This window comes from Protomyctophum bolini (genome assembly GCF_963924005.1).
Source record: "Protomyctophum bolini genome assembly, chromosome: 20".
Taxonomy (NCBI): domain Eukaryota; kingdom Metazoa; phylum Chordata; class Actinopteri; order Myctophiformes; family Myctophidae; genus Protomyctophum; species Protomyctophum bolini.
Genome location: NC_137881.1, coordinates 523,508 through 661,109, shown reverse-complemented (window position 1 = coordinate 661,109; position 137,602 = coordinate 523,508). Strand labels below are relative to the sequence as shown.

At 37.7% G+C, this 137,602-nt stretch overlaps 4 protein-coding genes across 6 annotated transcripts; 3 read left to right on the top strand and 1 right to left on the bottom strand.

The window, feature by feature from the left end:
* Positions 1 to 2,105: 2,105 nt before the first annotated feature.
* suox (sulfite oxidase) lies at positions 2,106 to 24,554 on the top strand. Its single transcript, XM_080792798.1, has 8 exons — positions 2,106 to 2,249; positions 7,835 to 7,908; positions 11,617 to 11,818; positions 18,235 to 18,501; positions 19,312 to 19,651; positions 20,982 to 21,340; positions 21,913 to 22,101; positions 22,178 to 24,554. Exons 2-8 carry the CDS (start codon positions 7,847 to 7,849, stop codon positions 22,550 to 22,552), a joined length of 1,794 nt encoding a protein of 597 aa, XP_080648924.1. The 5' UTR covers positions 2,106 to 2,249; positions 7,835 to 7,846; the 3' UTR covers positions 22,553 to 24,554.
* A 3,590-nt stretch (positions 24,555 to 28,144) lies between these two features.
* LOC308334999 (large ribosomal subunit protein eL15-like) lies at positions 28,145 to 41,443 on the top strand. The gene is made up of 6 exons (XM_080791926.1): positions 28,145 to 28,604; positions 29,190 to 29,237; positions 31,319 to 31,371; positions 34,776 to 34,957; positions 35,998 to 36,134; positions 40,455 to 41,443. The coding sequence occupies exons 4-6, from the start codon at positions 34,786 to 34,788 to the stop codon at positions 40,659 to 40,661; spliced, it is 516 nt and encodes a 171-aa protein (XP_080648052.1). The 5' UTR covers positions 28,145 to 28,604; positions 29,190 to 29,237; positions 31,319 to 31,371; positions 34,776 to 34,785; the 3' UTR covers positions 40,662 to 41,443.
* A 7,159-nt stretch (positions 41,444 to 48,602) lies between these two features.
* Positions 48,603 to 59,874, top strand: LOC308335185 (uncharacterized protein). 3 transcript variants are annotated; one of them, XM_080792199.1, is made up of 8 exons: positions 48,603 to 48,711; positions 53,155 to 53,271; positions 53,975 to 54,113; positions 54,215 to 54,369; positions 55,541 to 55,640; positions 57,500 to 57,586; positions 58,435 to 58,574; positions 59,755 to 59,874. In XM_080792199.1, exons 2-7 carry the CDS (start codon positions 53,194 to 53,196, stop codon positions 58,551 to 58,553), a joined length of 678 nt encoding a protein of 225 aa, XP_080648325.1. In that variant the 5' UTR covers positions 48,603 to 48,711; positions 53,155 to 53,193; the 3' UTR covers positions 58,554 to 58,574; positions 59,755 to 59,874. The 3 variants fall into 3 exon arrangements, with proteins under 3 accessions (XP_080648325.1, XP_080648323.1, XP_080648324.1); XM_080792197.1 differs by lacking the exon at positions 48,603 to 48,711 and adding an exon at positions 52,115 to 52,215; XM_080792198.1 differs by lacking the exons at positions 48,603 to 48,711; positions 59,755 to 59,874 and adding exons at positions 52,115 to 52,215; positions 59,614 to 59,627.
* Positions 59,875 to 82,217: 22,343 nt separating this feature from the next.
* Positions 82,218 to 87,307, bottom strand: LOC308335875 (importin-4-like; the record flags this gene model as incomplete). Its single annotated transcript, XM_080793094.1, has 7 exons — positions 82,218 to 82,268; positions 82,662 to 82,727; positions 83,199 to 83,378; positions 84,376 to 84,739; positions 86,643 to 86,722; positions 86,830 to 86,916; positions 87,224 to 87,307. The coding sequence occupies 7 exons, from the start codon at positions 87,305 to 87,307 to the stop codon at positions 82,218 to 82,220; spliced, it is 912 nt and encodes a 303-aa protein (XP_080649220.1).
* Between the last annotated feature and the right edge of the window lie 50,295 nt (positions 87,308 to 137,602).

Below are 137,602 nucleotides of genomic sequence, written 5' to 3'. Positions count from 1 at the left end.
TCTGTAAAAAATAACATGCGCTATAAAACATAATATGGGCTAAAATAATGGGCTATAACCCATCGTTTTTTTTAAAACACTCCGCAATTTGCTAATGTTTCCCATCCTTTCCGGTAAATATAACACATTGAGCAGGGCACTGCAGGGAGGCTGAGGAATAAATGCCACTTGAAAGTTTTCAAATCAGCCTCATGGTGGCGCTACAACAGGCCAAGTTGCGACTCATACACACACACACACACACACGCACGCACACACACACACACACACCCTTAACAGCCCTTAAAACAATAAGGCTCCAGACCTCCCAAAACAAACTGGTCAGGCTTCTACTTGGCCTCACCCCCCGAACCCACCTCACCCCTGCCCACTTTGACAGGCTGGGATGGCTTAGGGTCGACGACAGAGTACAGCATCTTGCAATGGGTCTGGTCCACAAGATTCGATACACCACCAAGATACCCACATGTACCTGTCTAAATACTTCCTTAATGTAAACGAAGTCCACACCCACAACACCAGAGGGAGTGCAACAAACCATGTACAACCCAGGTTCGGCAAAAACAAGGGACTACATTTTTCTTTTCGCTCCTATGCCACCAAAATGTGGAACGCCCTACCAACAGTCATTAAGACATGTGAATCCCTTGACTCCTTCAAAACCTCTCTCAAAGGGCACCTACGGATGGCTGCAATTCGAAACTGGCCTCTGTAAAATTCCTCCCCCCCCCACCCCCCCCCTTTTTTCCCCTCACTGCTTTTTTCCCTTTTTGCTTATATATGATGAATTCCTGTTCTGTTCTTTAACTACATAGAAGTGTCTATTTGTATGTCTCTATATGTTTTGATGAATTGAACAATGTGGACCCTGTTGTAAACAAGTGTAATGCTTAATTGGGTCGTCCACTCACAGTTGACAGTCTCTGTATTGAGTTTGTGCTTGAAATGTACTGTAATTCTACAAACTGTTAATAAATATTTCAATTCAATCAATCAATCAAAACACACACACACACACACACACACACACACACACACACACACAAACACACACACACACACACACACACCTTTTGAAATGAAAAGGTTTGGGAACCACTGCTTTATGGTGTCGTCACAGTTAACAGTTTTGTTTTGAGTTGTGGTTGAAATGTAGGCTACTGTAATTCTGCAATATGTCAATGAATTCATCTAACAATCAATCAATCAATCAATCAGAATCATTTGGTTCCATTTGTACACTCTCAGAGTTAAATGAACATTGATATTACAATGTAAATGGGGGTCTCAGAGATATAAATGCCATTAAATGGGGGTCCGTAGACTAACGCATGTAAAACCGGGGGTCCTTGAAATGAAACGGGTTTAGAATCACTGTAAATATGGAACCAGTGCTTTGAGCTGCACTGTGGCAGAATGCATGGAAAAGTGGGTATTAACGCCTCCTGGTGGTGGAATTTTACTGACAGAGGTAGAACTATACTTCTTCCGTACAACAGTGTTTTACTGTAAAACACTGTTGTACGGAAGAAGTATAGTGTAGAACTGTGTGACGTGGTTGTGTTTACTTCCGCTAGCCCAGCTAGCTAGCTAGCTTAGCTAGCTAGCTTAGCTAGCTTCCACCATAGAAGTAGCTAGCTGTGTGGTTAGTTAGCTTCTGAAACAAGACTTTATTTGTTTTAAAACATTATTTATTTAATCGACAGTTTGTGTTAATTAATGTTCTGTCCTTTAGAACAACAATAAAACACGTGACTCGTAATAATAGCCATGGAAATAAAATAAACCTAACAGTAGCTAAAGCTATTTTCGGAGCTCACGTTTTATTTTGAAGTGAAAGCGGAAATGCAGCGTTTAACGTCAGAATTTTGATGCTTGAACTTGACGAGTAGAACTTCCTCTTAATTTGAAAGCTTCCGGAAGTGCGTTCGCATAAATTGACTAAACATCGACTTGACGGACTGACTGACTGTAAAACACTGTTGTACGGAAGAAGTATAATTCTACCTCTGTCAGTAAAATTCCACCACCAGGAGGCGTTAATACCCACTTTTCCATGCATTCTGCAACACAGTGCAGCTCAAAGCACTCCTCCGAGGTGGAAAGCCTGGTGAGGCGAGGTTAGTAACGGACAGCTCTGCTGTGAGGAAACACAACGCGTCGCAGTTTAAACTAAACCGCATCTCTAAACCGTGTGTCTGTCAGTCACCGTGTGGGACTTTTATTAAAGAGCTTCTGTTAAAGTAGAGGTGAGTACTTTATCATTTATCAGTAGAAACAGCAGCTGTTTTTACAGCCTCGAGTTCAACTGACAACAGAAAGAATGTTTACTGTTGGATGAGTGAGTGAGTTAGCAACTGTGGCTAGGAGAGATGCTAACAGACAGCAGTGATGTGGTGTATGGATGGACACGCGCACACACACACACACACACACACACACACACACACACACACACACACACACACGGTTGATGTTTTGGGGTAAATAAGTGACGCTAAACTATGTCTGAAGAACAATGAAGTCATGTCAATCCTTTTTCACTGACTGTTTGACATTTATTGTTGTAAACGTGTAGCCAATGTGATGATTTATACTGTGGTTTATTTATGATAATATTTAGAAGGAGGGGAGTGGGAAACACTAATAAACACAGTTTATTAGGGAAGACAGTTTATTTCACTTTGCTTTGAGTTATTCTCGGTTTATTTTGCATCACAAGTTGTTGTTTACTTTGCAGTTAAACACCGGCTTCTGTTATGCTGTAATATATCCATCTATGGTGACGCTCAGAGCTAATTATAATATCCATCCTGATCCAGCAGCATCAGTATAAAACCTTTTAAACGCAGACATGTTAGCCCCAAAACGTCCCTCAGTCCCTTTATTTAAATTGCATTGAATTGAGACAGAGACTGACTGAAGTATTTATTAACAGTTTGCAGAAAACAGTGCATTTCAAGCACAACTCAATTAAAAGACTGGGTTAGGTGAGTGGACGACACCATAAAGCATTACACCTTGTTCAATTCATCAAAACATATAGACACGTACAAATATACATTTATATATAGCCATAAACAGGAATTCATCATAAAGGAGGTAAAAAGGGAAAGTGAGTGAGGGGGAAAATTCAGATTTTACTGGGGCCAGTTTCGAATTGCAGCCGTCCGTATTGAGAGCGGTTTTGAAGGAGTCAAGGGATTTGCATGTCTTGTTGGTAGGGCATTCTATATGTTTGTGGCATAGGAGCAATAATACAGTCCCTTTGTGCCGAATCTGGGTTGCACATGGTTTGTTGAACTGAGATGATAGTTGTTTAGAGTTTATGTAGCTCTGGTCCATAGCTCTAATGCCGTCACAACAGCAGGAAGGCTATGGAATCAGAGCTAGAGTTTATGTAGCTCTGGTCCATAGCTCTAATGCCGTCACAACAGCAGTAAGGCTATGGAATCAGAGCTAGAGTTTATGTAGCTCTGGTCCATAGCTCTAATGCACTGATCCATAGCTCTAATGCCCTGGTCCATAGCTCTAATACCGTCACAACAGCAGTAAGGCTAGAGGGAGTAAGGCAGAGCTAGAGTTTATCAATGACTCAGAGACTCTGATGATCCCCCCCGGTCTACAGGGATGTCCCTTTGGTCTAGTGGTTAAGATGTTGGACTTTCACATGGGAGGCCTGAGTTCGAATCCCGGGCGTTACATTTACACTAGATGAAGTAGAGAGAGATAGTTGTTTAGAGTTCACAGTTCACACTATAGATGAAGTAGGAATGCTAAAGTTTAAACAGCAAAGTTTACACTTTATGATGAATACACATTGCTACACTTGCCTGATATCTGCGTTATTATATCTGCTGTTATATCCGTTGTCTCTGACTTGCACAAGACGGACTGTGATATTGTGCCTTATTCTTATTTATCTTTTGGAGCACGAACCTTGTATCTAGCTGTGGGCCATAGCTCTAGAATCCAAGATATTGTTGTCCTGTTATCTTGACGTTATCCTTTTGTTACCTTCCCTATTCTCATGATTTTGTCATGACACGATAAAGTGCAAGTCGTTGGAGCTCAAACAGAAACCTGTAAACTTGTGCTGCAGCAGGTGGTGTCAGCCTGTCAGGGGTCCTTGAGGGAGTTCCAGGGGGTCCCCAGCTAAATGATAGTTTGGAACCCAATGGACCCTTATGGGTCTGTAACTCTACAACGGGTCCATTTGGTTCCATTTGTAGACCCTCGGAGTTACATTTACATATATTTTTACAATATAAATGCAGGTCTCCCTCGGAGATATAAATGCCATTAAATGGGGGTCCATAGTCTAATGGATGTCAAACCGGGGGTCCTTGAAATGTAACTGGTTGAGAATCACTGCTAGATACGTTAATATCTTCTCTTAACCCATTCTGAACGGGAACCCATTTTGGTGTTCGCATCATGTTATGCTTTAGCTATATTGAAAAATAGCAGATCTACAAGCTCATAGCGCGCCACCGAGTGGTGAGCTACGAGCTTGTAGGTCTGCTATTTTTGAAAAATCGAAGAACGACTGACATTTTTTTAAATCTGATCTCAGGTCAGAATGGGTTAATCAGACCTGTAATAATGTAATTAATACTAATTACATTATCCATATCATAAGAGTGGCCTGTTAAATATATTAATATTAAATGTATCCCGTGGGATCAAATTATTTACTGTGACAGGATATAATTTATAGCTTTTATAGCCGTACGTTGTGGTGTTTGTTATCAGGACTAAGCTTTAGTAGCAAGTGATTTAATTGATAAGCTAAATGATTCCAGCAGGTGGTAAATGAGGATGTGGCTGATACTGATAGCTCTAGTTGTTCACCAGGTCTTATTGTGGATTGGAATAAATAATTAGAATAATTAATGCATGAGGTGGCTGTATTATACTATACTATAGAGACTCTTATTGTGGATTAGAAAATATACTTTATTCCACTTACACCAAACGATGTTTAAGAAGGACAATATCAGTCACCAGGGAAAGAAAACTAGGTATTTTCGATGAATCTATCATGGTTAAAATTAATATCAAATATCTAAATACTGAATCGAGCAACTTAAAAACTATTTGGGGTGTTCACATAAACCTGAGTAGAAGATAATATTATGACAAAGTGTTTTTGAAGGGAAATATCCCTTAAATCCCTTCATTTTAGATTTCGTTTTTGTAGTAAATAGTAATAAACATTACAGAGACTTTAGTTGTCACTTGTCACTGTACAATACTTTAAAACCGTTAAAATAGCTGTTATTTGCGCCGCCCTCGTTGAAAACAATGTATTTCCAACTCCAGCTTGTCCCTATCCATCCAGGCTGCATGTTTTCTGACCCCTCAATGACGCCACTCTGTCAACCGCAATAAATTATAGCCCCTCCTCCACGCCCCTTAACCCTGATTGGCCTGTCGAATGAGGACAAGCCCCTCTTAACCCTAATTGGCTGTTGGCGGTGTAACCCCTGGTTAGTCAAATGAGGAGGAGTGGAGGGAATCGGGTCATCCCATTGGTTGTTGCTTGGTAATGAAAAGGACACAAATAAAAACAAGGATATGTTTCATGAACAAACTGTAGTTATTTATTGAAATGTCTCTACAGTTGCAGACACCTTTTCATATCAAGGTCCATTATTTATTCAGCGTTTGAGCCACGGACCACATTAAGGAGATTTAGCCTCTCTGACCAAAAACTATATATTGAATATTGTGGATTCTTTTTTTAATTTAAATTTTTTATCCCACGATTTTTGTAACCCAGTTTTCTTTTCACCCAGTGCCAATTATCTAATGTAATCCTGGGCGCTACACTTCCTCTGCCAACCTGGGGGGGCAGCGGACTGACCTCATGCCTCCTTCTATGCATGAGGAGTCCAAGCTGCTTCTTTTCACCTGACAGAGGGGAATTTCCCCGGCCGGACGTAGCGCGTGGAAGGGACACGTTATTCCGACCAGTTCCTTTCACCTCCATCAGGCGCCCCGGCTGGCCAGGGGGAGGTAGTTTTAGAGACCAGGATTACTGCATGTTTTTGTGAGGGTATCTACCCTAGGGGACACGGGGAGAACATGCAAACTCCACACAGAAAGGCCCTTTCGCCATCCCCCGCCTCGGGTATGGGCACTGATGACGCGGAGGAGGGAACACGCCGCCAGTGCCCACAGCGTCCCCAGCGGGAATCGAACCCAGGACCTTCTAGCTGTGAGGCGACAGGAATATTGTGGATTCTGTCCACAGTTCCATGCTGTATTGATGTTGGTACCATTAGGAGAGATAACAGGTAGACGTTGATCAAAATAACAATTATTCTACAGTATCTAATTGTGTAGACCTCTGGTAAATTAACAGTAATGCAAAAACAATCTCTTGAGAGCGTCAACTGATCTTAATTTAGCTTCAAGGCTTAAGCACATGATTCCTAGCGTCCCTATTCTGGGGGGAAACTTATGGAACAATATCACTGATCTACAAGTTCACAGTGTGTTGCTTTGAGGCGCGTTGTGAGCTTGTAGGTCGACCATTTTCTATTATTTAATTTACGGGGAAACAAATAACACAAAGTTAGAATTTGGCGGTCCTTGAGGGGGTTCCAGGTGGTCCCCACAGAGTTAGTAACCAAATGGACCACCAGTGGTGATCCATGCCTCAAATGCACAATAAATAAAGAATGGGCCTTGATCTGAAAAGAGTTGAAAAGCACTGCTGTGCTTAAGGACTGTGATGATGATGATGTAAGGCAGTGGCTACCATTATTTCATATTTCATAACCAACCTGCCTGTTGTATTTATGATGTAATGCACTGGCTACCAGTATTTCATATTTCATAACCAACCTGCCTGTTGTATAGTCATAAACCATGACATTTATGGATATCTTTTCACACTCACTCACCAGGGTGTAACTCTGGCCAAACACCAGCTGGAGAGACAGAGGTCTGGTCGTACATTTAGTTTATGGCGTAATAAATCCTCTTAATGTATTGTGTTCATAGGTTTATTTGGTTTAGTTTATTGCCAGGCGTTCAGTTTGTTCTAGGGGCAGAACCAAGTATATTACTTAACTTGAGTAATACTATTACGTCAAATCAAAAATACCCGATTGATCTAGAGCTTGTAGATCTAGAGCTTGTAGATCTTGTAAATGTTGTCCGTAATTTGGTTGTTGGTTATTTTAGAGTATTTAAAGTGGTCAAACTAACAATGGAATAAAGAGTCTTTGAATCGTTTAAATTGGTCCAAGTAGCAGAATAGAATAACATGATTAGAAGCATCTTCCATTTTAAAACTATGGAAGCTTAAAGCTGCCAAAATTCAAATGAAATGGCATGAAAATCAAATGATCTTTTTTTTTAATCATTTTAATTGTGTCATAGAATGAGCACATCTGTAGATTAAATGTAAATGCTATTGCATTGTAGATTTATTTTTGTCTCAAGAAATGCGTTCTGAAAATCTAAAATGATTATTTCAATTTACATTCAGTTTTTTTTCATTTGAATTTTGGCAGCTTTAAACCCTATTGGTCTCAAAGCAAAGGTTAAATAATTCTAATAAACATTTATTCCATGTGCAGTTCTTTACTCTACTGTATCTTATCTGTATCTTATCTCACTACTGTGTCTTTCCTCCTCCAGAACACCTAACCCTAGGTCTACTACTACTACTACTACTACTACTACTACTACTACTACTACTACTACTACTACTTACTGTGTCTTTCCTCCTCCAGAACACCTAACCCTAGGTCTACTACTACTACTACTGCTACTACTACTACTACTACTACTACTTACTGTGTCTTTCCTCCTCCAGAACACCAATGCAATGCTGCGTCTCAGACACTGTCAACGGCTTACAAGACTGGGACCACTCAACAATACACACGGGTACAGTAACATTATACAGACAGACAGACAGACAGAGTCAACGGCTGACGAGACTGGGACCACAAAGTCCCAGTCTTGTCAGACTTATACAAAGGTAATAAAGGGGGCTGTTATATAATTGTATGTGTACTAGAGACTAGAGAAATGGCACTTACACCCGCCTTCTAATGAGAGCGCAAAATCTGTCTTGGAAGAGCCACCCATCGACTAATCTAATATTCGGCAACCTTCCCCGTGTTTCTTCACTAGTCCGATCCAGAAGAACACAGTTTTCCGGCCACCGCTACAGAGCTGACAATGAGGTTATATCTTCCCTTCTTCTCTGGAGTCCTGCCTCGAAGCAGACCAGAGGTAGAAAACTGTCGTTCCCTGATGTCATCGCTATAGGGACACATGATGTCATCGCTATAGGGACACATGATGTCATCGCTATAGGGACACATGATGTCATCGCTATAGGTATAGGGACACATGCATCAGTAAAGCAGGAACTGGGGATGGCGAATGAAGGACCGGAAAGTCTGGCGTGATATTGTGAAATCCATGATCTCGACCGCGGTCGAAAAAATGATTATGATGATGTACAGTATGTGTTGTCTAGGGTGAACAGAACCCCAGAACCAAACTGTTCATTACAGTACAGTATGTGTTGTCTAGGGTGAACAGAACCCCAGAACCAAACTGTTCATTACAGTACAGTATGTGTTGTCTAGGGTGAACAGAACCCCAGAACCAAACTGTTCATTTGTGTGAGCCAACTTGATATTTAATTCCATAATGTCATATTCAACCATATTGTTATTGTGTGTTATTAATCCATTCTGGAGTCTCATTCTGGAGTCTCACATTTTGTTTAAAAATGCTAATTTTGGTCATGGGTGAGATAGCCGTCTTGGTAGTATAGCCTAGGCCCTTTAGGCCCTAAAGTTTAGGGGATATTTCTCATAGGCTTAAAAATATATAATGCAGGAAAAGAGAGAATGAGAGTCCTTTACAACAGAAAGACAACTATTAGGGGACTAACTATTAGGGCATTTGAACACTGATGTCTGTCAGTCACAATGTGGGACAGACAGGGTCTCAATGCGAACACTGATGCCTGTCAGTCACAATGTGGGACAGACAGGGTCTCAATGTGAACACTGATGTCTGTCAGTCACAATGTGGGACAGACAGGGTCTCAATGCGAACACTGATGTCTGTCAGTCACAATGTGGGACAGACAGGGTCTCAATGCGAACACTGATGCCTGTCAGTCACAATGTGGGACAGACAGGGTCTCAATGTGAACACTGACGCCTGTCAGTCACAATGTGGGACAGACAGGGTCTCAATGTGAACACTGATGCCTGTCAGTCACAATGTGGGACAGACAGGGTCTCAATGTGAACACTGATGCCTGTCAGTCACAATGTGGGACAGACAGGGTCTCAATGTGAACACTGATGCCTGTCAGTCACAATGTGGGACAGACAGGGTCTCAATGTGAACACTGATGCCTGTCAGTCACAATGTGGGACAGACAGGGTCTCAATGTGAACACTGATGCCTGTAAGTCACAATGTGGGACAGACAGGGTCTCAATGTGAACACTGATGCCTGTCAGTCACAATGTGGGACAGACAGGGTCTCAATGTGAACACTGATGCCTGTCAGTCACAATGTGGGACAGACAGGGTCTCAATGTGAACACTGATGCCTGTCAGTCACAATGTGGGACAGCTAGGGTCTCAATTTGTGGGACGCCTGGAAAGTATTGTAAATGAGGGACTGTCCCACGCTAAGCGGGACATCTGGTCACCACAGTGTTGTCCTGTGATCCACACACAGTAACGTGCATTTTAGTCACGCGATGAATGACCTGCCCAAAGGTCAGAGTTGATACAAGGACATCCTCTAGTCTAGATTGACTCAGTGTGTGAAATCCAGCCAGTCTCAGGTTAGCTATTGGTGAAGTTAATCATTATCTCACAACAGGAGCAAAATAGGAACTTCTCCTAAATGTTTTATCAGACCAGCTTCTGAATTACTGACTGTTATCGTCCCCTTTTATTACTTTACTGTTTGGTCACTCACTCACTGTTTGGTCACTCTTTAGCTATTGAAAAATAGCAGAACTACTAAAATGTTATGAGGATACTAGTGGACAAGAGATCCAGTATAAGTCATTTTACACTTGCTGAAAATAGCAGATCTACAAGCACATTGTGAGCTTGTGGAAAACGGGCCTTTGAGAACAAAGGAAATTCAACAAACCCAGATTCGGCTGAAACAAGGGACTACATTTATTTCGCTCCTATAATAATGAATAATGAATTGCATTTTTATAGCGCTTTTCCAAGTGCTCAAAGCGCTTTACAACGGTTCATTCATTCATACATTGGGAGGTGAAGGTTCATTCATTCATACATTGGGAGGTGAAGGTTCATTCATTGGGAGGTGAAGCGGTGAACAGTCGACGCCAGCGTCCTCACTTCACACATTCACACACCGACGGTGGCGAGCTCACACCGACCGACTCATTGGAGGCAGGGTGGGGTTCAGTGTCTTGCTCAAGGACACTTTGACATGTGGACAGGAGGAGGAGCCGGGATTCGAACCGCCGACCCAGGGGATCATTGGACGACCTGCTCTACCTCCTGAGCCACCCTATCCCTCTATTCAAAAATAAATAGAAAAAAAAAGACTAAAGCCACAAAGAAAAAAGAACATTTGAATCCCTAGACTCCTTCAAAACTGAACCTTCTCCTAGGGTAGGTACCCTCACAAAAACATGCAGTAATCCTGGTCTCTAAACTGATGGAGGGGAAAGGAACTGGTTGGAATAACGTGTTCCTTCCACGCGCTACGTCCAACCAGGGAAACTCCCCCCTGTCAGGTGTAAAAGGAGCAACTTGGACACTCAGGCATGAAGGAAGCATGAGTTCAAGTCCGTTGCTCTCCCCAGGTTGGCGGAGGGTGTGTAGAGCCCAGGATCACAGTAGATGATTGACACAGGGGTGAAAAATGGGTTACAAAATCGTGGGATAAAATATATATATAAAAAAAAAAAAACTGAACCTACAGATGCAATTCCACACTGGCCCCCGTAAAGTCTGAGCTCAAAGTGTATATTTGTAAATGTGATGAATTGAACATGGTGGACCGTGTTGTAAACCATTGTTGTGGAGCGTCAACAATAACAGTTTTTGTGTTGACTTGATTTAGTTTGAAATGAACCCAATGAACCCGTTCTGCAAACTGTCATCAATATGTTAAATGTCCCATGGTGGTGTGTGTTAACTACTATTCCTGGGGACCCCCTGGAACCCCCAAGGACCCCTGGACTTAAAGGTGTTGTGTGTTAACTACTGGGGACCCCCTGGAACCCCCAAGGTCCCCTGGACTTAAAGGTGTTGTGTGTTAACTACTGGGGACCCCCTGGAACCCCCAAGGACCCCTGGACTTAAAGGTGTTGTGTGTTAACTACTGGGGACCCCCTGGAACCCCCAAAGACCCCTAGACTTAAAGGTGTTGTGTGTTAACTACTGGGGACCCCCTGGAACCCCCAAGGACCCCTGGACTTAAAGGTGTTGTGTGTTAACTACTGGGGACCCCCTGGAACCCCCAAAGACCCCTGGACTTAAAGGTGTTGTGTGTTAACTACTGGGGACCCCCTGGAACCCCCAAGGACCCCTGGACTTAAAGGTGTTGTGTGTGTCCCCCTAGAAATCCCGTACGTCTGGCTCCCGGCGCCTGGGCTGCAGCAGACCTCCACTCCAGCAGGGGCAGCACTGAGCAGCACAACCACAGGTCAGGAGGTCAACGACAGTACCAGTGGAACCACAGCGCCACCACCTGGAGGCATGCCCTGGCAGGACTGCTGGCCGGGACAGGCGCTGTCCTGGCCTATGGGTTCTATTACAGCAAGGTTAGTACATGTTCTCCCCCCCCCCCCGTGGGACCTAGGGTAGGTACCCTCACATGTTCTCCCCCCCTGTGGGACCTAGGGTAGGTACCCTCACATGTTCTCCCCCACCGTGGGACCTAGGGTAGGTACCCTCACATGTTCTCCCCCCATATAGGCCACGCCCATTTGCGCCAGGATAGATTTTTCCGCCATTTTGAATTTTCTTCAAAACACACTTTTTGCTCTTCCACCTACATCAACGGAGAGCCCCAAGCAATTTCATTTTCAGCCATAGGGGGCGCCGCAAATGCGGAAATTTCAAACGTTTGTTGCAAAAACATGCTTTTGGGGAGAAGTGCTCGCTCCGGCGAAAACAGCTAATCTACAAGCTCACAACAGCTAATCGATAAACTCACAACATCACAGGTTGCAAAAGTCATGAGTTTTCTCAAGCCAGAGCTCAGAATTGTGCACATTTTGGACGCAAATGCTCCATAACTTCATCTGTGCGACTCACAAAATACATGTGGGAGTATCTGTGCGACCCTCCATAGGTTCTGTGATGCGTGTCAAACTGGGGGCCTTCATAGTTCATACTTTTCAAACGGGGGTCTGTGGGCTAATACGTGTAAACGCTGTGGTCCTTGCCATGAACAGCCCTACCATGCCAGGGCTTGAAATAGCGACCATTTTGGTCGCAAATGCGCCTGAATTTTAATCTGTGCGATCTCAAAATATAACTGGGCGCACCAGTGCTACTGCATATAATTACTGTAGTGCGACCAAAACGATCGCGACCGAAAGTGTTCCTAGTCCATTCCTGTCCAGAGTTATGATTGTTTAAAGAAATATCTCCTTGGCTTCTTCTACTTCCTCTAACCTCCCGTCAGTCCGTGGACTGATTGGGTGATCAACATCAGCTGGACCTGAGGTCCTCAGCTGTGAGAGACAACAAAAGGGCTCAATTGAATGGAATGTGTGGAGTCACACACACACATTTATGATGACGTTATGAAAATAACTTCTCATAAATATATACAGTATATATACATATATATATATATATATATATATATATATATTTTTTTTTACTTCAATCAAAAAGCAGGCCTACATAAAACAAAGGGTTTTGTAGCCATTTACAAATTCAGAAATTATAGCAGAGACAGTATTTAGAATTTAATTATATTTTCAACTGGTTTATTGCCACAAAAATAGCATCTCATACCAACTGGCTTGTAGGCCAGTGGTTCCCAAAGTGGGGTCCGGGGATCCCTAGGGGTCCTCGGTTAAATGATAGTTAGGAACCAAATGGACCCTTATGGGTCTGAAACTCTGAGAGTGTACTACATACTATGGGTAAACCAATTTCACTGTACATTTGAACACTCAGTTAAATTAACTTTGATTTTATGGGTCCCAGAGATAGAAATGGGGAACGGTAGCCTAATTCAGGTCAAACTGGGGGTCCTTGAAATGTAAATAACTGAAAATCACTGCTAGAGCCGTAAAAATCTTCTCATATGGGGGTCCCTGGCATATATTTTCAAATGGGGGTCCGTGGACTAATGAGTGTCAATTTGAGGGTGCTTGACATGAAAAATGTTGGGAACCACTGTTGTAGGCTACAAGTGTAATAATAATGAATGTAAAAAATCGATTACATATTGGTGCTCGTAAAATTTTGGTGGGTGCTCCTAATTCTTTTCTGGTGCTCCTTCATTCTGAATTTGGGAGCACCAGTGCTACCAAGTAAAAAAGTTAATTTCGAGCCCTGCATGCATTTGTACGAATACTTTCATGTTATAGTGCTGTTTTTATTCATTAAAAAAACACACAAATATATTATAGTTAAGTTAAAATCAACGTTATTAAAAATATTTAGGGGGGGGGGGGGGGGGACAAACGGGTAGGACTAGTAATAATAATTAATGTGAGCACAGTTGATTTAATCTCAACCATTGTGTGATCAAACCATATTTACAGTCGATAAATTTTTCCTGATGTATAATGAAGGGTTGTTTGCGTGGCAGCTATGTTGGTGTACTGCCACAGGCCACTAGTGCCATCTAGTGGATATAGTGTGCTAGTGCAGGTGTTCATCTGGAAAGCAACAATAATGACATCCTGCCACACTAATATCCAGCACAACACCCCATCCTTTAATATCCAACACAACACCCCATCCTTTAATATCCAACACAACACCCCATCCTTTAATATCCAACACAACACCCCATCCTTTAATATCCAGCACAACACCCCATCCTTTAATATCCAACACAACACCCCATCCTTTAATATCCAACACAACACCCCATCCTTTAATATCCAACACAACACCCCATCCTTTAATATCCAACACAACACCCCATCCTTTAATATCCAACACAACACCCCATCCTTTAATATCCAACACAACACCCCATCCTTTAATATCCAGCACAACACCCCATCCTTTAATATCCAACACAACACCCCATCCTTTAATATCCAACACAACACCCCATCCTTTAATATCCAACACAACACCCCATCCTTTAATATCCAACACAACACCCCATCCTTTAATATCCAACACAACACCCCATCCTTTAATATCCAACACAACACCCCATCCTTTAATATCCAACACAACACCCCATCCTTTAATATCCAGAATTATTATGGTAATTATCAGAACATGGAGACATATTTCCAGTAAAACTGGTGGTATTAGGGTTTGTTTGTGCGTGCTTGTTAGTGGTGGGCCGGTCTGGTACAAATGTCAGGGCCTGTTTTTTGACCCAGTCCAGCCCTGAGCTGATGGTGTGTCGTATTGTTTTGCAGACAGAGCTGATGGTGTGTTGTCGTATTGTTTTGCAGACAGAGCTGGGGCCTATTTCACGAAACTTGGATTAGAGATTAAGCCGGGCTTTAACACATATCCTGGCTTAATATATCCTGGATCAGTGCTTAACCGGTTTCATAAAAGCTGGTTGATCTTGCCAGATTAACTTAACCAGTTAACCTGGATATGTTGAGGTTTGATTCGGTTTCATGAAAGTGATGCTACATAAGTTACCATGGGAACTTATGCTTTGGACTTAGCCTGCTCCGGACCAGGCTAACAGCCAGGTTTAACCTAATCCTGATGTCTTTACTGTTCATTAAGCAGTCAAACTGATCACAAACCAATGATGTTTTCCAGATGTATTCAATTATTATGGGTTTATGTTGCCTTATTTGTATCGGTCTGCATTAAAGGACTAATTTAAGCACTATATAAAATCAAACTAGAAAGCAGTTCCCTACGGAAACTGCGTGGGCTCGCCAAAAGACGCAATGTATATAATGTACAGTAGAAAATGTATTAAAGCTGAAGGAAAAGTAAAAAAAAAAGAATGTATAAAAATGTGTAAAAAGAATAAGCATAAATAACTGCATAAAGCGGAATAAAGTATGTGGAAGTTGTAGAAGTGTTTTTAAAAGTTTTTTCTTAATAAGTAAAAACAAAAAAAAGTTAAAGTTTTTTCTTAATAAGTAAAAAAAAAAAGTTAAAGTTTTTTCTTAATAAGTAAAAAAAAAAAAAGTTAAAGTTTTTTCTTAATAAGTAAAAAAAAAAAGTTAATTTCAAAAAAAAAAAAAAAAAAAGTTTTCACTTTTTTTGCGTGCGTGCGTGCGTGCGCGCGCTTGCGAGAGCTGTGTAAAGGCCAGCCAATAGGAAGACAGGGTGTGTGTGTGTGTGTGCGTGCGTGCGAAGACAGGGTGTGTGTGTGCGTGCGTGCGTGCGTGCGTGCACTTGCATGTGTCTAGCCTAATTGCACAAATAGCAGACCTACAAGCTCACAAGGTATCGCAGAGCAACTCATTGAGATCTTGTAACTTTAATGTCAGCCCTGTAATTAAGCCCTTATATGTCTCAGCTGTGGAAGTAAAAGACTTCCAAGTTCTATGCCAGTACTATGACTGGGAGATTAGAATGGTTCTGAATGGGGGAAAACTATGCCCGAACAAATTGCTCTATCGCAAAAAGTAAAAGTCGAATGCAAATATTTCTTTCGCTGTGAGTGGCCTGAGATATTGAGGTACACCATGTGCGATTGTGGTGTTGGTACGATTGAAAATGTGGTTATAAGAGCGAGTTAAGAATTGTCAGCGCGATAATTTCCTCGTAAGAATTATACAATGGAGGTCAATGAGCAGATTTACTGTTTTTGTGTCACTTAAAAGGCCGTAGTTCACATTCTGTATGTCTCTGTACTTTGGTGGTCACATTGTGTGAAAGAGGACATGTGTGGCTACAAAATGACCAAAGAACATGCGTGTAAAATGAATACTTTGGCCGGGACGACAATTTGTTTGGTAAATTTTCAAGGAAAGAATTTCAGTCTCCACACTCTAGTCAAAGAAGGCCCGCACTCTAAAATGGCACTAATTACGCGAAACGGCCTGCGATTGAACTGCGATTTCGGAAAAACCGTTTAACGTATTCGAATACGGTTTGAACCACGAAAAAGTCCAGAGTCGTGTGAGCGTTCTAAAGTTTAAATCACGTTTCTACGACAAAGTATGCCAGAGTAATGAGGCTGCAAAAGTGAGGTTGATTTAGAGATAAAACCCATACAAAGTCAATGGCAGGAAAAAACTATAAATAAAGTTAAATATGTTAAAAAGTATAAACTTTTTCAAAACAACTTTTTCACCAATGAAAGTTCAAAGATAGATCAACATTATAAAGTTTGAATGAAGTTTCAAAGTGAAAGTATGACGGAGTAATAAGAGCTCAAAAAAGTTAACTGTGAAAAATGGGACCTTTCTTCCATCGACTCTCATTATAAAGGATGTTAAAAAAAGTTAAAAAGTTAAAAAGTATAAAAAGTATAAAACTTTGTAAAAATAAAAATACAAGCCCACATCACTGCAAAGAGCTGAACAGTTTGAAGTTTGAACTAAATTTCTAGCATAAAGTATGTGGAAGTAGTAGGGTGGCAAAAAAAAGGGTGGAATAAATAAATAAGTAAATATAGGCTGGCAATAACTAGTGTGTGCTCGCTGTAGCGAGCCCACAATAACCAAAATATATAGGCTGCACAACATCATGACAGCTTGTGAGCTTGTAGATCAGCTGCTTTTGGTGAATGTTCCCCATGAATAGGTTTGCTGTCGTGCAAGTGCACGGTTAAGAATAATTATTATATTATAATTCTTTGTAAAAGTGAAAACCACTAAATATTACCATTACTCATTGTTTTACAACATATTGTAACGTTTCACCCACTACTAGTCCTACATACTTACACCTAGAAACCCCATTCAAACCTATTTAGGTTCATCCTACGGTGGACATGTGTGCCTGAAAAGGAATCTTTGAAATGTTTCATAGTTTTAGAAATATAGTGCTTTCAAATTTGAGACATTTATAGGCAGATAGTGGCACTTCAAAAAATCACTTTCACCTAAAAACTCCATTCACACTTTGTAAAATTCAGCTTACTGTGGAAACACATGCTGGAACTTTTTACTTTGAAATGTTTTGTAGTTTCGGAGTTATGTAACTTAAACGCCCAATGCATTCTCAATGGCAATAGCACAAACTTTGGCATGCTAAATGAACCCATGAACCTATGACCCTCACCAGTCTGGCCCCTGTCTGGAAAACAACCCCCTTCCCCAAAGGTAGCTCCCTCAGAGGAGGGAGTTATGGCCAAATATCACAATGCGACAATATCATTATGCTTACAATATTAAGAATTCTGTTTTAAGTTAATAGTAGTGGTAAAATGTAAACTATATTTTTGGGGTAGTTAATCATTCAGTCTATCCACTATTGAGAGTATGTTCTCTCTTTAATTACAGCAGCAGTATTTATTTTAGAAGCTTAAGTCCTTGTATCAGTTGGTCTTGAATAGATTAGTAAAGACAATGAGATATACAGAAGGGGGCTGTAATGCAACTATTAAGGATGCAAACTGCCTTAATACCCCATGAAGAAGAAGGATCAGTAAATCTTTGATCCACAGAAGGGGTCTAGAGACAACAAGCCAGACTGTCTATTAAGCCAGGCTTGCTGATCCCGGCTCGCCAAATCCGCCAATTCTGAGCCTCGCTTGGCTTTAGTGGAACGGAATAAACCAGGCTGTAAAGATCAGGATTTAAAAAGCCTGGCTTTGGCCTATATCCTGGATTAGTTAATCCAAGATTCGTGAAATAGGCCCCTGATGGTGTGTTGTCGTATTGTTTTGCAGACAGAGCTGATGGTGTGTCGTATTGTTTTGCAGACAGAGCTGATGGTGTGTTGTCGTATTGTTTTGCAGACAGAGCTGATGGTGTGTTGTCGTATTGTTTTGCAGACAGAGCTGATGGTGTGTTGTCGTATTGTTTTGCAGACAGAGCTGATGGTGTGTCGTATTGTTTTGCAGACAGAGCTGATGGTGTGTTGTCGTATTGTTTTGCAGACAGAGCGGGCAGCCACCAGCGTCGGGGACCCCCGGGGGTCCCTCCCCGTCTACACCCAGGACGAGGTGACCAAGCATCGCTCTGTGCAGGACGGGGGGGTGTGGGTCACTTACAAGGGCGGCGTCTATGACATCACGGAGTTCGTGGCCATGCACCCGGGCGGCGACAAGATCCTGCTGGCGGCGGGCGGAGCCATCGAACCCTTCTGGTCGCTGTACGCCGTGCACAACCAGGAGCACGTTCTGGAGATCCTGGAGGAGTACAAGGTGAGGGAAACTTTAGTGTTGTCATAAATCATAATTGACCTTGCAGACGTCACCTCTGTAATGTAATCAGTCCATGGATCTATCAGCCACTGTTATGAACTCTTTAGAGTATCTGACACTTACAGTAGACCTTTTTCCCTTAGAAGGCCTGCACTATCCACATGTTTCACACAGATTTAATGTATTTGCTGAATAATAATAATAAAATAATAATAATAATAATAATAATAATAATAAAACTTTATTTGTATAGCACCTTTCCTGACATGAAATGCAGCTCAAAGTGCTTTACAGAGAAATGGAGGATAAAAGAAAAGCAAGGCAACAACATTAAAAACAAGCAGTAATGCAATACAGTGAGGACATGAATAACAAAAATAAAATTAAAAGCAATGTTGTAGAAGTGGGTCTTGAGCTGTATCTGTATCGATTTACAATCATTGAATATATATCAATGATTGTATATCAATGATGTATCGTCATGAATGAACCAATATGGTCCATGTATCAACCATGTATCGTGACGCATATCGTATCGCTACAGCCCTATTCTTTACACATTTGAATGTGGTTTTAATCCCAGGTGGGTGAGCTGAGTGCAGAGTTAGTTAATTAGTTAGTTAGTTAGATTAATCCCAGCTTGTGGTTTTAATCCCAGGTGGGTGAGCTGAGTGCAGAGTTAGTTAATTAGTTAGTTAGTTAGATTAACCCCAGCTTGTGGTTTTAATCCCAGGTGGGTGAGCTGAGTGCAGAGTTAGTTAATTAGTTAGTTAGTTAGATTAACCCCAGGTTGTGGTTTTAACCCTTTAGGTGGGCGAGCTGAGTGCAGAGGACCAGAGGCGTCAGCAGAAGCAGCAGGCCTCGACCTCTGACCCCTACTCCGGTGACCCCGAGCGCCACCCGGCCCTGAGGGTCAACAGCCTGAAGCCCTTCAACGCGGAGCCTCCGCCCGAGCTGCTGACCGACAGCTACGTCACGCCCACCGCCCTGTTCTTCAAGAGGAACCACCTGCCCGTGCCCGCCGTGGACCCCCGCTCCTACCGGCTGAGGGTGGAGGGGCTCCCCGGGGGAGGGGTCCTGAGTCTGTCCCTGGACGAGCTGAAGAACCGCTTCCCCAAACACACCATCACAGCCACGCTGCAGTGTGCAGGTAATGGATGTTAATGTTTAAGTGTGATCGAACCCTACAAACCTTCACTAAAAACTCTGCTCCCTTCTGGCTCCAAAACTATGGAATGAACTTCCCATTGCAGTCAGAACTACAGACTCACTCCCAATCTAAACTATGGAATGAACTTCCCATTGCAGTCAGAACTACAGACTCACTCCCAATCTAAACTATGGAATGAACTTCCCTCTGCAGTCAGAACTACAGACTCACTCCCAATCTAAACTATGGAATGAACTTCCCATTGCAGTCAGAACTACAGACTCAATCCCAATTTAAACTATGGAATGAACTTCCCATTGCAGTCAGAACTACAGACTCACTCCCAATCTAAACTATGGAATGAACTTCCCATCGCAGTCAGAACTACAGACTCACTCCCAATCTAAACTATGGAATGAACTTCCCATTGCAGTCAGAACTACAGACTCACTCCCAATCTAAACTATGGAATGAACTTCCCATTGCAGTCAGAACTACAGACTCACTCCCAATCCTCCGCCGTAGTCTGAAAACCCACCTTTTCAGACTCCATCATGGCCCGTAGCACTTGCCCTAGCCCCTTAGATAGCACTTTATGTAGACTTAGATAGCATTTTATACAGACTTATAGCTTGTTATGTAGACTGCACTAGAATTGCATTTTATGTAGTCATAGCACTTTATACTGTATGTTTAGTATAATATAGTATAGTATGTGTAAGCGCCATTTTTCAGTCTCCTAATTGTGGCCAATGATGTCCACTGAGGGGTGTGGTCAAGTTCAGGTTGCCATAGGGTATTTAACCCTGTCCCTAATGAATTGCAGGTGTTGTTGATAGGAGGCAAACTGTTTTCTGACTGTGCAGACAGGGACTGTTGCATTCACCACGTTTGACTGTTTGTTACTTATGTTATTTGCCTTCAAAGTATAGGATTTTGTAAGGAAAATAAATATAATTTAATATCCACTCTACGAACATTCTGGACCTCAGTTCTTTCAGCACACGTCTAAACTTCCTCATCCATCAGCAGCCAGTAGCACCTAATACAGGGATTTAGGCGCTACAGTATGTATAGTATAATATAGTATAGTATGTATAGTTTCATTATATAGATAGACTCCACTGTTACGTTCTTAGCTTACGCATGTTTCATGATAACTACTTTTTATGTATGTGATGTATTGCCATGCTTTTTGTTCTTGCTTAATGTCAATCGCTCTGGATTAAGAGTGTCTGCTAAATGCCTACATTGTATCCACCCTGTACCTTCCAGGTAACCTGGGGAAGCAGGTGAAGGGTCTAAATGCTCTTAATGTTTATCATCAAAGGTAACCGTCGCTCAGAGATGAACAGGGTGAAGCAGGTGAAGGGTCTGAACTGGGGCATCGCCGCCATCAGCAACGCCACGTGGAGCGGTGCCCGCCTCAGTGACGTGCTGCGGGCCGCGGGCTATGGCCCCGAGGTGGCGCGCTGGGCGAGACACGTGCAGTTTGAGGGTCTGGACCGTGACATCACGGGCACCACCTACGGAGCCTCCATCCCTCTCAGCAAGGCCGTGAGCGAGGAGGGAGACGTTCTGCTGGCCTATGAGATGAACGGAGCCGACATCCCTGCTGACCACGGATACCCTGTGAGGGCCGTGGTCCCTGGAACCGTGGGGGCCCGCAACGTCAAGTGGCTGGGCAAGGTAATGAACTGTGGGGGCCTCAACGTCAAGTGGCTGGGCAAGGTCATTAATTATTATTATTATGTAGTCCTGGACTACATCTGTAATTCTGTAGTCAAGACAACCATACTGCAGTAACCCTGGGAAAAATAATAATTCAAATGTATAATTTGTTGAAATTGATTTTTGCTATGTTTTTTTATTTCTCCTATGATTTTCTTATTTCTTTTATATTTTATTTTACTATGTTTTATTTTGAGTTAGTGTTTGTAAACAATTGTAAGTATTGCCTTTATTAAATGTTAAATGTTTGTCTGTGTCGGACCCCAGGAAGACTAGCTTTTGTCAAGGCAAAAGCTAATGGGGATCCTTATAAACAATAAACAATCTGTGCAAAATGTGGCGCTTTTAGTCTAATTAGCATGAAATATCCCTAAGCTCCTCAACTATTGTCAGCTCAGAGGAGAGCTCCAGCCATTGGCAGCAGAACGACTTAGTTAAATGTGTTAAATAATAAGTATTCATGTATTAAAGGTGATAGTCGGCTTAGAGGAGAGTTCTAGTATTAATGTGTATGTGTTAATGTATTAAAGGTGATCGTCAGCTCAGAGGAGTCCTCCAGCCATTGGCAGCAGAACGACTATAAGGGCTTCTCTCCCGGCACCGACTGGGACACGGTGGACTTCTCATCTGCCCCGGCCATCCAAGAGCTGCCCATCCAGTCTGCCATCACCACGCCAGCAGAGGGCGCTGTGGTGGATCGCAGCGCCCAGGAGCTGACAGTGAGTTAGTCCTGACCACCGAAATAACCGAAAACTCCCTCAAGGGTTAATAAAACATGTTAAAACTGTCCTCCAGGTCCGCGGCTACGCCTGGTCCGGCGGAGGCCGCGAGGTGGTGCGCGTGGACGTGTCCGCGGACGGCGGGAAGACGTGGCGCGTGGCCCAGATGATTGGTGGAGACCCCGAGGCTCCTCCCCCTCTTCCGGGCCGGGCCTGGGGCTGGAAGCTGTGGGAGGCCACGGTGCCGCTGCCCCCCCGCGGGGCCCCCCCCGGGGGGGCCCCCGGAGGACACATGGAGATTGTGTGCAAGGCGGTGGACAGCAGCTACAACATGCAGCCGGACACCGTCGCCCCCATCTGGAACCTCCGGGGAGTGCTGAGCAACGCCTGGCACCGCGTCACAGTCACCATACGGGAGGACGAAGAGGAGGATGATGAGGAGGAGGAATGAGAGGGTGACGCCCCCTAGTGGGACGGATGTCTGATTAAAACCACGTTCAGTCTTAATACGGTGCCACTGGGGGTGCTGTTGGCTACTGCCACCATTGACTCTCGTTCTATTTTGCTTGGAGAAGAAGACCATTCCAAAAATACTTAGCCAAAATCCGCTAAAGCTAATGTGTTGCTCGTCTTATTTAAGTCTTTAGAAGCATTGCTATTTTAACCGCGTGGTAACCCGGGATTTATCATTGAGCCGCTGACATCGTCACGTTGTTCAATCCAGTTCAATCTGAGCCGTAACGTCCAGATAAACGGCTGTAAAGAGCGGCGAGCCCCAGCATTGTGTGCGCCATCTTGCTCGGGGCAAAACACAGTGAGCACAGGGTTGCCTAGCAACCGGGAGACCTGCTTTACGGTAAATATAAGCGAGATGATTAGTATTTAATGCAAAGCTCAATAACCTTAAAACGTCCCATTGGGGATTTCATGAAATAAATGTTAATGAAGTCCTTACAAATGAATGCGTTAAAACACATTCGATGCTCAGGACGAGTATACTTGTTTTAATTTGCTTTACATCGATATAAGAATGACTCGTTGTTTAATATCGATATAAGAATGACTCGCTGTTTTATATCGATATAAGAATGGCTCGCTATTTTGCATTTTTTTTAAATCTTTTCAGATTCTGCGGTCATCGCGATTGGAATATAGACGTTTTCTGGAGAAAGGATGGACGTTGCCTTAGCACGCTAGCGTTGGCGCTACTGCTGCTAGTATTTAAGATGGCGACAAACCGGAGCAAGGTGAACTCAAAGGGTTAACAGTGAATCTTAGCGCTTTATGTCGTCACTGTCGTCGGGCAGAAACCTCATCTCCGTCTTTTTTATTTTTCATAAATTCCCGACTTTCAAATGTAGTCCAACACCTGCCATGTTGGGAACCAACACAGGTGTTTCAATTCATCTGAACGGTGATACATTTGTTTGCAACACCTGTTTGGTCCCCGCCATGACAGGTGTGTCACTACATGATCACACTACAGCGTCAGACGCATCAAAGTTAGCAGATCTAACCTCTAACTTTGCTTTTTTAGACATTCCCATTCCGACAGACGATATGCTGAAGTACTTTATTAATCTGAAGTGCTTGACGACATACGTTACATCACACGTACACAGACACACACGCACAGTCGCACACGCGCGCGCACACACACCGATGACATGACGGAGGCAGCCATAAGAGGCGCCACAACCCATTGGACACTTTCCAACACCCCAAAATCTGGGCCGCTCGCTCACTCGCTCACTCTGGCATGGTGGTGTTACGGTTAAACTGGTGACCTGATGCACATTTAGTGGTGTGACTGACTGTGACAGGAAGGACTCTCAGGTGGACCAAACAGAAGGAGATCAGAAGACGGCAGCTTCTTGTAGCCAAATACCGCTAACCAAAACAAACACTGACTCTTTTAAGCACATGCAACCATTATCCCCAATGGCAGCTGCAAGGAGTTGCATTGGTGTGACATGTCCTTAAAACCGTTTTGTTGCAAGGAGTTGCATTGGAGTGACATGTCCTTAAAAGGAGTTGCGACTAGTTGTATAGCTTGGATGGATATGCGAGTGTTTGAAGAAAACTATTTTGAATCTACACAATCATGAATAATATATTAATATTACCGTGAACCGGAATTATGAAAGTTGGTAGAATTATTATGTGTGAATGGTACGAATATGCAATAGGAACGCAAGTACGGTACTCTTAATGGATGTACACATTAGTATGTATTATAATGTACATGGATGTACACATTAGTATGTATTATAATGTACATGGATGTACACATTAGTATGTATTATAATGTACATGGATGTACACATTAGTCACCGTTGTGATTTACTGTCACACAAATGACTGATTAATGATTTCATGATTTAATTGTGGGGTTTTTTTTGTCATTGAATGTTATTATAATAACTGAATAAATAAACTTTATTTATAAAGCGCTTTTGGAAAACGGTGTTCACAAAGTGCTTTAGGGTGACTATATATAAAGAACATCCAACAACAAACCATTACAATTCATAGATAAGAAAATAAAACAAAACATATTGGAACATTAATGTAGCAAACACAAATCAGTTGGCCTTTTAGGCTTTGAACTCATTCCTGAAGAAGATTACAATTTAGACTTTAGGCATTTAGCAGACGCTCTTGATCCAGAGTGAGATCCCAGTGATCAAAACGTTGGAGATTTGGACTTACCTGATCTGCATATTATTGTGTTTTGTTTAAAGAAGTAAAAGTCACTTGATTTCATTAAGCATTATATTGCCTCTGTTTTATTACAGAACTAACCCTGTATTAAATAACTATTGACATCAGGTCTGGCTTTGACACAATGTAACGCAGCAGGCACACCAATGCAAAAAGACATCTTAACCCGCTCAGGCACATATTAGCCATTTGAGGAAATTGGATCATGCGGTACTAGGTTTGACACTCTGAAAAGGGCTCCTGGGGCCCTTCATTGGCCATTGATTTAGTTGCATTTTAGTCAAAAAGATGATTAAAAACATGGAAATGCCGTGTGCATTTTTGAGAGCGGGTTTGAAGGAGTGAAATGCATCACAGTTTAAGTTAAAAAAGGGTGAAGTTTGTGTATAGTTCCAACATTGTCTGTCTGTCCACCTATCATTAATTCATTTAAATTAAACAATTATGAATAATTCATATTATATTTTTAATGCTTATGAATATGATCCTTGACTATTTCTAGGCTATGTATTTTGTGTATTACAATGTGTTGTTCTTGCATAATGTAAATCACTGGATAAAGCCTGATAAATGGATTAATGCCTGATAAATGCCTACATTGTAATATAAAGTAATATAAACTAGTTGTAGTTATATAGAATTTAATATTATACTAGTTTAATTCACAAACATTCATTTAAAGTTTGTAAATGCTGTCATTAAAATGCTTACTATAAAAAAAATACTAAAATTGCTCAAATACTAACATTCATGGTCATAAGCTCATAAAACATAATGCATAGTGATTCCATGATTCATAATAAATTGATTTCACGTGAGGTTAAAAATGTAAAAACATGATGTGATGATAACATTCTGAGGCAGAACAAACCGTCTGTCAGTGATTGATTACAGCTGGTGCAAACATTTCGTCTCACTCAGGAATCTGTAGGCTACACTACTATAATATATTACTAGTCTACATAGCCTACATAGTTACTGTACTATACTATAACTACACTGTATTGTTAGTGTTTAGTTGTTATTCATAACAATAATAGTTATTATATATCGCGGCGCTAACTGCTAAAGACGTGTGGAGCCATGGAAGGACAGACGCTCAGAACAAGAAGTAGGCCTAAATGTGAAGAACGTATTTTCCACAACGAGAGGCCAAACAATAGGTAATAATAACAATAGCGGTCAACGTAACGAGGTATTTTATTTTAGAGTTCTCTGTGTTGTGTTTACTTTGAGGGACGAGTTCAGCTGCGCTTTTCTATTTACATATGTGTGTTTGTTGGTCAGTCTACCGTTCAGCTGCGCATTATAGCCTACATGTTTTATCAATTTACATTTTTCTACCGTATGCATATCAGTAATATTGGGCGCGTTCTGAAATGAGCAACAATACAAACTAATATTGAGTTAATGCTTTAGCTCCGAGAGGAGGGTCCGACTCGGGATATCCCTGACCAGGTAGAAATGGAGTCGAGCCATACTTAAAACATCAGGTTTTCACCCCAAGGTCTCTACAGAATGACCTGGCTTATTAATATTTATGCTGACAATCTCCCAGAACAGAGCCATGCCACCAAACATGAATATTGAATATTGTAATTAAATTACTGTATGCAAATTTAAATTGTATTAAATGTTTTACCACGAAGTCCAGACTGAATTTTAAGTAATAAGACTGTTTTTAAATTGGCTTGTTCTTGTAGTGTGGTACTTTTCCTCCAGGAAATTACTCTGTACTCCTTTAAAACTTTAGAAATCCAGTTTCTATATTTGTATTGTCAAAATAAATGAACCTCTGTTGGAATATGATCTTTATTATGTATATATATTTTATTATTGAGTTCTCTTATTGTGAAGCCAGACCGGAAGTGATTGTTGACTAATCTGTATATAACCAGGTGTAAATAAATCTGTCAGTGACTTGTCGTACTGATCCAGCAACAGCTGATGCCTCCTGGTGTGATATTTATTTACTCTAGTGTTATTCCTCCGTCTACTATTTCTTCACTTTATATTTCTGGTACAACACGCAGTATTACAGCTGTGAAACTCAACAACCTCAATGTAAACAAGTCTTTAATAATGCTTTTCTGGGTTTTATCCATAGAGTATTAAAAGGATAGAGACTAAACTAGCGCGAAGCTCCGCCCCCTCCGCTATTCATGTCAGTGGAAGTTGTTTTATCAGAGCTTGTGTTGAACTGCGCTTTCTACAAACTTTTAGGCCAACACTTCCCTCTAGTGGTTACTCAGAGTAATGACAGCCTTACGCGTTTCACCAGGCAGAACAAATAATGTAATAAAATATAATTTAACAATCTAAATACATTTCATTATATTTCACAGTATGTAGAATGGGTACATTTCATGATATTTCACAGTATGTAGAATGGGTACATTTCATTATATTTCACAGTATGTAGAATGGGTACATTTCATTATATTTCACAGTATGTAGAATGGTTACATTTCATTATATTTCACAGTATGTAGAATGGTTACATTTCATGATATTTCACAGTATGTAGAATGGTTACATTTCATTATATTTCACAGTATGTAGAATGGGTACATTTCATTATATTTCACAGTATGTAGAATGGGTACATTTCATTATATTTCACAGTATGTAGAATGGGTACATTTCATTATATTTCACAGTATGTAGAATGGGTACATTTCATTATATTTCACAGTATGTAGAATGGGTACATTTCATTATATTTCACAGTATGTAGAATGGTTACATTTCATGATATTTCACAGTATGTAGAATGGTTACATTTCATTATATTTCACAGTATGTAGAATGGGTACATTTCATTATATTTCACAGTATGTAGAATGGGTACATTTCATCATATTTCACAGTATGTAGAATGGGTACATTTCATTATATATTTCACAGTATGTCAATCAATCAATCGTTATTATTAAAGTTCATTTTAGACCGGAACCAAACATTGAGGGCTTGATGTTCCTCCCAGTTGAAGTTAGGCTCGCACCTACTTCCGTTCCAAGATCCTATTGCCCGAAGGGATGGTCACGCTGTGATTGGTTAGTCACTTGGTTAGTTAATATTTATCATATTATAGACATATTGTCCATAGACAGATGACGGTTTGTTTTAAACTAATATAAATACGTTTATATGTAATAGAATAAATAGATATGATTTTATATGTATATCGATACATCTATCTTGAGTTTAATGAACGCGCTGTTGCCTAGCAACCAACTTAAGCAGCCAATCCCAGTGTGGGCTGATCCCTCCGGGCTATGGGGGCGTCAGCAGCAACGTTGCAGCAGTGAAAACAAACGGTGGAAGGAACGCTAGCTAACCGTTTAGCGGCGAAATTAACAGACTGTCGCTTTAATCACTTCATTTCAACGTTAAACTCTTAACTGCGTTAGGAAGTTAAATTTAATATAAATTACTCAGAATAAACATGGAGACCAGGCAGCGGTGGCCGAGTGGATTGCGGAGCGGTCTAGATACCGGAAGGTCGCCAGTTCGAATCAGCGATCCGACACGTTAAAATTACCACCGTTGAAGTGCCCTTGGACAAGGCATTGAACCTCTACCATGAAATGTTCCATGTGGGCCTGGCTGTAAACAAGTATCTGATGCTTAGTCCAGTTACCCTTGGTAAACTTGATTTACCAGAAAGCATTTCTTCTTCTTCTTCGACCATTCTGGAGCAGCAGCGTCGCTACCACGAGGAGAAAGAGAGGCTAATGGATGCTAAAGCTAAAGAGATGCTACACAAGAAGAGCACGGTATGCAGTTAGCCCCTCTCGGAACCCTACATAAAGCTTTTATGAAATTTGATTGTCGCTTTATAAAGTAATCAAAGTGTCAGAAACTTTACTACATTTGGGTTCTGCTTGCGGGGCTAGGTATGCAGTATGCTACATGCTAATGTTTATACTGTTATACTGTTAATACACACACACACACACACACACACACACCAGTTTTATTATTATTATGCCATAATGTCACTTATTACACATGTTTGTTTATTTTGAGAGAGAAATGGAACCAGATGGAATGTGGTTCCATTTGTACACAAAGAGTTACAGAGCTGTAAGTGTCCATTTGGTTCCATGTATTACACTCTCAGAGTCACAGACCCATAAGGGTCCATTTGGTTCCATGTTTACACTCTGTTACAGACCTGTAAGGTTCCATTCGTTACACTCTCAGAGGTACAGACCCGTAAGGGTCCATTTGGGGACCGCTTACAACCTTTACGACAGTGTGTGGGTTTATAAATCCGTTACGTGTGTGTGTGTGTGTGTGTGTGTGTGACTGTGTGAGATAAACATTGAACTAATATAACATATTTCCATTATTTTCAGCTCAGAGAACAGATCAACTCAGACCATCGAACCAGAGCCATGTTGGATGTAAGCAGCAAAATATCTATTTCATTGTCTATTAGATAGATAGATCTTTATTTGTCATTGCAACGTGTACAACGAAATTAAAAGTGCCAACCAATCAGTGCATTATATCACAAACAACCTATACAAGCTAAAACAAAACACACATGACTTCTTGTTATTGCACAACCCCAGCAGCATAATGCACAAACATGTAATTCCATCTATTATCGCACAACAACAAACCCTTATTGTACTTTAAGATAGCAGATAAAAAAAACTAAAAGTGTCGCAGTAACAGATAATTTTTTAGCAGCATTGAGTGCAACTACCGCTGTGGGATAGAAGCTATTACTGAATCTGTTGGTCTTGGACTTGATCACTCTGTACCGTCTGCCTGATGGCAGCAGTTCAAACAGTGAGTGAGCGGGGTGGGAAGTGTCTGTCATAATGTTCAGAGTTTTTTTATGACAGCGGTCTCTGTGTAGTTCTTCCAGTGTGGGGAGAGGGCAGCCAACGATCTTCTGTGCTGTATTTATGACCCCCTGGAGCTTTTTCCTCTGCGCCACTGTACAGCTGGTGTACCACACACATATACAGTACGTCAGTATGCTCTCTATGGAGCACCGATAGAACGACACCAGCAGTCTCTGTGTGATGTTGTTCCCCCTGAGCACCCTCAGGAAGTAGAGTCGCTGCTGGGCCTTCTTCAGCAGCTCAGAGGTGTTTGTGCTCCAGGTCAAGCCCTCCTCCATGTGGACTCCTAGAAACCGGCAAGAGGACACCCTCTCCACACAGTCCCCATTTATGAACAGGGGTGGAATGACAGTTTTTTTCCTCCTGTAGTCTATGACCAGCTCCTGGGTCTTGGACGTGTTCAAGAGCAGATTGTTTTCTCTGCACCAGTCTGTCAGCTGCACTACCTCATTAATTCATATGTTGGATGTAAGCAGCAAAATATCTATTATTTAATATGGAATTAATGCAGAATTGAGCTCAGTTAATATCACACACTGTGACACTGAGCTTGTAGATCTGCTATTTTAGAAAAAAATCAAGAAAATGTGGTGGATGTCTTTGAATATATATATATATATTCTTTCAGATGGAATGTCTTTTTTTATGTTTTTTTTCCCGGCTTTCACCTTTATTTTATTTTTATAGAGGGACAGACGGTAGGCTGACAGGAAATAGGGGGGAGAGATGGGGGGGGGGTGACATGCAGTAAAGGCCGTTGGGATTGGGAGTTGAACCCGCGGCACACTGCCAGGCTCGGAATACCGGCCAAGGTGCCTGGACCGCTGAGCCACGGCCCAGAGGGAATGTTTTTAACTCTGGGGGGGTCCCTGGAACAACATATTTTCAGATGGGGGTCGGCGGCCAATTATTACATATGTTTTTGGGGGTCCTTGACATTTATTTTTCAGTTCAGTTTATTTTCGGAAGGAGGACATGCATTCATAACCTGACGCTGCCAGATGAGGGCGGTATTGGGGAAACATATTCCCCAACACAACACTCATCTGGGATCTCTGACGGAGTTGAGCTGAGTCAGATCTGCTTCGTACCGAACCAATCAGCGTGAGCTAAAGGCGGGATATGTGCAAAAGCGGATGTGACGGTATATAGACACGTCGATATGATTGGTTGTGTTTGCACGCCCACACGGTGATAGACAGACCCTCCCATCCAATCATCTACCAAGTATCTTGAAAAAAAGGAACAGCCCCGTCATCGAATTTGCTTCCGCGATCCCAGATCCAAATAAGCTGTGAAACAAATTTGTGTAGCAAGCTTTTTGGATCTGGCAGCGTCAGGTTAATACATTCATACATTGCACACAGATTCCAACATTTTTAATTTTAATTTTTTCTTTTCTTTTTATATGTTTTTTATAGTGTCCATAGGTCCTGACATGAAAATGAATGTGGAGAACGGCTGACATACAAACATGGTTTTTCAGAAAACTGTCAGAATTTAGAAGGCATTTGTAGAATCATTCTCGGGTCTAAATGGGTTAATGTAATATAGATTATAATACGTTATATTATAAATGCATCCATCGTAATAATATGTTTAATCATAAATGTTTCCATTCTGTACAGCGATACATGGAGGTGAGCTCCAGTCTCAGGGATTCCTACGAAGACAAAGACGGGTAAGAGACTAAACCCTAACATTACAGTACGGTACAGTACGGTACAGTACAGTACAGTAGGTTTTAGGTTTATTTATTTAGCACGTAGTACAAAAAATAGACAATAACATATCAAAGAACAGATGGTTTAAACAGATTAAAAGTTAATTAACCCTTTTAGGCCTAAGGCCGATTCTAAAAACGCCTCTAAATCCTGACCTAAGGTTTCTGAAAAACTTCAAATATTTATATAGCAGCATCAAAAAAATTACATTTTTGAATACTGTACATACTGTACAGAACCCAAATATGGGTGCCCGGCCTGAGGGGGTAAGATACCAATAGGGGTTCCCGCCCAGAATGGGTTAAGAACAATACAAAAGTCTACAAAACACAGACTGCACAAAAAAGGGAAATAAACAATACAACAACAAACGCACAAAAGAAAATATAACACATCAAAGTAAATCATGTAATCTACAGGGAGGAAGAAATAAGATATTTCGTACAGTACAGTACAGTACAGTACAGTACAGTACCATGACCATTCCTACGAAGACAAATAATAATAAATAAATAATAAGCTAGCCGTGTGTATGTGTGTGTGCGCGCTGTATGGTTTACGTCAAGTCACGAAATCACTTGTTGCTGTGGATCGCTATGACACAGAGCTATGCTGGGACAGTCACAGAACAGATTAGTTGCAGCTCAGCATTGCAAAAATATTCCTATCAGCAACAGCAACTGGCCCGCTCTCTGTGAGGCATGAACTAAACTCAGTTGATCATGCTGAAATAATCTGATGCGAGACAACGGCTGCGCCTCCACTTCCAATCTAGAATTAATTATACGTCGCCGTACTGCGGAGCGCGTGCAGCAAATAGCCGATCTACAAGCTTACAGCGCGTCGTCGCGCATTGTTTATGGACGCGTTCATGACTCGTTTCTGTCGCATCATAAGATACTAATGTAACGGGTAAAATAATCACTGAGATCAACTCGGAGCAACGCTGTTTGCCTGAGCCTGGGAGCTCACTACACTATGGTAGGCAGAGAGGGACAAGACAGGCGAACATGACTGATGATACATTACAATAGCGAAAGGGGCCATCTTGTGGTGATAGACCAGACCTGGGCATTGTACGGCCCGCCAATAAAGTTAAGATGTTTTAAGATGCTGCCGTATGGCGTTGTTGCGCCCAGAATGTGGCATGCTTCTGAAGTTCAGAAAGCTTGGGCGATGCGCCGTGAGCTTGTGGATCGTCTGTTTTCGGCACACGAGTCGATCGACGTACCGTTGAACCACAAAGTAAATCTGGCAGAACGAACGTGCACACGTCAACATACAGCGCCTGCCAGGCTGCCAAGTCTCAACAATACCATCACTGGTTGGCTTATTATTGTTTTCAGAACGTTGTTGTTTAATGGTTGTGACTCACTCATCTCTCGATAGTAAGCAGCGCGCCATGGGTTGTGAAAGTGGCACCTCCAGTGTCCTTCGAATGGAACTATTAAGAGAGCTACCTCTAATGTTCTCATTGTTAAAAGAAAATGCTAGTATTTACAGGACTTGTAACTTAAACAAAAACATAGTTTTTAACTGGGAAAGGAAACGTCTCAAGCCTGCAAGTAGCATGTGAAGTGAGGGGTGCTCTTATTGTACATCATCATGATGTAAAATAGTCACTCTGCCTATAATTCGAGTCAAATGTTTCACATTTAGTTTACCATTGCTTTGCAAAACAATGCCATTTACTGCTATTTATATAGAAATAAAATTATCATGCATAATTAAGTTCAGCCTTTTGGCCCGGCCCTCCAAAATATTTTCTGTTTCTCATTTGGCCCCTTGGGAAAAATAATTGCCCACCCCTGCGATAGACTGTAATAGAGCGCCGCAGGCCCGCCCCCTTTCAGAAAAGCGAGTGGCCCAGGAAATGAAACTCCAATGCATTCTTCCATCGGCACTTCTAATATAATTTATTTAAATACGGCTACGCCGCGGACAAAGCCAATTCGGATCGTGACAAATCATGACAATGAACACAATGTTTTGGGCCGATCAAATAATTTATAAGACGAAAAACAAAACAAATAGTGTTGTCTCCTGACTTTCTTTTCTTCTTTCTAATGATTTGATCGGCCCAAAACATGTGTTCATTGTCATGATTCGTCACGATCCGAATTGGCTTTGTCCGCGGCGTAACCGTCTTTAAATAAATTATATTAGAAGTGCCGATGGGAGAATGCATTGGAGTTTCATTTCCTGGGCCACTCGCTTTTCTGAAAGGGGGCGGGCCTGCGGCGCTCTATAGCAGTCTCTGATTAACAAAATGAAATAATGCGACTGCATGGCCACGTTAAAATGTATTAGACGGTAAAACCGAAAAACAGGGTATTTTGGCAATAGTAAACCGGGGTTTTAAAATGTCCCAAACCGCCCAACCTTAGATTATACCCCCCCTCCCGATCATGAAACAGATTTTGAATATTTGCTGGTAATTTATGGTTCTTGGCTTTGTACATTGTTACTGCTGTCTGGTACGCTACAATGTCTGTGAATTTGAGCAATTTTGACTGTAAAAAAAGTGGATTTGTGTGTTCCAGATAACCAACCTTGTGAATAGTCCTTATTGCTCTCTTTTGCAAAATGACAAGTCAATGAATTGATGTTTTGTAGTTGCTACCCCATACCTCAGCACAGTAATGGAAATATGGCAAGACTAAGGAACAGTAGAGGGTGTGAAGTGACTTAAGATCTAGAACCAGTTTTGCTTTATTTATGACTGCTATACTTCTAGCTACTTTATGTGTTTGTGATGTGTGTTTTCCAGCTAAGCCCATTGTCAATAAATTGTCACACCTAGAAATTTGTTTTCGTGCACCCATTCAATAGCAACCCCATCTATTTGGATATGAGTGTTAGTAGTATGATAATGATATGATAATGATATGATAACTGTACTGGTGGATATGATACTGTATAGATGTATATGGAGGTGCCACACTAAAACCGTGGATTTTATTTTGGCGTCGATTGAGACAAAGTTGGAAACCACTGGAGAAGCTTGCTAGGATTTGCTTGTACCGGTACTTGTGTGTGTGTGTGTGTGTGTGTGTGTGTGTGTGTGTGTGTGTGTGTGTGTGTGGACTCCAGCAGTGTGTCAGACCACTAGATGCTCAGTGAGACTCGATCAACGAGCATAAATGACCTGAGTGAAGCATCTATTCTCCCACACACACACACGCTGCCTCACACACACACTAACCCTTTACACTCAGTTAAAGAGCTAATTAGGGTCCATTTGGTTACCAACTCCATTTAGCTGGGGACCACCTGGAACCCCCTCAAGGACCACTGGTTTAAGCGTTTAAGCCGTGATGTTTGGATGATACTGATGAAGATGTTGTGTCTATTCCTGCAGATAAACCAAGATGGGAGCGTACAAGTACATGCAGGAGTTGTGGCGCAAGAAGCAGTCGGACGTGATGCGTTTCCTGCTGCGAGTCCTTTGCTGGCAGTACCGCCAACTGTCCAACCTCCACAGAGCCCCCCGACCCACCAGGCCCGACAAGGCCTGCAGGCTGGGGTACAAGGCCAAGCAGGGTGAGTGTTTACTGGGTCTGTAGGCTGGGCTACAAGGCCTAGCAGGGTGAGTGTTTACTGGGTCTGTAGGCTGGGCTACAAGGCCAAGCAGGGTGAGTGTTTACTGGGTCTGTAGGCTGGGCTACAAGGCCAAGCAGGGTGAGTGTTTACTGGGTCTGTAGGCTGGGATACAAGGCCAAGCAGGGTGAGTGTTTACTGGGTCTGTAGGCTGGGCTACAAGGCCAAGCAGGGTGAGTGTTTACTGGGTCTGTAGGCTGGGCTACAAGGCCAAGCAGGGTGAGTGTTTACTGGGTCTGTAGGCTGGGATACAAGGCCTAGCAGGGTGAGTGTTTACTGGGTCTGTAGGCTGGGATACAAGGCCTAGCAGGGTGAGTGTTTACTGGGTCTGTAGGCTGGGATACAAGGCCTAGCAGGGTGAGTGTTTACTGGGTCTGTAGGCTGGGATACAAGGCCTAGCAGGGTGAAGGCTCATACATAGTCTGGATTTACGGTGGTGGGGTGACCACCGAACTACAACATGACGTCACGAGCCGCGGTGATCAGCAAACCACCGCCACCGCTCAGGCCCTTCTCTCTGTTTTTACTCACCACCGCTCAGCGTTATTTCAGCTCCGGTGATCAGCTCACCACCGAAAATCCAGACTATGAATAGGCCTTAAGTGTTTACTGGGTACATTAAACTCTGTAGGCTGTTTTTAACTCATCTTTGCTTCTGGGAGGTCCCTGGAACGACATATTTTCAGATGGGGGTCGGCGCCCATTTAAATAGTTTTTGGGGTCCTTGACATGAAATAGTTACACATTATGTAGAATGTGGTCCTAAATGGGTTACTGTGTTCTATTCCAACAGGCTACGTCATTAGCGTATGTTTTCTTTTGTTCCAACAGGCTACGTCATTAGCGTATGTTTTCTTTTGTTCCAACAGGCTACGTCATTAGCGTATGTTTTCTTTTGTTCCAACAGGCTACGTCATTAGCGTATGTTTTCTTTTGTTCCAACAGGCTACGTCATTAGCGTATGTTTTCTTTTGTTCCAACAGGCTACGTCATCTACCGTATCCGCGTGCGCCGTGGCGGTCGTAAACGCCCCGTGCCGAAGGGAGCCACCTACGGCAAGCCCGTTCACCACGGAGTCAACCAGATCAAGTTCGCCCGCAGCCTGCAGTCCACCGCTGAGGTGAGTCTGACCCTAACCGGTTAGTCGACCGTTAAGAAACATCCGGATATTATTATCAGCTTTAACGGTTAATTTGCATAATAATAAATGCGTGTTCTGATCTTAAATCCCTTTATTTTAGATCGTTTTTAGTAATAGTACAACATAAACATTACAGAGACTGTAGTTGTCACTGTACAATACTTTAAAACAGTTGTCATGTTGCACACATGCCTAAAATTGCTCTTATTTGCGCCGCCCAGCTTGTCACACTCCAGGCTGCATGAACAGCGCTCTGGCTCTGTTTTCTGCCCCCTCAATGTCCCCGTTCTCTGTTGTACTTCAATGGCTAGTTGGCGACAAGCCTACAACGGTAGCGTTGCGGTAGTCAAAATGTAAGCGAGTGACAGGCTGACAGCGAGACGAGATTAACACATGTCGACCGTATCAATGCAGAGACCTACATTATTAAATCCATTATTGGCCATTTGGCCTGGAGGGAGAACGTTTACAGCCGCTGTCGCTTCCTCCTCAACCTCCTCCTCCTATCCGTCTCCCGAGTCCCCACACTAGCACGGCTTACGGCTATCAAGTTAGCCATGTGCTATCGATGTTTGAGGGTTTTCTCGTCAGCGAAAAGTCAACAAACAGAACACGGTGACATGCATGCTGATCTTCCTTAATAATAAAAAAAGGCTTAGCCCATGCGTCCAGTGGCTTTATAGGTATAGGTTGCTTAGATCTGGACTGGATTTATTTATGTTTTGGACTAGAACCGGCGGACCTCTGTACTGTAGACGCGCAGATGCATGCATCATGCAGATGCGAATATGCGATGCGTTGTTTATTGATGATTAAGCCTACAACAATTTATATTGTTAAATGTTGCTTTTTAGTTTGTCTTTTAAAAAGGAGCATAAATAAATGTATACCATTCGTCTACCAACTTTAATTATGCAGCCTATACATCATGCATATTACATTTGGGGTAGCGGTAGCCTATTAAAAAAGAAAATAAATCAACCACTATCCGTTAATGACCCGGTTAATCCTATCGGCTAACCGGCTGGGAAACTATCCGTTACTGACATCCCTAGTAGTAGTGTGGACGTACACACAGCCTGCAGTCCACCGCTGAGGTGAGTCTGACCCTAACCTGGGATAGTGTACAGTAGTAGTGTGGATGTACACACAGCCTGCAGTCCACCGCTGAGGTGAGTCTGACCCTAACCTGGGATAGTGTACAGTAGTAGTGTGGATGTACACACAGCCTACAGTCCACCGCTGAGGTGAGTCTGACCCTAACCTGGGATAGTATACAGTAGTAGTGTGAAAGTTTTTCAGATGTAGGAGCGTTTGGTACTGTGGACTGAACTGAAGATGGACATCTAACATCGTTTAGTCAGACGGGACGAGACAGGACATTGTATCGTTGGTACTAAACGTAACGAGGAAGAGGTTTGTTAGTTTCTGTGCTGAAGGAAAACCAGTGCTATTACCATCTCTATTGCTGTGTTCACACTACACAGGCAGATGCAAAGACGTTAATTCTCAATTAGCTGCAATTTGCAACTGTAGGGTTTTTTTAATAATGGGACTAATCTAGAGTTTCAATACCTTCCATTGACTCCCCATTCATCCAAACTGCATCTGCGATCTGCTTAAACGTTAAACTCACCAACGTTGCAGCTGTAGGGGAAGGCTTGAATTATCCTCTTTCAATCCGTAGAGCTTTTGTTTCTTAAAAAATCCACCGTAGAGTGTAGACATGTTATGAGCTACTTCATGTCAAGAAATTCTGTGCCGGTGTGTTGGAGTTTGGAAGTCACTGAACGGCCCTGCGTTCCACCTGTTTAGAATTTGCACATAATGCAGGAGGCAGCAGCGCGACCCCATAATAAAAATGAGTGCTGCCAAACTGCAACACTTTGAAAAATAAAAAGAATCACCTGCACAGAATTTATTGACAGAAAGTAGCTCATCATAACATGTCTACGTGGATTTTTATGAAACAAACCCTTTGCAGATTGAAAGAGGATAATTAAAGGTTTCCCTACAGCTGAAATGTTGGTGAGTTTAATGTCGTTTAATACAAGCAGATTGCAAAAGCAATTTGGATGAATGAGTTGTCAATGGAGGGTATTGTGGGGCACGGTGGCACAGTTGGTAGTGCTGTCGCCTCACAGCTAGAAGGTCCTGGGTTCGATTCCCGCTCGGGGCGCCGTGGGTGCTGGCGGCGTGTTTCCTCCTCCGCGTCATCAGTGCCCATACCCGAAGGCGGGGTTGGCGAAAGGGCCTTTCTGTGTGGAGTTTGCATGTTCTCCCTGTGTCCCCTAGGGTAGGTACCCTCACAAAAACATGCAGTAATCCTGGTCTCTAAACTGCCTCCCCCTGGCCAGCTAGGGCGCCTGATGGAGGGGAAAGGAACTGGTTGGAATAACGTGTTCCTTCCACGCGCTACGTCCAACCAGGGAAACTCCCCCCTGTCAGGTGTAAAGGAGCAACTTGGACAGGAAAGGAAGCATGAGTTAAGTCCGTTGCTCTCCCCAGGTTGGCGGAGGGTGTGTAGAGCCCAGGATCACATTAGATGATTGACACAGGGGTGAAAAATTGATTCATCCATTATAAAAAAATATCTAGAGTTGCAAAACTGCGGCAAATTTTTAATGGAAATTGGAAGCCATCGACATGAAGATGCAAAGTTACAAAACATTGAGCTGGTTTACAAATATACAGAGCTTTATATCTGCCTGTGTGAACGCAGCATAACACGATGGAACAGCAGCCTGTGATGTAGGAGAATGGTGTAAAACTGTTGCACACGTTTCGACAGAATATAGTTCTTATATTCTACATTATATAAACCTGTATTGTGTCAAAACGTTGGGGAAATAAAAGGTAGTGGTTTCATTGTGGCTACGAGCTGACCTTCAGTCAAATCGCTGCTGCTGGTCACTAAACTAATCTTCAAATTTCTATTTCTATAGCGGATCTACAAGCTCAGTGTGTCACATTTTGACAGTGTGAGCTTGTAGATTTTCAGCTTTTGCTACTTCTGCAGATGAGATTAGATTTGTAGATTTAGTTTTTGTGGAAGTGCTTTAATGTGTAAATATTGAACCGATGAAAAGTATTCCATTTCCCGTTGGCTTCATTTTCCCATAGCTTTATTTGAATGGCTCTGAAGCTGGAGTGCAGGGGACTGTTGCTGTGGGGACTGGTTGTGCACAGAGCCCATGGGACTGTCTGTGTGGGGCTGGTTGTGCACAGAGCCCATGGGACTGTCTGTGTGGGGCTGGTTGTGCACAGAGCCCATGGGACTGTCTGTGTGGGACTGGTTGTGCACAGAGCCCATGGGACTGTCTGTGTGGGACTGGTTGTGCACAGAGCCCATGGGACTGTCTGTGTGGGGCTGGTTGTCCACAGAGCCTGTGGTGGGCAAGAGTAACTGACATTCTGTGTTATTCCTGTGGTTCTATAGGAGCGTGCTGGTTGTAGAAGGTTCATGTCAGGGTGTTTGACAGTATTTTTCCTGTCTTCCTAAAGAAGTGTAACTGACAGTATTTTTCCTGTCTTCCTATAGAAGTGTAACTGACAGTATTTTTCCTGTCTTCCTATAGAAGTGTAATTGACATTGTGTATTTCTTCGTATCGGGGCGTGCTGGTTGCATGGCTGCACTGTAGTTGCTAAACATTACTACATAAAGAAATGTGACACCTGGAGTCATAACTACTACATTAATACATACAAGAATAACTAAATGAATTGGGCAGCCAACCAGTGCTGCACCATTCTGGCTCACATTTAGAAATTAATCTAAAATCTAGATCTCAATCAGATTAATTGTGCAGCACTAGCTGGTTGTAGAGGGCTGCTGATGAGGTGTTTTTGTAATCCTATCTTCCTTTGGCATTGATAAAAAGATAGGCTTTGAAAGATTTTATCCATCCTTGCATGGATTACAGTTCTCATTCGCCACGACTGATTTCACTCATTTGGATTCCAGAGAAAACCAGCAGGTCTTCTGTGACTCCATGCTGCTGCGCACCGAGAATGGCAGATCTAGCTTGTAGATCAGCTATATTTTCGGTCATTAGTTATTTTAAGATGAAAGAGTATTTGACGTGATCAAAACTAGCAATAGAATCATCTCTCAGAAACACGAATGGTCTCACACAAAATGTCATGAGTTCTTCAGCTGGTCGGCCTAAAACCTCATTACGTTATCGGTCTTGAGATTAAATGTTTTATTTATTCCATGAGAGGTATAACTGACACTGTGTATTTCCTGTCCTCTCATTGGTTGTAACTCACACTGTACTTTTCCTCTCCTCCAACAGGAGCGTGCCGGGCGTCACTGCGGCGGCCTGCGCGTGCTCAACTCCTATTGGGTGGGAGAAGACTCCACCTACAAGTTCTTCGAGGTGATCCTGATCGACACGTTCCACAAGGCCATCCGTCGCAACCCCGACACCCAGTGGATCACCAAGGCGGTGCACAAGCACCGCAGAGACTCCAGACCTCTACATATATTTTCTGTTCACTGAAGAGCAGCAACTGCCAATTAATTTGTTTATAGATTCAAGCTTGCTTTGTCATTCTTTCCAACTGCAGCAGCAGGAAAAAAACTATTGTTTCTCCTAGTTAAAAGACAACACAGGCTCATACAAGAATAAATATATCAAGTGCAAGACAATACTCTGAATATAAATACGTCATAAAAAGAAGTTTATACAGCAGAATGTATCTACAAAGACCTTTATATAATGGTTTAAACGGCTTCAGTTCACAATCCTTACACTGCTGATGGTGAAAAGGCCTTTACCTCTACACTTTATTTTCTGTGGTTTGGTTTCCCATTCAATTCAAACTACCAGTTTGATTATGTTGTACATCAAACGGAAAATAATTTAAAGTTAAACTAGAGTGTTAAGATGTGACCAGAAGGAAATTAAAGAAAATGTATTCCTGCTCATTGGACGTCCAATAATTATAAATTCAAGAAATCCAATTTCCAATGAATGTTATCGGTCGGTCACTAGCTTTCTGTTTCTCTATCACAGTTACTGACATGTGGATGAAACAGCAGACGCAGGACATCGACTCTGCTTTGGACCCGGAGAGCAAAGACCGCTCGTCTGAGAAACTGCAGCCGCCGTCTGTGTCCGTGAGCCATCACCAACACCACTGAGGGGAGGAGATTGTGTTTTCAGCCAGGTTGGCATTTAATGCTCCTCCCACCTCCGGTGAACTCTCACATTTCTGACATTGAGGCACAGGAACACTTTGGTCACTTTATTTTATATAAAGTATATTTATTGGTTTTTCACTTGGGTCACTTTGTGAGTGTGTGTTGGTGTTTCTCGCTTATCAAATCAAGGAGACAACAAGATAAATCAGGTCTGTGTGTTCAGACTGGCAGCTGAATCCAGTCTGAATCAGATCTGTGCAAGATCCAGATTGGAATGCGATCTGTTTAAATAACTAAACACAAAACAAGTCACATGGAATCCGATTTATATTGCGTTCAGACTGAGACGGATCTCCTGAATGAGATTTGAATCAGACTTGAAACCACCTCTGAATGTGGCTCAAGTCGCATTTGTAAAAATCGGATTCCACTTGTTTGTGTTTAGACAAATCAGATTCCAGTCTGGATGTGGCACAGATCTGATTCAGATTATTTTTTTTCCTTCTCAAAAACGTTTGAAGCGCAATTAATTGCAATTAATATTGTTAATAATAGTAATAATAATAATAATAAAACTTTAGTTGTATAGCACCTTTCATGACATGAAATGCAGCTCAAAGTGCTTTACAGAGCAATGGAGGGGAAAAAAAGAAAAGGAAGGCAATACAGTGAGGACATGAATAACAAAAAATAAATTTTCAATTAAAATAAATGTTGTAGTGGGTCTTGAGCTGTGCTTTAAAAATGTCTACAAAGAGGCTTCCTGACGAAGGTACAGTGGGAGCTTGTTCCATGCCGTCGGCCCGTAGAAGCAAAAAGCTGCTGGTGAGATCTCCAAATATAGTTGCTCTGTGGATTTATTTTAAAATTCACGTCTCCCCAAGAATCTCCTTTAGTTCACTTTAGTATGTGTGCCAAAAGTGTGCCTTTGAGCCCTGCTTTACAGTGAAACTCAACAGGGAGACTATCTTACATCATACATGTATATTATTTTTAATCTATGGAGCAACTATTGGACAACAGACACGAATATGTGTAGTTACATTGTGGCATGGAAACCACACAGCTCAAAGCTCCACCAATAAACATAATATGTCTTTGCACGTTAAGTAATCTGGTGTGGTGAGTTATTATGAATAATAGTCAGGTTTTCTTTTTTTTTTCTTTTCAGTTAACCCATTTAGGCCTGATGTCGAAATTTAACAAATGTCTGAAATACCTCATGTTTCTCTATCAGTGGTGCTCAATATTTCATGTCGACGACCCCCAGAATTATGTTTATTTGGCCACCGACCCCCATCTGAAAATATGTTGTTCCAGAGACCTCCCCAGAAGCAAATGTATGAGTTAAAAATGTTCGCTCTGAAAGAATATATATTTATTCAAAGATTTGCACCACATTTTCACGATTTTTCAAAAATAGCAGACCTACAAGCTCGCTGCCGCGCTATGAGCTTGTAGATCTCCTATTTTTCAACAGCTAGTTGAAAAGTTAAATTATTGTTAAACAAGATGTCTACACAATTAGAGCATGTAGAACAGTAGAATAGTTGTCATTTTCATCGTTTGCCTGTTATGCCTGGTTAAATGTCATCAAATGGTGGTCCGTGGCTCATATGCTGAATAAATAATATAACTTGATATGAAAAGGGTAAGGCGATACTGCTCAAAGAACATAGATCTCTGTTTTTGTTAGCATCGGCCTATAGACGGGTCTGCAGAGCGGTGCCCTGCAGGCAATCGGCATCAAATGAAGCACAGCTTGACACAGACAAAAATGAACCGATCTACAAGCTCACAACGTGCTGCGGAGTGATCCTATGTCCTAGGATAGGTGGTCTAGTAGCAAAGATTTGGCACAACGTTTGTATGTATGTATGGATGGTTCTAGACCTGTTACTGGTCTTCTCCACTTGAGGGCGACACAGACCGTAGAATAAAAACGGATTCAGCTCTGTCTTTCACAATCTAAACTCATCGTCAAATAAAATAAAAACGGCGCCCTGTTTTCCTTTGAGGGTGACGGATGCCGTCGAATAATAACAGAGAGACTTAACTTAGCAAGGGATGCTTTTTAAACCAGTAGAAATCTTTAGGGACAAACGGCAGCATGTTTCCTTCTCAAAACTGTTTTAAATAGTCTAGAAGCTTCAGATATTAACATGGTGACATCCACTATGAATATGAATGTTATAACACTAGTTTAACTAACTAATTTAAAATAATCCATTCGTAAAACAAATAACCAACTAATTTAAAATAATCCATAAACATATATTATATAACTAAAACGTTATCTCACACTTTACATCGGTATATTTATTTACCTTCGTATCATAATTATAATCCTCGGTAGGCGAACACGGATCCTCGTACATACCAGCCTTACGTTACCATTCGGCTAAAGAGCCAGATCTAATAGGTAGATGTGTGCCACCCACTATAGCCTACATTGAAGGTGTAGTGTGCTGTAAATAGCGGATCTACAAACCCACAGCGCGTCTCTGATGCAGCTCGTTGTGGGCTTGTAGCTCTGACGATAGCGCCCCTGGTGGTTAGTCTACCAACTTTGTGTAATGTAAATGTCCGTGTGTTTTTTATTAGTAATTGAATATTAGGACCACAATGGAAACACTGTTATCCTTTAGACCAAAGTCTCACTTTAAATCTGTGCTATATATATTTTTCATCTAATAAACTAACTAAAAAAATAGCGAAATAACGAATTAACTATCTAATTTAAAATAATCCATTCATTAACATAATTTAATAATATTTACTTTCGCCCGGTACATTTATGAACCGTCGTATAACGGTGCAGAGCGCCGAAAATAGATCTACAAGCCCACAGGGCGTCGAGGACGCAACGCAACAATCACACTGCTTTAAACTGGGCTGTGATGCAAAATGTATTGAAAGTGGGTATTAACTTAGTAACTTTAGTAATGTGCGTTGTAAAATGAAAGCGTCGAAATTCTGCCGTTAAACGCTGCATTTCCGCTTACTCTTTGAGTACATTAAGGTTCTAACTAGGGTAGGTATTAGTTAGGTTTATAACTGGCTATTTGAGTACATTTAGGCTACACATGTTGCCCTATGAATGCTTCCTAAAACATGCATTCTAAACATACAACACAGCACAGATACAGCAGAATGTAGTCTCTGATGCCACCTGGTGGTGACAACCGACAACTGCAGGATGCGGCAGCGTGTATTTCCATCCGTACGACTCTTGTCGAAAACAGCCGATGTTTGGCTCCGTCTAATCAGCAAATTTAGAATTTCCGGTTTGAGAGGGCTCCGTCTAATGAGCAAATTTAAAATTTCCTGTTTGAGAGCTAGCAAATTTAAGACATCCGGTTGCCTTCAGAATAAAATTATGTTTGGCTCCGTCTTATCGGCAAATTTAGGATTTCCGGTTTGAGAGGGCTCCGTCTAATGAGCAAATTTAAAATTTCCTGTTTGAGAGCTAGCAAATTTAAGACATCCGGTTGCTTTCAGAATAAAATTATGTTTGGCTCCGTCTAATCGGCAAATTTAGGACTTCCGGTTTGAGAGGACTCCGTCTAATGAGCAAATTTAAAATTTCCTGTTTGAGAGCTAGCAAATTTAAGACATCCGGTTGCCTTCAGAATAAAATTATGTTTGGCTCCGTCTAATCGGCAAATTTAGGATTTCCGGTTTGAGAGGGCTCCGTCTAATTAGCAAATTTAAAATTTCCTGTTTGAGAGCTAGCAAATTTAAGACATCCGGTTGCCTTCAGAATAAAGTTAGGGTTATTTAATTAGACAGGGCCTAGCTACGCGCTAGCCGCTAGCTGACCAGCTAGCTGTGTGTCTTCATGACCTAAAAACGACACTTTATTTGTTGTAAAACTTTCTTTTTTTGAATCGACAGTTTGTGTTAAATAATCTTCAATTTTTTAGAACAACAATGAAACACTTAAACACGTATTAATATAATATCCATGAAGATAGCATAAAGCTAACGATAGCTAAAGCTAACTTTAGCTTTAGTTGATCTTTTAAATGTCCTCCTTAGTATAAATATAATATTAATAATTAATATATACTCTAAGATGTCGTCACTGTTTTGTTGTTCTATTCTTAGAGTATAAAAGTAATATTATTTATCGTAATTATTAATGTCCTCACTATATTATTTACTGCTATTATTTTAATGTTTTATTCCTGCTTTTTTTTCTCCATTCATTTCTCTGTAAAGCACTTTGAGCTGCATTTCATTTCATGAAATGTGCTACAAATAAATAAATAGTTTTATTATTATTATTTTATTAACGCACACTGCGCATGCTCAGTTCCGCTCGCACGACAACAGCCGAGTGACGTAGTTCGGCACTTCGGCTGTTCCCGGCGGTCTGTTGGACACTGTTGGACGGAGAAGTATAACTGTAGCTCTGTCAGAAACACTGTTGGACGGAGAAGTATAATTGTAGCTGTCAGTATAATTCAACCTATGAATTCAACCGCCAGATGGCGCTTTTACCCACTTTTCACTGCATTTTGCAGTGATTACATGCAAACATGTAGACAAAAGCACACAGTGGCGTAGGAACGGTTAGAGACGGAACTGATCTGTTAATTAAAGTGTTTGTTCCAGACTTTTTAACGGCTGCACACCGGATGTTTTCCAAATATCAAAGATGGCGTGGCTCCGTCTTATGAGCTAATTTAGAACTTCCTGTCTGAGAGCTAGCTAATTTAAGACATCCGGTTGCCTTCAGAATAAAATAAGGTTATTTAATTCGTTATTTAAATAATTATTACATTACATTATTAGTATTATTATTACATTACAGTTATTGTAAAGACACACATTATGTTTCTGTGTAAAAATAAGTAATTAAATTACATAAAAAAGTTATCTAAATGGATAAATGCTATTCACTGGAGTGCATGGACTTTATAAAGTGGACACTGGACAAAAGACGGCTCCGCGAGGCAACTATCTGGACATACCCACACGTTCGGGAAGATGTCCTCTACCACCCCACAGTCTCTGCTAAGCGGGAGAGGTGTAAAATTCACAGCAGCAGAGCTTCTACTGGGGTCAATGCAAAAAAAAATACCGTTTCCGGACCCAGAATGGACACTGGACAAAGAGGCCTCCGCGAGGCAACTATCTGGACATACCCACACGTCCGGGGAGATGTCCTCTACCACCCCACAGTCTCCGCTAAGCGGGAGAGGTGTAAAATTCAGAGCAGCAGACCTTCTATTGGGGTCAACACTCAAAAAAGTGCCGTTTCCAGACCCAGAATGGACACTGGACAAAGAGGCCTCCGCGAGGCAACTATCTGGACATACCCACACGTCCGGGGAGATGTCCTCTACCACCCCACAGTCTCCGCTAAGCGGGAGAGGTGTAAAATTCACAGCAGCAGAGCTTCTACTGGGGTCAATGCAAAAAAAATTACCGTTTCCGGACCCAGACTGGACACTGGACAAAAGACGGCTCCGCGAGGCAACTATCTGGACATACCCACGCGTCCGGGGAGATGTCCTCTACCACACCCCACTCTCCGCTAAGCGGGAGAGGTGTAAAATTCACAGCAGCAGAGCTTCTACTGGGGTCAATGCAAAAAAAAATACCGTTTCCGGACCCAGACTGGACACTGGACAAAAGACGGCTCCGCGAGGCAACTATCTGGACATACCCACGCGTCCGGGGAGATGTCCTCTACCACACCCCACTCTCCGCTAAGCGGGAGAGGTGTAAAATTCACAGCAGCAGACCTTCTATTGGGGTCAACACTCAAAAAAGTGCCGTTTCCAGACCCAGAATGGACACTGGACAAAGAGGCCTCCGCGAGGCAACTATCTGGACATACCCACGCGTCCGGGGAGATGTTTGTACCAAATATCTCCTTCTCTTTGCATCTCAATTGTGTGAGTAGTTCCTCTATAACCGATTGAGTATGTTCTTAAGAGATCATGAATGCAACAGGAGTTGATGAATTAAATGAACTTACTATAATTTCATAATACAAAATCCTTTTCTCTGTTAGTTTAGTCTTAATGATCCCCCCTGTGGCATCCCATGATGATTGTCAGACATGGCTTGCTTGATTTTCTAACGACAGCGGTAGAAAAGTAGTGATTAACAAAACGGATTATACAATATGGATTCGATTCCTTGACTTTGCTGGCAAACAGCTCTTGCCATTCATACATCTTAAAATATTTATTTCCTTTGACTCTTAAGGAGTTTACAGTCTCCCATTCTGAAGACTTCAAAGTAAAGGTAGTAGGTTCAATGGCACTGTGTTTGAAGGGTCCTAATGTAGCACTAGATAGTCCCATGACACTCTGAACAGTACCATCATCTAGACTCAGAGTCTGTACAGACTGATTATGTACAGTGCTATACGAGTGATCTATTTCTACAGCATCTAGACTCAGAGTCTGTACAGACTGATTATGTACAGTGCTCTCATGAAATGCGTGGTGCACAACAACTGGCTTTATAGGCACATGAACACTGCTGGTTTGATTTAAATGTGATTCATCTACACTAGTGCTGTCTTCCTGCACATGAACACTGCTATTCTTTTCAGGCTTTATCGGCTGCACATGAACACTGCTGGTTTGATTTAAATGTGATTCATCTACACTAGTGCTGTCTTCCTGCACATGAACACTGCTATTCTTTTCAGTATATAAAAACGGTAAACGGTAATTTTTTTTGCATTGACCCCAGTAGAAGCTCTGCTGCTGTGAATTTTACACCTCTCCCGCTTAGCGGAGAGTGAGGTGTGGTAGAGGACATCTCCCCGGACGCGTGGGTATGTCCAGATAGTTGCCTCGCGGAGGCCTCTTTGTCCAGTGTCCATTCTGGGTCTGGAAACGGCACTTTTTTGAGTGTTGACCCCAATAGAAGGTCTGCTGCTCTGAATTTTACACCTCTCCCGCTTAGCGGAGAGTGGGGTGTGGTAGAGGACATCTCCCCGAACGCGTGGGTATGTCCAGATAGTTGCCTCGCGGAGCCGTCTTTTGTCCAGTGTCCACTTTATAAAGTCCATGCACTCCAGTGAATAGCATTTATCCATTTAGATAACTTTATTATTATTAATATTATTATTTAATTACTTGTTTTTACACAGAAACATAATGTGTGTCTTATAGCATCATTTAAATGCTTAATTTGTAGTTCTAATGTGCAAATTAAACTTTTTTTCAACGCTCTAGAGGGTACTCTTATTTTGAAGAGATCGTCCACCGCAAGTCTTAAATTAGCTCACTAGATTAGCTCACTAGACAGTGCCACCATTGGCATATGACACTGGGACGGAGTAATGTAAACAACTACGCCAACAAAGGAACACTTCAGTGTTTACAAAACAACCAAACGTTTATTTTGTTTAAGCACCTGGCGGAGAACACAAGGTACAGTACAGTTGATCATTGCTGCTTTGTATTATTTGCAATAATATCTTTATTTTTGCATTTGTGTTACCTCGCGTTAAATAGCCTTCCTTTGAAGTGAATGCGTTTCTGACGATCCATTTTCAGACAATTTGAGAAGCCTCAGGTAAACGTCAGTATACATGAATAGATGGGTTTAGACTTTATTTCTTGATAACCGTGAATGAATGGACTAAAGTGTACATTTAAAGCAGTTAAACCTTGGTGTAATACTTGTTTGTTAAAGGGTATAGTACATTAACACAGTAACTTACATGTCATGGTTGTTGGGTTAAAAGGATACAAATATATGTCTATGGTGATTTCTATTTCATGTTTGCACTCTAGAGAGGAGATTGTTTAAAGCAATTCATGATGTTATTGTTTGATTGAAATATTTATTAACAGTTTGCAGAATGACAGTACATTTCAAGCACAAACTCAATACATAGACTGTTAACTGTGAGTGGACGACCCAATTAAGCATTACTGTAGCTGCCCCTCGATTGATAAAAGAATGACAAGTTTGGGTGGTCTCGACGGGTGTGTTTATTGTTCCAACACCATGAAAACTATAAGGATATAGAATAAATACAGTTACTTACAATCAAATAATCTCATATAGTTTCACTACTAAAATCTGTGCATTAAACTTGTCACTTCGGCAGTACAATCAACAATTAAAATGGTTAATTTATGGTCAATTATAAATACAGTGATACAAAACTCAAGTCATTTCAATTATAAGACAAGGAAAATGCACAATAACCAAAAGTACCACAACCAAACGAAAACCAAACAAATACAATCATGAATGATATACTCCAAATGGAAACTAGACAAATAAATAGTCATGTATACCTCACTCTGCGTATCGAGGGTGCTAAAGGGCTGCAGAACCAACTTGAACCTCAGGGCACATCAACAGTTAGCCCCTCTCGGAACCCTCCGAAAGCTTTTATGATTGGACCTAGCTTTGCGTAGGGTTCCTGGACATTACAAAATTTTCTAATGCGATTGTTGGAACGTGGACCTAAGCAAACTCCTCGTTTAGTCGATCTGCGCGGTATTACGCCGTTTTTACCTGTTATGGCTTACGAATGTGCGAACTATAAGTACCTTACATACCTCTGAGAAAATCTCCTGTGTCGCGGAAGCCGTTAAGTATTTTTAATCCATGTTTGATTAAAAATGTCGCTTTGATTTCTTCTTGTTTATTTACCGTTTATTGTACCGCCTCCCGATGTGCGGTTGGCTTGTGCCGGCTACGTCATAGCTATATCTCCACTAGCTAGCCAGATAGGCGGTACAATGAGGTGTCAATAAACAAGGTAGGAAGAAGCGACATTTTTAATCAAACATGGATTAAAAATACTTAACAGCTTCCGCGACACAGAATCTTTTCTCTTTACGTGTTTACATTGTATTTGTGTGTGCATAACTGGTGGCAGCCCAGCGTGAACCAGGACCCAATGGGTAAAGTCATAAAAGTGTCAGAAACTTTACTACATTTGGGTTCTGCTTGTGGGGCTGATCAACAGTCACCGATGGTCACATTTACACATAGTGTGACGGACAGGCACTGTAGACAATAGACAACTTCAGTCACTAAAAGTTCTCTACCACTGCAAATGTCACAGGCTTCAACACTGCTTAATCAATAAGAGTACAAACATAATAAGAGTCACATAAACAGTCAAACATTTCATACCGTGTGGTCTGGTGCAAACACACACACACACACACACACACACACACACACACACTGGTGCTCTCTCCCTCTGCTCACTCTGGAGTCTGGCTGTGTGAAATGAGTCTATTGGTCTGAGGTGAGTGAAGCTAACAGGCTTCAGCTATATATGGATAGATAACAGGAGGTGTCAAAGTAAAAGTATACCAAATTACAGGAACTAAAGAAATTATTGCAGAACCAACTGTCACTGGCAGTTACAATATTTACTGTCTACTCTACTACATTGGTGTGGGCATATTTTGCCACTATATTTCCACTCACAGAGACAATACAAATGTAATAATCATTAAGCTACTAATATAGACTGAAGAAATTAAAGCAGCTGAAATAAAGTGTAACGGCTGAAATAAAATCAACCTGGGGGCTGCATTAAATTAAGATGATGGCCACATGTGGCCCCAGGGCCACCAGTTGCCCATGCATGCCATGGTATACTACTATTGGATTTATTGATTAACTGAACTGACCGGGTGGGTGTTTCTGCCCAAATCAAGTGCATGGCTGGTGTTCAGCTGCACTACTTCTTGAAAGGATGTGGGCTTGTGCAGCTGAACACCAGCCATGCACTTGATTTGGGCAGAAACACCCACCCGGTCAGTTCAGTTAATCAATAAATCCAATAGTATAGTATACCATGCATGGGCAACTGGTGGTTTCGGACATTATGACATCAACCGCAAGTCGTGAATAATGAGGAACGCATTTAGAGCTTGTGGTCTATATGTGGTCACTGTAGTAATATTCTGTGTTCTGTCTTTCAGATGAGGCCATCGATGAAGAATCCTTTGGGTACCTGGATCTTCAAAGCCTTTTGGTAATTTCCCATAAGGTTTCATGTAAACAAGTATTTGACCATTTAAAGTTTAAATGGTTTTTACAATTATGAAAAACATAATTGTAAAAAAGCCAAAGAAGTTTAGGGATAAAGGGTTTAGCACTGACGAAACTAGGGCCCCACGACTCTTCACCAAAAATCTAATCTAATCATGTCATGTGTCCTGAGCTTGTAGATCTGCTATTTTCACAGAATGTTCACTCCCAGAATAGGGAAGCTTGGCTTTAAAAGGAGGACAGTGTGAACATGCCCAGAGACATATTCTATACAATCAATTGCCCATACACCTATATGTATTTCATAGCAAGAAATATAATGAAATGTTATGATTGAAATGTTGTGTTGTTGGTTTTCCAGGTGGGGACAGGCGAGGTCTCTGCAGCGTGGATTGGAATGGTATTGTTTGGTATTACAGATGGACAAGCCATGTAAGTTCTTTGGGAATGCATTGCATTTGATTGTATTGACCACTAATGCTCATAAAGATCACCTTTGTATAATTTCACCAAACAAAAACACAATTTTTACAGAGTAAAACTTGATCATTGATCATCATTGATTTGATTAAAGATTTATTTTAATGAATGAAAACTTGCAGTTTCCATTGCTTTATTACTCTATTTATTGTGTTAAATATTCTATGTATAGTTTTTAATGGATTTGATCTAACTCTAAAGCTCTGTTTTGAATGCTGCTATATAAAGCTATTATTATTATTATTAGTAGTAGTAGTAGTAGTAGTAGTAGTAGTAGTAGTAGTATGATAAAGAATGACAATATACAACTTCTAACCTCAGGTGGATGGACGAGTCTCCTGTCATCTATACTCACTGGGATGCAGGCGAGCCCAACAATGCTCACGGGGAGGAGTTCTGTGTGTCCATGAACAGACGTCAAGGTATAGTCTACTGACTGTGTCAATTCATTCATTTAGAATCACTGAATGACCAGACAGTGGTCTTGTGGTTAGAGTGTCCTGAAACTGGGAAGTCGTGGGTTCGATCCCCGGCCGGGTCATACCAAAGACTGTAAAAATGGGACCCAGTGCCTCCCTGCTTGGCACTCAGCATCAAAGGGTTGGATTGGGGGGGTCAGTCCCTGCTTGGCACTCAGCATCAATGGGTTGGATTGGGGGGTCAAATCTACTAATCAAATGATTCCCGAGCGCGGCACGGCTGCAGCTCACCGCTCCTTGGCTGCGGCTCACCGCTCCAAGAGATGGGTCAAATGCGGAGAACATATTTCACTGCGGTAACGCGTGCTTAAAAGACACAGTTGTACGACAACAATAGCAGATGTACAAGCTCACAATGCATCGTATTGTAAGCTTGTAAATTATCTTAGTATTACATGCCAGAATAGAGACTCCAGTGTTATCACTTAAACTCTTAAACGCCGCAGTCCCGCTACTAAGGGCAACACAAGGGCACCAGAAGAGAATTTCCCGTAGACGTTTCAACAAGTATTTATTTAAAGACCGTTAAAGCCTCGGACAAAGCCACCTCGGATGATGTCAAATCATGACAATAAGCAAACTTTTTTGGGCCAGACAAATAATTTGACAGAAGAAAAAAAAAAAAAAAAAAGTGTTGTACACAGCTTAAAGGTCTTTAAATAAATACTTTCTGAAACGTCTATGGGAAAATGAATGGGAAATTCTCTTCTGGTGCCCTCGAAGGGGGTGGGACTGCAACACTCTATTCTTGTATACTTAGTGAGATTTAGAAAAAAATAAATGTAAGAATCTTAAACATCACCTGACATACCCAACATACGGACGACAGAGTTAATGAATAGCCCTGGATGTTCATTCTATTGTACGTGTCTGTTCCTTCAGGAGGGTGGAATGATATGAACTGTGGCATACGAGCAGGGTATGTGTGCAAGAAGTACCCTGGAGACATCCACACCCCTCCGCCACCTACACAGCCTTGGGAAGGCAACTGTCCTACAGGTAAACAAGCACATCATGCGCACACAAACGTAATTTGTTTGATTCATTTTGCAATCCCTAAGCTATACCGAATGTCCAAACCGGGGATTTTAACCCAGGTTTCCCATGCGAGCGCCAAAATGTATACTGCTAAGCTAAAACAGAATATTAAGCTTCCTCTTGTCCCCCAGTTGTACCTACTAAATGGTGCATTTATATAGCGCCTTTTATCCAAGGCGCTTTACATAGATTGGGCATTACATTCACCCATTCACGCACACATTCATACATCGATGGCAGAGGAAACCTTGCAAGGCACCAACCTAACCTGCACACCGGGAGCAATTAGGGGTTCAGCGTCTTGCTCAAGGTCAAGGAGGACACTTCGACACTAACTCTGGTGGAGCCCGGGATCGAACTGGGAACCTCATTCTTGGGTATAGCTGTTCTACCGGCCATTCTACCACTGAGCCACTGAGCCATCTCAATAGAAGAGCAGGGAGCTCATGCAGCTGCAATCACTGCAGTTGTGTTAGTTACAGTACATTGCATTAACATACTGTACTGTACTCTAAGATAAAATGTGTCAATCAATCAATCAATCAAACAAATCAGCTGGAATAAATGCAGCTCAATCTGTAGCTCACCAAAATCTAATGTCTTGTGAAACACTAGCCCGAGTTCTTTCCTTTTCATAATAACGCCTTTGTCTTTGTGATTGCAGGTTGGCTGCGTTTCAACAATAAATGTTTCCTGTTCAGAGGACAAAAGGATGACATTAAAGCCAACTGGTCCTATGCTCGCGCCTTGTGCAAGGGCACAGGAAGGAGATCTGGCTGTAATTGACAGCCAATATGAAAACGGTAAGGCGATCAGCGAGAGCGAAATAATTAATGAATCCCTTCATTTAAACGTTAAAAGCGGATCAGTGGGGTAACTTTTGCCATGTTCCTCTCTTCAATAGACTTCGTGACCAGCCATCTCAGGGACTTGCAGCTCCCAGCATGGATTGGCCTGTCGGATGTTTTGGTGGAGAACCAGTATGGATGGTGTGACGGTATCAGTCCAGTACTGTACACCAACTGGAACAGCAATGAGCCCAACAATGTGGGAGGGATGGTGAGAACCCTATTGGGTATTGCCATACCTATTGGGTATGGCACTGTTTCCCAAACAGCGGGACAGGGCCCATTAGTGGGTCGTGGACACGTTTTATGGGTCCCTTGATTATTATTATTATTATTATTTTTATCATTTCAAAACATTTTCAAAATAACGTTCCCAAAAAAGCAAACATTTTCATGAATAAAAACTAAATTCAATGATTACATGAAGCAATCAAAGAAAACATCTAAGAAATTCCATAAATTAGAAAATCTACAAGACCTTGTAGATCTGCTATTTTCACTAGTTTGTGTCGCGGGGAGACAACAAATTCCTCTTTTGGGTCACAGGCTAAAAAGGTTGAAACCACTGTATTATAGAACTTGACTTAACCCATGCTAGAATGCTTTCTTATCTGTCTTACCTTTCTTTGTAGTTGTTACGTCCCCACCAAAGAGGTCCAGGTGTTTTTTTCCCTACATAAGCCCTCAATGAATTGCATTGAATTGAATGGGGCTATGGGGTGTTATGCTAATTCGCTTATTTCCATCGAAAGAAGTAGTAAAGTGTGCCGCTTGGGATATTATTTACATTATGAAGAAGAGATATATACAAAGAAATTATAATTTTGAGCGATGAAAATAAGCGAATTAGCACGACACCCCATAGCCCCATTCAATTCCCATTCAATTCAATGCAATTCATTTAGGGCTTATGGTAGGGGAAATAGCCAATAAGGAGCTTTTGCACAAAATAACACCTGGACCTCTTTGGTGGTGACGTAACAACTACAAAGAAAGGTAAGAAAGCCTTTTAGTATGGAATTCTCCTTTAACTTGACTTGACTTAACCCATTCTGACCGGGAACCCGTTTTGGTGTTAGCATCATGTTATGCTTTAGCTATTGAAAAACAGCAGATCTACAAGCTCATAGCGCGCCACCGAGTGGCGCGCTACGAGCTTGTAGGTCTGCTATTTTTGAAAAATCGAAGAGCGTCTGACATTTTCAGAATCTGATCTCAGGTCAGAATGGGTTAATCAGACCAGTGTGTGTCCAGTGGAAACCTCGTGTGAATCTGATCTCAGGTCAGAATGGGTTAAGTCAAGGCGAGTTCTACAACACAAATGTGTGCTGGATTATTTGTCTACCTAAATAGCTTCAGGTTGTATTTTTACTCCTCAACAGGAAGACTGCGTGACGATGACTCACCACCACCTGGTGAGCGGGAAGTGGAACGATGACGCCTGTACCGAGGAGAGGAGCTTTGTGTGTTCCAGGAAGAAATGTCAGTGCTCACTGTTTTACAGCTTCACTCTGGGCTAATCTGACTGGCCAATATCCAGTGGTGTCAAATAAGTAGTCAAATGTTTTCCTCGAGTAACGGTATCAATACTGCAATGCAATCTGTTAGTTGTAAGTAAAGTAAAAGTCTCGAATTCAAAATGTACTTTACAGTACAAAAGTATTGGTATCGAAATGTACTTTAAAGTACCAAAAGCAGAAAGTACTCTCGTGTGTGCCGAATCTGGGTTGTACATGGTTTGTTGCACTCCCTCTGGTGTTGTGGGTGTGGACTTCGTTTACATTAAGGAAGTATTTAGACAGTTACATGGGTATCTTGGTGGTGTATCGAATCTTGTGGACTAGACCCATTGCAAGATGCTGTACTCTGTCGTCGACCCTAAGCCATCCCAGCCTGTCAAAGTGGGCAGGGGTGAGGTTGGTTCGGGGGGTGAGGCCAAGTAGGAGCCCGGCATATTATTTTTTTTGAGGTCTGGAGCCTTGTTTTAAGGGCCTTTGAGGTGCTGTGGTACCACGAGGTGGATGCATAGTCAAAGAAACCTTGTACGAGGGCTCCTGTTAAGGTCTTCTGGGTGTTTTTGTTGACCAGTGAGGAGATCCTGTAAAGGAATCTTGTTCTTTGATTGACTTTTTTGATTACGTTGCTGGCCATTTTATCACCGGAAAGATTGGCCTCCAGGATGGAACCTACTACAGAGCAGAGCGGCAACGTATCATTGCCGCTTGAATAAATACATACCGGTACATATGCCTACAAGGCTAAAGATAGTCTACCGAGTCTAAGAGTTCCATTACATCTCCACTGTAACGCACTATCCTGAACAGTCTTGCAGAAAACGGCGAGTTTTGAGAAAACAGACTTGACAGGTTTACTTCTGTGAAGCATTTATTTCTGTGAAGCATTTATTTCATATTTACATGTCGATTTCAGCTCTGACACTTATTTCAGACATGCTCTAGTATGTGAGGAGTCAGCCTGTGCTATTAACTCATTTTGCGGGCTGACAAAAAGTTCTACTCGGGTGAAAAGCTGGGATGTGCATGATGGCAGGCTCAGTGAAATCTGGTCACATATGAATATAAACTTTTAATTTCTTCATGGCTTTTAGGCTTCATAAAAAACATGTTGCACAACAAGGCAGATGTGACTAATTATAGCCCTAGAATGTCTGTTACATACATTGCATTATTTCACATACCAGAGCCATATAGATCAATGCTGTAGACTTGCGTTTGCAGCGGCAGCATGGCGGTGTAAATGTGGTCGGCGCTCCGTGTGTACTCTCTCAATAAATGTATATAGATATGAAAGTTGACCATATCTGACTCCCAAGTCTTTGAAATAAAGACTTGGGAGTCCGATATGGTCCTCAACTTTCATATCCATGTGAAGTCATTATCATAAAATGTTTGTTTAGTCAAATATCTCCACTTTTTCACAAGCTGCACCTGGACGGTTTTCTCTCCGGGCAAAGGCACTCGGAATGACATCTAGACTTAATTTATCCAAAATTCCTTTGACCGTCGCAAACGTCGTCAGGGAAACGCAAGTTTGGGGCACAATAGGCAGGTGGTGTGATTAATTACCCAGCACCTATCGCAAGCACCTGCCGATTGTGTGCTTCCCTGGTCAATTTGTGTTGGGTGTGGTCAGAGGAAGATTTGGTGAATTAATTCTGTACCCCCTTTGCCCGGAGTGAAAGGTGTCCGTGTGAATGCGGTGGAAAGGTCGAGATATTTGACTAAATACACGTTTTGTGCCAGAACTTTCACATGGATGTGAACCTAGAGGACAATATCTCACTCCACGTCCCCCTCCCGGCCTACATGCCCTCGGTCCAGACGGGCTTCACGGAGCTCAGCCCGGAGCAGATGGAGAGACTGCAGCAGGAGATCAGAACCATCAAGAGCAGCCACAGGAGAGACCGCGTGAGTTGACTCTTTAACCCATTCTGACCTGAGATCAGATTCTAAAAATGTCTGTTTGAAAATGACAGTTTTCTGAAAAAAGCCATGTTTCTATGTCAGTCGTCAGTCATTTTTCAAAAATAGCAGACCTACAAGCTATGAGCTTGTAGATCTGCTATTTTTCAATAGCTAAAGCACAACATAATGCGAACCCCTTTTGGTGTTTTAAAAGCATTATGTTATACTTGAGCTGTTGGAAAAAATAGCAGATCTACAAGGTCATAGCGCGGCACCGAGTGCCGCGCTATGAGCTTGTAGGTCTGCTATTTTTTTTAAATCGTGAAAATGCGGCACAAATCTTTGAATATATATTCTTTCGAAGTCGGGCCTAAATGGGTTAAAACCCATTTTGCGATTCTACAAAATGTCTTCTAAGATATTCTAGATATTAAAATTATAATTGTCAGGCCTGGGCCGTGGCTCAGCGGTCCAGGCACCTTGGCTGGTATAATCCAGTCTGGCAGTGTGGCCGCGGGTTCGACTCCCGATCCCGACGGCCTTTACTGCATGTCACCCCCCCCATCTCTCTCCCCATTTCCTGTCAGCCTACTGTCTGTCCCTCCATAAAATATATAAAATAAAGGAGAAAGCCACAAAAAAAATGTAATTGGTAATGAATTTTGCACATCTTTTTCACGATTAAAAAAGTAATAGCCAGCCCTGTGTGATGTCTGTGCTCAGACAAGAGGCAAAAAATAAACCCTATTTTTATGTTCTACTTTGTGAGCGCGTGTGCGTGTGTGTGTGTGTGTGTGTGTGTGTGTGTGTGTGTGTGTGTGTGTGCCTGTGCGCGTGTGCGTGCGTTGCAGGGTCTCCAGGACAGTGGTCATCGGGTGACTCCAGTGTCCAGTGGATCAGGCCTGCTGCTCAGCCAGTCTCATCTGACCTCAGCCCTGCTGACCACCAGACCCTCGCTCAGCAAGGCTGACTGGACCTCGTACAGCAACCTGTGAGTACAACAAAAAACAACACATGTATTTCAAGGACTTCCATAACTCTGAGAATGTGCAAAGTAAAACAGTGGCCTATACAATTTGGCGGCGCATACATACACACACACACACACACACACACACACGCACCTACCAACCTCGCACCCTCACACACCTCCGCCCCTTAGCGACACCTGCATCACAGGCCACCGTTCTCACTGTTACCCCACTGGCATGCTTCCTCTAGCTACCGCAGCAACACAACAAACAGTGGCCTATACAATTTGGCGGCGCATACATACACACACACACACACACACGACACACCTACCGCCGCAACACAACAACAGTGGCATACAGTACACAGCATGCAGCGCAACACACTTTCTTTCACGGATTTCGCAACGCACGCGTGCGTGGGTCACACACTGACGGAGCCGTGGGTCACACACGTTGCCTTCCGAAGTTCCGCCAGGTACCAGCCCAGGTAAATAATTCCTTCCAGGCAGCTATACTTTTGCAACGCACGTGTGTGTGTGTGTGTACTTTCGCCACGCGCGTGTGTGTGTTTCGCTACTTTCGCAACGCACGTGTGTGTGTGTGTGTGTGTGTGTGTGTGTGTGTGTGTGTGTAGAGAATGAGCCACTGTGCCACATCATAGTTTACGGTAATGCATGGGGGGGAGTTCCCCCATGTCCCCAGCTACATTATAATTTAGAACCCAATGGAACCACACCAAATTAACTGATTTACACTCAATAGTAATGGGGGTCTCATGTAACTCAGAGACAGCGACATACAATTGACCCATTTACACTCTCACATTTAACAGACATACAAATGCCATTCAATGGGGGGCTCCACAGGCATCTTCACCTTTCAAATGTCTCCACGTATATTTGTTACATCTGTGTGTGTGTGTGTGTGTGTGTGTGTGTGTGTGTGTGTGTGTGTGTGTGCCAACACTATGTACTATTTACATTACTGCAAATAACTGATTAAATCAAGTCAATAGTCAATACACAACTCCACTGCCTTACATACCGTACTTCCCAGACCATCCCTGCAGCCCGTGTATCACCCCTATTACCTTCATAATTGTTCACTATCTATTACATTACTGCAAATAACTGATTAAATCAAGTCAATAGTCAATACACAACTCCACTGCCTTACATACTGCTCTGTACTTCCCAGACCATCCCTGCAGCCAGTAACGTGTGTAGTTTGTGTACCTGCCCAACACGCTATCTTCACATCCTCTACACCACTGCGACTCATGGATACCACAATGGATACTACAACACCATCCTCAGACAAAAAAGGTACACATTTATTTACTCTGTCTGTGTGTTTCCTTCAATCCACATTATGTCTGTGTCATAGCCAACGTGTGCTGTCCTTTACATAGTATGCCGTACGATATGGGCTCTAGCCCATGGTCCAAAATGATGAGAAACGAGGATAACCTTTTTTTTCAAAAAAAAAAAAAACATGGGCTATAACCCATCGTTTTTTTCATTTTTTAATTTTTGTCAAATCCTCAAAAATGATGAAAAACGGCGTGCTATAGTATGCCCTACGATATGGGCTATAGCCCATGGTCCAAAATTATGAGAAACGAGGATAACCTTTTTTTTTCAAAATTTCAAAAAACATGGGCTATAACCCATCGTTTTTTTCATTTGTTTCAAATCCTCAAAAATGATGAAAAACGGCGTCCTATAGTATGCCCTACGATATGGGCTACAGCCCATGGTCCAAAATGATGAGAAACGAGGATAACTTTTTTTTCCAAAATTTCAAAAAACATGGGCTATAACCCATCGTTATTTTTCATTTTGTCATTTTTTTTCAAAGCCTCAAAAATGATGAAAAACGGCGTGCTATAGTATGCCGTACTATAGCCCATATCGTACGGCATACTATGGCACGCCGTTTTTCATCATTTTTGAGGATTTGAAAAAAATGAAAAAATGAAAAAAACGATGGGTTATAGCCCATGTTTTTTGAAATTTTGAAAAAATAATTTAGCCTCGTTTCTCATCATTTTGGACCGTGGGCTATAGCCCATATCGTACGGCATACTATAGCGCGCCGTTTTTCATCATTTTTGAAGATTTGAAAAAAATGACGAAATGACAAAAACGATGGGTTATAGCCCATGTTTTTTGAAATGTTGAAAAAATAATTTAGCCTCGTTTCTCATCATTTTGGACCGTGGGCTATAGCCCATATCGTACGGCATACTATAGCGCGCCGTTTTTCATCATTTTTGAAGATTTGAAAAAAATGACGAAATGACAAAAACGATGGGTTATAGCGCATGTTTTTTGAAATTTTGAAAAAATAATTTAGCCTCGTTTCTCATCATTTTGGACCGTGGGCTATAGCCCATATCGTACGGCATACTATAGCGCGCCGTTTTTCATAATTTTTGAAGATTTCAAAAAAATGACAAAAACGATGGGTTATAGCCCATGTTTTTTGAAATTTTGAAAAAATAATTTAGCCTCGTTTCTCATCATTTTGGACCGTGGGCTATAGCGCATATCGTACGGCATACTATAGCGCGCCGTTTTTCATCATTTTTGAAGATTTGAAAAAAATGACGAAATGACAAAAACGATGGGTTATAGCCATAGAGTTATTATACAATAGAGAAGACACCCAGAGGAAATCCTGAAGCGCAATGGACATAGTGGCCGAAGAAGGTATTGCAGTTTGGTAAGGTTTGGTCCTCAAACACATGAACGCGCACTAGGCTCCGCCCACTCCAGCAAGTTTCAGCCAGCTCTCTGAGCTCTGCCCCAGAGCGGAGCGCTGAGTGAGAGACCGACCGCATTAAAACCAGGAAATGTCGCATCAGGACTTTTGCTAATTACTTATTATTCTGTGTATATAAAATATAGATAATTTGTCTAATCTCTAGTTACATCAATATTGTTCTTGTAAAATAGTTGGTTTGTGACCAAGTATTAAGATTATAAAGATCGCTTATGTCATTTTGACTGCCAGGGACTTCCCATTCACTTACCATAGGCTTTTTCTGTAGAACTCCCGAGTCCGAATTAAAAAAAAAAAAATTAAATAGCAGCTGTACATGAAATGTTAATGTTGATTTAGCATCAACATGATTATTTACCGATATAAATACATGGTTTGATAACCTACAAGTAGGCGAAAGTCATTTTCTGCCAGGCGTATGTCTCTCCATCTACCCCGTCTTCAAGCCTCCATCCCTGGGCAGAGGTTGAATGATTGACTGGTGGTCGTGGAGCTCTGTGCAGTGCCGTCTCTTTACAGTCTAAAATCAATGGTTAAATTATTCCATAACACTGAAAATGATCAATTTTCCAATTAAAATCAAATTATGGTTAAGTGTGTAAATTACATTTATTCTGTTTGGACAAAGTGCAGTTAAGAAAAGGTGGAGATCAAGGAAGAATTTCTCAATGTCACATGTGAAGTGTAAAACTGGGAATTTCACCCAAGGAATCCATGATGAAGTGCTAAGATAACCACAATAATAACCCAGATTCGTATTGATGTGCTTACCGAGATAATCAAAATGCTTTCATTTTAAACCAACCTCTGAATTAAAACATTGGGTTCTGCAAAAGTCACAGATCAAATTGCAATGATTTTTAAAATAATCTATTATTCACACTGGATAAACAACAGTGGGACTGGAATACTGTACATCCAGTTTTGAGACATATTTCCTATGCACATATATGAACCTGAATGGCATAGAATAGCCTACGCAGCATTTATTCTGCATATCAGATATTGGAATATGTTCATATTGTCTAAAGAACCAAAAACAATATCTGTCTGGTCAAGCAGTAGATCATGTATGATTTGGTATTTTTGTTAGTAATATGTCTAAAAAGTCATTGCTCATAGTGGTGCGCAAATTGGCATGACAAGTGTCAAAGTGCTCTTTTTTAAACTATATTGACATTCTTTTTCAATTACAATTTTACAATTGGGACAATATTGTCACACTTTAAATATTATTTTGTTATATAAATATATAGTTTGTATTACATTTGTTGGTTGTCTGATACATATTTAATATTTATTATATTTGCATTCATAGTGCTACAAGTGCTATGAAAAAGAACCCATCATTTATTGTATTTTGGCATTTTATTAGAGATCTGTAGCATTATTATTTAATAGTTTAGAGTGGTGCTGTGACCTTGCATTTGCCATGCAGGCTTAAAGTGTTCTTCAGAGCTAAAATTGTTCTACATTGTCATTGGTAAAGTGTATTTGTAAAATGTATGTAGCCTATATTTTCACTTTCTTCTAAATGTGAATTAGCAAAAGTATAAAGTCCCTTTAAAAGCAAATATTCAACTGCAGCACTGCACCACACCACACAATAACACAAGTTGGAATGAACTTCAGTTTATTGCATTAATATTATATTATATGGTGTGTAAACAGTTCATAGAGGTGTATAAAAATAACGAATTTAAAGAATCGGATACATCCATGTTCTTAATCTATTCAAAATGCTAATATGATAAAAACAGCTATGGTTTTATATTTCCTTTCCGAAAACACTGGGGGGGGCAGACGATCCTATACCATCTATGCCTGGCATAGACTGTACGCCTGACGCTGACCCGATCCAAAAAGCTTTCTACCCAATACCGCCCCCAGCTGGCAGTGTCAGGTTAAGACGAGTCTGCTGCCAACATAGCGATGCGCGTTCACCACGAGTAGCACGCACACGCACACACGCACGATGCTAGTTCATGTGTCGGTCGTCGCGCGTTCATGTGTTTGAGGACAAAAATCCAGAATGCACACTGCTCCTAAACCGGAAGGAGGAGTGGATTCGCCTCATGCGCTTCTGAGCAACTCAATGCAAGTGGACGGGAGGAGAACTTGGGTGTCTTCTCTATTGTATATATACTCTATGGTTATAGCCCATGTTTTTTGAAATTTTGAAAAAATAATTTAGCCTCGTTTCTCATCATTTTGGACCGTGGGCTATAGCCCATATCGTACGGCATACTATAGCGCGCCGTTTTTCATCATTTTTGAAGATTTGAAAAAAATGACGAAATGACAAAAACGATGGGTTATAGCCCATGTTTTTTGAAATTTTGAAAAAATAATTTAGCCTCGTTTCTCATCATTTTCGACCGTGGGCTATAGCCCATATCGTACGGCATACTATAGCGCGCCGTTTTTCATCATTTTTGAAGATTTGAAAAAAATGACAAAATGACAAAAACGATGGGTTATAGCCCATGTTTTTTGAAATTTTGAAAAAATAATTTAGCCTCGTTTCTCATCATTTTGGACCGTGGGCTATAGCCCATATCGTACGGCATACTATAGCGCGCCGTTTTTCATCATTTTTGAGGATTTGAAAAAAATGACGAAATGACAAAAACGATGGGTTATAGCCCATGTTTTTTGAAATTTTGAAAAAATAATTTAGCCTCGTTTCTCATAATTTTGGACCGTGGGCTATAGCCCATATCGTACGGCATACTATAGCGCGCCGTTTTTCATCATTTTTGAAGATTTGAAAAAAATGACGAAATGACAAAAACGATGGGTTATAGCCCATGTTTTTTGAAATTTTGAAAAAATAATTTAGCCTCGTTTCTCATCATTTTGGACCGTGGGCTATAGCCCATATCGTACGGCATACTATAGCGCGCCGTTTTTCATCATTTTTGAAGATTTGAAAAAAATGACGAAATGACAAAAACGATGGGTTATAGCCCATGTTTTTTGAAATTTTGAAAAAATAATTTAGCCTCGTTTCTCATCATTTTGGACCGTGGGCTATAGCCCATATCGTACGGCATACTATAGCGCGCCGTTTTTCATCATTTTTGAAGATTTGAAAAAAATGACGAAATGACAAAAACGATGGGTTATAGCCCATGTTTTTTGAAATTTTGAAAAAATAATTTAGCCTCGTTTCTCATCATTTTGGACCGTGGGCTATAGCCCATATCGTACGGCATACTATAGCGCGCCGTTTTTCATCATTTTTGAAGATTTGAAAAAAATGACAAAATGACAAAAACGATGGGTTATAGCCCATGTTTTTTGAAATTTTGAAAAAATAATTTAGCCTCGTTTCTCATCATTTTGGACCGTGGGCTATAGCCCATATCGTACGGCATACTATAGCGCGCCGTTTTTCATCATTTTTGAGGATTTGAAAAAAATGACGAAATGACAAAAACGATGGGTTATAGCCCATGTTTTTTGAAATTTTGAAAAAATAATTTAGCCTCGTTTCTCATAATTTTGGACCGTGGGCTATAGCCCATATCGTACGGCATACTATAGCGCGCCGTTTTTCATCATTTTTGAAGATTTGAAAAAAATGACGAAATGACAAAAACGATGGGTTATAGCCCATGTTTTTTGAAATTTTGAAAAAATAATTTAGCCTCGTTTCTCATCATTTTGGACCGTGGGCTATAGCCCATATCGTACGGCATACTATAGCGCGCCGTTTTTCATCATTTTTGAAGATTTGAAAAAAATGACGAAATGACAAAAACGATGGGTTATAGCCCATGTTTTTTGAAATTTTGAAAAAATAATTTAGCCTCGTTTCTCATCATTTTGGACCGTGGGCTATAGCCCATATCGTACGGCATACTATAGCGCGCCGTTTTTCATCATTTTTGAAGATTTGAAAAAAATGACGAAATGACAAAAACGATGGGTTATAGCCCATGTTTTTTGAAATTTTGAAAAAATAATTTAGCCTCGTTTCTCATCATTTTGGACCGTGGGCTATAGCGCATATCGTACGGCATACTATAGCGCGCCGTTTTTCATCATTTTTAAAGATTTGAAAAAAATGACGAAATGACAAAAACGATGGGTTATAGCCCATGTTTTTTGAAATTTTGAAAAAATAATTTAGCCTCGTTTCTCATCATTTTGGACCGTGGGCTATAGCCCATATCGTACGGCATACTATAGCGCGCCGTTTTTCATCATTTTTGAAGATTTGAAAAAAATGACGAAATGACAAAAACGATGGGTTATAGCCCATGTTTTTTGCAATTTTGAAAAAATAATTTAGCCTCGTTTCTCATCATTTTGGACCGTGGGCTATAGCCCATATCGTACGGCATACTATAGCGCGCCGTTTTTCATCATTTTTGAAGATTTGAAAAAAATGACGAAATGACAAAAACGATGGGTTATAGCCCATGTTTTTTGAAATTTTGAAAAAATAATTTAGCCTCGTTTCTCATCATTTTGGACCGTGGGCTATAGCCCATATCGTACGGCATACTATAGCGCGCCGTTTTTCATCATTTTTGAAGATTTGAAAAAAATGACGAAATGACAAAAACGATGGGTTATAGCCCATGTTTTTTGAAATTTTGAAAAAATAATTTAGCCTCGTTTCTCATCATTTTGGACCGTGGGCTATAGCCCATATCGTACGGCATACTATAGCGCGCCGTTTTTCATCATTTTTGAAGATTTGAAAAAAATGACAAAATGACAAAAACGATGGGTTATAGCCCATGTTTTTTGAAATTTTGAAAAAATAATTTAGCCTCGTTTCTCATAATTTTGGACCGTGGGCTATAGCCCATATCGTACGGCATACTATAGCGCGCCGTTTTTCATCATTTTTGAAGATTTGAAAAAAATGACGAAATGACAAAAACGATGGGTTATAGCCCATGTTTTTTGAAATTTTGAAAAAATAATTTAGCCTCGTTTCTCATCATTTTGGACCGTGGGCTATAGCCCATATCGTACGGCATACTATAGCGCGCCGTTTTTCATCATTTTTGAAGATTTGAAAAAAATGACGAAATGACAAAAACGATGGGTTATAGCCCATGTTTTTTGAAATTTTGAAAAAATAATTTAGCCTCGTTTCTCATCATTTTGGACCGTGGGCTATAGCCCATATCGTACGGCATACTATAGCGCGCCGTTTTTCATCATTTTTGAAGATTTGAAAAAAATGACGAAATGACAAAAACGATGGGTTATAGCCCATGTTTTTTGAAATTTTGAAAAAATAATTTAGCCTCGTTTCTCATCATTTTGGACCGTGGGCTATAGCGCATATCGTACGGCATACTATAGCGCGCCGTTTTTCATCATTTTTGAAGATTTGAAAAAAATGACGAAATGACAAAAACGATGGGTTATAGCCCATGTTTTTTGAAATTTTGAAAAAATAATTTAGCCTCGTTTCTCATCATTTTGGACCGTGGGCTATAGCCCATATCGTACGGCATACTATAGCGCGCCGTTTTTCATCATTTTTGAAGATTTGAAAAAAATGACGAAATGACAAAAACGATGGGTTATAGCCCATGTTTTTTGCAATTTTGAAAAAATAATTTAGCCTCGTTTCTCATCATTTTGGACCGTGGGCTATAGCCCATATCGTACGGCATACTATAGCGCGCCGTTTTTCATCATTTTTGAAGATTTGAAAAAAATGACGAAATGACAAAAACGATGGGTTATAGCCCATGTTTTTTGAAATTTTGAAAAAATAATTTAGCCTCGTTTCTCATCATTTTGGACCGTGGGCTATAGCCCATATCGTACGGCATACTATAGCGCGCCGTTTTTCATCATTTTTGAAGATTTGAAAAAAATGACGAAATGACAAAAACGATGGGTTATAGCCCATGTTTTTTGAAATTTTGAAAAAATAATTTAGCCTCGTTTCTCATCATTTTGGACCGTGGGCTATAGCCCATATCGTACGGCATACTATAGCGCGCCGTTTTTCATCATTTTTGAAGATTTGAAAAAAATGACGAAATGACAAAAACGATGGGTTATAGCCCATGTTTTTTGAAATTTTGAAAAAATAATTTAGCCTCGTTTCTCATCATTTTGGACCGTGGGCTATAGCCCATATCGTACGGCATACTATAGCGCGCCGTTTTTCATCATTTTTGAAGATTTGAAAAAAATGACGAAATGACAAAAACGATGGGTTATAGCCCATGTTTTTTGAAATTTTGAAAAAATAATTTAGCCTCGTTTCTCATCATTTTGGACCGTGGGCTATAGCCCATATCGTACGGCATACTATAGCGCGCCGTTTTTCATCATTTTTGAAGATTTGAAAAAAATGACGAAATGACAAAAACGATGGGTTATAGCCCATGTTTTTTGAAATTTTGAAAAAATAATTTAGCCTCGTTTCTCATCATTTTGGACCGTGGGCTATAGCCCATATCGTACGGCATACTATAGCGCGCCGTTTTTCATCATTTTTGAAGATTTGAAAAAAATGACGAAATGACAAAAACGATGGGTTATAGCCCATGTTTTTTGAAATTTTTAAAAAATAATTTAGCCTCGTTTCTCATCATTTTGGACCGTGGGCTATAGCCCATATCGTACGGAATACTATAGCGCGCCGTTTTTCATCATTTTTGAAGATTTGAAAAAAATGACGAAATGACAAAAACGATGGGTTATAGCCCATGTTTTTTGAAATTTTGAAAAAATAATTTAGCCTCGTTTCTCATCATTTTGGACCGTGGGCTATAGCCCATATCGTACGGCATACTATAGCGCGCCGTTTTTCATCATTTTTGAAGATTTGAAAAAATGACGAAATGACAAAAACGATGGGTTATAGCCCATGTTTTTTGAAATTTTGAAAAAATAATTTAGCCTCGTTTCTCATCATTTTGGACCGTGGGCTATAGCCCATATCGTACGGCATACTATAGCGCGCCGTTTTTCATCATTTTTGAAGATTTGAAAAAAATGACGAAATGACAAAAACGATGGGTTATAGCCCATGTTTTTTGAAATTTTGAAAAAATAATTTAGCCTCGTTTCTCATCATTTTGGACCGTGGGCTATAGCGCATATCGTACGGCATACTATAGCGCGCCGTTTTTCATCATTTTTGAAGATTTGAAAAAAATGACGAAATGACAAAAACGATGGGTTATAGCCCATGTTTTTTGAAATTTTGAAAAAATAATTTAGCCTCGTTTCTCATCATTTTGGACCGTGGGCTATAGCCCATATCGTACGGCATACTATAGCGCGCCGTTTTTCATCATTTTTGAAGATTTGAAAAAAATGACAAAATGACAAAAACGATGGGTTATAGCCCATGTTTTTTGAAATTTTGAAAAAATAATTTAGCCTCGTTTCTCATCATTTTGGACCGTGGGCTATAGCCCATATCGTACGGCATACTATAGCGCGCCGTTTTTCATCATTTTTGAAGATTTGAAAAAAATGACGAAATGACAAAAACGATGGGTTATAGCCCATGTTTTTTGAAATTTTGAAAAAATAATTTAGCCTCGTTTCTCATCATTTTGGACCGTGGGCTATAGCCCATATCGTACGGCATACTATAGCGCGCCGTTTTTCATCATTTTTGAAGATTTGAAAAAAATGACAAAATGACAAAAACGATGGGTTATAGCCCATGTTTTTTGAAATTTTGAAAAAATAATTTAGCCTCGTTTCTCATCATTTTGGACCGTGGGCTATAACCCATATCGTACGGCATACTATAGCGCGCCGTTTTTCATCATTTTTGAAGATTTGAAAAAAATGACGAAATGACAAAAACGATGGGTTATAGCCCATGTTTTTTGAAATTTTGAAAAAATAATTTAGCCTCGTTTCTCATCATTTTGGACCGTGGGCTATAGCCCATATCGTACGGCATACTATAGCGCGCCGTTTTTCATCATTTTTGAAGATTTGAAAAAAATGACGAAATGACAAAAACGATGGGTTATAGCCCATGTTTTTTGAAATTTTGAAAAAATAATTTAGCCTCGTTTCTCATCATTTTGGACCGTGGGCTATAGCCCATATCGTACGGCATACTATAGCGCGCCGTTTTTCATCATTTTTGAAGATTTGAAAAAAATGACGAAATGACAAAAACGATGGGTTATAGCCCATGTTTTTTGAAATTTTGAAAAAATAATTTAGCCTCGTTTCTCATCATTTTGGACCGTGGGCTATAGCCCATATCGTACGGCATACTATAGCGCGCCGTTTTTCATCATTTTTGAAGATTTGAAAAAAATGACGAAATGACAAAAACGATGGGTTATAGCCCATGTTTTTTGAAATTTTGAAAAAATAATTTAGCCTCGTTTCTCATCATTTTGGACCGTGGGCTATAGCCCATATCGTACGGCATACTATAGCGCGCCGTTTTTCATCATTTTTGAAGATTTGAAAAAAATGACGAAATGACAAAAACGATGGGTTATAGCCCATGTTTTTTGAAATTTTGAAAAAATAATTTAGCCTCGTTTCTCATCATTTTGGACCGTGGGCTATAGCCCATATCGTACGGCATACTATAGCGCGCCGTTTTTCATCATTTTTGAAGATTTGAAAAAAACGACGAAATGACAAAAACGATGGGTTATAGCCCATGTTTTTTTAAATTTTGAAAAAATAATTTAGCCTCGTTTCTCATCATTTTGGACCGTGGGCTATAGCCCATATCGTACGGCATACTATAGCGCGCCGTTTTTCATCATTTTTGAAGATTTGAAAAAAATGACGAAATGACAAAAACGATGGGTTATAGCCCATGTTTTTTGAAATTTTGAAAAAATAATTTAGCCTCGTTTCTCATCATTTTGGACCGTGGGCTATAGCCCATATCGTACGGCATACTATAGCGCGCCGTTTTTCATAATTTTTGAAGATTTGAAAAAATGACGAAATGACAAAAACGATGGGTTATAGCCCATGTTTTTTGAAATTTTGAAAAAATAATTTAGCCTCGTTTCTCATCATTTTGGACCGTGGGCTATAGCCCATATCGTACGGCATACTATAGCGCGCCGTTTTTCATCATTTTTGAAGATTTGAAAAAAATGACAAAATGACAAAAACGATGGGTTATAGCCCATGTTTTTTGAAATTTTGAAAAAATAATTTAGCCTCGTTTCTCATCATTTTGGACCGTGGGCGCCCATATCGTACGGCATACTATAGCGTGCCGTTTTTCATCATTTTTGAAGATTTGAAAAAAATGACGAAATGACAAAAACGATGGGTTATAGCCCATGTTTTTTGAAATTTTGAAAAAATAATTTAGCCTCGTTTCTCATCATTTTGGACCGTGGGCTATAGCCCATATCGTACGGCATACTATAGCGCGCCGTTTTTCATCATTTTTGAAGATTTGAAAAAAATGACGAAATGACAAAAACGATGGGTTATAGCCCATGTTTTTTGAAATTTTGAAAAAATAATTTAGCCTCGTTTCTCATCATTTTGGACCGTGGGCTATAGCCCATATCGTACGGCATACTATAGCGCGCCGTTTTTCATCATTTTTGAAGATTTGAAAAAAATGACGAAATGACAAAAACGATGGGTTATAGCCCATGTTTTTTGAAATTTTGAAAAAATAATTTAGCCTCGTTTCTCATCATTTTGGACCGTGGGCTATAGCCCATATCGTACGGCATACTATAGCGCGCCGTTTTTCATCTTTTTTGAAGATTTGAAAAAAATGACGAAATGACAAAAACGATGGGTTATAGCCCATGTTTTTTGAAATTTTGAAAAAATAATTTAGCCTCGTTTCTCATCATTTTGGACCGTGGGCTATAGCCCATATCGTACGGCATACTATAGCGCGCCGTTTTTCATCATTTTTGAAGATTTGAAAAAAATGACGAAATGACAAAAACGATGGGTTATAGCCCATGTTTTTTGAAATTTTGAAAAAATAATTTAGCCTCGTTTCTCATCATTTTGGACCGTGGGCTATAGCCCATATCGTACGGCATACTATGGCACGCCGTTTTTCATCATTTTTGAGGATTTGGAAAAAATGAAAAAAACGATGGGTTATAGCCCATGTTTTTTTAAATTTTGAAACAACCAAAAGTGTCAAATAATGGTTAGAAGCTGTTTTTCAACAACCAAAAGTGTCAAATAATGGTTAATGGAGTTGGAACAACTGATGTTCAGGAGGAGGAGAAACGCGCATTGGCCCTGCCCTTCACGCCACTCTCCTCCCTCCACGTCAATCTACCTGTCCCCTTTTTATACATGCCAAATACCACCCAGAACCCTCCTTGCTTCGCCCGCGTCGCACACTAGCCGCCTTCCTACAGGCTTCTCGCAGGCTTCTCGCAGTGGATCAAACGATTAAAACAAAACTCTCTCCCATCCTTATCAGGTTCCTGCGGGGGGATTTCGTCCATGCGCACCGTAAGACGAACGCCTTACGACGAACGCCACACGACGAGTGCCATTCGACCTCCTCCCCAAAGACTCCAGGGTCGGCGACCCCCCCGGAACCTACACATCCGCATTCATTCATCCCTCCTTCATCCCTCCATCTATTCACTGTCAATAAATTCCTTAAACCTCCCCAATGGCGTGTTTATTCCTACTAGTGAAGAGAAAGTTTAAAAAATCAAAGCAAATACAGGTAATTCGAAAATGTTATTTTTGTACTTTTGTGTTTCTCTTCTTTATATATTACTTTACTGTTGAAATGTAAAATTTACATTTCAACGAAAGGACCTGTAAATGACAACACAAAAACTAAGGCACTGGTGTCGTACTTCTGGTTTACCGGAACGGGGTGCAACTCCCTGCAGTGCCCTGCTCAATTTGTTGTATTTACATGGTTCATTGGTGTCCATGGTCTCAGAGGTCATCGCTATAGTCTTAATCATTGTTGAGGATTTAAAAAAAAGTGAAAATCGTTTTTTTTATTATTCTTTTCTTCAAATTCAAATTTCAATTCCATTTCCGCAATTCCGCAATTTCCGCAATTTCCAATTTCCGCAATTTCCAATTTCCGCAATTTCCGCAATTTCCGCAATTCCACAATTTCCGCAATTTCCATTTCCGCAATTCCGCAATTTCCGCAATTTCCATTTCCGCAATTTCAGCAATTTCCGCAATTACCCTAATTTCCGCAATTTCCATTTCCGTAATTTCCAATTTCCGCAATTTCCGTAATTTCCGCAATTTCCGCAATTCCACAATTTCCGCAATTTCCATTTCCGCAATTCCGCAATTTCCGCAATTTCCATTTCCGCAATTTCCCTAATTTCCGCAATTTCCCTAATTTCCGCAATTTCCAATTTACGCAATTTCCAATTTCCGCAATTTCCGCAATTTTCAATTTCCGCAATTTCTATTTCCGCAATTTCCGCAATTTCCATTTCCACCATTTCCACCATTTCCGCAATTACCATTTCCACAATTTCCGCAATTTCCGCAATTTCCGGATAACTTTTTTTTTTCAAAATTATAAAAATTGCGGAAATTGCGGAATTTTGAATTTTTTTGAAAAATTGCGAAATTGCGCAATTTTCCGCAATTTCGCAATTTTTGAAATTTTGAAAAAAAAAGTTATCCGGAAATTGCGGAAATTGCGGAAAATGAAAAAAACATGGGCTATAAGCCATCCTTTTTTTTCTAACACTCCGCAATTTGCTAATGTTTCCCATCCTTTCCGGTAAATACAACACATTGAGCAGGGCACTGCAGGGAGTTGAACCCCGTTCCGGTAAACCAGAAGTCCGACACCAGTGCCTTAGTTTTTGTGTTGTTCATTTACAGGTCCAGGTGTGCATATACATGTGCGCCTGTGCGTGTGTAGGTGCACGCTTCAATATAACCCATCGTTTTTTTAATTTTTTCAATATTGTCCAATTCTCCATGAGTAGCTGTCTGTCTGTCTGCCTGTCTATGAGTAGCTGTCTGCCTGCCTGCCAGCCAGCAAGTTGGTTAACAGAAAATAAATTGTTATGGCTGAGTAAAATAAAATACAATATCCATTTCCACCATTTCCACCATTTCCGCAATTACCATTTCCACAATTTCCGCAATTTCCGCAATTTCCGGATAACTTTTTTTTTCAAAATTTCAAAAATTGCGGAAATTGCGGAATTTTGAATTTTGAAAAAAAAAGTTATCCGGAAATTGCGGAAATTGCGGAAAATGAAAAAAACATGGGCTATAAGCCATCCTTTTTTTTCTAACACTCCGCAATTTGCTAATGTTTCCCATCCTTTCCGGTAAATACAACACATTGAGCAGGGCACTGCAGGGAGTTGAACCCCGTTCCGGTAAACCAGAAGTCCGACACCAGTGCCTTAGTTTTTGTGTTGTTCATTTACAGGTCCAGGTGTGCATATACATGTGCGCCTGTGCGTGTGTAGGTGCACGCTTCAATATAACCCATCGTTTTTTTCATTTTTTCAATATTGTCCAATTCTCCATGAGTAGCTGTCTGTCTGTCTGCCTGTCTATGAGTAGCTGTCTGCCTGCCTGCCAGCCAGCAAGTTGGTTAACAGAAAATAAATTGTTATGGCTGAGTAAAATAAAATACAATATCCATTTCCACCATTTCCACCATTTCCGCAATTACCATTTCCACAATTTCCGCAATTTCCGCAATTTCCGGATAACTTTTTTTTTCAAAATTTCAAAAATTGCGGAAATTGCGGAATTTTGAATTTTGAAAAAAAAAGTTATCCGGAAATTGCGGAAATTGCGGAAAATGAAAAAAACATGGGCTATAAGCCATCCTTTTTTTTCTAACACTCCGCAATTTGCTAATGTTTCCCATCCTTTCCGGTAAATACAACACATTGAGCAGGGCACTGCAGGGAGTTGAACCCCGTTCCGGTAAACCAGAAGTCCGACACCAGTGCCTTAGTTTTTGTGTTGTTCATTTACAGGTCCAGGTGTGCATATACATGTGCGCCTGTGCGTGTGTAGGTGCACGCTTCAATATAACCCATCGTTTTTTTCATTTTTTCAATATTGTCCAATTCTCCATGAGTAGCTGTCTGTCTGTCTGCCTGTCTATGAGTAGCTGTCTGCCTGCCTGCCAGCCAGCAAGTTGGTTAACAGAAAATAAATTGTTATGGCTGAGTAAAATAAAATACAATATCCATTTCCACCATTTCCACCATTTCCGCAATTACCATTTCCACAATTTCCGCAATTTCCGGATAACTTTTTTTTTCAAAATTTCAAAAATTGCGGAAATTGCGGAATTTTGAATTTTGAAAAAAAAAGTTATCCGGAAATTGCGGAAATTGCGGAAAATGAAAAAAACATGGGCTATAAGCCATCCTTTTTTTTCTAACACTCCGCAATTTGCTAATGTTTCCCATCCTTTCCGGTAAATACAACACATTGAGCAGGGCACTGCAGGGAGTTGAACCCCGTTCCGGTAAACCAGAAGTCCGACACCAGTGCCTTAGTTTTTGTGTTGTTAATTTACAGGTCCAGGTGTGCATACGCATGTGCGCCTGTGCGTGTGTAGGTGCATATGTGCATTTGTGTGTGCACGCTTCAATGACCACTGTTGGACCCCATGGGGATCAAGGACCTCTGGGAGCCACCCATAATTCTCAACGGTCACAGCGAACTCTTTTTTTAATTTATTTTTAAACATCTGTTTATTATGATTTTTGGCATAAAAGCATTTCAGTAATGATTAACCATAAAATTACAGATCGGACAAAAAATAGCAAAAAACATACAAACAAGAGACTTACAATAAAAGGAGACAAAACATAACTCAAAGAAAAAGACAAAAACAATAAAATTATAACTGACAAGGCTGATGACTACACGGCATTCCGAGGACAGAAACAACATCACTATAAATTCAAAAAAACATTTCTGATGTGAAAAGGAAGACATATGCATACATGTGTACCCACATAGAAAATACAGACGACATATATTAGACGACATTACGGGGCAGAACAACATTCAATTACACCACTTCAGTCCAATGTAACAAGCATCTCAATAATGGGCGACCAGGTTTTTAGATAAAGGTGTTCTTTTTTCGACAAGGTGAATCTAATTTTCTCCATATGCAGCACTCCTCCCAGCTCCCTTAGCCACATGTCAACTGTCGGAGGTTTATCCGATTTCCAGGCTTGTAGTATTAATTTCCTAGCTAACAGTGTTGCGAGTGAGATGGCCTGTGCCTCGTATTAGTTTTTTACTTGATCTGGTTCCATCACACCGAAGAGTGCAACTAGAGGTGCCGGGGGGAAGTCTCTTTTATAAGCTTTAGCCAAGAAATCAAAAATTTCATTCCAGAAACGTTGCAATTTATGACATTGAAGGAACTGATGAGACAAAGTCCCTTGTTCCGTTAAACACTTTCCACACATGGGAGAAGAATCTTTAAAGATTTTGTTTAATTTAGTTGGGGAATAGTGCAGCCTATGAACAATCTTAAATTGAATCAGAGAGTGCCTAACATTGATAGAGCTATGGTGAATGTTGGTGATACAATCCTCCCATACTCCATCTGAAATCTCTATGCCTAATTCTCTTTGCCAATTGTCCTTAAACAAGCTTGAGGATGGGTTAACCACAGTCAGCAAGGTGTCATAGAATTGAGAGAATGCACCTTTTTCAAAGGGCTCAGTGTTGAAGAAACTATCCAAGACTGGATGACTGGGTTGTTGTTGATATTGTGGGACATGCATTCTAAGAAAATGTCTCAATTGCAAGTAACGGAAGAAATGTGATGATGGGAGCCGGAAGGATTCTCGTATTTGTTGAAAAGAGGCAAGATAACCTTTACCACGACCTTGATTAAAGTATACATTTCGGAGATTCACAATACCTTTCTCCTTCCATGACATAAAAACCGGGTCTGCCAGACCCGGCTGAAAAGCCGGATTGGAACATATAGGAGAATCCAAATATATTTTAGGAGCCTTTGTCAATGCTAAGACCTGAGACCATATTTTCAGAGAGTTTTGAATTATGGGGTTATGTCCATAACTACTTTTCTTGATCTTAATAGGGCTATTAAGTAATGCAGGAAGACACGACCCAGAACAGGATGCATGCTCGATACTAAGCCATGCAGGCAAATTTTCCAGGTTACATCCAGGATAGCAGTCATACCATAGATAAATAAAGTTTAAGTGAGCCGCCATATAGTATAACCTGAATTGAGGGAGTCCAAACCCTCCTTCGTTCTTACTTTTGCATGGATGTGGTCACAGCGAACTCTGTTGCATCACAACTGGTAGCCCATGTTTTTTGAAATTTTGAAAAAAAAAGTTAGCCTCGTTTCTCATCATTTTGGACCATGGGCTATAGCCCATATCGTACGGCATACTATAGCGCGCCGTTTTTCATCATTTTTGAGGATTTGAAAAAAATGACGAAATGACAAAAACGATGGGTTATAGCCCATGTTTTTGAAATTTTGAAAAAAAAAGTTAGCCTCGTTTCTCATCATTTTGGACCATGGGCTATAGCCCATATCGTACGGCATACTATAGCGCGCCGTTTTTCATCATTTTTGAGGATTTGAAAAAAATGACAAAATGACAAAAACGATGGGTTATAGCCCATGTTTTTTGAAATTTTGAAAAAAAAAGTTAGCCTCGTTTCTCATAATTTTTGACCATGGGCTATAGCCCATATCGTACGGCATACTATAGCGCGCCGTTTTTCATCATTTTTGAGGATTTGAAAAAAATGACAAAATGACAAAAACGATGGGTTATAGCCCATGTTTTTGAAATTTTGGAAAAAAAAGTTAGCCTCGTTTCTCATCATTTTGGACCATGGGCTATAGCCCATATCATACGGCATACTATAGCGCGCCGTTTTTCATCATTTTTGAGGATTTGAAAAAAATGACGAAATGACAAAAACGATGGGTTATAGCCCATGTTTTTTGAAATTTTGAAAAAAAAAGTTAGCCTCGTTTCTCATCATTTTGGACCATGGGCTATAGCCCATATCGTACGGCATACTATAGCGCGCCGTTTTTCATCATTTTTGAGGATTTGAAAAAAATGACAAAATGACAAAAACGATGGGTTATAGCCCATGTTTTATGAAATTTTGAAAAAAAAAGTTAGCCTCGTTTCTCATCATTTTGGACCATGGGCTATAGCCCATATCGTACGGCATACTATAGCGCGCCGTTTTTCATCATTTTTGAGGATTTGAAAAAAATGACGAAATGACAAAAACGATGGGTTATAGCCCATGTTTTTTGAAATTTTGAAAAAAAAAGTTAGCCTCGTTTCTCATCATTTTGGACCATGGGCTATAGCCCATATCGTACGGCATACTATAGCGCGCCGTTTTTCATCATTTTTGAGGATTTGAAAAAAATGACGAAATGACAAAAACGATGGGTTATGGCCCATGTTTTTGAAATTTTGAAAAAAAAAGTTAGCCTCGTTTCTCATCATTTTGGACCATGGGCTATAGCCCATATCGTACGGCATACTATAGCGCGCCATTTTTCATCATTTTTGAGGATTTTAAAAAAATGACGAAATGACAAAAACGATGGGTTATAGCCCATGTTTTTGAAATTTTGGAAAAAAAGTTAGCCTCGTTTCTCATCATTTTGGACCATGGGCTATAGCCCATATCGTACGGCATACTATAGCGCGCCGTTTTTCATCATTTTTGAGGATTTGAAAAAAATGACGAAATGACAAAAACGATGGGTTATAGCCCATGTTTTTGAAATTTTGAAAAAAAAAGTTAGCCTCGTTTCTCATCATTTTGGACCATGGGCTATAGCCCATATCGTACGGCATACTATAGCGCGCCGTTTTTCATCATTTTTGAGGATTTAAAAAAAATGACGAAATGACAAAAACGATGGGTTATAGCCCATGTTTTTTGAAATTTTGAAAAAAAAAGTTAGCCTCGTTTCTCATCATTTTGGACCATGGGCTATAGCCCATATCGTACGGCATACTATAGCGCGCCGTTTTTCATCATTTTTGAGGATTTGAAAAAAATGACGAAATGACAAAAACGATGGGTTATAGCCCATGTTTTTGAAATTTTGAAAAAAAAAGTTAGCCTCGTTTCTCATCATTTTGGACCATGGGCTACAGCCCATATCGTACGGCATACTATAGCGCGCCGTTTTTCATCATTTTTGAGGATTTGAAAAAAATGACGAAATGACAAAAACGATGGGTTATAGCCCATGTTTTTGAAATTTTGGAAAAAAAGTTAGCCTCGTTTCTCATCATTTTGGATCATGGGCTATAGCCCATATCGTACGGCATACTATAGCGCGCCGTTTTTCATCATTTTTGAGGATTTGAAAAAAATGACGAAATGACAAAAACGATGGGTTATAGCCCATGTTTTTGAAATTTTGAAAAAAAAAGTTAGCCTCGTTTCTCATCATTTTGGACCATGGGCTATAGCCCATATCGTACGGCATACTATAGCGCGCCGTTTTTCATCATTTTTGAGGATTTGAAAAAAATGACGAAATGACAAAAACGATGGGTTATAGCCCATGTTTTTTGAAATTTTGAAAAAAAAAGTTAGCCTCGTTTCTCATCATTTTGGACCATGGGCTATAGCCCATATCGTACGGCATACTATAGCGCGCCGTTTTTCATCATTTTTGAGGATTTGAAAAAAATGACGAAATGACAAAAACGATGGGTTATAGCCCATGTTTTTGAAATTTTGAAAAAAAAAGTTAGCCTCGTTTCTCATCATTTTGGACCATGGGCTATAGCCCATATCGTACGGCATACTATAGCGCGCCGTTTTTCATCATTTTTGAGGATTTGAAAAAAATGACGAAATGACAAAAACGATGGGTTATAGCCCATGTTTTTGAAATTTTGGAAAAAAAGTTAGCCTCGTTTCTCATCATTTTGGACCATGGGCTATAGCCCATATCGTACGGCATACTATAGCGCGCCGTTTTTCATCATTTTTGAGGATTTGAAAAAAATGACGAAATGACAAAAACGATGGGTTATAGCCCATGTTTTTGAAATTTTGAAAAAAAAAGTTAGCCTCGTTTCTCATCATTTTGGACCATGGGCTATAGCCCATATCGTACGGCATACTATAGCGCGCCGTTTTTCATCATTTTTGAGGATTTGAAAAAAATGACAAAATGACAAAAACGATGGGTTATAGCCCATGTTTTTGAAATTTTGAAAAAAAAAGTTAGCCTCGTTTCTCATAATTTTGGACCATGGGCTATAGCCCATATCGTACGGCATACTATAGCGCGCCGTTTTTCATCATTTTTGAGGATTTGAAAAAAATGACGAAATGACAAAAACGATGGGTTATAGCCCATGTTTTTGAAATTTTGAAAAAAAAAGTTAGCCTCGTTTCTCATCATTTTGGACCATGGGCTATAGCCCATATCGTACGGCATACTATAGCGCGCCGTTTTTCATCATTTTTGAGGATTTGAAAAAAATGACGAAATGACAAAAACGATGGGTTATAGCCCATGTTTTTGAAATTTTGAAAAAAAAAGTTAGCCTCGTTTCTCATAATTTTGGACCATGGGCTATAGCCCATATCGTACGGCATACTATAGCGCGCCGTTTTTCATCATTTTTGAGGATTTGAAAAAAATGACAAAATGACAAAAACGATGGGTTATAGCCCATGTTTTTTGAAATTTTGAAAAAAAAAGTTAGCCTCGTTTCTCATCATTTTGGACCATGGGCTATAGCCCATATCGTACGGCATACTATAGCGCGCCGTTTTTCATCATTTTTGAGGATTTGAAAAAATGACAAAAACGATGGGTTATAGCCCATGTTTTTTGAAATTTTGAAAAAAAAAGTTAGCCTCGTTTCTCATCATTTTGGACCATGGGCTATAGCCCATATCGTACGGCATACTATAGCGCGCCGTTTTTCATCATTTTTGAGGATTTGAAAAAAATGACGAAATGACAAAAACGATGGGTTATAGCCCATGTTTTTGAAATTTTGAAAAAAAAAGTTAGCCTCGTTTCTCATCATTTTGGACCATGGGCTATAGCCCATATCGTACGGCATACTATAGCGCGCCGTTTTTAATCATTTTTGAGGATTTGAAAAAAATGGCAAAATGACAAAAACGATGGGTTATAGCCCATGTTTTTTGAAATTTTGAAAAAAAAAGTTAGCCTCGTTTCTCATCATTTTGGACCATGGGCTATAGCCCATATCGTACGGCATACTATAGCGCGCCGTTTTTCATCATTTTTGAGGATTTGAAAAAAATGACAAAATGACAAAACGATGGGTTATAGCCCATGTTTTTGAAATTTTGAAAAAAAAAGTTAGCCTCGTTTCTCATCATTTTGGACCATGGGCTATAGCCCATATCGTACGGCTTACTATAGCGCGCCGTTTTTCATCATTTTTGAGGATTTGAAAAAAATGACGAAATGACAAAAACGATGGGTTATAGCCCATGTTTTTTGAAATTTTGAAAAAAAAAGTTAGCCTCGTTTCTCATCATTTTGGACCATGGGCTATAGCCCATATCGTACGGCATACTATAGCGCGCCGTTTTTCATCATTTTTGAGGATTTGAAAAAAATGACGAAATGACAAAAACGATGGGTTATAGCCCATGTTTTTGAAATTTTGGAAAAAAAGTTAGCCTCGTTTCTCATCATTTTGGACCATGGGCTATAGCCCATATCGTACGGCATACTATAGCGCGCCGTTTTTCATCATTTTTGAGGATTTGAAAAAAATGACGAAATGACAAAAACGATGGGTTATAGTCCATGTTTTTGAAATTTTGAAAAAAAAAGTTAGCCTCGTTTCTCATCATTTTGGACCATGGGCTATAGCCCATATCGTACGGCATACTATAGCGCGCCGTTTTTCATCATTTTTGAGGATTTGAAAAAAATGACAAAATGACAAAAACGATGGGTTATAGCCCATGTTATGATTTCGTACAGTAACAACACAACACCACACACTATAAATCTTACCCAGGTTCTCCATGAAGTTTTCCAATGCGTAGAAGGCCTTGGTGACGTGGCCCACCTTGGCCTGGTTCAGATGGGCCATGTATCCCAGCAGTAGAGGCACCAGCTCTGAACAGTACTTGCCGACGTCCGGCTGGAGAGAAGAGAGAAAGCAACAGAACACTGTCAGAGGTTAATGTAAACGTACTATTAACTGTAGATTAAGTTCAAGTAGACCAGTGCCGGCCTACTTAGGCATTTAGCAGACGCTCTTACTCCAGAGCGACTTACAGTAAGCAAGAAGAACACATGGTAATACATACAAATAGTCTTCGAGGATCATAAGTAAACTAAGAACCTAACATCCGTCTAACAGTAGAATAGCTGTACAATGAAACTACGAATATAGAATATACTACACTATAGAGTAGACATAATATGCCATCTAAATTACATAATGTTAGCCTTTGCAGTGTTTGCAGACGCCTGTATGGTCGTTGAGGCTAGTGCAAGTTCTACGGAAAGGGAACAATGTGAGTTGGGAAAGCATGCTCCACCCGGGTATGCATCCGTTGTCAGAGTCGCTTAAGATACAATGAATGTTCACTGCAACATGCGAAATAATATGTACCAAATAGACAGCATACATACACGCACACACGTTACACGATAGTAAGATCCTGAAGGAGAACGTCATATCTAAAAATATATATATTTTGTATTAGTCTGCAATGAGACGTGTTTCTAATTTGGCTGTGTGCCGTCAACACAACTCAAAATGGTTAAGGAAGGACCATCTAACTCTGTAATGCTAACAAATCAAATGAAGAGGTACAGTAGGCTCACCTGCAGGTGTTCAGAGAACTGTCCCAGGGCGAAAAGACCAGCACTGCGAACCACCTGATTACTGTCCGACAGGCTCTGACAGACCGTCTGCACCATTGACGACAGCAGCCTAACACACACACACACACACACACACACAGTCACACACACACACACACACACACACACACACACACACACACACACACACACACACACACACACACACACACACACAATGTTGGGCTGTCGAGTGTAGGCAGTATCCACAAATGTAGTTATTATAATTGTTGTATATATTTTCTCCAATGATGTGTAAATAATGTGTATAATATGATTTAAATCATAAACTGTAAATTGTATTTTTGTGGTGGGCAACAGGAAGACTTGTTGAATCGGCTATCCCTATATATACAAAGTCAAACAAATAAAAAATACTGCATCATGATCTCACAGGAACATGATGGGACCAACAACGAACAGCTGCAACTCCTCGGATGTCAATCTAAGTTCCTCCATTTACCTGATCCGCCTTGGTGAGGTGTTTCAGAGCCACAATCAGTTTTGGGATGAGCGAGCGCATCAGGTTCTGAGGGACAATACATCACTTCAATCAATACAGATTACAGAAGGTGATGTTTCACTTGTCTTAAATTACATTTTCCATACATAGTGTGAACAAAACATGCAAGTGATCAAGATACAAGCTTATAAATAATGCATCGCCACGTGTTGTGAGGATGTAGATCTGCTATTCGTTATACAACAACATATTGGTTACGGGTGACTGAATGCAATAGTTAATCTGACATAAACTTCCTAATGCTTTTGTTCCGTCTTCAAAGCTTCCCTCAAAGAAAACCTGCGCCAGTTTCCCTTTCACAGTAGCTTCACATGCATGTCCTAATATAGAGGGTATGTGCATGCATAACATTGTTTAATGCAAATCAGATTTTCAGACTTTTCTGTTTGGATGTCAAGGTCAGAAAGTCATTTTTGCCACTCAGTATACTACTCTATGCCCATGGTGACCTGAGATGGAATGATGATGATGCCTCACCATCTCCTCTGAGCCTGTATATGCGGTTATCGCAGTGAGCGTGAGGATGCAGTAGTACAGGGCCGTGGGGTTGTCCAGATCGTCCAACACGGTGCCAAACAGCTGGAGCAGCTGCCGGTAGTGAGGCTTGAAGGGCTCGGGGTTGGACTCCACCACCTTGCTCAACAGCAGGAGGCCCACCTGGGAACACAAAGGACACCTTTAGACTAAATATAAACTTTGGAGACCTAGTGAAATGAAAAATATGTTTTTTCACAGTTTTAGAGCATATCCGTGGTGACATGGGAATACCTAAATTACAATAGATGCCAAAACAATGGGGAAATTTCCATTTGTGTAGGTTTATATCAAAAGTCCCTAAAAAGCTCATTTTAATTACTTCCTGTTCCTGTGAGCAAAAACGTGCTGCGTGATGACATACATAGATTTGTTTTTGGCTTTTGTGCCTTTATTGATAGTATCAAGTGAAGATGGACAGAAAGGGGGAGAGAGAAGGGGAGAGACATGCAGCAAAGGTCGTCATGACCTGAACGGGACTCGAACACGCAACACGCTGTCAGGCAAGAGCCTATTATGTGGCATGCGCCTGGACCACTAGGCCAGCAGGCGCCTGACATACATAAGACTCTTGTGAATATAAATTAATCTTGATTTAATTCACCCATTTGATTCATATAGCTGTACCGTACCTTCCCTCAATCACAGGTTTTGATTACTGAACTACGCCGTTTTTAACCCATTCTGACCTGAGATCAGATTCATACGAGGTTTCCACGGGACACAAACTGGTCTGATTAACCCATTCTGACCTGAGATCAGATTCTAAAAATGTCAGTCGTTCTTCGAATTTTTCAAAAATAGCAGACCTACAAGCTCGTATCGCGCCACTCGGTGGCGCGCTATGAGCTTGTAGATCTGCTATTTTTCAATAGCTAAAGCATAACATGATGCCGACACCAAAATGGGTGCCCGGTCAGAATGGGTTAATCTCATTATTTCAAGATGACATCCAGACCGTATATTACTCATTTTAAACTTGATCAGCACACTAAAATATGTATCCAACATTGAACGTGTGTAGGCGTCGAGGTGACGAACTATCCTGGCGCCCACCGGTGAATCCTGGTAATATAAAATGTGATGGATTTCTCTGAACTTCTACTTGAGGTCTGTATACCTGTCTATCCTGAGGGTTGTTGCTGTTGGTGGACTGGTTGAGGAGTTGGAGGAGAGCTGGCCAGCGGTCAGGTGTCTCATGTTTATCCTGAGGGTTGTTGATGTTGGTGGACTGGTTGAGGAGTTGGAGGAGAGCTGGCCAGCGGTCAGGTGTCTCATGTTTATCCTGAGGGTTGTTGCTGTTGGTGGACTGGTTGAGGAGTTGGAGGAGAGCTGGCCAGCGGTCAGGTGTCTCATGTTTATCCTGAGGGTTGTTGCTGTTGGTGGACTGGCTGAGGAGTTGGAGGAGAGCTGGCCAGCGGTCAGGTGTCTCATGTTTGACCAACACCGCACTCAGCTGGGACAGGGAGTGGCGCACAGAATGTCTGCAACACAGAGACTTGAATGATTGATTGATTGATTGAAATATTTATTAACAGTTTGTAGAATTACAGTACATTTTAAGCACAAACTCAATACAGAGACTGTCAACTGTGAGTGGACGACCCAATTAAGCATTACACTTGTTTACAACAGGGTCCACATTGTTCAATTCATCAAAACATTTAGAGACATACAAATAGACACTTCTATGTAGTCAAAGAACAGAACAGGAATTCATCATGTAGGAGGCAAAGGGAAAGGATACATATACAGTGAGGGGAAAAGGGGGGGGCGGTGGGGGGGATTCAGATTTTACAGAGGCCAGTTTCGAATTGCAGCCATCCGTAGGTGCCCTTTGAGAGCGGTTTTGAAGGAGTCAAGGGATTCACATGTCTTAATGACTGTTGGTAGGGCGTTCCACATTTTGGTGGCATAGGAGCGAAAAGAATGAAGTCCCTTGTTTGTGCCGAATCTGGGTTGTACATGGTTTGTTGCACTCCCTCTGGTGTTGTGGGTGTGGACTTCGTTTACATTATCATGTATCATGGTGGTGTATCGAATCTTGTGGACCAGACCCATTGCAAGATGCTGTACTCTGTCGTCGACCCTAAGCCATCCCAGCCTGTCAAAGTGGGCAGGGGTGAGGTAGGTTCGGGGGGTGAGGCCAAGTAGGAGCCTGACCAGTTTGTTTTGGGAGGTCTGGAGCCTTGTTTTAAGGGCCTTTGAGGTGCTGTGGTACCACGAGGTGGATGCATAGTCAAAGAAACCTTGTACGAGGGCTCCTGTTAAGGTCTTCAAGGTGTTTTTGTTGACCAGTGAGGAGATCCTGTAAAGGAATCTTGTTCTTTGATTGACTTTTTTGATTACGTTGGTGGCCATTTTATCACCGGAAAGATTGGCCTCCAGGATGGAACCTAGGTAGGTAATTTCATCTTTTCGTGTGATAATAGTCACCCACTCTAACCAAGAAGTCATCTGCCTTGCTGAGATTACTATTTGATCCGAAGAGAATGGATTCAGTTTTTCCCAGGTGTAAGGATAGTTTGTTATCAGCAATGAAGGGCCAGTCATTCACATTCAGGCTGTGGTGTATATATTATAACTCATAGATTCACTGTACAGATATTCTACTGTTAGACAGATGCTAGGTTCTTAGCTTGCTCATGATTCTTGATAACTATTTATATGTATTGTTCCATTGTTTCGTTTACTGTAAATCACTCTGGATTAAGAGCGTCTGCTAAAGGCCAAAATTGTAATTGTAAATTGTGTATATATTTACATTGAAGGGGTCAAATACACCGGAGTGACACTCGTGGCAACTTACTCTGACTCTTGTGTGAAAGCTTTTAGCACGGCTGCCTTCAAGCTGCGGCACAATAAAACAAAACCATATCAAATTATCAATCATTATTAATATTCACCTCATTATACAAGCAGTAAGGAGATCGTATTCCAATGTTTTTTATTGGCCATTTCCCCTACCATAAGCCCAATGGGAGGTGTGCTAATTTGCTTATTTCCATCGCTCAAAAATCAATGTAAATAGTATCCCAAGTGGCATTTCGATGGAAATAAGCGAATTAGCACAAAAACCCAACACCCATTGAAGGCTTATATTAGGGGAAATAGCCAATAAAAAACATTGGAATACGATCTCCTTACTGCTTGTATAATGAGGTGAATATTAATAATGATTGATAATTTGATACGGTTGTTTTGTTTTATTGTGCCACAGCTTGAAGGCAGTCGTGCTGCAAGCTGCACTTTTGCACAAAATAACACCTGGACATCTTTGGTGGGGACGTAACCACTACAAATAAAGCCTTCTAGCATGGAATTCTCCTTTAAGGCACCCAATAACTTTGGTGACTGACTGCGCCACACACGGAATATCTCTAATACCTTTCTCTATGATCCGGGCTTATCTTCTTCCAATGTTGTTTCACTCTCATCCTCAGCATCACTGCAGCCGACTGCCGGATCTAAACAAGAGGTGAAAAGATAATAAAATACCAAAGTTATAACACAAGTAGATTTGAAGTTGATCTTCAGAGCATATTTAGAGCTCAGGTTAATAATAAAAACATACCTGAGGGTACTGAGAGCCAGTCATGACAGCACACAGTGCAGGGATGATGGCCGGATCTTTGAAAGCCAGCTTCAGCTGGGCTGTGGCCTGATGTGGGTAAACGGACACCAGACACACATCACTAGTTATGTGACTCAGAAAACACATTTGTCTACACAAACATCATTTCCCTCGTTGATATTACAAGATTGACAGTTTAAACTGTTGACAAAGTTGATTAAAAGCAGTTGTCGGCAGTCTCCCACTCCCACAGCAGACCTCTACATCCAGACAGCGTGTTCTGTCAAAAGCTTGACAAGGAATCCTCCCTATGCAAATAGTAGTTTTGGGCGGTTAGCTTGACAGCTAGCTGTCTGAATTTCCTTAATAACACTTGTGTATTACTATTAAATACGATAATACGCCGGTGAGAGAAGACACTCGAACGGAAGGTGGGTGAGGTTTGGTTGAAGTTGTGTCGTGACACACCGTTCCCCATGCACCACGCGGGCTGAACTATGGATGGATGGAGCTCCTTGCCCTAACCTTCCACATCTTTTCACTCCTCTGCAAACAGATGCCACATGGCCGTATTCCTGGCAACAGAAACATATCATAGGACGGTAGGACCTCTCTCATAAGGCCTGACTCTGTACGATGTGTAATCCACATTATATACGATCTGGTAGCTCTCCTTCAAATGTGATACAAATGGACTTCGTGTCTTCCCTTAGCTCCTAAAACATTATTTGACACTTTTGGTTGTTGAAAAACAGCTTCTAACCATTATTTGACACTTTGGTTGTTGAGAAACAGCTCATAAAACATTATTTTACACTTTTGGTTGTTGAGAAACAGCTCCTAAAACATTATTTGACACTTTTGGTTGTTGAAAAACAGCTTCTAACCATTATTTGACACTTTGGTTGTTGAGAAACAGCTCATAAAACATTATTTTACACTTTTGGTTGTTGAGAAACAGCTCCTAAAACATTATTTGACACTTTTGGTTGTTGAAAAACAGCTTCTAACCATTATTTGACACTTTGGTTGTTGAGAAACAGCTCCTAAAACATTATTTGACACTTTTGGTTGTTGAGAAACAGCTCCTAAAACATTATTTGACACTTTTGGTTGTTGAAAAACAGCTTCTAACCATTATTTGACACTTTGGTTGTTGAGAAACAGCTCCTAAAACATTATTTTACACTTTTGGTTGTTGAGAAACAGCTCCTAAAACATTATTTGACACTTTTGGTTGTTGAAAAACAGCTTCTAACCATTATTTGACACTTTGGTTGTTGAGAAACAGCTTCTAAAACATTATTTTACACTTTTGGTTGTTGAGAAACAGCTCCTAAAACATTATTTGACACTTTTGGTTGTTGAAAAACAGCTTCTAACCATTATTTGACACTTTGGTTGTTGAGAAACAGCTCCTAAAACATTATTTGACACTTTTGGTTGTTGAAAAACAGCTTCTAACCATTATTTGACACTTTGGTTGTTGAGAAACAGCTCCTAAAACATTGACACTTTTGGTTGTTGAGAAACAGCTCCTAAAACATTATTTGACACTTTTGGTTGTTGAAAAACAGCTTCTAACCATTATTTGACACTTTGGTTGTTGAGAAACAGCTCCTAAAACATTATTTTACACTTTTGGTTGTTGAGAAACAGCTCCTAAAACATTATTTGACACTTTTGGTTGTTGAAAAACAGCTTCTAACCATTATTTGACACTTTGGTTGTTGAGAAACAGCTCCTAAAACATTATTTTACACTTTTGGTTGTTGAGAAACAGCTCCTAAAACATTATTTGACACTTTTGGTTGTTGAAAAACAGCTTCTAACCATTATTTGACACTTTGGTTGTTGAGAAACAGCTCCTAAAACATTATTTTACACTTTTGGTTATTGAGAAACAGCTCCTAAAACATTATTTGACACTTTTGGTTGTTGAAAAACAGCTTCTAACCATTATTTGACACTTTGGTTGTTGAGAAACAGCTCATAAAACATTATTTTACACTTTTGGTTGTTGAGAAACAGCTCCTAAAACATTATTTGACACTTTTGGTTGTTGAAAAACAGCTTCTAACCATTATTTGACACTTTGGTTGTTGAGAAACAGCTCATAAAACATTATTTTACACTTTTGGTTGTTGAGAAACAGCTCCTAAAACATTATTTGACACTTTTGGTTGTTGAAAAACAGCTTCTAACCATTATTTGACACTTTGGTTGTTGAGAAACAGCTCCTAAAACATTATTTTACACTTTTGGTTTTTGAGAAACAGCTCCTAAAACATTATTTGACACTTTTGGTTGTTGAAAAACAGCTTCTAACCATTATTTGACACTTTGGTTGTTGAGAAACAGCTCCTAAAACATTATTTTACACTTTTGGTTGTTGAGAAACAGCTCCTAAAACATTATTTGACACTTTTGGTTGTTGAAAAACAGCTTCTAACCATTATTTGACACTTTGGTTGTTGAGAAACAGCTCCTAAAACATTATTTTACACTTTGGGAGGCAAATTATTTTGGGAGGCAAATTATTTTGGGAGGCAAATTATTTTGGCAAATTATTTTGGGAGGCAAATTATTTTGGGAGGCAAATTATTTTGGGAGGCAAATTATTTTGGCAAATTATTTTGGGAGGCAAATTATTTTGGCAAATTATTTTGGGATGCAAATTATTTTGGCAAATTATTTTGGGAGGCAAATTATTTTGGGAGGCAAATTATTTTGGGAGGCAAATTATTTTGGGAGGCAAATTATTTTGGGAGGCAAATTATTTTGGCAAATTATTTTGGGAGGCAAATTATTTTGGCAAATTATTTTGGGAGGCAAATTATTTTGGGATGCAAATTATTTTGGGAGGCAAATTATTTTGGGATGCAAATTATTTTGGCAAATTATTTTGGGAGGCAAATTATTTTGGCAAATTATTTGGGAGGCAAATTATTTTGGCAAATTATTTTGGGAGGCAAATTATTTTGGCAAATTATTTTGGGAGGCAAATTATTTTGGCAAATTATTTTGGCAAATTATTTTGGGAGGCAAATTATTTTGGGAGGCAAATTATTTTGGGAGGCAAATTATTTTGGCAAATTATTTTGGCAAATTATGTTGGGAAATTATTTTGGGAGGCAAATTATTTTGGGAGGCAAATTATTTTGGGATGCAAATTATTTTGGCAAATTATTTTGGGAGGCAAATTATTTTGGGAGGCAAATTATTTTGGGAGGCAAATTATTTTGGCAAATTATTTTGGGAGGCAAATTATTTTGGCAAATTATTTTGGGAGGCAAATTATTTTTGGCAAATTATTTTGGGAGGCAAATTATTTTGGCAAATTATTTTGGGAGGCAAATTATTTTGGCAAATTATTTTGGCAAATTATTTTGGCAAATTATTTTGGCAAATTATTTTGGGAGGCAAATTATTTTGGCAAATTATTTTGGGAGGCAAATTATTTTGGGAGGCAAATTATTTTGGCAAATTATTTTGGGAGGCTAATTATTTTGGGATGCAAATTATTTTGGCAAATTATTTTGGGAGGCAAATTATTTTGGCAAATTATTTTGGGAGGCAAATTATTTTGGCAAATTATTTTGGGAGGCAAATTATTTTGGGAGGCAAATTATTTTGGCAAATTATTTTGGGAGGCAAATTATTTTGGCAAATTATTTTGGCAAATTATTTTGGCAAATTATTTTGGCAAATTATTTTGGCAAATTATTTTGGGAGGCAAATTATTTTGGGAGGCAAATTATTTTGGGAGGCAAATTATTTTGGGAGGCAAATTATTTTGGCAAATTATTTTGGCAAATTATGTTGGGAAATTATTTTGGGAGGCAAATTATTTTGGGAGGCAAATTATTTTGGGATGCAAATTATTTTGGCAAATTATTTTGGGAGGCAAATTATTTTGGGAGGCAAATTATTTTGGGAGGCAAATTATTTTGGGAGGCAAATTATTTTGGGAGGCAAATTATTTTGGCAAATTATTTTGGGAGGCAAATTATTTTGGCAAATTATTTTGGGAGGCAAATTATTTTGGCAAATTATTTTGGGAGGCAAATTATTTTGGCAAATTATTTTGGCAAATTATTTTGGGAGGCAAATTATTTTGGCAAATTATTTTGGGAGGCAAATTATTTTGGCAAATTATTTTGGGAGGCAAATTATTTTGGGAGGCAAATTATTTTGGCAAATTATTTTGGGAGGCAAATTATTTTGGCAAATTATTTTGGCAAATTATTTTGGCAAATTATTTTGGGAGGCTAATTATTTTGGGATGCAAATTATTTTGGCAAATTATTTTGGGAGGCAAATTATTTTGGCAAATTATTTTGGGAGGCAAATTATTTTGGCAAATTATTTTGGGAGGCAAATTATTTTGGGAGGCAAATTATTTTGGCAAATTATTTTGGGAGGCAAATTATTTTGGCAAATTATTTTGGCAAATTATTTTGGCAAATTATTTTGGGAGGCAAATTATTTTGGGAGGCAAATTATTTTGGGAGGCAAATTATTTTGGGAGGCAAATTATTTTGGGAGGCAAATTATTTTGGCAAATTATTTTGGCAAATTATGTTGGGAAATTATTTTGGGAGGCAAATTATTTTGGGAGGCAAATTATTTTGGGATGCAAATTATTTTGGCAAATTATTTTGGGAGGCAAATTATTTTGGGAGGCAAATTATTTTGGGAGGCAAATTATTTTGGGAGGCAAATTATTTTGGGAGGCAAATTATTTTGGCAAATTATTTTGGGAGGCAAATTATTTTGGCAAATTATTTTGGGAGGCAAATTATTTTGGCAAATTATTTTGGGAGGCAAATTATTTTGGCAAATTATTTTGGCAAATTATTTTGGGAGGCAAATTATTTTGGCAAATTATTTTGGGAGGCAAATTATTTTGGCAAATTATTTTGGGAGGCAAATTATTTTGGGAGGCAAATTATTTTGGCAAATTATTTTGGGAGGCTAATTATTTTGGGAGGCAAATTATTTTTGGATGCAAATTATTTTGGCAAATTATTTTGGGAGGCAAATTATTTTGGGAGGCATATTATTTTGGCAAATTATTTTGGGAGGCAAATTATTTTGGCAAATTATTTTGGGAGGCAAATTATTTTGGCAAATTATTTTGGCAAATTATTTTGGGAGGCAAATTATTTTGGGAGGCAAATTATTTTGGCAAATTATTTTGGGAGGCAAATTATTTTGGCAGGCAAATTATTTTGGCAAATTATTTTGGCAAATTATTTTATTATTATTATGCAAGAATTTTGCATTCGTGCGTGCGTGCTACCTGTGTGTTGAAGGCGTCTCCCAGACTGGTGAACAGGTATTCATATCCGTACGCAGCCTTACAGTTGAGCCAGACCACATGGTACACACTCTGACCAATCCACGCAGAGATCACCTCCTTGATGCCGCGGAGACACGCCTCCTACACACACACACACACACACACACACATACAAACACACACACACACACACAGAACTAATGTTTAAACCATAGACTGTAAAAAATATGGACAAAGCGTTCCGCGGGTCTAACGTGAACGTAAAATGAAGCCTGTCAGTCCTTGCAATGGAAGTCGCCATCTTTCTAGATCAGTTTTGGCCCAGTTCAGGCCAGCTGGCCCATTGGCTGGCCCAGACAACGAGGCGGGACTTCCCCCTTCTTCTTCGTTGGTTTTTATTTTGACTCGAGTGGGTGGGGGATTATTTTGTAATCTGCAAATAATAATAATTTGCCTCCCAAAATAATTGCCAAAATAATTTGCCTCCCAAAATAATTTGCCAAAATAATTTGCCTCCCAAAATAATTTGCCAAAGAAACAGCTCCTAAAACATTATTTGACACTTTTGGTTGTTGAAAAACAGCTTCTAACCATTATTTGACACTTTGGTTGTTGAGAAACAGCTCCTAAAACATTATTTGACACTTTTGGTTGTTGAAAAACAGCTTCTAACCATTATTTGACACGTTGGTTGTTGAGAAACAGCTCCTAAAACATTATTTTACACTTTTGGTTGTTGAGAAACAGCTCCTAAAACATTATTTGACACTTTTGGTTGTTGAAAAACAGCTCCTAAAACATTATTTGACACTTTGGTTGTTGAGAAACAGCTCCTAAAACATTATTTTACACTTTTGGTTTTTGAGAAACAGCTCCTAAAACATTATTTGACACTTTTGGTTGTTGAAAAACAGCTTCTAACCATTATTTGACACTTTGGTTGTTGAGAAACAGCTCCTAAAACATTATTTTACACTTTTGGTTGTTGAGAAACAGCTCCTAAAACATTATTTGACACTTTTGGTTGTTGAAAAACAGCTTCTAACCATTATTTGACACTTTGGTTGTTGAGAAACAGCTCCTAAAACATTATTTTACACTTTGGGAGGCAAATTATTTTGGGAGGCAAATTATTTTGGGAGGCAAATTATTTTGGGAGGCAAATTATTTTGGGAGGCAAATTATTTTGGCAAATTATTTTGGGAGGCAAATTATTTTGGCAAATTATTTTGGGAGGCAAATTATTTTGGGAGGCAAATTATTTTGGGATGCAAATTATTTTGGCAAATTATTTTGGGAGGCAAATTATTTTGGGAGGCAAATTATTTTGGGAGGCAAATTATTTTGGGAGGCAAATTATTTTGGCAAATTATTTTGGCAAATTATTTTGGCAAATTATTTTGGGAGGCAAATTATTTTGGCAAATTATTTTGGGAGGCAAATTATTTTGGGATGCAAATTATTTTGGGAGGCAAATTATTTTGGGATGCAAATTATTTTGGCAAATTATTTTGGGAGGCAAATTATTTTGGCAAATTATTTGGGAGGCAAATTATTTTGGCAAATTATTTTGGGAGGCAAATTATTTTGGCAAATTATTTTGGGAGGCAAATTATTTTGGCAAATTATTTTGGCAAATTATTTTGGGAGGCAAATTATTTTGGGAGGCAAATTATTTTGGGAGGCAAATTATTTTGGCAAATTATTTTGGCAAATTATGTTGGGAAATTATTTTGGGAGGCAAATTATTTTGGGATGCAAATTATTTTGGGAGGCAAATTATTTTGGGAGGCAAATTATTTTGGGAGGCAAATTATTTTGGCAAATTATTTTGGGAGGCAAATTATTTTGGCAAATTATTTTGGGAGGCAAATTATTTTTGGCAAATTATTTTGGGAGGCAAATTATTTTGGCAAATTATTTTGGGAGGCAAATTATTTTGGCAAATTATTTTGGCAAATTATTTTGGCAAATTATTTTGGCAAATTATTTTGGGAGGCAAATTATTTTGGCAAATTATTTTGGGAGGCAAATTATTTTGGCAAATTATTTTGGGAGGCAAATTATTTTGGGAGGCAAATTATTTTGGGAGGCAAATTATTTTGGCAAATTATTTTGGGAGGCTAATTATTTTGGGATGAAAATTATTTTGGCAAATTATTTTGGGAGGCAAATTATTTTGGCAAATTATTTTGGGAGGCAAATTATTTTGGCAAATTATTTTGGCAAATTATTTTGGCAAATTATTTTGGCAAATTATTTTGGCAAATTATTTTGGGAGGCAAATTATTTTGGGAGGCAAATTATTTTGGCAAATTATGTTGGGAAATTATTTTGGGAGGCAAATTATTTTGGGAGGCAAATTATTTTGGGATGCAAATTATTTTGGCAAATTATTTTGGGAGGCAAATTATTTTGGGAGGCAAATTATTTTGGGAGGCAAATTATTTTGGCAAATTATTTTGGGAGGCAAATTATTTTGGCAAATTATTTTGGGAGGCAAATTATTTTTGGCAAATTATTTTGGGAGGCAAATTATTTTGGCAAATTATTTTGGGAGGCAAATTATTTTGGCAAATTATTTTGGCAAATTATTTTGGCAAATTATTTTGGGAGGCAAATTATTTTGGCAAATTATTTTGGGAGGCAAATTATTTTGGCAAATTATTTTGGGAGGCAAATTATTTTGGGAGGCAAATTATTTTGGCAAATTATTTTGGGAGGCTAATTATTTTGGGAGGCAAATTATTTTTGGATGCAAATTATTTTGGCAAATTATTTTGGGAGGCAAATTATTTTGGGAGGCAAATTATTTTGGCAAATTATTTTGGGAGGCAAATTATTTTGGCAAATTATTTTGGGAGGCAAATTATTTTGGCAAATTATTTTGGGAGGCAAATTATTTTGGGAGGCAAATTATTTTGGCAAATTATTTTGGGAGGCAAATTATTTTGGCAGGCAAATTATTTTGGCAAATTATTTTGGCAAATTATTTTATTATTATTATGCAAGAATTTTGCATTCGTGCGTGCGTGCTACCTGTGTGTTGAAGGCGTCTCCCAGACTGGTGAACAGGTATTCATATCCGTACGCAGCCTTACAGTTGAGCCAGACCACATGGTACACACTCTGACCAATCCACGCAGAGATCACCTCCTTGATGCCGCGGAGACACGCCTCCTACACACACACACACACACACACACACATACAAACACACACACACACACACAGAACTAATGTTTAAACCATAGACTGTAAAAAATATGGACAAAGCGTTCCGCGGGTCTAACGTGAACGTAAAATGAAGCCTGTCAGTCCTTGCAATGGAAGTCGCCATCTTTCTAGATCAGTTTTGGCCCAGTTCAGGCCAGCTGGCCCATTGGCTGGCCCAGACAACGAGGCGGGACTTCCCCCTTCTTCTTCGTTGGTTTTTATTTTGACTCGAGTGGGTGGGGGATTATTTTGTAATCTGCAAATAATAATAATTTGCCTCCCAAAATAATTGCCAAAATAATTTGCCTCCCAAAATAATTTGCCAAAATAATTTGCCTCCCAAAATAATTTGCCAAAGAAACAGCTCCTAAAACATTATTTGACACTTTTGGTTGTTGAAAAACAGCTTCTAACCATTATTTGACACTTTGGTTGTTGAGAAACAGCTCCTAAAACATTATTTGACACTTTTGGTTGTTGAAAAACAGCTCCTAAAACATTATTTGACACTTTGGTTGTTGAGAAACAGCTCCTAAAACATTATTTTACACTTTTGGTTTTTGAGAAACAGCTCCTAAAACATTATTTGACACTTTTGGTTGTTGAAAAACAGCTTCTAACCATTATTTGACACTTTGGTTGTTGAGACCAATGTTTTGTTGAGAAACAGCTCCTAAAACATTATTTTACACTTTTGGTTGTTGAGAAACAGCTCCTAAAACATTATTTGACACTTTTGGTTGTTGAAAAACAGCTTCTAACCATTATTTGACACTTTGGTTGTTGAGAAACAGCTCCTAAAACATTATTTTACACTTTGGGAGGCAAATTATTTTGGGAGGCAAATTATTTTGGGAGGCAAATTATTTTGGGAGGCAAATTATTTTGGGAGGCAAATTATTTTGGCAAATTATTTTGGGAGGCAAATTATTTTGGCAAATTATTTTGGGAGGCAAATTATTTTGGGAGGCAAATTATTTTGGGATGCAAATTATTTTGGCAAATTATTTTGGGAGGCAAATTATTTTGGGAGGCAAATTATTTTGGGAGGCAAATTATTTTGGGAGGCAAATTATTTTGGCAAATTATTTTGGCAAATTATTTTGGGAGGCAAATTATTTTGGCAAATTATTTTGGGAGGCAAATTATTTTGGGATGCAAATTATTTTGGGAGGCAAATTATTTTGGGATGCAAATTATTTTGGCAAATTATTTTGGGAGGCAAATTATTTTGGCAAATTATTTGGGAGGCAAATTATTTTGGCAAATTATTTTGGGAGGCAAATTATTTTGGCAAATTATTTTGGGAGGCAAATTATTTTGGCAAATTATTTTGGCAAATTATTTTGGGAGGCAAATTATTTTGGGAGGCAAATTATTTTGGGAGGCAAATTATTTTGGCAAATTATTTTGGCAAATTATGTTGGGAAATTATTTTGGGAGGCAAATTATTTTGGGATGCAAATTATTTTGGGAGGCAAATTATTTTGGGAGGCAAATTATTTTGGGAGGCAAATTATTTTGGCAAATTATTTTGGGAGGCAAATTATTTTGGCAAATTATTTTGGGAGGCAAATTATTTTTGGCAAATTATTTTGGGAGGCAAATTATTTTGGCAAATTATTTTGGGAGGCAAATTATTTTGGCAAATTATTTTGGCAAATTATTTTGGCAAATTATTTTGGCAAATTATTTTGGCAAATTATTTTGGCAAATTATTTTGGCAAATTATTTTGGGAGGCAAATTATTTTGGCAAATTATTTTGGGAGGCAAATTATTTTGGGAGGCAAATTATTTTGGGAGGCAAATTATTTTGGGAGGCTAATTATTTTGGGAGGCTAATTATTTTGGGATGAAAATTATTTTGGCAAATTATTTTGGGAGGCAAATTATTTTGGCAAATTATTTTGGGAGGCAAATTATTTTGGCAAATTATTTTGGCAAATTATTTTGGCAAATTATTTTGGGAGGCAAATTATTTTGGGAGGCAAATTATTTTGGCAAATTATTTTGGCAAATTATGTTGGGAAATTATTTTGGGAGGCAAATTATTTTGGGAGGCAAATTATTTTGGGATGCAAATTATTTTGGCAAATTATTTTGGGAGGCAAATTATTTTGGGAGGCAAATTATTTTGGGAGGCAAATTATTTTGGCAAATTATTTTGGGAGGCAAATTATTTTGGCAAATTATTTTGGGAGGCAAATTATTTTTGGCAAATTATTTTGGGAGGCAAATTATTTTGGCAAATTATTTTGGGAGGCAAATTATTTTGGCAAATTATTTTGGCAAATTATTTTGGCAAATTATTTTGGCAAATTATTTTGGGAGGCAAATTATTTTGGCAAATTATTTTGGGAGGCAAATTATTTTGGCAAATTATTTTGGGAGGCAAATTATTTTGGGAGGCAAATTATTTTGGCAAATTATTTTGGGAGGCTAATTATTTTGGGAGGCAAATTATTTTTGGATGCAAATTATTTTGGCAAATTATTTTGGGAGGCAAATTATTTTGGGAGGCAAATTATTTTGGCAAATTATTTTGGGAGGCAAATTATTTTGGCAAATTATTTTGGGAGGCAAATTATTTTGGCAAATTATTTTGGGAGGCAAATTATTTTGGGAGGCAAATTATTTTGGCAAATTATTTTGGGAGGCAAATTATTTTGGCAGGCAAATTATTTTGGCAAATTATTTTGGCAAATTATTTTATTATTATTATGCAAGAATTTTGCATTCGTGCGTGCGTGCTACCTGTGTGTTGAAGGCGTCTCCCAGACTGGTGAACAGGTATTCATATCCGTACGCAGCCTTACAGTTGAGCCAGACCACATGGTACACACTCTGACCAATCCACGCAGAGATCACCTCCTTGATGCCGCGGAGACACGCCTCCTACACACACACACACACACACACACACATACAAACACACACACACACACACAGAACTAATGTTTAAACCATAGACTGTAAAAAATATGGACAAAGCGTTCCGCGGGTCTAACGTGAACGTAAAATGAAGCCTGTCAGTCCTTGCAATGGAAGTCGCCATCTTTCTAGATCAGTTTTGGCCCAGTTCAGGCCAGCTGGCCCATTGGCTGGCCCAGACAACGAGGCGGGACTTCCCCCTTCTTCTTCGTTGGTTTTTATTTTGACTCGAGTGGGTGGGGGATTATTTTGTAATCTGCAAATAATAATAATTTGCCTCCCAAAATAATTGCCAAAATAATTTGCCTCCCAAAATAATTTGCCAAAATAATTTGCCTCCCAAAATAATTTGCCAAAGAAACAGCTCCTAAAACATTATTTGACACTTTTGGTTGTTGAAAAACAGCTTCTAACCATTATTTGACACTTTGGTTGTTGAGAAACAGCTCCTAAAACATTATTTGACACTTTTGGTTGTTGAAAAACAGCTTCTAACCATTATTTGACACGTTGGTTGTTGAGAAACAGCTCCTAAAACATTATTTTACACTTTTGGTTGTTGAGAAACAGCTCCTAAAACATTATTTGACACTTTTGGTTGTTGAAAAACAGCTCCTAAAACATTATTTTACACTTTTGGTTGTTGAGAAACAGCTCCTAAAACATTATTTGACACTTTTGGTTGTTGAAAAACAGCTTCTAACCATTATTTGACACTTTGGTTGTTGAGAAAAAGCTCCTAAAACATTATTTTACACTTTTGGTTATTGAGAAACAGCTCCTAAAACATTATTTGACACTTTTGGTTGTTGAAAAACAGCTTCTAACCATTATTTGACACTTTGGTTGTTGAGAAACAGCTCATAAAACATTATTTTACACTTTTGGTTGTTGGGAAACAGCTCCTAAAACATTATTTGACACTTTTGGTTGTTGAAAAACAGCTTCTAACCATTATTTGACACTTTGGTTGTTGAGAAACAGCTCCTAAAACATTATTTTACACTTTTGGTTGTTGAGAAACAGCTCCTAAAACATTATTTGACACTTTTGGTTGTTGAAAAACAGCTTCTAACCATTATGTGACACTTTGGTTGTTGAGAAACAGCTCCTAAAACATTATTTGACACTTTTGGTTGTTGAGAAACAGCTCCTAAAACATTATTTGACACTTTTGGTTGTTGAAAAACAGCTTCTAACCATTATTTGACACTTTGGTTGTTGAGAAACAGCTCCTAAAACATTATTTTACACTTTTGGTTGTTGAGAAACAGCTCCTAAAACATTATTTGACACTTTTGGTTGTTGAAAAACAGCTTCTAACCATTATTTGACACTTTGGTTGTTGAGAAACAGCTCCTAAAACATTATTTTACACTTTTGGTTGTTGAGAAACAGCTCCTAAAACATTATTTGACACTTTTGGTTGTTGAAAAACAGCTTCTAACCATTATTTGACACTTTGGTTGTTGAGAAACAGCTCCTAAAACATTATTTTACACTTTTGGTTGTTGAGAAACAGCTCCTAAAACATTATTTGACACTTTTGGTTGTTGAGAAACAGCTTCTAACCATTATTTGACACTTTGGTTGTTGAGAAACAGCTCCTAAAACATTATTTTACACTTTGGGAGGCAAATTATTTTGGGAGGCAAATTATTTTGGGAGGCAAATTATTTTGGGAGGCAAATTATTTTGGGATGCAAATTATTTTGGCAGGCAAATTATTTTGGGAGGCAAATTATTTTGGGAGGCAAATTATTTTGCGAGGCAAATTATTTTGGCAAATTATTTTTGGAGGCAAATTATTTTGGCAAATTATTTTGGGAGGCAAATTATTTTGGGAGGCAAATTATTTTGGCAAATTATTTTGGGAGGCAAATTATTTTGGGAGGCAAATTATTTTGGCAAATTATTTTGGGAGGCAAATAATTTTGGGAGGCAAATAATTTTGGCAAATAATTTTGGGAGGCAAATTATTTTGGGAGGGAAATTATTTTGGCAGGCAAATTTATTTTGGGAGGGGAGGCAAATTATTTTGGCAAATTATTTTGGGAGGCAAATTATTTTGGCAGGCAAATTATTTTGGCAAATTATTTTGGGAGGCAAATTATTTTGGGATGCAAATTATTTTGGCAAATTATTTTGGGAGGCAAATTATTTTGGGAGGCAAATTATTTTGGCAAATTATTTTGGGAGGCAAATTATTTTGGCCAATTATTTTGGCAAATTATTTTGGGAGGCAAATTATTTTTGGCAAATTATTTTGGGAGGCAAATTATTTTGGGAGGCTAATTATTTTGGGAGGCAAATTATTTTGGGATGCAAATTATTTTGGCAAATTATTTTGGGAGGCAAATTATTTTGGCAAATTATTTTGGGAGGCAAATTATTTTGGCAAATTATTTTGGGAGGCAAATTATTTTGGCAAATTATTTTGGGAGGCAAATTATTTTGGCAAATTATTTTGGCAAATTATTTTGGGAGGCAAATTATTTTGGCAGGCAAATTATTTTGGCAAATTATTTTGGCAAATTATTTTATTATTATTATGCAAGAATTTTGCATTCGTGCGTGCGTGCTACCTGTGTGTTGAAGGCGTCTCCCAGACTGGTGAACAGGTATTCATATCCGTACGCAGCCTTACAGTTGAGCCAGACCACATGGTACACACTCTGACCAATCCACGCAGAGATCACCTCCTTGATGCCGCGGAGACACGCCTCCTACACACACACACACACACACACATACAAACACACACACACACACAGAGAACTAATGTTTAAACCATAGACTGTAAAAAATATGGACAAAGCGTTCCGCGGGTCTAACGTGAACGTAAAATGAAGCCTGTCAATCCTTGCAATGGAAGTCGCCATCTTTCTAGATCAGTTTTGGCCCAGTTCAGGCCAGCTGGCCCATTGGCTGGCCCAGACAACGAGGCGGGACTTCCCCCTTCTTCTTCGTTGGTTTTTATTTTGACTCGAGTGGGTGGGGGATTATTTTGTAATCTGCAAATAATAATAATTTGCCTCCCAAAATAATTGCCAAAATAATTTGCCTCCCAAAATAATTTGCCAAAATAATTTGCCTCCCAAAATAATTTGCCAAAGAAACAGCTCCTAAAACATTATTTGACACTTTTGGTTGTTGAAAAACAGCTTCTAACCTTTATTTGACACTTTGGTTGTTGAGAAACAGCTCCTAAAACATTATTTGACACTTTTGGTTGTTGAAAAACAGCTTCTAACCATTATTTGACACGTTGGTTGTTGAGAAACAGCTCCTAAAACATTATTTTACACTTTTGGTTGTTGAGAAACAGCTCCTAAAACATTATTTGACACTTTTGGTTGTTGAAAAACAGCTTCTAACCATTATTTGACACTTTGGTTGTTGAGAAACAGCTCATAAAACATTATTTTACACTTTTGGTTGTTGAGAAACAGCTCCTAAAACATTATTTGACACTTTTGGTTGTTGAAAAACAGCTTCTAACCATTATTTGACACTTTGGTTGTTGAGAAACAGCTCCTAAAACATTATTTTACACTTTTGGTTGTTGAGAAACAGCTCCTAAAACATTATTTGACACTTTTGGTTGTTGAAAAACAGCTTCTAACCATTATTTGACACTTTGGTTGTTGAGAAACAGCTCCTAAAACATTATTTTACACTTTTGGTTATTGAGAAACAGCTCCTAAAACATTATTTGACACTTTTGGTTGTTGAAAAACAGCTTCTAACCATTATTTGACACTTTGGTTGTTGAGAAACAGCTCATAAAACATTATTTGACACTTTTGGTTGTTGAGAAACAGCTCCTAAAACATTATTTTACACTTTTGGTTGTTGAGAAACAGCTCCTAAAACATTATTTGACACTTTTGGTTGTTGAAAAACAGCTCCTAAAACATTATTTTACACTTTGGGAGGCAAATTATTTTGGCAAATTATTTTGGGAAGCAAATTATTTTGGGAGGAAATTTATTTTGGGAGGCAAATTATTTTGGGAGGCAAATTATTTTGGCAAATTATTTTGGGAGGCAAATTATTTTGGCAAATTATTTTGGGAGGCAAATTATTTTGGGAGGCAAATTATTTTGGGATGCAAATTATTTTGGGAGGCAAATTATTTTGGGAGGCAAATTATTTTGGGAGGCAAATTATTTTGGCAAATTATTTTGGGAGGCAAATTATTTTGGCAAATTATTTTGGGAGGCAAATTATTTTGGAAAATTATTTTGGGAGGCAAATTATTTTGGCAAATTATTTTGGGAGGCAAATTATTTTGGCAGGCAAATTATTTTGGGAGGCAAATTATTTTGGGAGGCAAATTATTTTGGGAGGCAAATTATTTTGGCAGGCAAATTATTTTGGCAAATTATTTTGGGAGGCAAATTATTTTGGCAAATTATTTTGGGAGGCAAAATTATTTTGGGATGCAAATTATTTTGGGAGGCAAATTATTTTGGGAGGCAAATTATTTTGGGAGGCAAATTATTTTGGGAGGCAAATTATTTTGGGAGGCAAATTATTTATTTTGGGAGGCAAATTATTTTGGGAGGCAAATTATTTTGGCAAATTATTTTGGGAGGCAAATTATTTTGGCAAATTATTTTGGGAGGCAAATTATTTTGGGAGGCAAATTATTTTGGCAGGCAAATTATTTTGGGAGGCAAATTATTTTGGGAGGCAAATTATTTTGGCAAATTATTTTGGGAGGCAAATTATTTGGGCAAATTTGGGAGGCAAATTATTTTGGCAAATTATTTTGGGAGGCAAATTATTTTGGGAGGCAAATTATTTTGGCAAATTATTTTGGGAGGCAAATTATTTTGGGAGGCAAATTATTTTGGCAAATTATTTTGGGAGGCAAATTATTTTGGGAGGCAAATTATTTTGGCAAATTATTTTGGGAGGCAAACTATTTTGGGAGGCAAATTATTTTGGGATGCAAATTATTTTGGGAGGCAAATTTTTGGGAGGCAAATTATTTTGGGAGGCAAATTATTTTGGCAAATTATTTTGGGAGGCAAATTATTTTGGGAGGCAAATTATTTTGGCAAATTATTTTGGGAGGCAAATTATTTTGGCAAATTATTTTGGGAGGCAAATTATTTTGGGAGGCAAATTATTTTGGGAGGCAAATTATTTTGGCAAATTATTTTGGGAGGCAAATTATTTTGGCAAATTATTTTGGGAGGCAAATTATTTTGGCAAATTATTTTGGGAGGCAAATTATTTTGGCAAATTATTTTGGGAGGCAAATTATTTTGGGATGCAAATTATTTTGGGAGGCAAATTATTTTGGGATGCAAATTATTTTGGGAGGCAAATTATTTTGGGATGCAAATTATTTTGGGAGGCAAATTATTTTGGGAGGCAAATTATTTTGGGAGGCAAATTATTTATTTTGGGAGGCAAATTATTTTTGGAGGCAAATTATTTTGGCAAATTATTTTGGGAGGGAAATTATTTTGGGATGCAAATTATTTTGGCAAATTATTTTGGGAGGCAAATTATTTTGGCAAATTATTTTGGGAGGCAAATTATTTTGGCAAATTATTTTGGCAGGCAAATTATTTTGGGAGGCAAATTATTTTGGCAAATTATTTTGGGAGGCAAATTATTTTGGGATGCAAATTATTTTGGGAGGCAAATTATTTTGGGAGGCAAATTATTTTGGGAGGCAAATTATTTTGGCAAATTATTTTGGGAGGCAAATTATTTTGGCAAATTATTTTGGGAGGCAAATTATTTTGGGAGGCAAATTATTTTGGCAAATTATTTTGGCAAATTATTTTGGGAGGCAAATTATTTTGGCAAATTATTTTGGGAGGCAAATTATTTTGGGAGGCAAATTATTTTGGGAGGCAAATTATTTTGGCAAATTATTTTGGGAGGCAAATTATTTTGGGAGGCAAATTATTTTGGGAGGCAAATAATTTTGGGAGGCAAATTATTTTGGCAAATTATTTTGGGAGGCAAATTATTTTGGCAAATTATTTTGGGAGGCAAATTATTTTGCTTCTAACCATTATTTGACACTTTGGTTGTTGAGAAACAGCTCCTAAAACATTATTTTACACTTTTGGTTGTTGAGAAACGGCTCCTAAAACATTATTTGACACTTTTGGTTGTTGAAAAACAGCTTCTAACCATTATTTGACACTTTGGTTGTTGAGAAACAGCTCCTAAAACATTATTTTACACTTTTGGTTATTGAGAAACAGCTCCTAAAACATTATTTGACACTTTTGGTTGTTGAAAAACAGCTTCTAACCATTATTTGACACTTTGGTTGTTGAGAAACAGCTCATAAAACATTATTTTACACTTTTGGTTGTTGAGAAACAGCTCCTAAAACATTATTTGACACTTTTGGTTGTTGAGAAACAGCTCATAAAACATTATTTTACACTTTTGGTTGTTGAGAAACAGCTCCTAAAACATTATTTTACACTTTTGGTTGTTGAGAAACAGCTCCTAAAACATTATTTGACACTTTTGGTTGTTGAAAAACAGCTCCTAAAACATTATTTTACACTTTGGGAGGCAAATTATTTTGGCAAATTATTTTGGCAAATTATTTTGGCAAATTATTTTGGCAAATTATTTTGGCAAATTATTTTGGGAAGCAAATTATTTTGGGAGGAAAATTATTTTGGGAGGCAAATTATTTTGGGAGGCAAATTATTTTGGCAAATTATTTTGGGAGGCAAATTATTTTGGCAAATTATTTTGGGAGGCAAATTATTTTGGGAGGCAAATTATTTTGGGATGCAAATTATTTTGGGAGGCAAATTATTTTGGCAAATTATTTTGGGAGGCAAATTATTTTGGGAGGCAAATTATTTTGGGAGGCAAATTATTTTGGCAAATTATTTTGGGAGGCAAATTATTTTGGCAAATTATTTTGGGAGGCAAATTATTTTGGGATGCAAATTATTTTGGGAGGCAAATTATTTTGGGAAATTATTTTGGGAGGCAAATTATTTTGGGAGGCAAATTATTTTGGCAAATTATTTTGGCAAATTATTTTGGGAGGCAAATTATTTTGGGAGGCAATTTTTTTTACTTCTAACCATTATTTGACACTTTGGTTGTTGAGAAACAGCTCCTAAAACATTATTTTACACTTTTGGTTGTTGAGAAACGGCTCCTAAAACATTATTTGACACTTTTGGTTGTTGAAAAACAGCTTCTAACCATTATTTGACACTTTGGTTGTTGAGAAACAGCTCCTAAAACATTATTTTACACTTTTGGTTATTGAGAAACAGCTCCTAAAACATTATTTGACACTTTTGGTTGTTGAAAAACAGCTTCTAACCATTATTTGACACTTTGGTTGTTGAGAAACAGCTCATAAAACATTATTTGACACTTTTGGTTGTTGAGAAACAGCTCCTAAAACATTATTTTACACTTTTGGTTGTTGAGAAACAGCTCCTAAAACATTATTTGACACTTTTGGTTGTTGAAAAACAGCTCCTAAAACATTATTTTACACTTTGGGAGGCAAATTATTTTGGCAAATTATTTTGGGAAGCAAATTATTTTGGGAGGAAATTTATTTTGGGAGGCAAATTATTTTGGGAGGCAAATTATTTTGGCAAATTATTTTGGGAGGCAAATTATTTTGGCAAATTATTTTGGGAGGCAAATTATTTTGGGAGGCAAATTATTTTGGGATGCAAATTATTTTGGGAGGCAAATTATTTTGGGAGGCAAATTATTTTGGGAGGCAAATTATTTTGGCAAATTATTTTGGGAGGCAAATTATTTTGGGATGCAAATTATTTTGGGAGGCAAATTATTTTGGAAAATTATTTTGGGAGGCAAATTATTTTGGCAAATTATTTTGGGAGGCAAATTATTTTGGCAGGCAAATTATTTTGGGAGGCAAATTATTTTGGGAGGCAAATTATTTTGGCAAATTATTTTGGGAGGCAAATTATTTTGGCAAATTATTTTGGGAGGCAAATTATTTTGGGAGGCAAATTATTTTGGCAAATTATTTTGGGAGGCAAATTATTTTGGCAAATTATTTTGGGAGGCAAATTATTTTGGGAGGCAAATTATTTTGGGAGGCAAATTATTTTGGCAAATTATTTTGGGAGGCAAATTATTTTGGGAGGCAAATTATTTTGGGAGGCAAATAATTTTGGGAGGCAAATTATTTTGGCAAATTATTTTGGGAGGCAAATTATTTTGGCAAATTATTTTGGGAGGCAAATTATTTTGCTTCTAACCATTATTTGACACTTTGGTTGTTGAGAAACAGCTCCTAAAACATTATTTTACACTTTTGGTTGTTGAGAAACGGCTCCTAAAACATTATTTGACACTTTTGGTTGTTGAAAAACAGCTTCTAACCATTATTTGACACTTTGGTTGTTGAGAAACAGCTCCTAAAACATTATTTTACACTTTTGGTTATTGAGAAACAGCTCCTAAAACATTATTTGACACTTTTGGTTGTTGAAAAACAGCTTCTAACCATTATTTGACACTTTGGTTGTTGAGAAACAGCTCATAAAACATTATTTTACACTTTTGGTTGTTGAGAAACAGCTCCTAAAACATTATTTGACACTTTTGGTTGTTGAGAAACAGCTCATAAAACATTATTTTACACTTTTGGTTGTTGAGAAACAGCTCCTAAAACATTATTTTACACTTTTGGTTGTTGAGAAACAGCTCCTAAAACATTATTTGACACTTTTGGTTGTTGAAAAACAGCTCCTAAAACATTATTTTACACTTTGGGAGGCAAATTATTTTGGCAAATTATTTTGGCAAATTATTTTGGCAAATTATTTTGGCAAATTATTTTGGGAAGCAAATTATTTTGGGAGGAAAATTATTTTGGGAGGCAAATTATTTTGGGAGGCAAATTATTTTGGCAAATTATTTTGGGAGGCAAATTATTTTGGCAAATTATTTTGGGAGGCAAATTATTTTGGGAGGCAAATTATTTTGGGATGCAAATTATTTTGGGAGGCAAATTATTTTGGCAAATTATTTTGGGAGGCAAATTATTTTGGGAGGCAAATTATTTTGGGAGGCAAATTATTTTGGGAGGCAAATTATTTTGGGAGGCAAATTATTTTGGCAAATTATTTTGGGAGGCAAATTATTTTGGCAAATTATTTTGGGAGGCAAATTATTTTGGAAAATTATTTTGGGAGGCAAATTATTTTGGCAAATTATTTTGGGAGGCAAATTATTTTGGCAGGCAAATTATTTTGGGAGGCAAATTATTTTGGGAGGCAAATTATTTTGGGAGGCAAATTATTTTGGCAGGCAAATTATTTTGGCAAATTATTTTGGGAGGCAAATTATTTTGGCAAATTATTTTGGGAGGCAAAATTATTTTGGGATGCAAATTATTTTGGGAGGCAAATTATTTTGGGAGGCAAATTATTTTGGGAGGCAAATTATTTTGGGAGGCAAATTATTTTGGGAGGCAAATTATTTATTTTGGGAGGCAAATTATTTTGGGAGGCAAATTATTTTGGCAAATTATTTTGGGAGGCAAATTATTTTGGCAAATTATTTTGGGAGGCAAATTATTTTGGGAGGCAAATTATTTTGGCAGGCAAATTATTTTGGGAGGCAAATTATTTTGGGAGGCAAATTATTTTGGCAAATTATTTTGGGAGGCAAATTATTTGGGCAAATTTGGGAGGCAAATTATTTTGGCAAATTATTTTGGGAGGCAAATTATTTTGGGAGGCAAATTATTTTGGCAAATTATTTTGGGAGGCAAATTATTTTGGGAGGCAAATTATTTTGGCAAATTATTTTGGGAGGCAAATTATTTTGGGAGGCAAATTATTTTGGCAAATTATTTTGGGAGGCAAACTATTTTGGGAGGCAAATTATTTTGGGATGCAAATTATTTTGGGAGGCAAATTTTTGGGAGGCAAATTATTTTGGGAGGCAAATTATTTTGGCAAATTATTTTGGGAGGCAAATTATTTTGGGAGGCAAATTATTTTGGCAAATTATTTTGGGAGGCAAATTATTTTGGCAAATTATTTTGGGAGGCAAATTATTTTGGGAGGCAAATTATTTTGGCAAATTATTTTGGGAGGCAAATTATTTTGGCAAATTATTTTGGGAGGCAAATTATTTTGGCAAATTATTTTGGGAGGCAAATTATTTTGGCAAATTATTTTGGGAGGCAAATTATTTTGGCAAATTATTTTGGGAGGCAAATTATTTTGGGATGCAAATTATTTTGGGAGGCAAATTATTTTGGGATGCAAATTATTTTGGGAGGCAAATTATTTTGGGATGCAAATTATTTTGGGAGGCAAATTATTTTGGGAGGCAAATTATTTTGGGAGGCAAATTATTTATTTTGGGAGGCAAATTATTTTTGGAGGCAAATTATTTTGGCAAATTATTTTGGGAGGGAAATTATTTTGGGATGCAAATTATTTTGGCAAATTATTTTGGGAGGCAAATTATTTTGGCAAATTATTTTGGGAGGCAAATTATTTTGGCAAATTATTTTGGGAGGCAAATTATTTTGGGAGGCAAATTATTTTGGCAAATTATTTTGGGAGGCAAATTATTTTGGGATGCAAATTATTTTGGGAGGCAAATTATTTTGGGAGGCAAATTATTTTGGGAGGCAAATTATTTTGGCAAATTATTTTGGGAGGCAAATTATTTTGGCAAATTATTTTGGGAGGCAAATTATTTTGGGAGGCAAATTATTTTGGCAAATTATTTTGGGAGGCAAATTATTTTGGCAAATTATTTTGGGAGGCAAATTATTTTGGGAGGCAAATTATTTTGGGAGGCAAATTATTTTGGCAAATTATTTTGGGAGGCAAATTATTTTGGGAGGCAAATTATTTTGGGAGGCAAATAATTTTGGGAGGCAAATTATTTTGGCAAATTATTTTGGGAGGCAAATTATTTTGGCAAATTATTTTGGGAGGCAAATTATTTTGCTTCTAACCATTATTTGACACTTTGGTTGTTGAGAAACAGCTCCTAAAACATTATTTTACACTTTTGGTTGTTGAGAAACGGCTCCTAAAACATTATTTGACACTTTTGGTTGTTGAAAAACAGCTTCTAACCATTATTTGACACTTTGGTTGTTGAGAAACAGCTCCTAAAACATTATTTTACACTTTTGGTTATTGAGAAACAGCTCCTAAAACATTATTTGACACTTTTGGTTGTTGAAAAACAGCTTCTAACCATTATTTGACACTTTGGTTGTTGAGAAACAGCTCATAAAACATTATTTTACACTTTTGGTTGTTGAGAAACAGCTCCTAAAACATTATTTGACACTTTTGGTTGTTGAGAAACAGCTCATAAAACATTATTTTACACTTTTGGTTGTTGAGAAACAGCTCCTAAAACATTATTTTACACTTTTGGTTGTTGAGAAACAGCTCCTAAAACATTATTTGACACTTTTGGTTGTTGAAAAACAGCTCCTAAAACATTATTTTACACTTTGGGAGGCAAATTATTTTGGCAAATTATTTTGGCAAATTATTTTGGCAAATTATTTTGGCAAATTATTTTGGGAAGCAAATTATTTTGGGAGGAAAATTATTTTGGGAGGCAAATTATTTTGGGAGGCAAATTATTTTGGCAAATTATTTTGGGAGGCAAATTATTTTGGCAAATTATTTTGGGAGGCAAATTATTTTGGGAGGCAAATTATTTTGGGATGCAAATTATTTTGGGAGGCAAATTATTTTGGCAAATTATTTTGGGAGGCAAATTATTTTGGGAGGCAAATTATTTTGGGAGGCAAATTATTTTGGCAAATTATTTTGGGAGGCAAATTATTTTGGCAAATTATTTTGGGAGGCAAATTATTTTGGGATGCAAATTATTTTGGGAGGCAAATTATTTTGGGAAATTATTTTGGGAGGCAAATTATTTTGGGAGGCAAATTATTTTGGCAAATTATTTTGGCAAATTATTTTGGGAGGCAAATTATTTTGGGAGGCAATTTTTTTTACTTCTAACCATTATTTGACACTTTGGTTGTTGAGAAACAGCTCCTAAAACATTATTTTACACTTTTGGTTGTTGAGAAACGGCTCCTAAAACATTATTTGACACTTTTGGTTGTTGAAAAACAGCTTCTAACCATTATTTGACACTTTGGTTGTTGAGAAACAGCTCCTAAAACATTATTTTACACTTTTGGTTATTGAGAAACAGCTCCTAAAACATTATTTGACACTTTTGGTTGTTGAAAAACAGCTTCTAACCATTATTTGACACTTTGGTTGTTGAGAAACAGCTCATAAAACATTATTTGACACTTTTGGTTGTTGAGAAACAGCTCCTAAAACATTATTTTACACTTTTGGTTGTTGAGAAACAGCTCCTAAAACATTATTTGACACTTTTGGTTGTTGAAAAACAGCTCCTAAAACATTATTTTACACTTTGGGAGGCAAATTATTTTGGCAAATTATTTTGGGAAGCAAATTATTTTGGGAGGAAATTTATTTTGGGAGGCAAATTATTTTGGGAGGCAAATTATTTTGGCAAATTATTTTGGGAGGCAAATTATTTTGGCAAATTATTTTGGGAGGCAAATTATTTTGGGAGGCAAATTATTTTGGGATGCAAATTATTTTGGGAGGCAAATTATTTTGGGAGGCAAATTATTTTGGGAGGCAAATTATTTTGGCAAATTATTTTGGGAGGCAAATTATTTTGGGATGCAAATTATTTTGGGAGGCAAATTATTTTGGAAAATTATTTTGGGAGGCAAATTATTTTGGCAAATTATTTTGGGAGGCAAATTATTTTGGCAGGCAAATTATTTTGGGAGGCAAATTATTTTGGGAGGCAAATTATTTTGGCAAATTATTTTGGGAGGCAAATTATTTTGGCAAATTATTTTGGGAGGCAAATTATTTTGGGAGGCAAATTATTTTGGCAAATTATTTTGGGAGGCAAATTATTTTGGCAAATTATTTTGGGAGGCAAATTATTTTGGGAGGCAAATTATTTTGGGAGGCAAATTATTTTGGCAAATTATTTTGGGAGGCAAATTATTTTGGGAGGCAAATTATTTTGGGAGGCAAATAATTTTGGGAGGCAAATTATTTTGGCAAATTATTTTGGGAGGCAAATTATTTTGGCAAATTATTTTGGGAGGCAAATTATTTTGCTTCTAACCATTATTTGACACTTTGGTTGTTGAGAAACAGCTCCTAAAACATTATTTTACACTTTTGGTTGTTGAGAAACGGCTCCTAAAACATTATTTGACACTTTTGGTTGTTGAAAAACAGCTTCTAACCATTATTTGACACTTTGGTTGTTGAGAAACAGCTCCTAAAACATTATTTTACACTTTTGGTTATTGAGAAACAGCTCCTAAAACATTATTTGACACTTTTGGTTGTTGAAAAACAGCTTCTAACCATTATTTGACACTTTGGTTGTTGAGAAACAGCTCATAAAACATTATTTTACACTTTTGGTTGTTGAGAAACAGCTCCTAAAACATTATTTGACACTTTTGGTTGTTGAGAAACAGCTCATAAAACATTATTTTACACTTTTGGTTGTTGAGAAACAGCTCCTAAAACATTATTTTACACTTTTGGTTGTTGAGAAACAGCTCCTAAAACATTATTTGACACTTTTGGTTGTTGAAAAACAGCTCCTAAAACATTATTTTACACTTTGGGAGGCAAATTATTTTGGCAAATTATTTTGGCAAATTATTTTGGCAAATTATTTTGGCAAATTATTTTGGGAAGCAAATTATTTTGGGAGGAAAATTATTTTGGGAGGCAAATTATTTTGGGAGGCAAATTATTTTGGCAAATTATTTTGGGAGGCAAATTATTTTGGCAAATTATTTTGGGAGGCAAATTATTTTGGGATGCAAATTATTTTGGGAGGCAAATTATTTTGGCAAATTATTTTGGGAGGCAAATTATTTTGGGAGGCAAATTATTTTGGGAGGCAAATTATTTTGGCAAATTATTTTGGGAGGCAAATTATTTTGGCAAATTATTTTGGGAGGCAAATTATTTTGGGATGCAAATTATTTTGGGAGGCAAATTATTTTGGGAAATTATTTTGGGAGGCAAATTATTTTGGGAGGCAAATTATTTTGGCAAATTATTTTGGCAAATTATTTTGGGAGGCAAATTATTTTGGGAGGCAATTTTTTTTACTTCTAACCATTATTTGACACTTTGGTTGTTGAGAAACAGCTCCTAAAACATTATTTTACACTTTTGGTTGTTGAGAAACGGCTCCTAAAACATTATTTGACACTTTTGGTTGTTGAAAAACAGCTTCTAACCATTATTTGACACTTTGGTTGTTGAGAAACAGCTCCTAAAACATTATTTTACACTTTTGGTTATTGAGAAACAGCTCCTAAAACATTATTTGACACTTTTGGTTGTTGAAAAACAGCTTCTAACCATTATTTGACACTTTGGTTGTTGAGAAACAGCTCATAAAACATTATTTGACACTTTTGGTTGTTGAGAAACAGCTCCTAAAACATTATTTTACACTTTTGGTTGTTGAGAAACAGCTCCTAAAACATTATTTGACACTTTTGGTTGTTGAAAAACAGCTCCTAAAACATTATTTTACACTTTGGGAGGCAAATTATTTTGGCAAATTATTTTGGGAAGCAAATTATTTTGGGAGGAAATTTATTTTGGGAGGCAAATTATTTTGGGAGGCAAATTATTTTGGCAAATTATTTTGGGAGGCAAATTATTTTGGCAAATTATTTTGGGAGGCAAATTATTTTGGGAGGCAAATTATTTTGGGATGCAAATTATTTTGGGAGGCAAATTATTTTGGGAGGCAAATTATTTTGGGAGGCAAATTATTTTGGCAAATTATTTTGGGAGGCAAATTATTTTGGGATGCAAATTATTTTGGGAGGCAAATTATTTTGGAAAATTATTTTGGGAGGCAAATTATTTTGGCAAATTATTTTGGGAGGCAAATTATTTTGGCAGGCAAATTATTTTGGGAGGCAAATTATTTTGGGAGGCAAATTATTTTGGCAAATTATTTTGGGAGGCAAATTATTTTGGCAAATTATTTTGGGAGGCAAATTATTTTGGGAGGCAAATTATTTTGGCAAATTATTTTGGGAGGCAAATTATTTTGGCAAATTATTTTGGGAGGCAAATTATTTTGGGAGGCAAATTATTTTGGGAGGCAAATTATTTTGGCAAATTATTTTGGGAGGCAAATTATTTTGGGAGGCAAATTATTTTGGGAGGCAAATAATTTTGGGAGGCAAATTATTTTGGCAAATTATTTTGGGAGGCAAATTATTTTGGCAAATTATTTTGGGAGGCAAATTATTTTGCTTCTAACCATTATTTGACACTTTGGTTGTTGAGAAACAGCTCCTAAAACATTATTTTACACTTTTGGTTGTTGAGAAACGGCTCCTAAAACATTATTTGACACTTTTGGTTGTTGAAAAACAGCTTCTAACCATTATTTGACACTTTGGTTGTTGAGAAACAGCTCCTAAAACATTATTTTACACTTTTGGTTATTGAGAAACAGCTCCTAAAACATTATTTGACACTTTTGGTTGTTGAAAAACAGCTTCTAACCATTATTTGACACTTTGGTTGTTGAGAAACAGCTCATAAAACATTATTTTACACTTTTGGTTGTTGAGAAACAGCTCCTAAAACATTATTTGACACTTTTGGTTGTTGAGAAACAGCTCATAAAACATTATTTTACACTTTTGGTTGTTGAGAAACAGCTCCTAAAACATTATTTTACACTTTTGGTTGTTGAGAAACAGCTCCTAAAACATTATTTGACACTTTTGGTTGTTGAAAAACAGCTCCTAAAACATTATTTTACACTTTGGGAGGCAAATTATTTTGGCAAATTATTTTGGCAAATTATTTTGGCAAATTATTTTGGCAAATTATTTTGGGAAGCAAATTATTTTGGGAGGCAAATTATTTTGGGAGGCAAATTATTTTGGGAGGCAAATTATTTTGGCAAATTATTTTGGGAGGCAAATTATTTTGGCAAATTATTTTGGGAGGCAAATTATTTTGGGATGCAAATTATTTTGGGAGGCAAATTATTTTGGCAAATTATTTTGGGAGGCAAATTATTTTGGGAGGCAAATTATTTTGGGAGGCAAATTATTTTGGCAAATTATTTTGGGAGGCAAATTATTTTGGCAAATTATTTTGGGAGGCAAATTATTTTGGGATGCAAATTATTTTGGGAGGCAAATTATTTTGGGAAATTATTTTGGGAGGCAAATTATTTTGGGAGGCAAATTATTTTGGCAAATTATTTTGGCAAATTATTTTGGGAGGCAAATTATTTTGGGAGGCAATTTTTTTTACTTCTAACCATTATTTGACACTTTGGTTGTTGAGAAACAGCTCCTAAAACATTATTTTACACTTTTGGTTGTTGAGAAACGGCTCCTAAAACATTATTTGACACTTTTGGTTGTTGAAAAACAGCTTCTAACCATTATTTGACACTTTGGTTGTTGAGAAACAGCTCCTAAAACATTATTTTACACTTTTGGTTATTGAGAAACAGCTCCTAAAACATTATTTGACACTTTTGGTTGTTGAAAAACAGCTTCTAACCATTATTTGACACTTTGGTTGTTGAGAAACAGCTCATAAAACATTATTTGACACTTTTGGTTGTTGAGAAACAGCTCCTAAAACATTATTTTACACTTTTGGTTGTTGAGAAACAGCTCCTAAAACATTATTTGACACTTTTGGTTGTTGAAAAACAGCTCCTAAAACATTATTTTACACTTTGGGAGGCAAATTATTTTGGCAAATTATTTTGGGAAGCAAATTATTTTGGGAGGAAATTTATTTTGGGAGGCAAATTATTTTGGGAGGCAAATTATTTTGGCAAATTATTTTGGGAGGCAAATTATTTTGGGATGCAAATTATTTTGGGAGGCAAATTATTTTGGGAGGCAAATTATTTTGGGAGGCAAATTATTTTGGCAAATTATTTTGGGAGGCAAATTATTTTGGGATGCAAATTATTTTGGGAGGCAAATTATTTTGGAAAATTATTTTGGGAGGCAAATTATTTTGGCAAATTATTTTGGGAGGCAAATTATTTTGGCAGGCAAATTATTTTGGGAGGCAAATTATTTTGGGAGGCAAATTATTTTGGCAAATTATTTTGGGAGGCAAATTATTTTGGGAGGCAAATTATTTTGGGAGGCAAATTATTTTGGGAGGCAAATTATTTTGGGAGGCAAATTATTTTGGCAGGCAAATTATTTTGGCAAATTATTTTGGGAGGCAAATTATTTTGGCAAATTATTTTGGGAGGCAAAATTATTTTGGGATGCAAATTATTTTGGCAAATTATTTTGGGAGGCAAATTATTTTGGGAGGCAAATTATTTTGGCAAATTATTTTGGGAGGCAAATTATTTTGGCAAATTATTTTGGGAGGCAAATTATTTTGGCAAATTATTTTGGGAGGCAAATTATTTTGGCAAATTATTTTGGGAGGCAAATTATTTTTGGCAAATTATTTTGGGAGTCAAATTATTTTGGCAAATTATTTTGGGAGGCAAATTATTTTGGGAGGCAAAATTATTTTGGGATGCAAATTATTTTGGCAAATTATTTTGGGAGGCAAATTATTTTGGGAGGCAAATTATTTTGGCAAATTATTTTGGGAGGCAAATTATTTTGGCAAATTATTTTGGGAGGCAAATTATTTTGGGATGCAAATTATTTTGGGAGGCAAATTATTTTGGGAGGCAAATTATTTATTTTGGGAGGCAAATTATTTTGGCAAATTATTTTGGGAGGGAAATTATTTTGGGATGCAAATTATTTTGGCAAATTATTTTGGGAGGGAAATTATTTTGGCAAATTATTTTGGGAGGCAAATTATTTTGGCAAATTATTTTGGGAGGCAAATTATTTTGGCAAATTATTTTGGGAGGCAAATTATTTTGGGAGGCAAATTATTTTGGGAGGCAAATTATTTTGGGAGGCAAATTATTTTGGGAGGCAAATTATTTTGGGAGGCAAATTATTTATTTTGGGAGGCAAATTATTTTGGCAAATTATTTTGGGAGGCAAATTATTTTGGCAAATTATTTTGGGAGGCAAATTATTTTGGGAGGCAAATTATTTTGGCAGGCAAATTATTTTGGGAGGCAAATTATTTTGGCAAATTATTTTGGGAGGCAAATTATTTGGGCAAATTTGGGAGGCAAATTATTTTGGCAAATTATTTTGGGAGGCAAATTATTTTGGGAGGCAAATTATTTTGGCAAATTATTTTGGGAGGCAAATTATTTTGGGAGGCAAATTATTTTGGCAAATTATTTTGGGAGGCAAATTATTTTGGGAGGCAAATTATTTTGGCAAATTATTTTGGGAGGCAAATTATTTTGGGAGGCAATTTTTTTTACTTCTAACCATTATTTGACACTTTGGTTGTTGAGAAACAGCTCCTAAAACATTATTTTACACTTTTGGTTGTTGAGAAACGGCTCCTAAAACATTATTTGACACTTTTGGTTGTTGAAAAACAGCTTCTAACCATTATTTGACACTTTGGTTGTTGAGAAACAGCTCCTAAAACATTATTTTACACTTTTGGTTATTGAGAAACAGCTCCTAAAACATTATTTGACACTTTTGGTTGTTGAAAAACAGCTTCTAACCATTATTTGACACTTTGGTTGTTGAGAAACAGCTCATAAAACATTATTTGACACTTTTGGTTGTTGAGAAACAGCTCCTAAAACATTATTTTACACTTTTGGTTGTTGAGAAACAGCTCCTAAAACATTATTTGACACTTTTGGTTGTTGAAAAACAGCTCCTAAAACATTATTTTACACTTTGGGAGGCAAATTATTTTGGCAAATTATTTTGGGAAGCAAATTATTTTGGGAGGAAATTTATTTTGGGAGGCAAATTATTTTGGGAGGCAAATTATTTTGGCAAATTATTTTGGGAGGCAAATTATTTTGGCAAATTATTTTGGGAGGCAAATTATTTTGGGAGGCAAATTATTTTGGGATGCAAATTATTTTGGGAGGCAAATTATTTTGGGAGGCAAATTATTTTGGCAAATTATTTTGGGAGGCAAATTATTTTGGGATGCAAATTATTTTGGGAGGCAAATTATTTTGGAAAATTATTTTGGGAGGCAAATTATTTTGGCAAATTATTTTGGGAGGCAAATTATTTTGGCAGGCAAATTATTTTGGGAGGCAAATTATTTTGGGAGGCAAATTATTTTGGCAAATTATTTTGGGAGGCAAATTATTTTGGGAGGCAAATTATTTTGGGAGGCAAATTATTTTGGCAAATTATTTTGGGAGGCAAATTATTTTGGCAAATTATTTTGGGAGGCAAATTATTTTGGGAGGCAAATTATTTTGGGAGGCAAATTATTTTGGCAAATTATTTTGGGAGGCAAATTATTTTGGGAGGCAAATTATTTTGGGAGGCAAATAATTTTGGGAGGCAAATTATTTTGGCAAATTATTTTGGGAGGCAAATTATTTTGGCAAATTATTTTGGGAGGCAAATTATTTTGCTTCTAACCATTATTTGACACTTTGGTTGTTGAGAAACAGCTCCTAAAACATTATTTTACACTTTTGGTTGTTGAGAAACGGCTCCTAAAACATTATTTGACACTTTTGGTTGTTGAAAAACAGCTTCTAACCATTATTTGACACTTTGGTTGTTGAGAAACAGCTCCTAAAACATTATTTTACACTTTTGGTTATTGAGAAACAGCTCCTAAAACATTATTTGACACTTTTGGTTGTTGAAAAACAGCTTCTAACCATTATTTGACACTTTGGTTGTTGAGAAACAGCTCATAAAACATTATTTTACACTTTTGGTTGTTGAGAAACAGCTCCTAAAACATTATTTGACACTTTTGGTTGTTGAGAAACAGCTCATAAAACATTATTTTACACTTTTGGTTGTTGAGAAACAGCTCCTAAAACATTATTTTACACTTTTGGTTGTTGAGAAACAGCTCCTAAAACATTATTTGACACTTTTGGTTGTTGAAAAACAGCTCCTAAAACATTATTTTACACTTTGGGAGGCAAATTATTTTGGCAAATTATTTTGGCAAATTATTTTGGCAAATTATTTTGGGAAGCAAATTATTTTGGGAGGAAAATTATTTTGGGAGGCAAATTATTTTGGGAGGCAAATTATTTTGGCAAATTATTTTGGGAGGCAAATTATTTTGGCAAATTATTTTGGGAGGCAAATTATTTTGGGAGGCAAATTATTTTGGGATGCAAATTATTTTGGGAGGCAAATTATTTTGGCAAATTATTTTGGGAGGCAAATTATTTTGGGAGGCAAATTATTTTGGGAGGCAAATTATTTTGGCAAATTATTTTGGGAGGCAAATTATTTTGGCAAATTATTTTGGGAGGCAAATTATTTTGGGATGCAAATTATTTTGGGAGGCAAATTATTTTGGGAAATTATTTTGGGAGGCAAATTATTTTGGGAGGCAAATTATTTTGGCAAATTATTTTGGCAAATTATTTTGGGAGGCAAATTATTTTGGGAGGCAATTTTTTTTACTTCTAACCATTATTTGACACTTTGGTTGTTGAGAAACAGCTCCTAAAACATTATTTTACACTTTTGGTTGTTGAGAAACGGCTCCTAAAACATTATTTGACACTTTTGGTTGTTGAAAAACAGCTTCTAACCATTATTTGACACTTTGGTTGTTGAGAAACAGCTCCTAAAACATTATTTTACACTTTTGGTTATTGAGAAACAGCTCCTAAAACATTATTTGACACTTTTGGTTGTTGAAAAACAGCTTCTAACCATTATTTGACACTTTGGTTGTTGAGAAACAGCTCATAAAACATTATTTGACACTTTTGGTTGTTGAGAAACAGCTCCTAAAACATTATTTTACACTTTTGGTTGTTGAGAAACAGCTCCTAAAACATTATTTGACACTTTTGGTTGTTGAAAAACAGCTCCTAAAACATTATTTTACACTTTGGGAGGCAAATTATTTTGGCAAATTATTTTGGGAAGCAAATTATTTTGGGAGGAAATTTATTTTGGGAGGCAAATTATTTTGGGAGGCAAATTATTTTGGCAAATTATTTTGGGAGGCAAATTATTTTGGGATGCAAATTATTTTGGGAGGCAAATTATTTTGGGAGGCAAATTATTTTGGGAGGCAAATTATTTTGGCAAATTATTTTGGGAGGCAAATTATTTTGGGATGCAAATTATTTTGGGAGGCAAATTATTTTGGAAAATTATTTTGGGAGGCAAATTATTTTGGCAAATTATTTTGGGAGGCAAATTATTTTGGCAGGCAAATTATTTTGGGAGGCAAATTATTTTGGGAGGCAAATTATTTTGGCAAATTATTTTGGGAGGCAAATTATTTTGGGAGGCAAATTATTTTGGGAGGCAAATTATTTTGGGAGGCAAATTATTTTGGCAGGCAAATTATTTTGGCAAATTATTTTGGGAGGCAAATTATTTTGGCAAATTATTTTGGGAGGCAAAATTATTTTGGGATGCAAATTATTTTGGCAAATTATTTTGGGAGGCAAATTATTTTGGGAGGCAAATTATTTTGGCAAATTATTTTGGGAGGCAAATTATTTTGGCAAATTATTTTGGGAGGCAAATTATTTTGGCAAATTATTTTGGGAGGCAAATTATTTTGGCAAATTATTTTGGGAGGCAAATTATTTTTGGCAAATTATTTTGGGAGTCAAATTATTTTGGCAAATTATTTTGGGAGGCAAATTATTTTGGCAAATTATTTTGGGAGGCAAAATTATTTTGGGATGCAAATTATTTTGGCAAATTATTTTGGGAGGCAAATTATTTTGGGAGGCAAATTATTTTGGCAAATTATTTTGGGAGGCAAATTATTTTGGCAAATTATTTTGGGAGGCAAATTATTTTGGGATGCAAATTATTTTGGGAGGCAAATTATTTTGGGAGGCAAATTATTTATTTTGGGAGGCAAATTATTTTGGCAAATTATTTTGGGAGGGAAATTATTTTGGGATGCAAATTATTTTGGCAAATTATTTTGGGAGGGAAATTATTTTGGCAAATTATTTTGGGAGGCAAATTATTTTGGCAAATTATTTTGGGAGGCAAATTATTTTGGCAAATTATTTTGGGAGGCAAATTATTTTGGGAGGCAAATTATTTTGGGAGGCAAATTATTTTGGGAGGCAAATTATTTTGGGAGGCAAATTATTTTGGGAGGCAAATTATTTATTTTGGGAGGCAAATTATTTTGGCAAATTATTTTGGGAGGCAAATTATTTTGGCAAATTATTTTGGGAGGCAAATTATTTTGGGAGGCAAATTATTTTGGCAGGCAAATTATTTTGGGAGGCAAATTATTTTGGCAAATTATTTTGGGAGGCAAATTATTTGGGCAAATTTGGGAGGCAAATTATTTTGGCAAATTATTTTGGGAGGCAAATTATTTTGGGAGGCAAATTATTTTGGCAAATTATTTTGGGAGGCAAATTATTTTGGGAGGCAAATTATTTTGGCAAATTATTTTGGGAGGCAAATTATTTTGGGAGGCAAATTATTTTGGCAAATTATTTTGGGAGGCAAATTATTTTGGGAGGCAAATTATTTTGGCAAATTATTTTGGGAGGCAAACTATTTTGGGAGGCAAATTATTTTGGGATGCAAATTATTTTGGGAGGCAAATTTTTGGGAGGCAAATTATTTTGGGAGGCAAATTATTTTGGCAAATTATTTTGGGAGGCAAATTATTTTGGGAGGCAAATTATTTTGGCAAATTATTTTGGGAGGCAAATTATTTTGGCAAATTATTTTGGGAGGCAAATTATTTTGGCAAATTATTTTGGGAGGCAAATTATTTTGGGAGGCAAATTATTTTGGCAAATTATTTTGGGAGGCAAATTATTTTGGCAAATTATTTTGGGAGGCAAATTATTTTGGCAAATTATTTTGGCAAATTATTTTGGGAGGCAAATTATTTTGGCAAATTATTTTGGGAGGCAAATTATTTTGGCAAATTATTTTGGGAGGCAAATTATTTTGGGATGCAAATTATTTTGGGAGGCAAATTATTTTGGGATGCAAATTATTTTGGGAGGCAAATTATTTTGGGATGCAAATTATTTTGGGAGGCAAATTATTTTGGGAGGCAAATTATTTTGGGAGGCAAATTATTTATTTTGGGAGGCAAATTATTTTGGCAAATTATTTTGGGAGGCAAATTATTTTGGGATGCAAATTATTTTGGGAGGCAAATTATTTTGGGAGGCAAATTATTTTGGGAGGCAAATTATTTTGGCAAATTATTTTGGGAGGCAAATTATTTTGGGATGCAAATTATTTTGGGAGGCAAATTATTTTGGAAAATTATTTTGGGAGGCAAATTATTTTGGCAAATTATTTTGGGAGGCAAATTATTTTGGCAGGCAAATTATTTTGGGAGGCAAATTATTTTGGGAGGCAAATTATTTTGGCAAATTATTTTGGGAGGCAAATTATTTTGGGAGGCAAATTATTTTGGGAGGCAAATTATTTTGGGAGGCAAATTATTTTGGCAGGCAAATTATTTTGGCAAATTATTTTGGGAGGCAAATTATTTTGGCAAATTATTTTGGGAGGCAAAATTATTTTGGGATGCAAATTATTTTGGCAAATTATTTTGGGAGGCAAATTATTTTGGGAGGCAAATTATTTTGGGAGGCAAATTATTTTGGCAAATTATTTTGGGAGGCAAATTATTTTGGCAAATTATTTTGGGAGGCAAATTATTTTGGCAAATTATTTTGGGAGGCAAATTATTTTTGGCAAATTATTTTGGGAGTCAAATTATTTTGGCAAATTATTTTGGGAGGCAAATTATTTTGGCAAATTATTTTGGGAGGCAAAATTATTTTGGGATGCAAATTATTTTGGCAAATTATTTTGGGAGGCAAATTATTTTGGGAGGCAAATTATTTTGGCAAATTATTTTGGGAGGCAAATTATTTTGGCAAATTATTTTGGGAGGCAAATTATTTTGGGATGCAAATTATTTTGGGAGGCAAATTATTTTGGGAGGCAAATTATTTTGGGAGGCAAATTATTTATTTTGGGAGGCAAATTATTTTGGCAAATTATTTTGGGAGGGAAATTATTTTGGGATGCAAATTATTTTGGCAAATTATTTTGGGAGGGAAATTATTTTGGCAAATTATTTTGGGAGGCAAATTATTTTGGCAAATTATTTTGGGAGGCAAATTATTTTGGCAAATTATTTTGGGAGGCAAATTATTTTGGGAGGCAAATTATTTTGGGAGGCAAATTATTTTGGGAGGCAAATTATTTTGGGAGGCAAATTATTTATTTTGGGAGGCAAATTATTTTGGCAAATTATTTTGGGAGGCAAATTATTTTGGCAAATTATTTTGGGAGGCAAATTATTTTGGGAGGCAAATTATTTTGGCAGGCAAATTATTTTGGGAGGCAAATTATTTTGGCAAATTATTTTGGGAGGCAAATTATTTGGGCAAATTTGGGAGGCAAATTATTTTGGCAAATTATTTTGGGAGGCAAATTATTTTGGGAGGCAAATTATTTTGGCAAATTATTTTGGGAGGCAAATTATTTTGGGAGGCAAATTATTTTGGCAAATTATTTTGGGAGGCAAATTATTTTGGGAGGCAAATTATTTTGGCAAATTATTTTGGGAGGCAAATTATTTTGGGAGGCAAATTATTTTGGCAAATTATTTTGGGAGGCAAACTATTTTGGGAGGCAAATTATTTTGGGATGCAAATTATTTTGGGAGGCAAATTTTTGGGAGGCAAATTATTTTGGGAGGCAAATTATTTTGGCAAATTATTTTGGGAGGCAAATTATTTTGGGAGGCAAATTATTTTGGCAAATTATTTTGGGAGGCAAATTATTTTGGCAAATTATTTTGGGAGGCAAATTATTTTGGCAAATTATTTTGGGAGGCAAATTATTTTGGGAGGCAAATTATTTTGGCAAATTATTTTGGGAGGCAAATTATTTTGGCAAATTATTTTGGGAGGCAAATTATTTTGGCAAATTATTTTGGGAGGCAAATTATTTTGGCAAATTATTTTGGGAGGCAAATTATTTTGGCAAATTATTTTGGGAGGCAAATTATTTTGGCAAATTATTTTGGGAGGCAAATTATTTTGGGATGCAAATTATTTTGGGAGGCAAATTATTTTGGGATGCAAATTATTTTGGGAGGCAAATTATTTTGGGATGCAAATTATTTTGGGAGGCAAATTATTTTGGGAGGCAAATTATTTTGGGAGGCAAATTATTTATTTTGGGAGGCAAATTATTTTTGGAGGCAAATTATTTTGGCAAATTATTTTGGGAGGGAAATTATTTTGGGATGCAAATTATTTTGGGAGGCAAATTATTTTGGCAAATTATTTTGGGAGGCAAATTATTTTGGCAAATTATTTTGGGAGGCAAATTATTTTGGGAGGCAAATTATTTTGGCAAATTATTTTGGGAGGCAAATTATTTTGGGATGCAAATTATTTTGGGAGGCAAATTATTTTGGGAGGCAAATTATTTTGGGAGGCAAATTATTTTGGCAAATTATTTTGGGAGGCAAATTATTTTGGCAAATTATTTTGGGAGGCAAATTATTTTGGGAGGCAAATTATTTTGGCAAATTATTTTGGGAGGCAAATTATTTTGGCAAATTATTTTGGGAGGCAAATTATTTTGGGAGGCAAATTATTTTGGCAAATTATTTTGGGAGGCAAATTATTTTGGGAGGCAAATTATTTTGGGAGGCAAATAATTTTGGGAGGCAAATTATTTTGGCAAATTATTTTGGGAGGCAAATTATTTTGGCAAATTATTTTGGGAGGCAAATTATTTTGCTTCTAACCATTATTTGACACTTTGGTTGTTGAGAAACAGCTCCTAAAACATTATTTTACACTTTTGGTTGTTGAGAAACGGCTCCTAAAACATTATTTGACACTTTTGGTTGTTGAAAAACAGCTTCTAACCATTATTTGACACTTTGGTTGTTGAGAAACAGCTCCTAAAACATTATTTTACACTTTTGGTTATTGAGAAACAGCTCCTAAAACATTATTTGACACTTTTGGTTGTTGAAAAACAGCTTCTAACCATTATTTGACACTTTGGTTGTTGAGAAACAGCTCATAAAACATTATTTTACACTTTTGGTTGTTGAGAAACAGCTCCTAAAACATTATTTGACACTTTTGGTTGTTGAGAAACAGCTCATAAAACATTATTTTACACTTTTGGTTGTTGAGAAACAGCTCCTAAAACATTATTTTACACTTTTGGTTGTTGAGAAACAGCTCCTAAAACATTATTTGACACTTTTGGTTGTTGAAAAACAGCTCCTAAAACATTATTTTACACTTTGGGAGGCAAATTATTTTGGCAAATTATTTTGGCAAATTATTTTGGCAAATTATTTTGGGAAGCAAATTATTTTGGGAGGAAAATTATTTTGGGAGGCAAATTATTTTGGGAGGCAAATTATTTTGGCAAATTATTTTGGGAGGCAAATTATTTTGGGAGGCAAATTATTTTGGGAGGCAAATTATTTTGGGAGGCAAATTATTTTGGGATGCAAATTATTTTGGGAGGCAAATTATTTTGGCAAATTATTTTGGGAGGCAAATTATTTTGGGAGGCAAATTATTTTGGGAGGCAAATTATTTTGGCAAATTATTTTGGGAGGCAAATTATTTTGGCAAATTATTTTGGGAGGCAAATTATTTTGGGATGCAAATTATTTTGGGAGGCAAATTATTTTGGGATGCAAATTATTTTGGGAGGCAAATTATTTTGGGAGGCAAATTATTTTGGCAAATTATTTTGGGAGGCAAATTATTTTGGCAAATTATTTTGGGAGGCAAATTATTTTGGCAAATTATTTTGGGAGGCAAATTATTTTGGCAAATTATTTTGGGAGGCAAATTATTTTGGGAGGCAAATTATTTTGGCAAATTATTTTGGGAGGCAAATTATTTTGGCAAATTATTTTGGGAGGCAAATTATTTTGGGAGGCAAATTATTTTGGGAGGCAAATTATTTTGGGAAATTATTTTGGGAGGCAAATTATTTTGGGAGGCAAATTATTTTGGCAAATTATTTTGGCAAATTATTTTGGGAGGGAAATTATTTTGGGATGCAAATTATTTTGGCAAATTATTTTGGGAGGGAAATTATTTTGGCAAATTATTTTGGGAGGCAAATTATTTTGGCAAATTATTTTGGGAGGCAAATTATTTTGGGAGGCAAATTATTTTGGGAGGCAAATTATTTTGGGAGGCAAATTATTTTGGGAGGCAAATTATTTATTTTGGGAGGCAAATTATTTTGGCAAATTATTTTGGGAGGCAAATTATTTTGGCAAATTATTTTGGGAGGCAAATTATTTTGGGAGGCAAATTATTTTGGCAGGCAAATTATTTTGGGAGGCAAATTATTTTGGGAGGCAAATTATTTTGGCAAATTATTTTGGGAGGCAAATTATTTGGGCAAATTTGGGAGGCAAATTATTTTGGCAAATTATTTTGGGAGGCAAATTATTTTGGGAGGCAAATTATTTTGGCAAATTATTTTGGGAGGCAAATTATTTTGGGAGGCAAATTATTTTGGCAAATTATTTTGGGAGGCAAATTATTTTGGGAGGCAAATTATTTTGGCAAATTATTTTGGGAGGCAAACTATTTTGGGAGGCAAATTATTTTGGGATGCAAATTATTTTGGGAGGCAAATTTTTGGGAGGCAAATTATTTTGGCAAATTATTTTGGGAGGCAAATTATTTTGGGAGGCAAATTATTTTGGCAAATTATTTTGGGAGGCAAATTATTTTGGCAAATTATTTTGGGAGGCAAATTATTTTGGGAGGCAAATTATTTTGGCAAATTATTTTGGGAGGCAAATTATTTTGGCAAATTATTTTGGGAGGCAAATTATTTTGGCAAATTATTTTGGGAGGCAAATTATTTTGGCAAATTATTTTGGGAGGCAAATTATTTTGGCAAATTATTTTGGGAGGCAAATTATTTTGGCAAATTATTTTGGGAGGCAAATTATTTTGGGATGCAAATTATTTTGGGAGGCAAATTATTTTGGGATGCAAATTATTTTGGGAGGCAAATTATTTTGGGATGCAAATTATTTTGGGAGGCAAATTATTTTGGGAGGCAAATTATTTTGGGAGGCAAATTATTTATTTTGGGAGGCAAATTATTTTTGGAGGCAAATTATTTTGGCAAATTATTTTGGCAAATTATTTTGGGAGGGAAATTATTTTGGGATGCAAATTATTTTGGCAAATTATTTTGGGAGGCAAATTATTTTGGCAAATTATTTTGGGAGGCAAATTATTTTGGCAAATTATTTTGGGAGGCAAATTATTTTGGGAGGCAAATTATTTTGGCAAATTATTTTGGGAGGCAAATTATTTTGGGATGCAAATTATTTTGGGAGGCAAATTATTTTGGGAGGCAAATTATTTTGGGAGGCAAATTATTTTGGCAAATTATTTTGGGAGGCAAATTATTTTGGGAGGCAAATTATTTTGGGAGGCAAATTATTTTGGGAGGCAAATTATTTTGGCAAATTATTTTGGGAGGCAAATTATTTTGGCAAATTATTTTGGGAGGCAAATTATTTTGTGAGGCAAATTATTTTGGCAAATTATTTTGGGAGGCAAATTATTTTGGGAGGCAAATTATTTTGGGAGGCAAATAATTTTGGGAGGCAAATTATTTTGGCAAATTATTTTGGGAGGCAAATTATTTTGGCAAATTATTTTGGGAGGCAAATTATTTTGCTTCTAACCATTATTTGACACTTTGGTTGTTGAGAAACAGCTCCTAAAACATTATTTTACACTTTTGGTTGTTGAGAAACGGCTCCTAAAACATTATTTGACACTTTTGGTTGTTGAAAAACAGCTTCTAACCATTATTTGACACTTTGGTTGTTGAGAAACAGCTCCTAAAACATTATTTTACACTTTTGGTTATTGAGAAACAGCTCCTAAAACATTATTTGACACTTTTGGTTGTTGAAAAACAGCTTCTAACCATTATTTGACACTTTGGTTGTTGAGAAACAGCTCATAAAACATTATTTTACACTTTTGGTTGTTGAGAAACAGCTCCTAAAACATTATTTGACACTTTTGGTTGTTGAGAAACAGCTCATAAAACATTATTTTACACTTTTGGTTGTTGAGAAACAGCTCCTAAAACATTATTTTACACTTTTGGTTGTTGAGAAACAGCTCCTAAAACATTATTTGACACTTTTGGTTGTTGAAAAACAGCTCCTAAAACATTATTTTACACTTTGGGAGGCAAATTATTTTGGCAAATTATTTTGGGAAGCAAATTATTTTGGGAGGAAAATTATTTTGGGAGGCAAATTATTTTGGGAGGCAAATTATTTTGGCAAATTATTTTGGGAGGCAAATTATTTTGGGAGGCAAATTATTTTGGGATGCAAATTATTTTGGGAGGCAAATTATTTTGGCAAATTATTTTGGGAGGCAAATTATTTTGGGAGGCAAATTATTTTGGGAGGCAAATTATTTTGGCAAATTATTTCAGGAGGCAAATTATTTTGGGATGAAAATTATTTTGGCAAATTATTTTGGGAGGCAAATTATTTTGGAAAATTATTTTGGGAGGCAAATTATTTTGGCAAATTATTTTGGGAGGCAAATTATTTTGGCAAATTATTTTGGGAGGCAAATTATTTTGTGAGGCAAATTATTTTGGCAAATTATTTTGGGAGGCAAATTATTTTGGGAGGCAAATTATTTTGGGAGGCAAATAATTTTGGGAGGCAAATTATTTTGGCAAATTATTTTGGGAGGCAAATTATTTTGGCAAATTATTTTGGGAGGCAAATTATTTTGCTTCTAACCATTATTTGACACTTTGGTTGTTGAGAAACAGCTCCTAAAACATTATTTTACACTTTTGGTTGTTGAGAAACGGCTCCTAAAACATTATTTGACACTTTTGGTTGTTGAAAAACAGCTTCTAACCATTATTTGACACTTTGGTTGTTGAGAAACAGCTCCTAAAACATTATTTTACACTTTTGGTTATTGAGAAACAGCTCCTAAAACATTATTTGACACTTTTGGTTGTTGAAAAACAGCTTCTAACCATTATTTGACACTTTGGTTGTTGAGAAACAGCTCATAAAACATTATTTTACACTTTTGGTTGTTGAGAAACAGCTCCTAAAACATTATTTGACACTTTTGGTTGTTGAGAAACAGCTCATAAAACATTATTTTACACTTTTGGTTGTTGAGAAACAGCTCCTAAAACATTATTTTACACTTTTGGTTGTTGAGAAACAGCTCCTAAAACATTATTTGACACTTTTGGTTGTTGAAAAACAGCTCCTAAAACATTATTTTACACTTTGGGAGGCAAATTATTTTGGCAAATTATTTTGGGAAGCAAATTATTTTGGGAGGAAAATTATTTTGGGAGGCAAATTATTTTGGGAGGCAAATTATTTTGGCAAATTATTTTGGGAGGCAAATTATTTTGGGAGGCAAATTATTTTGGGATGCAAATTATTTTGGGAGGCAAATTATTTTGGGAGGCAAATTATTTTGGCAAATTATTTCAGGAGGCAAATTATTTTGGGATGAAAATTATTTTGGCAAATTATTTTGGGAGGCAAATTATTTTGGAAAATTATTTTGGGAGGCAAATTATTTTGGCAAATTATTTTGGGAGGCAAATTATTTTGGCAGGCAAATTATTTTGGGAGGCAAATTATTTTGCCTCCCAGGCAAATTATTTGGGAGGCAAATTATTTTGGGAGGCAAATTATTTTGGCAAATTATTTTGGGAGGCAAATTATTTTGGCAAATTATTTTGGGAGGCAAATTATTTTGGCAAATTATTTTGGCAAATTATTTTGGGAGGCAAATTATTTTGGGAGGCAAATTATTTTGGCAAATTATTTTGGGAGGCAAATTATTTTGGCAAATTATTTTGGGAGGCAAATTATTTTGGCAAATTATTTTGGGAGGCAAATTATTTTGGGATGCAAATTATTTTGGGAGGCAAATTATTTTGGGATGCAAATTATTTTGGGAGGCAAATTATTTTGGGAGGCAAATTATTTTGGGAGGCAAATTATTTTGGCAAATTATTTTGGGAGGCAAATTATTTTGGCAAATTATTTTGGGAGGCAAATTATTTTGGCAAATTATTTTGGGAGGCAAATTATTTTGGGAGGCAAATTATTTTGGGAGGCAAATTATTTTGGCAAATTATTTTGGGAGGCAAATTATTTTGGGAGGCAAATTATTTTGGGAGGCAAATTATTTTGGCAAATTATTTTGGGAGGCAAATTATTTTGGGAGGCAAATTATTTTGGCAAATTATTTTGGGAGGCAAACAATTTTGGCAAATTATTTTGGGAGGCAAATTATTTTGGGATGCAAATTATTTTGGGAGGCAAATTTTTGGGAGGCAAATTATTTTGGGAGGCAAATTATTTTGGCAAATTATTTTGGGATGCAAATTATTTTGGGAGGCAAATTATTTTGGCAAATTATTTTGGGAGGCAAATTATTTTGGCAAATTATTTTGGGAGGCAAATTATTTTGGGAGGCAAATTATTTTGGGAGGCAAATTATTTTGGGAGGCAAATTATTTTGGCAAATTATTTTGGGAGGCAAATTATTTTGGCAAATTATTTTGGCAAATTATTTTGGGAGGCAAATTATTTTGGGAGGCAAATTATTTTGGGATGCAAATTATTTTGGCAAATTATTTTGGGAGGCAAATTATTTTGGCAAATTATTTTGGGAGGCAAATTATTTTGGGAGGCAAATTATTTTGGGAGGCAAATTATTTTGGCAAATTATTTCAGGAGGCAAATTATTTTGGGATGCAAATTATTTTGGCAAATTATTTTGGGAGGCAAATTATTTTGGAAAATTATTTTGGGAGGCAAATTATTTTGGCAAATTATTTTGGGAGGCAAATTATTTTGGCAGGCAAATTATTTTGGGAGGCAAATTATTTTGCCTCCCAGGCAAATTATTTGGGAGGCAAATTATTTTGGGAGGCAAATTATTTTGGCAAATTATTTTGGGAGGCAAATTATTTTGGCAAATTATTTTGGGAGGCAAATTATTTTGGCAAATTATTTTGGGAGGCAAATTATTTTGGCAAATTATTTTGGGAGGCAAATTATTTTGGGAGGCAAATTATTTTGGGAGGCAAATTATTTTGGCAAATTATTTTGGGAGGCAAATTATTTTGGCAAATTATTTTGGGAGGCAAATTATTTTGGCAAATTATTTTGGGAGGCAAATTATTTTGGGATGCAAATTATTTTGGGAGGCAAATTATTTTGGGAGGCAAATTATTTTGGGAGGCAAATTATTTTGGCAAATTATTTTGGGAGGCAAATTATTTTGGCAAATTATTTTGGGAGGCAAATTATTTTGGGAGGCAAATTATTTTGGGAGGCAAATTATTTTGGGAGGCAAATTATTTTGGGAGGCAAATTATTTTGGCAAATTATTTTGGGAGGCAAATTATTTTGGCAAATTATTTTGGGAGGCAAATTATTTTGGGAGGCAAATTATTTTGGGAGGCAAATTATTTTGGCAAATTATTTTGGGAGGCAAATTATTTTGGGAGGCAAATTATTTTGGCAAATTATTTTGGGAGGCAAATTATTTTGGGAGGCAAATTATTTTGGCAAATTATTTTGGGAGGCAAACTATTTTGGCAAATTATTTTGGGAGGCAAATTATTTTGGGATGCAAATTATTTTGGGAGGCAAATTTTTGGGAGGCAAATTATTTTGGGAGGCAAATTATTTTGGCAAATTATTTTGGGATGCAAATTATTTTGGGAGGCAAATTATTTTGGCAAATTATTTTGGGAGGCAAATTATTTTGGCAAATTATTTTGGGAGGCAAATTATTTTGGGAGGCAAATTATTTTGCTTCTAACCATTATTTGACACTTTGGTTGTTGAGAAACAGCTCCTAAAACATTATTTTACACTTTTGGTTGTTGAGAAACGGCTCCTAAAACATTATTTGACACTTTTGGTTGTTGAAAAACAGCTTCTAACCATTATTTGACACTTTGGTTGTTGAGAAACAGCTCCTAAAACATTATTTTACACTTTTGGTTATTGAGAAACAGCTCCTAAAACATTATTTGACACTTTTGGTTGTTGAAAAACAGCTTCTAACCATTATTTGACACTTTGGTTGTTGAGAAACAGCTCATAAAACATTATTTGACACTTTTGGTTGTTGAGAAACAGCTCCTAAAACATTATTTGACACTTTTGGTTGTTGAAAAACAGCTTCTAACCATTATTTGACACTTTGGTTGTTGAGAAACAGCTCATAAAACATTATTTTACACTTTTGGTTGTTGAGAAACAGCTCCTAAAACATTATTTTACACTTTTGGTTGTTGAGAAACAGCTCCTAAAACATTATTTGACACGTTTGGTTGTTGAAAAACAGCTCCTAAAACATTATTTTACACTTTGGGAGGCAAATTATTTTGGCAAATTATTTTGGGAAGCAAATTATTTTGGGAGGAAATTTATTTTGGGAGGCAAATTATTTTGGGAGGCAAATTATTTTGGCAAATTATTTTGGGAGGCAAATTATTTTGGGAGGCAAATTATTTTGGGATGCAAATTATTTTGGGAGGCAAATTATTTTGGGAGGCAAATTATTTTGGCAAATTATTTTGGGAGGCAAATTATTTTGGGATGCAAATTATTTTGGGAGGCAAATTATTTTGGAAAATTATTTTGGGAGGCAAATTATTTTGGGAGGCAAATTATTTTGGGAGGCAAATTATTTTGGGATGCAAATTATTTTGGCAAATTATTTTGGGAGGCAAATTATTTTGGCAAATTATTTTGGGAGGCAAATTATTTTGGGAGGCAAATTATTTTGGGAGGCAAATTATTTTGGGAGGCAAATTATTTTGGCAAATTATTTCAGGAGGCAAATTATTTTGGGATGCAAATTATTTTGGCAAATTATTTTGGGAGGCAAATTATTTTGGAAAATTATTTTGGGAGGCAAATTATTTTGGCAAATTATTTTGGGAGGCAAATTATTTTGGCAAATTATTTTGGGAGGCAAATTATTTTGGCAAATTATTTTGGGAGGCAAATTATTTTGGGAGGCAAATTATTTTGGCAAATTATTTTGGGAGGCAAATTATTTTGGCAAATTATTTTGGGAGGCAAATTATTTTGGCAAATTATTTTGGGAGGCAAATTATTTTGGGATGCAAATTATTTTGGGAGGCAAATTATTTTGGGAGGCAAATTATTTTGGCAAATTATTTTGGGAGGCAAATTATTTTGGCAAATTATTTTGGGAGGCAAATTATTTTGGCAAATTATTTTGGGAGGCAAATTATTTTGGGAGGCAAATTATTTTGGCAAATTATTTTGGGAGGCAAATTATTTTGGGAGGCAAATTATTTTGGCAAATTATTTTGGGAGGCAAATTATTTTGGCAAATTATTTTGGGAGGCAAATTATTTTGGGAGGCAAATTATTTTGGCAAATTATTTTGGGAGGCAAATTATTTTGGCAAATTATTTTGGGAGGCAAATTATTTTGGGAGGCAAATTATTTTGGCAAATTATTTTGGGAGGCAAATTATTTTGGGAGGCAAATTTTTGGGAGGCAAATTATTTTGGGAGGCAAATTATTTTGGCAAATTATTTTGGGATGCAAATTATTTTGGGAGGCAAATTATTTTGGCAAATTATTTTGGGAGGCAAATTATTTTGGCAAATTATTTTGGGAGGCAAATTATTTTGGCAAATTATTTTGGGAGGCAAATTATTTTGGGAGGCAAATTATTTTGCTTCTAACCATTATTTGACACTTTGGTTGTTGAGAAACAGCTCCTAAAACATTATTTTACACTTTTGGTTGTTGAGAAACGGCTCCTAAAACATTATTTGACACTTTTGGTTGTTGAAAAACAGCTTCTAACCATTATTTGACACTTTGGTTGTTGAGAAACAGCTCCTAAAACATTATTTTACACTTTTGGTTGTTGAGAAACAGCTCATAAAACATTATTTTACACTTTTGGTTGTTGAGAAACAGCTCCTAAAACATTATTTTACACTTTTGGTTGTTGAGAAACAGCTCCTAAAACATTATTTGACACTTTTGGTTGTTGAAAAACAGCTCCTAAAACATTATTTTACACTTTGGGAGGCAAATTATTTTGGCAAATTATTTTGGCAAATTATTTTGGCAAATTATTTTGGGAAGCAAATTATTTTGGGAGGAAATTTATTTTGGGAGGCAAATTATTTTGGGAGGCAAATTATTTTGGCAAATTATTTTGGGAGGCAAATTATTTTGGCAAATTATTTTGGGAGGCAAATTATTTTGGGAGGCAAATTATTTTGGGATGCAAATTATTTTGGGAGGCAAATTATTTTGGGAGGCAAATTATTTTGGCAAATTATTTTGGGAGGCAAATTATTTTGGCAAATTATTTTGGGAGGCAAATTATTTTGGGATGCAAATTATTTTGGGAGGCAAATTATTTTGGAAAATTATTTTGGGAGGCAAATTATTTTGGGAGGCAAATTATTTTGGGAGGCAAATTATTTTGGGATGCAAATTATTTTGGCAAATTATTTTGGGAGGCAAATTATTTTGGCAAATTATTTTGGGAGGCAAATTATTTTGGGAGGCAAATTATTTTGGGAGGCAAATTATTTTGGGAGGCAAATTATTTTGGCAAATTATTTCAGGAGGCAAATTATTTTGGGATGCAAATTATTTTGGCAAATTATTTTGGGAGGCAAATTATTTTGGAAAATTATTTTGGGAGGCAAATTATTTTGGCAAATTATTTTGGGAGGCAAATTATTTTGGCAAATTATTTTGGGAGGCAAATTATTTTGGCAAATTATTTTGGGAGGCAAATTATTTTGGGAGGCAAATTATTTTGGCAAATTATTTTGGGAGGCAAATTATTTTGGCAAATTATTTTGGGAGGCAAATTATTTTGGCAAATTATTTTGGGAGGCAAATTATTTTGGGATGCAAATTATTTTGGGAGGCAAATTATTTTGGGAGGCAAATTATTTTGGCAAATTATTTTGGGAGGCAAATTATTTTGGCAAATTATTTTGGGAGGCAAATTATTTTGGCAAATTATTTTGGGAGGCAAATTATTTTGGGAGGCAAATTATTTTGGCAAATTATTTTGGGAGGCAAATTATTTTGGGAGGCAAATTATTTTGGCAAATTATTTTGGGAGGCAAATTATTTTGGCAAATTATTTTGGGAGGCAAATTATTTTGGGAGGCAAATTATTTTGGGAGGCAAATTATTTTGGCAAATTATTTTGGGAGGCAAATTATTTTGGCAAATTATTTTGGGAGGCAAATTATTTTGGGAGGCAAATTATTTTGGCAAATTATTTTGGGAGGCAAATTATTTTGGGATGCAAATTATTTTGGGAGGCAAATTTTTGGGAGGCAAATTATTTTGGGAGGCAAATTATTTTGGCAAATTATTTTGGGATGCAAATTATTTTGGGAGGCAAATTATTTTGGCAAATTATTTTGGGAGGCAAATTATTTTGGCAAATTATTTTGGGAGGCAAATTATTTTGGCAAATTATTTTGGGAGGCAAATTATTTTGGGAGGCAAATTATTTTGCTTCTAACCATTATTTGACACTTTGGTTGTTGAGAAACAGCTCCTAAAACATTATTTTACACTTTTGGTTGTTGAGAAACGGCTCCTAAAACATTATTTGACACTTTTGGTTGTTGAAAAACAGCTTCTAACCATTATTTGACACTTTGGTTGTTGAGAAACAGCTCCTAAAACATTATTTTACACTTTTGGTTATTGAGAAACAGCTCCTAAAACATTATTTGACACTTTTGGTTGTTGAAAAACAGCTTCTAACCATTATTTGACACTTTGGTTGTTGAGAAACAGCTCATAAAACATTATTTGACACTTTTGGTTGTTGAGAAACAGCTTCTAACCATTATTTGACACTTTGGTTGTTGAGAAACAGCTCATAAAACATTATTTTACACTTTTGGTTGTTGAGAAACAGCTCCTAAAACATTATTTTACACTTTTGGTTGTTGAGAAACAGCTCCTAAAACATTATTTGACACTTTTGGTTGTTGAAAAACAGCTCCTAAAACATTATTTTACACTTTGGGAGGCAAATTATTTTGGCAAATTATTTTGGCAAATTATTTTGGCAAATTATTTTGGGAAGCAAATTATTTTGGGAGGAAATTTATTTTGGGAGGCAAATTATTTTGGGAGGCAAATTATTTTGGCAAATTATTTTGGGAGGCAAATTATTTTGGCAAATTATTTTGGGAGGCAAATTATTTTGGGAGGCAAATTATTTTGGGATGCAAATTATTTTGGGAGGCAAATTATTTTGGGAGGCAAATTATTTTGGCAAATTATTTTGGGAGGCAAATTATTTTGGGATGCAAATTATTTTGGGAGGCAAATTATTTTGGAAAATTATTTTGGGAGGCAAATTATTTTGGCAAATTATTTTGGGAGGCAAATTATTTTGGGAGGCAAATTATTTTGGGATGCAAATTATTTTGGCAAATTATTTTGGGAGGCAAATTATTTTGGCAAATTATTTTGGGAGGCAAATTATTTTGGGAGGCAAATTATTTTGGGAGGCAAATTATTTTGGCAAATTATTTCAGGAGGCAAATTATTTTGGGATGCAAATTATTTTGGCAAATTATTTTGGGAGGCAAATTATTTTGGAAAATTATTTTGGGAGGCAAATTATTTTGGCAAATTATTTTGGGAGGCAAATTATTTTGGCAGGCAAATTATTTTGGGAGGCAAATTATTTTGCCTCCCAGGCAAATTATTTGGGAGGCAAATTATTTTGGGAGGCAAATTATTTTGGCAAATTATTTTGGGAGGCAAATTATTTTGGCAAATTATTTTGGGAGGCAAATTATTTTGGCAAATTATTTTGGGAGGCAAATTATTTTGGGAGGCAAATTATTTTGGGAGGCAAATTATTTTGGCAAATTATTTTGGGAGGCAAATTATTTTGGCAAATTATTTTGGGAGGCAAATTATTTTGGCAAATTATTTTGGGAGGCAAATTATTTTGGGATGCAAATTATTTTGGGAGGCAAATTATTTTGGGAGGCAAATTATTTTGGGAGGCAAATTATTTTGGCAAATTATTTTGGGAGGCAAATTATTTTGGCAAATTATTTTGGGAGGCAAATTATTTTGGCAAATTATTTTGGGAGGCAAATTATTTTGGGAGGCAAATTATTTTGGGATGCAAATTATTTTGGGAGGCAAATTATTTTGGGAGGCAAATTATTTTGGCAAATTATTTTGGGAAGCAAATTATTTTGGGAGGAAATTTATTTTGGGAGGCAAATTATTTTGGGAGGCAAATTATTTTGGCAAATTATTTTGGGAGGCAAATTATTTTGGCAAATTATTTTGGGAGGCAAATTATTTTGGGAGGCAAATTATTTTGGGATGCAAATTATTTTGGGAGGCAAATTATTTTGGGAGGCAAATTATTTTGGCAAATTATTTTGGGAGGCAAATTATTTTGGGATGCAAATTATTTTGGGAGGCAAATTATTTTGGAAAATTATTTTGGGAGGCAAATTATTTTGGCAAATTATTTTGGGAGGCAAATTATTTTGGGAGGCAAATTATTTTGGGATGCAAATTATTTTGGCAAATTATTTTGGGAGGCAAATTATTTTGGCAAATTATTTTGGGAGGCAAATTATTTTGGGAGGCAAATTATTTTGGGAGGCAAATTATTTTGGCAAATTATTTCAGGAGGCAAATTATTTTGGGATGCAAATTATTTTGGCAAATTATTTTGGGAGGCAAATTATTTTGGAAAATTATTTTGGGAGGCAAATTATTTTGGCAAATTATTTTGGGAGGCAAATTATTTTGGCAGGCAAATTATTTTGGGAGGCAAATTATTTTGCCTCCCAGGCAAATTATTTGGGAGGCAAATTATTTTGGGAGGCAAATTATTTTGGCAAATTATTTTGGGAGGCAAATTATTTTGGCAAATTATTTTGGGAGGCAAATTATTTTGGCAAATTATTTTGGGAGGCAAATTATTTTGGGAGGCAAATTATTTTGGGAGGCAAA

What these genes read in the sequence shown, in the direction of transcription:
- LOC308335185 (XM_080792199.1), top strand. Translation starts at nt 53,194, where the DNA reads ATGTGTGCAAGAAGTACCCTGGAGACATCCACACCCCTCCGCCACCTA. An exon ending in CCAACAATGTGGGAGGGATG is followed by an intron (nt 54,370 to 55,540) that starts GTGAGAACCCTA and finishes ACTCCTCAACAG; the next exon opens with GAAGACTGCGTGACGATGAC. An exon ending in GCAGCCACAGGAGAGACCGC is followed by an intron (nt 57,587 to 58,434) that starts GTGAGTTGACTC and finishes CGTGCGTTGCAG; the next exon opens with GGTCTCCAGGACAGTGGTCA.
- LOC308334999 (XM_080791926.1), top strand. Translation starts at nt 34,786, where the DNA reads ATGGGAGCGTACAAGTACATGCAGGAGTTGTGGCGCAAGAAGCAGTCG. An exon ending in GGGGTACAAGGCCAAGCAGG is followed by an intron (nt 34,958 to 35,997) that starts GTGAGTGTTTAC and finishes TTGTTCCAACAG; the next exon opens with GCTACGTCATCTACCGTATC. An exon ending in GCCTGCAGTCCACCGCTGAG is followed by an intron (nt 36,135 to 40,454) that starts GTGAGTCTGACC and finishes CTCCTCCAACAG; the next exon opens with GAGCGTGCCGGGCGTCACTG.
- suox (XM_080792798.1), top strand. Translation starts at nt 7,847, where the DNA reads ATGCTGCGTCTCAGACACTGTCAACGGCTTACAAGACTGGGACCACTC. An exon ending in CCACTCAACAATACACACGG is followed by an intron (nt 7,909 to 11,616) that starts GTACAGTAACAT and finishes GTGTCCCCCTAG; the next exon opens with AAATCCCGTACGTCTGGCTC. An exon ending in ATGGGTTCTATTACAGCAAG is followed by an intron (nt 11,819 to 18,234) that starts GTTAGTACATGT and finishes ATTGTTTTGCAG; the next exon opens with ACAGAGCGGGCAGCCACCAG.